This window comes from Oncorhynchus keta, chromosome 34, assembly GCF_023373465.1.
Source record: "Oncorhynchus keta strain PuntledgeMale-10-30-2019 chromosome 34, Oket_V2, whole genome shotgun sequence".
Classification (NCBI taxonomy): Eukaryota; Metazoa; Chordata; class Actinopteri; order Salmoniformes; family Salmonidae; genus Oncorhynchus; species Oncorhynchus keta.
This window is the reverse complement of record NC_068454.1, coordinates 63,208,844-63,325,829: the sequence shown is the minus strand read 5'-3', so window position 1 is coordinate 63,325,829 and position 116,986 is coordinate 63,208,844. Positions and strand designations below refer to the sequence as shown.

General features: G+C 44.9%; 3 protein-coding genes across 11 annotated transcripts; 2 read left to right on the top strand and 1 right to left on the bottom strand.

Annotated features, from left to right (window-relative positions):
* Window positions 1-4,115: 4,115 nt before the first annotated feature.
* On the bottom strand, window positions 4,116-23,956 carry LOC118367516 (fucolectin-1-like). Its single transcript, XM_035751079.2, has 6 exons — window positions 23,869-23,956; window positions 22,774-22,850; window positions 11,495-11,789; window positions 11,015-11,169; window positions 10,545-10,827; window positions 4,116-4,844 (listed from the first exon to the last, which is right to left on the bottom strand). The coding sequence occupies exons 2-6, from the start codon at window positions 22,847-22,849 to the stop codon at window positions 4,673-4,675; spliced, it is 981 nt and encodes a 326-aa protein (XP_035606972.2). The 5' UTR covers window position 22,850; window positions 23,869-23,956; the 3' UTR covers window positions 4,116-4,672.
* A 20,713-nt stretch (window positions 23,957-44,669) lies between these two features.
* On the top strand, window positions 44,670-61,657 carry LOC118367515 (SWI/SNF complex subunit SMARCC1-like). Of its 2 annotated transcripts, none has more exons than XM_052494393.1 (26): window positions 44,670-44,900; window positions 46,568-46,687; window positions 46,915-47,000; window positions 47,177-47,351; window positions 47,456-47,525; window positions 47,888-47,957; window positions 48,070-48,145; window positions 48,289-48,414; window positions 48,686-48,780; window positions 48,928-49,058; window positions 49,662-49,721; window positions 49,856-49,893; window positions 50,894-51,015; window positions 51,124-51,195; window positions 51,379-51,492; window positions 51,661-51,814; window positions 52,104-52,274; window positions 52,356-52,614; window positions 53,005-53,166; window positions 54,523-54,578; window positions 57,056-57,197; window positions 57,301-57,467; window positions 57,866-58,000; window positions 59,351-59,618; window positions 59,818-59,933; window positions 60,032-61,657. In XM_052494393.1, the coding sequence occupies exons 1-25, from the start codon at window positions 44,715-44,717 to the stop codon at window positions 59,895-59,897; spliced, it is 3,135 nt and encodes a 1,044-aa protein (XP_052350353.1). In that variant the 5' UTR covers window positions 44,670-44,714; the 3' UTR covers window positions 59,898-59,933; window positions 60,032-61,657. The 2 variants fall into 2 exon arrangements, with proteins under 2 accessions (XP_052350353.1, XP_052350352.1); XM_052494392.1 differs by having other exon boundaries at window positions 44,671-44,900; window positions 48,662-48,780.
* Window positions 61,658-69,882: 8,225 nt separating this feature from the next.
* On the top strand, window positions 69,883-110,657 carry LOC118367514 (chondroitin sulfate proteoglycan 5-like). Of its 8 annotated transcripts, none has more exons than XM_052494386.1 (6): window positions 69,883-70,517; window positions 81,875-82,856; window positions 101,122-101,310; window positions 104,787-104,862; window positions 106,722-106,778; window positions 109,804-110,657. In XM_052494386.1, the coding sequence occupies exons 1-6, from the start codon at window positions 70,421-70,423 to the stop codon at window positions 109,972-109,974; spliced, it is 1,572 nt and encodes a 523-aa protein (XP_052350346.1). In that variant the 5' UTR covers window positions 69,883-70,420; the 3' UTR covers window positions 109,975-110,657. The 8 variants fall into 8 exon arrangements, with proteins under 8 accessions (XP_052350346.1, XP_052350345.1, XP_052350351.1 ...); XM_052494385.1 differs by having other exon boundaries at window positions 104,784-104,862; XM_052494391.1 differs by lacking the exon at window positions 106,722-106,778 and adding an exon at window positions 108,395-108,496 and having other exon boundaries at window positions 109,804-109,941.
* The last annotated feature ends 6,329 nt before the right edge of the window (window positions 110,658-116,986 follow it).

The following is a 116,986-nucleotide window of genomic DNA, read 5'->3' as shown; positions in this document are numbered from 1 at the left end:
GACTCAAGTGACTAAAAGCCTGTTTTAGCATATGGAGTGCCATTGAGGACTTTCACCATTTTGAAGTACTCAACTGGGTGGGACTTTCTATGAGTTAAGGAAGGATCACATAATTCCAGGAGGGATCAGCTAATGAATTATACACGTGAGCAAATATTCTGTAACTACAGGTGGCAGTAAATATTCAACCTTGGCTTTATACCCTTTCAGTTTGTTTACCAACTCATAGAAGTAGTAGAAAATAAAATGTACTACTTCAAAATAGAGACGGCCTCAATGGCACTGCTCATGCTATCAGAGACCCCATAATGGGAGAGATAGGATGTTGTGTCCTCTAACTATCTCTACAGCCTGTACACAGTTATGCTAACCAACTTTTTGTCAAATACACTTTATGAGTCCACAGAAGGTCCAACTGCCATCAAGGGTTAACTTTAACTTTGGTGTTGGTAGGAGGAGGAACCATCTTCCCAAATATTGTTGTGATTCCCATCAATGGCATTGTAAGCAAAACCAAACCCACACAATGATGACTGGGTGGGTTTTTCCCTGTAAAGCTGCATTATTTCCTGGACAAGACAATTGTTAGCACTTGCATTAGTATGCTGATATCCATGTAATCCCCCTTGTAATTGAAGGAGTATATATTTTTAGTTATTTATTCATTTATTTCAACTTTATTTAACCAGGTAGGCCAGTTGAGAACGGGTTCTCATTTACAACTGCGACCTAGCCAAGATAAAGCAAGCAGTGCGACACAAACAACAACACAGAGTTACACATAAACAAACGTACAGTCACTAACACAATAGAAAAGTCTATATACAGTGTGTGCAAATGAGGTAAGATTAGGGAGGTAAGGCAATAAATAGGCCGTAGTGGCGAACTAATTACAATTTAGCAATTAAACACTGGAGTGATAGATGTGCAGAAGATGAATGTGCAAGTAGAGATACTGGGAAGGAGCAAAACAAAAAATAACAGTATGGGGATGAGGTAGTTATAGGGGCTATTTACAGATGGGGTATGTACAGGTGCAATGATATGTAAGCTGCTCTGACAGCTGATGCTTAAAGTTAGTGAGGGAGACATGAGTCGCCAGCTTCAGTGATTTTTGCAATTCGTTCCAGTCATTGGCAGCAGAGAACTGGAAGGAAAGGCGGCCAAAGGAGGAATTGGCTTTTTCGGGGATGACCAGTGAAATATACATGCTGGAGCAGAAAAAAGCTAGTCATTATGCCATTAACTGGTAAAAAAAAACATGAATAGTTGTCAAAGCATATTATTTTCATGGTATGTTGATGGAAGAGGAACAATGGTGGACTTGGGCCCTGGCTTGTTCTTTTGAGTAAAAACTAGCCTCTGGGTAGGTGCTGCTATGGTGACCAGTGAGCTGAGATAAGGTGGGGCTTTACCTAGCAAAGACTTTGTTTGGCAACGAATTTGAAGCGAGGACCAGCCAATGAGAGCATACAGGTTAGGGTGGTGGGTAATATATGGGGCTTTGGTGACAAAATGGATAGCACTGTGATAGACTGCATCCAATTTGCTGAGTAGAGTATTGGAGGCTATCTACAGCTTCACATTTTACGGATTCGGCAGCCGGCTTTAAACCAATGTGTAACTACTGTTGAGGCAACGATACATGGTTTATAATGTATCGTATCATACAGTATGTATATCCAAGACATCACTTGAATATTTGTCTGCATAAAATGAGTCAGTAGAAGACATGATTGCTCTGAGTTACTTACTTCACTTTTTTACTAGGCAAGTCGGTTAAGAACAAATTCTTATTTTCAATGACAGCCTAGGAACAGTGGGTTAACTGCCTGTTCAGGGGCAGAATGACAGATATGTACCTGTCAGCTCGGGTGTTTGAACTTGCAACCTTCCGGGTTACTAGTCCACCGCTCTAACCACTAGGCTACCCTGCCGCCACTTCAATAATATTCACATGGAATTAAATGTGATGGGGCTTATCCTTACCAGTTGGGGAGAGGTACCCATAAACCTCCACCTCACAGAACTGTGAAGAAGACTGTTCTGACCTGGAAGGACCACAGTCACATAACTTCCTCAGAGTGAGAGATCATATGACGAAGTGAAAACACATTTTTAGAAATATTTGCAAATGTATTGAAAATTAAATACATAAATATCGAATTTACATAAGTATTCACATCCCTGAGTCAATACTTCGTAGAAGCACCTTTTGCAGCGATTACAGTCTTTCTGGGTAAATCTCTAAGAGCTTTCCACACCTGGATTGAGCAACATTTGCCCATTATTCTTTCAATGTTGTTCAAGGTCTGTCAACTTGGTTGTTGATCATTACTAGACAACCAGGTATTGCCTTTGATTTTTAAGTAGGTTTAATGCAAAACTGTAACTCGGACACTCAGGAACATTCACTGTCTTCTTGGTAAACAACTCCAGTGTAGATTTTGCCTTATGTTTTACGCTATTCTCCTGATGAAAGGTGAATTAATCTCATAGTATCTGGTGGAAAACAGACTGAATCAGGTTTTCCTCTAGGATTTTGCCTGTGCTTAGCTGCCTTCCGTTTCCTATTTATCCTGAAAACCTCCCCAGACCTTAACAATTACACGAATACCCATAACATTATGCAGCAACCACAGTGTTTGAAAATATGGAGAGTGGTTCTCAGTGATGTGTTGTATTGATTTGCCCTAAACATAACACTTTGTATTCAGGACAAACAGTTTACTTTACTTTAGCACCTTGTGGCTAACTGCATGCATGTTTTGAACTCGTTTTATTCTGTACAGGCTTCATTATTTTCACTCTGTCAATTAGGTTACTATTGTGGCGTAATTACAATGTTGTTGATCCATCCTCAGTTTTCTCCTGTCACAGCCATTAAACTCTGTAATTGGAGGCCTGTAATCATTGTAAAGAGTGGGTGTATTGATACACCATCCAAAGTGTAATTAATAACTTCACCATGCTTGAAGGGATATTCAATGCATGCTTTTTTATTTTTTACCCATCTACCAATAAGTGCCTTTCTTTGTAAGGCAATGGAAAAACTCCCTGGTCTTTGCAGTTGAATCTCTGTTTGAAATTCACTGCTCGACTGGGGGACCTTACAGATAGTTGTATGAGTGATGTACAGAGCTGAGGTAGCCATTAAATTGTTTTGTTAAACACTATTATTGTACACAGTGAGTCCATGCAACTTATGTGACATTTTTACTACTGGACTTATTTGGGCTTGCCAAGCTTAATTTTGTATTTATTTTACTTATCCTTTATTAAACTAGGCAAGTCAGTTAAGAACAAATTATTATTTACAATGATGTCCTACCCCGGCCAAACCCTAAACCTGACGACGCTGGGCAAATTGTGCCCGCCCTATGGGACTCCCAATTAATAACACATTATTGACTCAAGCCACTGACATTTTGGGGTTTATACAAGCCAGTGACAAAAACATATACATTTCTATACATTTTCAATTCAGGCTGTAACACAACAAAATGTGGAAAACGTACTTTCAAAGGCGCTGTATTCCTTCTCATGGCCACTGTTAATAACCCCATGGTGTTGCCTATGGTAGTATTACTTTCAAGGTAGTTTGGTAGTATTCACTTCAAGCCTACTTTCAAGTGCTGATTTTTCATCTTTGACATCTTGTTTTATTAAGTACAATTAAAATTACCATTACGTAAACAAATTAGCATCACTAGTATTATGTCCAAATAAGGTCAAAGGCATTCAATGGACTAGTGGTGGATTGTGTCATATTCTCTAACCTAATGTCCAGTGGAGTTTAAACGTATGTTGATGTATGCTTGATTTGGTCTGGTCCTCGTCTGGTCATCCGAGTAGCATTCAGCCGTATATTAATGCAGCTGGTAAATATTTGCTTATGTTTATGGTCCTTCAAACTTTGTTCACCGTGTCTTATGATATGAGGGCAGCAAGCAATAAACTAATCTGCAGTAATTCCGACCACAATTTAATCATTTAGAGTAGAAGATAGGGATACAACTTTAGAGGGAATGGCAAAGAGTGGATTATTGTACAGAGGCCAAAATGGACCTATTTACAGACTACAAGCACAAACAACCAAATACATAATGGAAACATTCCAGATCCAAGATTTCACCTTTAATTCATTTTAGCATAATAGCAATAGTATTACATCATTATATGTATTTCTAAGTATGAATGAGAACCATCTAACCAATAATTAGGCAACAAAAAAATTTATGAATATTTTTGTGTTACACAAAATGTTGGCTAATTTATACCTAAACTTCCAAAAAACTGTGTGCAAGAAGAACTTCCAGAACAGGGGACCAAATTTGTTTTTGTTTACTGAAATTAAATATACATTTTTGATAATTAACATATTTTTTATTTTACCTTTATTTAACTAGGTAAGTCAGTTAAGAACAAATTCTTATTTTCAATGACGGCCTAAGAACAGTGGGTTAACTGCCTGTTCAGAGGCAGAACGACAGATTTGTACCTTGTCAGCTCAGAGATTTGAACTTGCAACCTTTCAGTTACTAGTCCAACAGCTCTAACCACTAGGATACCCTGCCACCCCTGGAAATATAGTAAAAAACATTCATTGTTTTTCGTAAGACAATACATTCCCCAAACATTGCAGGGTGCTGTTAAGAGTTAACGATCTGATTTAGTTACATGTAGGCCCAGTCCCATCCAGGGGTGATCCGTACACCTCCACCTCACACAAGGTCAGGTACTCCTTCCTCCCTGGAATGACCAAGATGACATATCGACCCTCCATGCCTGGACACTGGAAGGTGCTAGAAGTGCCAGCTGGGATAGAGGAGATCACAGCACACCTGCAGGATAAAACAGAAACAGACCTACTGATAGTACCTACTGATAGCCACTTCTGTTCAATTCCAAATGGATATTAAGCCCCTATCTCACGGTACTTAAAGTAGTTAAATAGAGGTTAAATAAGGTTAAACAATCGTTTTGGTCAAAAACTGAGGATGCAAGGACTGACCATTCATAATATCAAAATTAGAGTTTTAACAATGTTTTGAGGCTATAAAGTGTTTGTTTAAATCTAAATTGTTTACAAATATTGGAGAAAAACAATTTTATATTTTGGGATCTTATGGGGTATGACAGTTGAACTAAGCTTAAGAGGTATTTATGAGTTATATACTTTAAAAAATCAGCATTACTTTGGGTATGAATCGTTAATTTAAAAGTATAAAAATGTATGTCCCAATCACAGATTGCCCCTTTAACATAACCATTCTACACCTGCATTGCTTGCTGTTTGGGGTTTTAGGCTGGGTTTCTGTACAGCACTTTGAGATATCAGCTGATGTACGAAGGGCTATATAAATAAATTTGATTTGAAGTAAATTAGGCAGGATATAGTGCCTTTGGAAAGTATTCAGACCCCTTGACTTTTCCATATGTTGGTAGGTTACAGCCTTATTTTAAAATGGATTCAATAGTTTTTTCCCTCATCAATCTACACACTCAATACCCCATAATGACAAAGCAATGTATACAAATTAAACTGAAATATCACATTTACATAAGTATTCCAACCCTTTACTTTGTTGAAGCACCTTTGGCAATGATTACAGCCTTGAATCTTCTTGGGTATGATGCTACAAGCTTGGCACACTTGTATTTTGTGATTTTCTCCCACAACTCTCTGCAGATCCTCTCAATCAGGTTGGATGAGCAGTGTTGCTGCACAGCTATTTTCAGGTCTCTCCAGAGATGTTCGGTCGGCTTCACGTCCGGGCTCTGGCTGGGCCACACAAGGACATTCAGAGACTTGTCCCGAAGGCACTCCTGTGTTGTCTTGGTTGTGTGTTTAGGGTTGTTGTCCTGTTGGAAGGTGAACATTCACCCCAGTCTGAGGCCCCGAGCACTCTGGAGCAGGTTTTAATCAAGGATCTCTGTACTTTGCTCCGTTCATCTTTACCTCGATCCTGACTACTCTTCCAGTTCCTTCCACTGAAAAACATCCCCACAGCACAGCTGCTGCCACCACCATGCTCCACCCTAGAGACGGTGCCAGGTTTCCTCCAGAAGTGATGCTTGACATTCAGGCCAAAGAGAGACCAGAGAGTCTTGTTTCCCATGGTCTGAGAGTCTTTAGTTGCCTTTTGGCAAGCTCCAAGTGGGCTGTCATGTGCCTTTTACTGAGGAGTGGCTTCCGTCTAGCCACTCTACCATAAATGCCTGATTGATGGAGTGCTGCAGAGATGGTTGTCCTTCTGGAAGGTTCTCATATCTCCACTCTGTTAGAGTGACCATCAGGTTCTTGGTCACCTCCCTGACCAATGCCCTTCTCCCCTGATTGCCAGGTTTGGCCAGGTGGCCAGCTCTAGGAAGAGTCTTGGTGGTTCCAAACTTCTTCCATTTAAGAATGATGGAGGCCATTTTTTGGTACCCTACCCCAGATCTGTGCCTCGTAAAATCCTGTCTCGGAGCTCTACAGACAACTCTTTCGACTTCATGTAAATAAGGTATTTCTGTTTTTATTTGTATTAAATTAGCAAACATTTCTAAAAAACAGTTTTTGAGGATGTTGTTTTATTTAATACATTTTAGAATAAGGCGGGGAAAAATGTGGAAAAAGTCAAGGTGTCTGAATACATTCCAATGGCACTGTATTTATTTATATGGTTATAGCTCCACCTTGCTTGCTGATAGGCTTGGTTGGTTTTCCAAGCCTCATTGCTTCAACTAATCTTTAAAACGTATATGACGCCAGATTCAAAACGTATAATTTTTCTATTAAAATTATTATACAAGTTATTGCAACCAAAATAATGTTAAATACAGTATATGGGGGATACAACTGTCATGACATGGCCCTCTTTGGGTATAGCGAGTGCCTTCCCCTCTCTCCTCTCCTACACCCAGGTTCTGTTATCTCAGGTCATAAATTCCTGGACGAGACTCTCTCCTCCTGGCCATGCAGAAAGAGACACATAACGAGAACAAAGTAACTTCTTCTACATCACAGAATTTGAGAACTGAACAATATCCATGTTTTGGAGAATGTGTAAACGGTCAGTGGAGAAGCCAGCTACGACCCGATCCATTTTGTTTCATGTTTGTGACCTCATTACCACAACTATATTTATACAGGTGCCTTCGTTATGAGGTGTGCGTCTAATTATTGTATAAAATTAATGAGTAAAGATGAAACTATTTGTGAAATGATGTAAGGTATTGTTGAACCGTTGATGTGAGAGAATTGTATTCCCTTTAAAGTTGAACTAAGTCATTGGCCTGCCCCCACGAGCACAGACATGATCTGGCTCATGGGACAGCCCTTTTCTACTGTTATGAATAAAAACCCCACCTGAAGAAATCCTCTTCAGACCACGCGTACCTCGGTCAGCTGAGGGGGCGAAGGTTGAGTAGAGACCACAAAAACCTCAGTATAAGCTAAGGTTGTAATGGTTGTTGAATTCCTAACCATACCACGTGGAGCATTGGCTACAAGGGTGGAAATGGTTAAACTCTGAAACGATCGATCCCGAAAGAATAAGAGCAACTCTTCGATACTAATTACTAGTCTGTAGCTTGAAATTATGTCAACCTGACATGCGAAGACCGACAACCGCCAAAACATCTATTCTATAAGAACATTTCTGATTGGTACTCTGAAGTATCCATTCTAACCACGAAAGACTTCAGGGAAGCAGAGAGAGAGACGCTCGGATGAACTTTCCAACAGAAAGACAGACGATTCCAACAGAGATCACAACGACACACTGAGCGTAAATATATATTGATTACAATTATTCCCGACTGAGTGAGAAAAGGATTAGAATTTCAATTAATATAATTATCAACTTTGTTGCGACAGCCTTTTCGATTTTCCCGCCCTTCTCAGTCCACACCCACTTCCCTTTGTCCACCAAGCCGTCATATCGGCGTAGCTCACTAGGGAACCTCCCTTATTTCCTTGTAACCATAACTGCTGTTTGTTTATACATTTCTGTGATTATTTAGAAAGTTAGTAAATAAATGAATAACACAATTGATGTATGGAAGATTCATAGTAAAGGCTGGGTTCGTGCAGATAACCAACAATTTACGACGTTTTGAATAAGACTAACGTGAGGTAAAGAATAATTAATTAATTAGAAGACTAATTGATGAGATATTAAAATATCTGGAGTTATATTACGAAAAGTATAACTTTGTAATCTGAAGATTTTCCTTGGTGCCCCGACTTCCTAGTTATTTACATTTACATGATTAGTTTAACCACGTAATAATAATTACAGAGAATTGATTTGATAAAATAACAGTCTTCACTTTAATGATGCCAAAGACACGACACAACCATAGCAGCAATGCATATTTTGCTGCGAAGAGACAGAATCGTTAGAGTTTTGGGACACTGTAAAGTCCATGGAGAATAAGAGCACCTCCTCCCAGCAGCCCTACGATAATCAATCATTTCAATAAACATTTTGCTACGGCTGGCCATGCTTTCCACCTGGCTAGCCCTACACCGGCCAACAGCTCAGCACCCCGACCAACAGCTCAGCAACCCTACCCCAGTATCTCTACTTGCACATCATCATCTACACATCTATAACTCCAGTGTTAATGCTAAATTGTAATTATTTTGCCTCAATGGCCTATTTATTGCCTTACCTCTGTACTCATCTACTTTTGCGCACACTGTACATAGATTTTTCTATTGTGTTATTGACTGTACGTTTGTTTGTGTGTAACTCTGTGTTGTTTTTGTCACACTGCTTTACTTTATCTTGACCAGGTTGCAATTGAAAATGAGAACATGTTCTCAACTGGTCTACCTGGTTAAATAAAGGTGAAATTACAATTTTAAAAAGACAGCTTTTTTTTTAGCTTTTTTTTGGTAGCAGGTCTAGAAATGGCTGAAGAATTGCTACATTTACCTGGAACTAACTCTGCAGATAGCACTACAGGGTGATTTGAAAAGTCATAGTCAATCGATCAATAATATAAAAACCTTTGGCACTGTATATATATATATATATATATATATATATATATATATATATATGAACTCAGCAAAATAAGAAACGTTCCGTTTTCAGGACCCTGTCTTTCAAAGATAATTCATAAAAATCCAAATAAGTTCACAGATCTTCATTGTAAAGCTTTAAACACTGTTTCCCATGATTGTTCATAGATCCATAAACAATTAATGAACATGCACCTGTGGAACGGTCGTTAAGACACTAACAGCTTACAGACGGTAGGCAATTAAGGTCACAGTTATGAAAACTTAGGACACTAAAGAGGCCTTTCTACTGACTCTGAAAAACATCAAAAGAAAGATGCCCAGGGTTCCTGCTCATCTGCGTGAACGTGCCTTAGACATGTTGCAAGGAGGCATGAGGACTGCAGATGTGGCCAGGGCAATAAATTGCAATGTCCATACTGTGAGATGCCTAAGACAGCGCTACAGGGACACAGGATGGACAGCTGATCGTCCTCGCAGTGGCAGACTACGTGTAACGACACCTGCACAGGATTGGTACATCCGAACATCACACCTGCGTGACAGGAACAGGAGGGCAACAACAAATGCCCGAGTTACACCAGGAACACACAATCCTTCCATCAGTGCTCAGACTGTCCACAAAAGGCTGAGAAAGACTGGACTGGGGGCTTGTAGGCCTGTTGTAAAGCAGGTCCTCACCAGACATCACCGGCAACAACATCGCCTTTTGTCCCAAACCCACCATCGCTGGACCAGACAGGACTGGCAAAAAGTGCTCTGACAAGTCACGGTTTTGTTTCACCAGCGGTGATGGTCAGATTCGCGTTTATCGTTGAAGGAATGAGCATTACACCGAGGCCTGTACTCTGGAGCAGGATCGATTTGGAGGTGGAGGGTCCGTCATGGTCTGGGGCGGTGTGTCACAGCATCATCGGACTGAGCTTGTTGTTATTGCAGGCCATCTCCATGCTGTGCGTTACAGGGAAGACATCCTCCTCCCTCATGTGGTACCCTTCCTGCAGGTTCATCCTGACATGACCCTCCAGCATGACAATGCCACCAGTCAAACTGCTCATTCTGTGTGTGATTTCCTTGCAGACAAGAATGTCAGTGTTCTGCCATGGCCAGCGAAGAGACCGGATCTCAATCTCATTGAGCACAGAGGGTGAGGGCTAGGGCCATTCCCCCCAGAAATGTCCGGGAACTTGCAGATGCCTTGGTGGAAGAGTGGGGTAGCATCTCACAGCAAGAACTGGCAAATCTGATGCAGTCCATGAGGAGGAGATGCAGTGCAGTACTTAATGCAGTTGGTGGCCACACCAGATACTGAATGTTACTTTTGATTTTGACCCCCCTTTGTTCAGGGACACATTATTCCATTTCTGTTTGTCACGTCTGTGGAACTTGTTCAGTTTATGTCTCAGTTGTTGAATCTTGTTATGTTCATACAAATACCCTTGAATGAGTAGGTGCGTCAAGACTTTTGACATTAATCTTTAAAACGTAAAGTTAAATGGACCTCAACTCTCCTACAGTAATTCACCTAGGATTGTCGATGCCGTTGTTTTCCAGGGAGTCTCCAATGCGTATCTCAGCTCCATTGAGTCTGCTGGGAACACTGTCGACTGTGTTGGTGATGATGATGGAGAACACTTTGTAGGTCTTCAGAAGGTCCACCCTCCACCAGGCGTTGATGTCCTGTAGAGTGTGGGTGCAGGACCCTCCTATCCAAATAGCGTTGCGATTCCCGTCAATAGCATTGCCTGGAATGCCAAACCCATACAAAGATGACTGGGTGGCCTTTCCATATAGAGCCACATTCTCTCCTGGACGAAATAGAGCATAACGCACAATAACTATCATCTTATCAAACAATTGTTGGAACTTGTGTAAGCATATTCATGCACTGTAATCGTAGATATTAATGTTGAGACTACCATTACAGAGAATATAACAAAAGTTGTACTTATAACACACTGTTCATTATATATATATATGAATATAAGTTCTGACCAGTTGGGGCAAGGTAGCCATAAACCTCCACTTCACAGAGTGTCAGAAGTCTTTTCTGCCCTGGTAGAACCACAGTCACATAGCGTCCTTTGAAGCCTGGGTCAAAGGCAAGGGTGAGAGAACTGCTGACTGGAACGGAGGGAATTGTTTTAACCCTGGAGAGAGAAATGGGTTTTACTGACCTCGTTACTGGAAAATACTGCCTCATGAACTATATAACTTGATTTAAACTAAATTAACAAGGCACAGGAGATGATATGCTGATATCTATAACTGTGCCTGTGGTCTGGTGGTAACCTGTGAGTAGGGTTGAAACTTTTCACCAGCATTGCTTGTTTCTATCTGTCCTGCCTGCATGGGTTTTTATGTTCAGTATGTCCACTATGTATATTCTGGTCACTCTAATTGAGTTATTCATGGACATAAACAGTAACAACACATTGTAAATACAATTTCAAAAACCACAGTATCTTGACTCACAGAGGGTTATGAATGCCATTGTCCACTAAAGAATTTCCTATTCGTATCTCAGCCCCGTTAAGCCTCTCAGGAACAGCATCCCCTCTGTTGGTGACGGTGATGGAGGTGACTATGTAGGTATCAAGCAGGTCCACTCTCCACCAGGGGTTAGTGGATTCGTCAGTGGCAGTGCAGGACCCATGATGGAAATGTGAATCGCGGTTCCCATCAATGGCATTGGAGGCATGACTGTAACCGTGCCATGGGTTCTCGATGAGGTCTGACTGTGTAGCTTTTCCACGCAAGGCAAGATTTCCTGCAGGTGAACACATCAGTGAGTATAGAGGAACAATTTAATGATGCTGTCAAAACAGAATAACAGTTTTATAATGTGTTGAAAGTCCGGTGCCTTAGCGGAAAAAAACATGTTACATGGTAGATAAAATCATGACATTTAGTACAAACATGAATTCAGATGATATGAAAACATCCGAGAAGGGATGCTTGTTGCAAACTTAACGTGGATGCGCAAGACTAAATGGCTGCCGATGTAGATGATAATTAATCCATAGTCATGTATAAAATAAGTTATTAAGCAACATTTTTATAAAATAACATGACATTAAGTAATAATACATTAAATGTATTCCTTAAGTTCTGATACGTGGAGAAAATGAAATACTCTAGGTTCTGGTTCACATGTGACGGCACAATGGCATAATGGCACAATGCAGTGCATGATAATCCAGCACCCAGCCATCAACACTTCTGAGAACAGAGGGGCTCACTTTTGCAGCCACTATTGATACATGAAAAATGGTTTGGTAATAGAAATTTGGTACTTTTGGTACTTCTATTAAATTTGTCTCACGTTTGGAAATCAACTAAATGTATTTAACTTATTATAAAACGATTACATTTGATCTGTGTGTGCGGTGCGGTATGCTTTCCTAAAAACTTTTTAAATGAAAAGTAACCTAAAAAGTAATCTATCCCTACCTGGCAGAATCATTATTATTTGCATTTGCCATGTGTTTTGCAAACTCCATCACATGCACATGTGTGCTACAGAAATGCTGCTAACCAAACAAAAGTGTTAAGTGTATACACACTTGAATTAAAGAGTAACAACACTCAAAATACAATTTTTTCCGTTGTATGGTTTTGGCATCGAATATCATGATACCTGGTATCAGTATCGCCAAATTCAAACAACAGAAATCTCATAATTAAAAGTCGAAGATAGGAGTCACAAAAAGCACAAAGATAGGAGTCACAAAAAGCACAAATACAGATAAAATGAATCACTAACCTTTGATGATCTTCATCAGATGACACTCATAGGACTTCATGTTACACAAAACATGTATGTTTTGTTCGATAAAGTGCATATTTATATCCAAAAATCTCAGTTTACATTGGCGTGTTATGTTCAGTACAAAAACGTGGTGATTTTGCAGAGAGCCACATCAATTCACAGAAATACTCATAATAAACATTGATAAAAGACACAACTATTATACATGGAACTTTAGATAAACTTCTCCTTAACTTCTTGGTGACAGGGGGCAGTATTTTCACTTCCGGATTAAATGCATGCCCAAATTCAACTGCCTGCTACTCATCCCCAGAAGATAAGATATGTATATTATTAGTAGATGTGGATATAAAACACTCTGAAGTTTCTAAAACAGTTTGAATCATGTCTGTGAGTATAACAGAACTTATTTAGCAGGCGAAATCCTGAGGACAAACTATTCTGATTTTTTTTTAGGTCCCTCTCTTTTCAATAGTTTTCATTGGGAATCCAAATTTCTAAGGGACCTTCTTACCGCTTCCACTGGATGTCACCAGTCTTTAGAAATTGGTTGAGGTTATTCCTTTGTGTAATGAAGAAGTACGGCCATCTTGAACGAGGGTCACTTGAAGTGTACTGTTAGAGGCGCGTGACCAGAAAGCTAGCTACAATTTGTTTTCTTCCTGTATTGAACACAGATCATGCCGTCTTCAATTTTATCGATTCTTTACGTTTGAAAATTCTATTAAATTTGAAAGTTCTATTACAAAAGTAGTTTGACATTTTTTGGCAAAGTTTACAGGTAACTTTTGAGATATTTTGGAGTTACGTTGAGCAAGTTGGAACCAGTGTTTTTCTGGATCAAACGCGACAAATAAATGGACATTTTGGATATATATCGATGGAATTAATCGAAGAAAAGGACAATTTGTGATGTTTATGGGACATATTGGAGTGCCAACAAAAGAAGCTCGTCAAAGGTAAGGCATGAATTATATTTTTATTTCTGCGTTGTGTCGTGCCTGCAGGGTTGAAATATGGTTTCTCTCTTTGTTTACAGAGGTGCTATCCTCAGATAATAGCATTGATTGCTTTCACCGAAAAGCCTTTTTGAAATCTGACATGTTGGCTGGATTCACAACAATAAATATTCACTTACCATTGATGATCTTCATCAGAATGCGCTCCCAAAAATCCCAGTTCCACAATAAATGTTTGTTTTGTTCGATAATGTCCATCATTTATGTCCAAATTCCTCCTTGTTGTTAGCGTGTTCAGCCCAGTAATCCAAATTCATGACGGGTCGAGCAGACGAGCAGACGAAAAGTCGAAAAGTTCCGTTACAGTCCGTAGAAACATGTCAAACGATGTATAGAATCAATCTTTAGGATGGTTTTAACATAAATCATCAATAATTTTCCAACTGGAGAATTCCATTGTCTGTAGAAAAGCAATGGAAAGCAAGCTAACTTTCACGTGACCGCGCATGGTCAGCTCGTGGGACTCAGGCAGACCTCTGACTCATTCCCTTCTCATTCAGCCCCACTTCACACTAGAAGCATCAAACAAGGTTCTAAAGACGGTTGACAACTAGTGGAAGCCTTAGGAAGTGCAAGATGACCAATATCCCACTGTATCTTCAATAGCGGCTGAGTTGAAAAACTACAAGCCTCAGATTTCTCACTTCCTGTTTGGATTTTTTCTCATTTTTTCTGCCATATGAGTTCTGTTATACTCACAGACATCATTCAAACAGTTTAAGAAACTTCAGAGTGTTTTCTATCCAAAAATACTAATACTATGCATATATTAGCAACTGGGACTGAGGAGCAGGCAGTTTACTCTGGGCACCTTATTCATCCAAGTTACTCAATACTGCCCCAAGCCATAAGAAGCTAGCAGGCAGTTTGGCAGCCTCTGGTAAAAGCGTCCACAAAGTTGTAATGGCGCCGTTTTATGGTCTGCTAACCAATTGTGCTAATGTGTGTGTTTTTTTTAGTTATTTGTAACTTATTTTGTACGTAATGTTTCTGCCACCGTCTCTTATGACCGAAAATAGCTTTTAGATATCAGAGCTTCTAGATATCAGCGATTACTCACCCTGTACTGGAAGAAGATTTTTTCATTAACGAGTCGGACACAAAGGATTTACTCCAGACACCCGACAAGGCCCTCATCCCAATCATTTGCTGGAGAAAGAGAGGGACATTTCTGGGACGTAGGTCTGGGTGCCTTGTAAGTATTCGACGGCGAGTGGCTAATCTGCCTTTACCATTGGTACCATTAGCCAACGTACAATCATTGGATAATAGAATAGACAAACTATGAGTATGTATATCCTACCCACTGGACATTAAAAACTGTAATATCTTATGTTTCACAGAGTCGTGGCTGAACGACGACATGAATAACATACAGCTGGTGGGTTTTACACTTTTTAACCAGGATATTACATCTTTTAAGACAAAGGGTGGTAGTCTATGTATATTTGTAGACAACAGCTGGTGCATGAAATCTAAGGAAGTCTCGAGGTTTTGCTTGTCTGTGGTAGAGTATTTCATGACACTAAGACCGCAATCAATGAGCTGTATATGGCCATAAGCAAACAAGAGGCAGCGCTCCTAGTGGCCAGGGACTTTAATGCAGGGAAACTTAAATCTGTTTTACCTAAAAAAGTTCTCTAGACCACCTTTACTCCACACACAGAGACGTGTACAAAGCTCTCCCCCGCCCTCCATTTGAAGCAGATGAAGGAGATGCTAAGCTACAGGACTGTTTTGCTAACACAGACTGGAATAAGTTCCAAGATTCTTTCGATGGCTTTGAGGAGTACACCACATCAGTCACTGGCTTCATCAATTAGTGCATAGATGATGTCATCCCAACAGTGACTGTATGTAAATACCCCAGCCGGAAGTCATGGATTATAGGAACTTATTCCACCACTGAGCTAAAGGGTAGAGCTGCCGCTTTCAAGGAGCGGGACTCCAACCCGGGAGTTTTTAAGAAATCCCACTATGCTCTCTGACTAACCATCAAACAGGCAAAGCATCAATACAGGACTAAGATTGAATCATACTACACCGGCTGCGATGCTTGTCAGATGTGGCAGGGCTTGCAAACTTTTACAGACTACAAAGGGAAGCACAGCCGCAAGCAGCCCAGTGACACGAGCCTACCAGACAAGCTAAATCACATGCTTGAGAGCATCAGCTGTTCCGGACGACTGTGTGATCACGCTCTCCGTAGCCGATGTGCGTAAGACCTTTAAACACAGGTCAACATTCACAAGGCCGCAGGGCCAGACGGTTTACCAGGATGTGCACTCCGAGCATTCACTGACCACCTTGCAAGTGTCTTCACTGACATTTTCAACCTGTCCCTGACTGAGTCTGTAATAACAACATGTTTCTAGGAGACCCCCAAAGTCCCTGTGCTTAAGAACACTAAATGTCTGTAGCCATGAAGTGCTTTGAAAGGCTGGCCATGGCTCACATCAACACCATTATACCAGAACCCCTAGACCCACTCCAATTTGCATACCGCCCCAACAGATCCGCAGATGATGCAATCTCTATTGCACTCCACACTACCCTTTCCCACGTGGACAAAAGGAACACCTACGTGAGAATGCTATTCATTGACTAGAGCTCAGCGTTCAACACCATAGTGCCCTCAAAGCTCATCACTAAGCTAAGGGCCCTGTGACTAAACACCTCCCTCTGCAACTGGATCCTGGACTTCCTGACGGGCCGCCCCCAGGTGGTAAGAGTAGGTGACAACACATCCGCCACCTCAACACAGGGGCCCCTCAGGGGTGTGTGCCTCCTGTACTCCCTGTTCACTCATGACTGCATGGCCAGGCATGACTCCAACACCATCATTAAGTTTCCCGATGACGCAACAGTGGTAGGCCTGATCACCGACAATGATGAGACAATAGGGAAGAGGTCAGAGACCTGGCTGTGTGGTGCCAGTGTAGGAGAGTTAAAATGGTTAATACATCAAACTAGTGCACAATGCAGAACAGAACCTCCAGGTTAAGGGTCAATGGCCCAAGCCCGCAAAAAGGAATATTCCAAGTTCAGATAGAAGGGGGGAGTCAGATCGCTATGATCGGCAGGAACTTAACATTTTGTTTCTAGTTTCAATTGTTGCGCTACTAGTACTGCCTGTTAATGTTAAGTAGGCAGCTACAGTAGCTGGATGATATTAACATCTTCGGTTTTTATTAAATTAAATTAATTTTTATTTAATCTGGGTGCTTACGTCACCTACTAACACCCTGGAACTAACCGTAGCTCCCGTTCTCCTCAGTCCAAGAAAACACTGCGAGAAAAAGGTATGTGTCGCAGATTACTCCGGTGTAGAAGTCCGTAATGTTAAATAAATAAAGCATCCCAAGGTTAATGCTATAGGTATTGTTATAAGGGAGTGTGAGACTATTAAAACAAGTACGTTTCAGAGTTTTATCATTGCTATTGATATAGTTTTATAGAGTGCTAAAAAGTATTGCTGTTGCTAGCTTTCTGTGATGCAGATGGTTAGCTGAGCTGCCGATTTTGCTGGCTTTGCATTATGGGAGTTTTGAATGGGATAAATGTGATTTCACATTGTAGCTTGTTTGTATTACAGTGTTTTTTTTACATGAGTTGTTGTATTTTAATACTGTCAACACTGAAAGCACCTAGCAATCCATTAGAGATGTGAGACAGGGTTTCATCTTTCTTCATGCTCCTCTATAGAAAAACTTGGAGATTGATGTATTCCTGTCCTGTCTTTTCATGATATAATTACAGGTATGGTTCTACTGTCTAAGAATTACTATTATACATTCTTTGTACTTATTTTATTCTATACATTGTGACTTTATGTATGAATGTGATTGTGGGAGTCTGAGAAAGCACAGAGAGAAAGAACAATTTGTCAGATGGTGCATTGGAGACTGATGTATTCCTGTCCTGTCTTTTCATAATATTATCTACATAAAAGCCCCTAAAGACAGCCATGGTGTCACTCTTCATTTCTTGGTTCTTCTGTGGTACATATAAAGACCGCTACAGACTGGTGCAATGACCCGGATCAACAGATCAACTGCAACGGATCGCCAGGGGACCCCTACACAGAACTGGGTCGACTTAACACGTCTAGAACATTTGAGGGCAAGGTTAACTTTGTACAATATGTTGTGTACACCACAGTTGTTGAGATTACAGAACAGAAGAGAAGATGTATCAGTTGTTGGTGATAACAATGTACATGTTACTCCGGTTAGTGTTACTGTGAGAGGTCCACAAGTTATTACCACTGGGGTGGGGCGGGGGGCTCAGTTGGCCAGTATGGTGGAACATAGTGCTAGAGCCAGTCCTGTTAGATACTCAGCAGTCGATACTAGAAGGCCAAGCTACCAAGCAGTAGCCAACCATAGCATGATAACAGTAGCCAACCAGGCAATGATAACAGTGAAAAGTCCCAGATGCCCATAGGGGGTGAAAATGAAAACCGAACCCAATTGCAAGCCCTGGCAGAGTTAGTCAAACAACTGTGCTGTGAATTAGGAAATCAAGTTGCCGCTAGTCTAGCAGGGGCTGATCCAAGCACTCCCCAAACCATAGTACAAATACCTGATTGGTCAAAGGTCAACCTAATTCTGAAGTCAGACATCAGAGAACAGACCGATGCACAGAGACTGAATGACAAGAAATGAAGCAAGCTGACTTGAAACAGAAGGGATGCAGTATATCAGCACAGGGGCAAGAGATACAGGACAGACTGATGGGGCAGGCTGAAGACATAGTCAGAATTGACCTCTGTGGAAACCCCCTCATTAGCATAAGCAGAGACCCTGAATCCATATTCAATATCCTGAGGCAGCACTTTGGAGAGGCAATCTCATCCACAATTCCATTAGGATACTTCTTGGATTGTTGGGTCAGACTGAACAAAGCAATTGCCAATGAGTGCTTTCAAAGACAGGGAAAAAGAGTGGAAGATCCAGGTCATGAGGTGACCATGATGTTTGTTAAGCACTGCCCTGACCCAGCACTATATGCCGCTCTTAGATGCAAGCCTTTTGAAAAGGAGAAAAAGGAAAACCTCATGGTAGTGCCCTAAAACGTCTGTAACCTCAAGACTGGACTTCTGAATGTGAGGAAGCACTGGAGAAGCTAAAAGTTGCAGTCTACCAAACAGCCATGATGGATCACCCAGATTTTAGCAGACCATTTCTTCTATTAATAGATGCATCAATGGATGGCTTAAGTGTAGGACTTAGCCAGACACTTGAGGGTGAGAGTAGGCCCAGACCAGTAGCCTTTGCAAACAAAACTCTGTTGAGGTCCCAGTCCCGTTACCCAGCACACAGATAAGAAGTTCTTCGCTCTTAAGTGGGATGTGATAAGTTTACCCATTGGCTGAAGGGAAATAGATCCACAGTCCTAACAGGTAACAACCCTGACATATATAATGCCGAAACCAAAGCTAGATGCCCGTGAGCAACGGTGGGTCTCTAAACTGATCTGTTTCACCTGTTCGCACGCTTTAAGGACAATACAGTGTCACCAACACAGCCCATTACCACAGTCTGTGGGCTCTCCTTCTCCGTGGCCGACGTGAGTAAAACATTTAAACGTGTTAACCCAAGCAAGGCTTCCGGCCCAGACAGCATCCCTAGCAGCGTCCTCAGAGCATGCGCAGACCATCTGGCTGGTGTGTTTATGGAAATATTTAATCAATCCCTATCCCAGTCTGCTGTCCCCACATGCTTCAAGATGGCCACAATTGTTCCTCTTCCCAAGAAAGCTAAGGTAACTGAAATAAATTACTATCGCCCCGTAGGTATTCCTCTTGTCCAGATGGGATAGGGCAGTGTGCAGTGCAATGGCGATTGCATCATCTGTGGATATTTTGGGGCGGTAAGCAAATTTAAGTGGGTGTCAGGTAAGGAAGAGTTGATATGATCCTTAACTAGCCCCTCAGAGCACTTCAGGGTGACAGAAGTGAGCGCTACGGGGTGATCGTCATTTAGTTCAGGTACCTTTGCTTTCTTGGGTTACAGGAACAATGGTGGACATCTTGAAGCAAGTAGGGACAGCAGACTGGGATAGTGAGAGATTGAATATGTCTGTAAACACTCCACCCAGCTGGTCTACGCATGCTCTGAGGACGCGGCTAGGGATGCCGGCAGCCTTGCGAGTGTTTACACGCTTAAATGTATTGGCTGGTTATCCCTTTGTAGTTCATGATTGTCTGTAGACACCGCCACATACGTCTTGTGTCTGAGCTGTTGAATCGCGACTCCACTTTGACGCTGTACAGAGGAAATAACTTCACTGTTTGTATTCAACCATATTCGAAATGCGGTGACTTGCGATTTCAGTTTAGCGTGAATGCTGCCATCTATCCACGGTTTCTGGTTTGGGTAGGTTTTAACAGTCACAGTGGGAACAGCATCCCCTATACACTTCCCGAGGAATTCAGTGAAGCATGGATTCTGATTGGTTAGACCAGCATTGAATAGACCTTAGCACAGGTATTTCCTGCTTGAGTTTCTGCCTATAGGAAGGGAGGAGCAAAATGGGGTCGTTATCTGATCTGCAGAGGCGGGGGAGGGCCTTGTAGGCATCCCGGAAGAGAGAATAGCAGTGGTCGTGTTTTTTCCGAGCGCAGGTACTACAGTCAATTTGTTGATAGAACTTCGGTCAGGATATGTGGTTTCCAGTTTGCATCAAGTCCAGTGTAATTCCTTGAGGGCCGTCATGGTATCGGCTTGAGGGGGAATATACACGGCTGTGACTATAACCAAAGATAATTCTCTTGGGAGGTAATACTGTCGGCATTTGATTGTGAGGTGTTCTAGGACGGGTGAACAAAAGGTCTTGAGTTTCTGAACGTTATCGCAATCACACCATGAGTGGTTAATCATGAAACATACACCACCGCCCTTCTTCCCGGAGAGTTCTTTATTCCTGTCTGCGCAATGTACTGAGAACCCAACTGTCTGTATGAACGGGGAGTGTATATCTGGAGAGAGCCATGATTCCATGAAACAGAGTATGATACAGTCCTTTATGTCTCTCTGGAAGGAGATCCTCGCCCTGAGCTCGTCTACTTTTTTGTCTAGAGTCTGAACTTTAGCAAGTAATATACTCTGAAGCGGTGGATGGTTTGCCCGCCTCCTGAGTTGGACTAGAAGTCCACTCAGAATACCTCTTCTCTGCCGGCGTCATCTTGGAGCAGCCTCTGGGAGAAGTTAAATTGCCCTGGGTGGTGCGAACAACGCAACCAATTCAGGAAAGTCGTAATCCTGGTCGTAATGCTGGTGAGTTACCGCCACTCTGATATCCAAAAGTTATTTCCGGCTGTATGTAATAACGCAAAAACGTTATGGGCTTATAATGTTAGAAATACCACACACAAAAACTAAATACTGCAAAGCTGCTTAGGAGCTGGAAGCAGAGCTGCCAGGTCTGCCGGCGCCATCTTTCAGCCATCACTTTTTGGCCAAGGCCCCAGATATGATCCTAGTACATAAATCTGCAAGTTGTGTCGTAAATACATTGAGATATAATATTTCCTCACATTTCATAGTAAGAGACCTTGCCCTGTTAATTTAAAGGGCATTATATCTCAACCTGGTCTCAGAGCATTTCGTATTATTCTGTATGTAAATGCTGAACACACCATTTAGCATGATATATTATGTTTCGTATGTTATGTACTAATTTGTAGATGTTCATCACCCAATTCATATGATATGTTAAGAATTACAATTCGGTATTATATATTACAATTTGCTAAATGTTTTATATGTTACGTATTTGCAAACTTATGATATCTTACGAAATCGCTACATGTATGATATGATACGAATTTGAAAAAGTATGATAAGTTACAAATGCAAGCTAGGTGACTAACATTAGCAAGCTCGCTAAAGTCAGCTAGGCCAGGTGTTAGGGTTAATGTTAGGGTTACTTTAAGGAGTTAGGTTCAAGGGTTTGGGGAAGGGTTGGTCGAGAAAGGTTGAGGTTAGGTTAGCTAATTTGCTAAGTAGTTTTGTTGGGGCTTGTTTCCTTGTTCCTTGTCAATCATTGGCTCATTGGTGAAATTAGCATTGTGACAATATCTTTAATTAAACCATTCAAAAAGCTTTATTAATGCAGCTGCAGACAGAAGTTGACCCCAGGAACATAGCACACATTTTTCAGAGTAAGTCTGCAAAATATTAAAGGTCCCAAGTTATTTTATTAAACCCGAAGTCCAACCCTAGTGATGTCACTGCCTACATCATTATCTTCTACTCCTGATACCAAAACCATGCCTACTCAACACTAAAACTCTTGTTTATATAGCTATCTAAAAGCTTAGCAGTAAATGTCCAAGTTGATTTAGAGTGGAATGTCTAACTAATCTCTTATCTCTTACACTCCCCTGCAGAGTTCTGTCTTCACAGTCACACATTTCTCAGACAGTTTCTTCATAAGAGCCTAGAAAAGTACTGTGGAACAATATTAAACCTCACAATGTCTATATATATTGTTAATTTGTAGTCTAGGACCCTATAAATGTAAGGAGGGAGGGGTCTTATAGCCCCTCCCCTTCTATTAATACAACATAAGCATAATTATTAGAATACATCAAACATTTGGTACAGCCCCTATCATGAGCCCTAGGTGAACCCCTTTCATTTTCAATGTAGCTCAAATGTAGTAAGTAGTCAAAAAGTTGCCATTTAGCTAAAGTTGTCCATGATAGGATTCGAACTCCCGATTTTAGGGTTGCTAGAGGTTTGCGTTATACGTCCGCCCATCTATCTATCCAACTAACCACCCTACTATAGTTTTCGCCTTAAGTAACCATCTGTCTTATGTAACCACATCAAACGTAACATATCATTTCAAATGGAGAGTCTTGGTTTACGTACAGAATGATACGAAATGCTCTGAGACCAGGTTGAATATCTATCAGTTAATAACAGGAGGAAAGGAATTAAAGATGTGATTACTTGGGACGGTCGCGCCAATAGAGCCTGCCAGTCCCAGGAGATTCAACAAGAGGAACATCATGGCTGATCGCACCATCCTGGAGGAAAAGCCCAGAGCAAGTCAACAATGGGTCTAATAGGAACCAGTCCACAGAAACATTCAATTCAATCACAATTTATCATTTTTATAAACTCAGCTCACTTGAACAAAGACATTTTAAATATTGTTTTTACTCACCTCTTAAGAAGAATAAACACCAAGAGAATTTTGGGTAGTGTAATTTTTAAGTGTTTTGTACTATTCATTTGAACTCATTTTAACATTCTGTCATAAAGAGCACATGTTGAAGTTCATTTAAAACACGTTTTTAACATTTCTAGTCATCTATGTGTAACATGGTTGAAGTGTTATTCTTGACCCGCTCAGGAAAATATTATTAAAAACTAATCACCATATGAAAATGAGACTTCAGTTCCCATAGCATGGTTGTTCTTGAAAATTAGGGAAAAATGTAAATGTATCACTAATCTGGTGAAATTAGTAATAATCTTCGGAAATGACATTGTCAAAGCAACAAAATAACAAGGGCTTTACTATTATGGTGAAGACTTCGGGACATTTTTGGGTTAAAATCTTCCTCAGAAAAGGGACATGTCCAAAGGCAGATTTTTGGCTATTTAGAAATACTTTATTCATAAAGAAAATCTGATGTATTTGATTTTTTTTAAAGGGCACTTATTTTTATATAACAGGCATGCATTTCTGTATAAGTTCTACTTAATAAAGAACGCAATTCAAGAGTATGATATTAGCAGAAAGGACCATGAGAGGTGCTGCATTACTCTTAGCACTATTCTCTCCTTTCGTGAACTTGCTACTTTTTAAAATAAAATACAAGTCTTTCTCCTTGTAAACACATCAGCATGCATTTTAGTAAAGGATTGAATTATGGGAACATCACGCCCATCTGAATTCAACCCACTGCAGAATTAAGACATTATTATTATGCCATAACTGTTATGAAAATCAACATTTAACGTGTGGTTGTGTAAGAGAGAAAATATAACATAATAGAAGACAATTCCAAACAGTATTAGATGTTAATATCCTCTTACCTTCACACTCAACAAAATAAGGTCACTGTTGATGTTGATGTAGGTAAAAGCTCTGTAGACAGCTGAATCTGACTGATTCATTTATACACCAGTCACAAAGTCAAACACGCCCCCACCCCTCGTCTCCAAGGACATCCTCCTAACAATTTACCATACCATGATAACTAGTCACCTGCACTACTGTGCCATAGTTTGACTTCCAGCCCCACGTCGGTGCGATAAGACCATCTCCAGTTAATCATCAACAGGGCTGCTTGTATCATGACCGGGCATTCGTGGAGGGAACAGAAGAGATACTTCTGTAAAATGCTGGAATCTAACCACTGACGGACAGGATCCTTTTCAACATCCTAGTGACGTTTCTTTGGGACCATTACAGACATCCTGATACACTGAATGTCCTGAGAACGTCCTAAAAACATCTTTATCTGGTCCTCAATGACATCCCAGGACCATCCTGGGAACTAGACAAAACACTCCTAGAGAATGTTCTCGTGACCATGACACATTCGTCCCGGTGACAGGAACAATAATGTGTTGACTTTTGTCTTGTAGACGGCTACAAGAACGGCTCTGGCTGCACAAGGACACCATGTGGGAGAGCTGCTAGCAGGTATTGGAGGACTTTATGCTCAAGGGGACTTTGGTTTTTGCTATGAGTAAATATGGGTGTTTATTTATTTTTGTGTGAAACATTTGCCTTGGTGGATCCTTTTTGTAACCTGCCTGCTGGCCTGCGCTGCTTAATGGGTTCCTTTGTTTCTTTGGTTTGGATTGTATGTTTGTCTGATGGTTTGAAGTAACATGGTTTTTAAATTAAAAATAAAGAGAACATTTTATTCGGAGATGAGGCATTCTCACTGAATTGTGAAAACGAATTGAGAATGTATTGAAACTTGATTACTGAAACGATGACAACTGAAAACCACGCCGTATGACAATAAAAATAGACCTTTTGTTGTTTGCCTCTGCTTCACTCTGCCTGCTCAACTCAGGCCTTAGAACATGTCACTTTTCCACCCTGTGACATAATCATTGAGACAAATAACTAAAACATGATTCCAATTCATCGCAAGATAGAGACAGTATAATTGAATGAGAAGGGAATAACAGGAAACATGTTCAATGTGTTACAGAGTAGTTAACATTGCTACTTATAGAATCTCAAAAGCATACAGGAACCAGGCAACATAATTGCATGTATTCTTATTCCACTTCAGATATTCTATTGCAGATGATGACTAAATTAAATGAAATAAAAATAGACTAAAAGTGTATAATTATAAAATTACTTCAATGTTTTCTTACTCTCTAGTGCAATTGCAATCCACACTCTTATACCTGACCAAGTGAGTGTGAATACAGTATGTGTGAGCTTGCATATGTGAGTGTGTGTGTACATGCTTGTCACCATGAAATGCTTCGGAAACGTTGGTGTTGTGTTACACTTTATCTTCTCCGAATACATTAACATACAATACAGTACAATGATAGGAGACATTACAGTAAGTACGGTTTCAATAAAACAGATGTAAATGAATAAATGTACTCAATATACACTGCTCCAAAAAATAAAGGGAACACTTAAACAACACAATGTAACTCCAAGTCAATCACACTTCTGTGAAATCAAACTGTCCACTTAGGAAGCAGCACTGAAAGACAATACATTTCACATGCTGTTGTGCAAATGGAATAGACAACAGGTGGAAATTATAGGCAATTAGCAAGACACCCCCAATAAAAGAGTGATTCTGCAGGTGGTGACCACAGACCACTTCTCAGTTCCTATGCTTCCTGGCTGATGTTTTGGTCACTTTTGAATGCTGGCGATGCTTTCACTCTAGTGGTAGCATGAGACGGAGTCTACAACCCACACAAGTGGCTCAGGTAGTGCAGCTCATCCAGGATGGCACATCAATGCGAGCTGTGGCAAGAAGGTTTGCTGTGTCTGTCAGCGTAGTGTCCAGAGCATGGAGGCACTACCAGGAGACAGGCCAGTACATCAGGAGATGTGGAGGAGGCCGTAGGAGGGCAACAACCCAGCAGCAGGACCACTACCTCCACCTTTGTGCAAGGAGGAGCAGGAGGAGCACTGCCAGAGCCCTGCAAAATGACCTCCAGCAGGCCACAAATGTGCATGTGTCTGCTTAAACGGTCAGAAACAGACTCCATGAGGGTGGTATGAGGGCCCGACGTCCACAGGTGGGGGTTGTGCTTACAGCCCAACACCGTGCAGGACGTTTGGCATTTGCCAGAGAACACCAAGATTGTCAAATTCGCCACTGGCGCCCTGTGCTCTTCACAGATGAAAGCAGGTTTACACTGAGCACATGTGACAGACGTGACAGAGTCTGGAGACGCCGTGGAGAACGTTCTGCTGCCTGCAACATCCTCCAGCATGACTGATTTGGCGGTGGGTCAGTCATAGTGTGGGGTGGCATTTCTTTGGGGGGCCGCACAGCCCTCCATGTGCTCGCCAGAGGTAGTCTGACTGCCATTAGGTACCGAGATGAGATCCTCAGACCCCTTGTGAGACCATATGCTGGTGCGGTTGACCCTGGGTTCCTCCTAATGCAAGACAATGCTAGACCTCATGTGGCTGGAGTGTGTCACCAGTTCCTGCAAGAGGAAGGCATTGATGCTATGGACTGGCCCGCCCGTTCCCCAGACCTGAATCCAATTGAGCACATCTGGGACATCATGTCTCGCTCCATCCACCAACACCACGTTGCACCACAGACTGTCCAGGAGTTGGCGGATGCTTTAGTCCAGGTCTGGGAGGAGATCCCTCAGGAGACCATCCGCCACCTCATCAGGAGCATGCCCAGGCATTGTAGGGAGGTCATACAGGCATGTGCCACACACACTACTGAGCCTCATTTTGACTTGTTTTAAGGACATTACATCAAAGTTGGATCAGCCTGTAGTGTGGTTTTCCACTTTAATTTTGTGTGACTCCAAATCCAGACCTCCATGTGTTGATAAATTTGATTTCCATTGATCATTTTTGTGTGATTTTGTTGTCAGCACATTCAACTATGTAAAGAAAAAAGTATTTAATAAGAATATTTCATTCGTTCAGATCTAGGATGTGTTATTTTAGCGTTCCATTAATTTTTTTGAGCAGTGTATGTCACACCCTGACCATAGAGAGCCTTTTTATTCTCTATTTTGGTTAGGTCGGGGTGTGACTAGGGTTGGTAATCTAGGTTATCCAGCCATTTCCCCACTGTGTTTGTGTGATCTTGTTTTTGTGTTTGTAACGGCTTTCAGACACATTACAGATGCAGTGGTACAGACACATTACAGATTCAGTGGTACAGACACATTACAGATACAGTGGTACAGACACATTACAGATTCCAAGATGGCATAGCAGTTCAGACGTCTTTTGTCATCGTCTTGTCGTGTCCCGTATATATATATATATTTACAACTTTTTTCACATACCTTTTTATATATATTTTTTTTCATTTTCCATAAACTCATTTTCAAAACACTCTCCTGCAACTCGCCTCACCAATTTATATTTATAAAAAAAGTATTATTTACCTTTGCGTACTTCCGGGTTGGAGCGAGCGGTCGCATCGCACTTCGCTCCGCAGCTATTTGTCGTCCTTAACGTAGGAGACTCTGCTAGCTAGCCAACAGCTAACAGCTAACAGCTAGCCAACATCTACTGAATCGAATTCAACAACCCGGTCGCAGTCACAGGTAGTATCACATTTTCATTTAATTTCATTACAGTACAACGGTTTGATTTGTTTGATCGTAGCTAGCTACATAGCTAGCTACATAGCCGTCTTTGTTTCAAAGATAATTGTGTAGTCTAGAGCGATTTTCTAGGTTAGCTAGCCAGCTATTGTCGTTCTTTTAACGCAACGTAACGTAAACAACACTGCTAGCTAGCCAGCTAGCCCCCGAATAGTAGCACTGTAGAAACTATTACACTCAACGGAACGACTTGATTAGTGTAGTGTCAACAACGCAGCTACTGCCAGCTAGCCTACTTCAGCAGTACTGTATCATTTTAATCATTTTAGTCAATAAGATTCTTGCTACGTAAGCTTAACTTTCTGAACATTCGAGACGTATAGTCCACTTGTCATTCCAATCTCCTTGCATTAGCGTAGCCTCTTCTGTAGCCTGTCAACTATATGTCTGTCTATCCCTGTTCTCTCCTCTCTGCACAGACCATACAAACGCTCCACACCGCGTGGCCGCGGCCACCCTAATCTGGTGGTCCCAGCGCGTACGACCCACGTGGAGTTCCAGGTCTCCGGTAGCCTCTGGAACTGCCGATCTGCGGCCAACAAGGCAGAGTTCATCTCAGCCTATGCCTCCCTCCAGTCCCTCGACTTCTTGGCACTGACGGAAACATGGATCACCACAGATAACACTGCTACTCCTACTGCTCTCTCCTCGTCCGCCCACGTGTTCTCGCACACCCCGAGAGCTTCTGGTCAGCGGGGTGGTGGCACCGGGATCCTCATCTCTCCCAAGTGGTCTTTCTCTCTTTCTCCCCTTACCCATCTGTCTATCGCCTCCTTTGAATTCCATTCTGTCACAGTTACCAGCCCTTTCAAGCTTAACATCCTTATCATTTATCGCCCTCCAGGTTCCTCGGAGAGTTCATCAATGAGCTTGATGCCTTGATAAGCTCCTTTCCTGAGGACGGCTCACCTCTCACAGTTCTGGGCGACTTTAACCTCCCCACGTCTACCTTTGACTCATTCCTCTCTGCCTCCTTCTTTCCACTCCTCTCCTCTTTGACCTCACCCTCTCACCTTCCCCCTACTCACAAGGCAGGCAATACGCTTGACCTCATCTTTACTAGATGCTGTTCTTCCACTAACCTCATTGCAACTCCTCCAAGTCTCCGACCACTACCTTGTATCCTTTTCCCTCTCGCTCTCATCCAACACTTCCCACACTGCCCCTACTGGATGGTATCGCGCCGTCCCAGCCTTCGCTCTCTCTCCCCCCCGCTACTCTCTCCTCTTCCATCCTATCATCTCTTCCCTCTGCTCAAACCTTCTCCAACCTATCTCCTGATTCTGCCTCCTCAACCCTCCTCTCCTCCCTTTCTGCATCCTTTGACTCTCTATGTCCCCTATCCTCCAGGCCGGCTCGGTCCTCCCCTCCCGCTCCGTGGCTCGACGACTCATTGCGAGCTCACAGAACAGGGCTCCGGGCAGCCGAGCGGAAATGGAGGAAAACTCGCCTCCCTGCGGACCTGGCATCCTTTCACTCCCTCCTCTCTACATTTTCCTCCTCTGTCTCTGCTGCTAAAGCCACTTTCTACCATTCTAAATTCCAAGCATCTGCCTCTAACCCTAGGAAGCTCTTTGCCACCTTCTCCTCCCTCCTGAATCCTCCCCCCTCCTCCCTCTCTGCAGATGACTTCGTCAACCATTTTGAAAAGAAGGTCGACGACATCCGATCCTCGTTTGCTAAGTCAAACGACACCGCTGGTTCTGCTCACACTGCCCTACCCTATGCTCTGACCTCTTTCTCCCCTCTCTCTCCAGATGAAATCTCGCGTCTTGTGACGGCCGGCCGCCCAACAACCTGCCCGCTTGACCCTATCCCCTCCTCTCTTCTCCAGACCATTTCCGGAGACCTTCTCCCTTACCTCACCTCGCTCATCAACTCATCCCTGACCGCTGGCTACGTCCCTTCCGTCTTCAAGAGAGCGAGAGTTGCACCCCTTCTGAAAAAACCTACACTCGATCCCTCCGATGTCAACAACTACAGACCAGTATCCCTTCTCTCTTTTCTCTCCAAAACTCTTGAGCGTGCCGTCCTTGGCCAGCTCTACCGCTATCTCTCTCAGAATGACCTTCTTGATCCTAATCAGTCAGGTTTCAAGACTAGTCATTCAACTGAGACTGCTCTTCTCTGTATCACGGAGGCGCTCCGCACTGCTAAAGCTAACTCTCTCCTCTGCTCTCATCCTTCTAGACCTATCGGCTGCCTTCGATACTGTGAACCATCAGATCCTCCTCTCCACCCTCTCCGAGTTGGGCATCTCCGGCGCGGCCCACGCTTGGATTGCGTCCTACCTGACAGGTCGCTCCTACCAGGTGGCGTGGCGAGAATCTGTCTCCTCACCACGCGCTCTCACCACTGGTGTCCTCCAGGGCTCTGTTCTAGGCCCTCTCTTATTCTCGCTATACACCAAGTCACTTGGCTCTGTCATAACCTCACATGGTCTCTCCTATCATTGCTATGCAGACGACACACAATTAATCTTCTCCTTTCCCCTTTCTGATGACCAGGTGGCGAATCGCATCTCTGCATGTCTGGCAGACATATCAGTGTGGATGACGGATCACCACCTCAAGCTGAACCTCAGCAAGACGGAGCTCCTCTTCCTCCCGGGGAAGGACTGCCCGTTCCATGATCTCGCCATCACGGTTGACAACTCCATTGTGTCCTCCTCCCAGAGCGCTAAGAACCTTGGCGTGATCCTGGACAACACCCTGTCGTTCTCAACTAACATCAAGGCGGTGTCCCGTTCCTGTAGGTTCATGCTCTACAACATCCGCAGAGTACGACCCTGCCTCACACAGGAAGCGGCGCAGGTCCTAATCCAGGCACTTGTCATCTCCCGTCTTGATTACTGCAACTCGCTGTTGGCTGGGCTCCCTGCCTGTGCCATTAAACCCCTACAACTCATCCAGAACGCCGCAGCCCGTCTGGTGTTCAACCTTCCCAAGTTCTCTCACGTCACCCCGCTCCTCCGCTCTCTCCACTGGCTTCCAGTTGAAGCTCGCATCCGCTACAAGACCATGGTGCTTGCCTACGGAGCTGTGAGGGGAACGGCACCTCAGTACCTCCAGGCTCTGATCAGGCCCTACACCCAAACAAGGGCACTGCGTTCATCCACCTCTGGCCTGCTCGCCTCCCTACCACTGAGGAAGTACAGTTCCCGCTCAGCCCAGTCAAAACTGTTCGCTGCTCTGGCCCCCCAATGGTGGAACAAACTCCCTCATGACGCCAGGACAGCGGAGTCAATCACCACCTTCCGGAGACACCTGAAACCCCACCTCTTCAAGGAATACCTAGGATAGGGTAAGTAATCCTTCTCACCCCCCCCCCTAAAAAGATTTAGATGCACTATTGTAAAGTGGCTGTTCCACTGGATGTCATAAGGTGTATGCACCAATTTGTAAGTCACTCTGGATAAGAGCGTCTGCTAAATGACTTAAATGTAAATGTAAATGTTACCTCAAATCTGTAATCCTCCAAGAAGCTGGCCAGAAACTAGCCAGAAGCTAGCCAGGAGCTAGCCAGAAGCTAGCCAGAAGCTAATCCAGAAGCTAATCAGAAGCTAATCAGAAGCTAGTAAGCGTCTTTACTGGCTAATCGTTAGTATTCAGCTAACCACGGTTTGTGGTCATCAGCTATCCTTTAGCTCGGAAATCTATTGCCAGTTTTGTACGGCGCAGCGCGGCTCGGAACGGAACATACTGGACCAATTTTTCTCTCCATTTCCCTGGATTTCAACCGCTAACTATGGACATTCATACCTGGATCTCACAGCTAGCTAGCTGCTATCCGTGTGACTATCGGCTTTCGTCGATTCCGGAGCAAACATCAATTATTCCGGAGCTAGCCAGCTGAAGAGGTCCATCAATCACTCCTGGGCTACAATCACCTATCCAGACCCGTTTAATGCCTACGCGGAGCCCCACAGGGCCTTCACAACTGGACTGTCGACGTTATCTACCCGAAGGAGTTATCCGGCTGGCTCCTCCGTCGCGACGTTACCTGAACGCCCATCTGCGGCCCGCTAACCGTTAGCTGTCTTATCGGCTGCTATCTGAATAGACAATCGGACAATTTATTTATTTATTTTTATTATTATTATTATTTTTCTTATTCTTGGGCCTCTATAACTATATCTATTGTTTTTTTGTTGTTGTGTGATTTGGATTAATCCCCTCTACCACACGGAACCCCACTAATCTACTGACGGATCGCAAGAGGTGGCTAATAACAGACCTCCATCCTATGCTAGCTTGCTACCGATGGCCTGGCTAGCTGTCTAAATCGCCGTGACCCCCAACCAACCTCTCTACTCACTGGACCCTTTCGATCACTCGACTAAGGATGCCTCTCCTTAATGTCAATATGCCTTGTCCATTGCTGTTCTGGTTAGTGTTTATTGGCTTATTTCACTGTAGAGCCTCTAGTCCTGCTCACTATACCTTATCCAACCTATTAGTTCCACCACCCACACATGCAATGACATCTCCTGGTTTCAATTATGTTTCTAGAGATAATATCTCTCTCTTCATAACTCAATACCTAGGTTTACCTCCACTGTATTCACATTGTCTGTACATTATACCTTGATGCTATTTTATCGCCCCCAGAAACCTCCTTTTACTCTCTGTTCCAGACGTTCTAGATGACCAATTCTTATTGCTTTTATAGCCGTACCCTTATTCTACTCCTCCTCTGTTCCTCTGGCGATGTAGAGGTGAATCCAGGCCCTGCAGTGCCTAGCTCCACGCCTATGGGGAACTTATTAATTACACTTTGGATGGTGTATCAATACACCCAGTCATAAAGATACAGGCGTCCTTTCTAACTCAGTTGCCGGAAAGGAAAGGAAAGAAACATAATTGACAGAGTGAAAAGTAGGAAAAAATCCAAACCATGCATTCTGTTTGCAACAGCGCATACAGTAATACTTGCAAATAAATATGGCAATTAACAATTAACAATTAGCATTCATCCAGGGTATCTACGATGCAGATCTCAGTTCCATTGAGTCTGCTGTAATAATTCATGTTCTTTGTACACTTTGTAGTTATTAAACAGGTCCACTCGCCACCAGGGGTTAAAGTCATGGTCAGTGAACATGCAGAATCTATGTGCCAAATCTGTCACGCCCTGGTCTTAGTGTTTTGTGTTTTCTTTATTATTTTCGTCAGGCCAGGGTGTGACATGGGTTTATTATGTGGTGTGTTTAGTCTTGTTTTTTTGTAGGTATTGGGATTGTGGTATAGTGGGGTTTTCTAGAAAAGTCTATGGTTGCCTGAAGTGGTTCTAAATCAGAGGCAGGTGTTTATCATTGTCTCTGATTGGGAACCATATTTAGGCAGCCATATTCTTTGAGTGTTTCATGGGTGATTGTTCCTGTATCTGTGTAGTTTCACCAGATAGGCTCGGTCACTTTGGTTTTTCTTTTTTACTTGTTTTGGAAGAGAAGAGAACGAGCGCCATTCTCCTTGCGGAGATGGTGCTAAATACATCAACACGGTCGGTCCCTGGGATTGGGCTGGCCAACACGATTCGGTTTGCTTGGAAGGAAAAGGAGTTGGAGCCTTTAGGACGGGAATCTTTTGGAAGGATAATATTGATGGGGATTCTAAAGCTGACGGTGAAGGACGTGTTTTGTTTCCAAGGCAACTCGTTGGAGGGAGCATACGACGTGGCACTATATACAGAGGAAAACACGATGATATCCTGAGAAGGGCAAGAGCAGTGGGAGGTGAGAGGCCGATGTGCCACTACGAAATAACAAGCCTGGCGAAGAATAACTTTAGGGTTGTAACTGTCAACATTTACAACCCTTACGTTAAGGATGAAGAGGTGAGGGCTTTTCTGGGGAGATACATGGATAACGTCTCCTCAGCAAGGCACCTCAAAGACTCCCTTGGGTTTTGGAATGGGAGGAGAGGCTTCCAGGCCCTCCACAGGGAGGACCCAAAGGGACATGGTGGCTACCTCCATCCTCCTGCTATGTTCGCCTAGGGGCTGACAGGGGGACGTTGTTTTATGCACGTCAGCCCCCATTTTGCAGGCGCTGTATGGCCTACGGTCACATATTCACCTCGTGCAGTACAAGAAAATGCAGATTTTGTGCATCTGAGGATCACGAGGCGAGGGATTGTGACAAGGCTAAGACGTGCCATGGGTGTGGCTCGTCAGCACACCTGTGGCGGGGGTGCCCGGCCCGTCAGAGGTCATATGCGTCTGCGGCTGGGGGGGGAGCAGGAGCGGGGGATGGGGGAAGAAGAGGAGGGGAAGGAAGCACGCCTCATGACCAGAGTACAGGTCCAGAAGGGAAGGCCACAAGGAAGGAGGAGGAGCAAGAAGCGGCGGATGGAAGAGAGAAGGAAACGGAAGGCACGGGAGTAGGAGAACCAGGAAAAGCTGCGGAAGAAGGCAACCGAGTGGAGGAGCATGAGAGAGAAGAAAGCGAGGGAGGGGTGGTGGAGAAGGAGACGGTGGAAGAGCAAGTGGACTGGGGGAAAAGTGCCCTGGTGGAAGAGATGAGGGGTATGGTGGAGGAGCTGGCGAGGGGGAGGGTGGTGTCTCTCCACTGCCGCCATCACCAAAGAAGAGAATGAAGAGGAGGGTGCGATTGGCCGACAGTGAGGGGGAGGGGATGCCCAAGAGAGTGATGGGGGTGGGAGAAACCTCTGGGTTGCTGCTGGTTTCCCCAGGCCCTCAACTTTTGTTGGGTGGTGACACACCTAACAAGACTCAGGACTGGGTACAGGAGGAGGTGGGGAGTTTTTTGTTTGGGGACTCAGCCTCCCCAATTTTTTTCCAAACCAGCTGCAACACTGGGGAGGGGGAGGATTGTGGGGGTAGACTCAGGGTGCAGGGCATCCCGGAGCCAAACACTATTCCTGCATCCTGGGATGGTGTGATGGAGGAAGAGGGGGGGATGTCGGGATTACGGATGGTGTTCTCACCGGTAGATATGGAGCAGGGGAGCATCGGGTGAGTCTCCTGTTTTTTTTTTTCTGTCTGGGTTTAGAATTTGAGTGTATTACATGTTTTTTATATATGTTTTTTATATTTTTTATATTTTTATATATTACATTTTTTAATGGGGTCTAATTTTATTTTTGTTAGTTTAAATGTAAGGGGTTTTAGGGATTTTGTTAAGAGGAGGGCGGTTTTTAGTTATTTGGAGGGTGTGGGGTTTGATTTTTGTTTTTTTACAGGAGGTTCACCTGAGGGATGGAGGGGATGTTAGTAGGTTTAAGAGGGAGTGGGACAAGGGGGAGTCGGTTTGGGGTATTGGGGGGGGTGCACTCATCGGGGGTAGGGATTTTGTGTGGGCACAGGGAGGTAAAAGTGGAGGATTCTTTTGTGGTAATGCAGGGGAGGGTTATAAGGGTGGATGTCACGATAAGGGATTGTAAATTTAGATTAGTGGTGGTGTATGGGCCACAGGTGGTGGCAGACAGGAGGGCGATGGTGGACTGTCTGACGCCCCTGTGTGTCACAAATAGGAAATTAGTGATAGGGGGGGATTTTAATACAGATTTAGGAAGAGGGGGGGATAGCAGTGCAGGCACCATTGCCAGGCTAATGGCTTGCCATGGTCTGGTAGATGGTGGTCTGCACACTACTCCGAAAATGGCCGGTCCTACATGGCGCAACTCCAGGGGGGTTGAGTGGAGGCTCGACTATATTTTTGTACCCAGGTCTTTGGGTAAGTTGTCTGGGCGGCTGTTGCCTGTTTTCTTTTCGGATCACGACGGGGTGCTCCTGCAGGTGAGGTCGCCAGACTGCCTCTTTGTTAGGGGGTACTGGAAGTTAGATGGGGATGTGCTAGAGGAGCAGGCTTTTGTTGACGGGTTTTATGGTTTCTTTTGGAGGCTTGAAGGCCTCCGGTCCATGTGCGAGGGGGTGTTAGAGTGGTGGGAATTAGTTAAGGTGATGATTAGGGCTTTTATAATAGGGTATTGCAAGAGGAAAAAAAGGGAGGAGAGGAGGGAGGTGGATCGTATCCAAAGGTTAATTGAACTTGAGTACGAGGCAGGCAACCTCGGCGGGTCGTTTGACTGGGAGAGATCCGCAACCCTAAAGGCGCAGCTCAGGGAGTTGCAGGAGCGGAAGACTCAAGCTTTCCTGGAGCGTGCGCATAGTGGCTTTCTAGAACATAATGAGACTTGTTCTGCTATGTTCTTTTAGTCGGTTAGGGCCAGACAGAGTAGGAAGGTAATGCATGGCGTTAGGGAAGAAAATGGTAGTATCGTTAGAGAACCAGAGGATATGGTCAGGGTGACAACTGATCATTTCCAAGGTTTATTTAAGGAAAGGGAAATAGATGTAGAGCAGGGAAATGTGTTTTTAGAACACTTGTCCAGGCGGTTGCCGGAGGACATTAGAGAAGTGATGGAAGCCCAGATTTCACTAGAAGAGGTTGAGAGCGCTCTTCGGAGGATGGGAAAAGGGAAGGTGCCTGGGATGGATGGGCTGCCGGCTGAGTTTTATCTCGAGTTTTGGGGTATACTTGGACCAGTGGTCCTCGAAGTCTTGAAGGCCATCCTTGAGACGGGGGTCCCGGGGGGATCAATGGCTGTTGGTGTGCTGTCACTTTTATATAAGAAGGGGGAAGTAACAGACCTTGGCAACTGGAGCCTTTTGACCATGATGTGTGTAGATTACAAGCTACTTGCAAAGGTTTTAGCAGACAGGTTGCGCACAGCCCTCCCCTACGTCGTCCATGAGGATCAGACATGCGGGGTAGAGGGCCGCTCTATTAGATGGAACCTACAGTTAATCAGGGACTCCATCGCTTGGGTTGAAGATAGAGGACTGCCTTTAATGGTAGCAGCGCTAGATCAGGCGAAAGCCTTTGATCGCGTGAATAGATCCTTTTTATTCAGAGTGTTAGGTCGATTAGGATTTGGGGAGAAGTTCATAGGATGGATTCGTACATTATATGTCGGAGCGGGGTGCCGAGTTAGTGTAAATAGTAACTTGGGTGACGTTTTTGACCTCTCGTCTGGGGTCAGGCAGGGGTGTCCACTCTCGGCTCTCCTCTTCGTTCTGTACATGGAGCCTCTGGGGGCTGCCATTAGGGCAGACACAGGGGTGGAAGGCTTGTTGATCCCTGGAAGTGGTGGATTACGTGTTAAGATGACGCAGTACGCCGACGACACTTCCTTGCTGCTGTGCAAGGACTCGTGCCTGACAAGGTCCCTTGCCATCTTTGGGGATTTCACCCGAGCGTCGGGAGCAGTTCTGAACCATGCAAAGTTCTCCGTCAAGTTTTTCGGAAGATGGCGCGGTAGAACGGATGTGCCTGGGGGGGTTCTCTCTCTGTGAGGGGGCCCTGAGGATTCTCGGGGTCCATTTTGAGACCTCCGGCTCAGCGACGCTAAACTGGAACATGCGTATCGCAGTGGTACAGTGGAAGCTAGCAATGTGGAAGGCTAGGTATTTGTCTTTTATGGGCAAAGTCCTGGACCTAAAGGTGGATGTGTTGCCTTCTCTTTTGTATTTGGCGTACATCTACCCATTGCCGGCTTGTCTGAGGTGGCCTCTAGTGAGGCTTGTGTTTCAGTTCATGTGGAGTGGCAGGTGCGAGTGGGTCGCCAGGGCACGCATGATCTGTCCCATTGGGGAGGGAGGTAGGGGGGTACCACATTTCCCCCTCAAGCTGGACACAATTTTTGTTTCTTTCTTGTTTACGGAGCTTGCTCATCCAGTGATACACCCGTCCGCTTACCTCCTGCGGGTGTTCTTCTCGTATCAGGCGAGAAGCATAATGGTGTGGTCTAACACGGGTCCTCGGGCGGAACAGCTGCCGTGGCACTTTGGTCATGTGGCTGCGTGCGCACCCTGAGGTTGAAGTTGCCCGAGTAGGTTTAGATCACAGGCACCTGTACGAGGAGGTCAGAAAGGCAGGGAGTCCGGCGCCTGTAGTGGGCATCTCGGAAGTGGTCTGGGAGGGAGTGCAGGCGCGGGGTCTGGACAACAGGCTCAAGGACCTGAAATGGTTGAGCCTCCATAAGTGCTTGCCGGTACGTTCCATCATGTACCGGTATAGTATGGTGCAATCCCCCACCTGTCCAAGATCCTCTTGTGGCAGGGAGGAGACTGTGCGCCATGTCTTTTGGGACTGTGCCTTTGCCGGAGTAGTATGGGCTAGGGCACGGGTGTTGTTAGGTTTGGTAAGGGGGGATTTTGTATTGACGTGGGCCAGGTTAGAGAGAGGTGTAGGGAGAGCGAGAGGGACGGATAGGAACAGGTTTCTGCTCTGGCTTCTCATGAGTCTCTTTAAACGGGGGCTGTGGGAAGCCAGGCAGAACATGATGAAGACAGGGAGAGATTGGGGGGTGGAAGGGATAGTGAGGAGGGTGGAAGGAGATTTGAGGGGGAGGATGAAGAGGGAGGAGAGGAAGTGGGGGCAGCATGCTGCTCGGGAGAGGTGGAAGTGGGGTTTAGGGCTGGGTGTCATTTAGATTTGTAATAGGGAAAGGTATTTTGTAGGGTGACGGGGAGGGAAGATGCTCCCCTGAGGTTTTGTTTGGGGTTTATGTTTAGTTAAATTAGTTTAATTAAAATACCATTATTTGAGTATGTATGAAAATTATGAGTTGTAAAGAATGAATGGTATTGAAGATAGGCTGTTTAGGTTTTCACGTTACGTTTGTATTGTTCGTGTTTATTCGCTTTATTAAACATGTATAAAAATTACCACGCTGCATTTTGGTCCGATCCTTGCTACACCTCCTCGTCAGAGGAATCACTGTCAAGGTTCCCATTAATGGTGTTTTGAGCGTAATAAAATTCCCACATTGATGACTAAGTGGCTTTCCCCGTAAAGCCACATTCTTTGGCAGAAGATAGTAAAAAAAGATTTGAGAAACAACCTAATTGTGGTTACACTTTTTAATGAGTCGGTCGAAGAGATGATTGCTCTGAATAAGTTAATAATAACCTTTATGATTCCTTACTCCAATAATACTAAAATGGAATTAAAAGGGATGGCGCTTATCCTTACCAGTTGGGGCAAGATACCCATAAACCTCCATTTCACAGAGTTTTAGGAGTCTGTTCTGTGAATCTGTTAAATGATTCTCAACCAAATTTCCTGAGCTTGAGCAATTTTGACAAATACAGTGAATATACAGTATGTTGCCTTAAGAGTTGTGCTAGGCTGGTGGAATCTTATTCCAAATGATGCACAGCTGTAATGGCTGCCAAAGGTGCTTCCACCAAGTGTTAACTCTGGGGTGTGAAGACATACACAATCAACACATCTTAATTTTGGATTAATGTTCTAGAATGTTTCTTTCACTTAGGTTGTGTAGATCGTTAGGGGAGAAAATGTAATTGAATCCCTTTTTAGATGTAATTTTAATAAAGCAAAATGTGAAGGCTGCAAGGGGTGTATACACTTTCACTATACACCAGTCAGATACCAATTCAAAGATAATGAGATTTATATTGCTTTGTTTTTTCATGCATGGTATTTTTCAGAACAGATAAGGTGCAACATTCAAGTAAATAACTGAAACATGATTCCAGTTTATGGAGTTATACAGTATGTGATCAAATGTGTGGGATTGTGTGTGATACAATAACAGGAAGCATTTGCAGAAAAAGAAGGGAGGACTGTGTAACGGCGTTCTTCGTTTGTCGAAAGAGAGTCGGACCGAAATGCAGCGTGGTTGTTACTCATGATCTTTAATGAAGGATCGCGATACATGAACATAACTTATACAAATACAAAAACAACAAACGGAACGTGAAACCTAATTACAGCCTATCTGGTGAAACTACACAGAGACAGGAACAATCACCCACGAAATACACAGTGAAACCCCGGCTACCTAAATACGGTTCCCAATCAGAGACAACGAGAATCACCTGACTCTGATTGAGAACCGCCTCAGGCAGCCAAGCCTATACAACACCCCTACTCAGCCGCAATCCCAAATACTACAAACCCCAATACGAAAATACAATATATAAACCCATGTCACACCCTGGCCTGACCAAATATAAAACGAAAACACAAAATACAATGACCAAGGCGTGACAGACTGAGGGAAAAGGACAGGCACAGCAACAAGGAAACTGTTATCAAATCAAATCAAAATTATATATAAAGCCCTTCTTACATCAGCTGATATCTCAAAGTGCTTTACAGAAACCCAGCCTAAAACTCCAAACAGCAAGAAACGCAGGTGAAGAAGCACGGTGGCTAGCAAAAACTCCCTAGAAAGGCCAGAACCTAGGAAGAAACCTAGAGAGGAACCAAGCTATGAGGGGTGGCCAGTCCTCTTTTGGCTGTGCCGGGTGGAGGTTACAACAGAACTTGGCCAAGATGAATTAGGGAGAGCATACTTAAATTCACACAGGACACCAGATAAGACAGGAGAAGTACTCCAGATATAACAGACTGACCCTAGCCCCCGACACATAAACTACTGCAGCATAAATACTGGAGGCTGAGACAGGAGGGGTCAGGAGACAACTGTGGCCCCATCCGACGATACCCCCAGACAGGGCCAAACAGGCAGGATATAACCCCACCCACTTTGCCAAAGCAAAGCTCCCACGCCACTAGAGGGATATCTTCGACCACCAACTTACCATCCTGAGACAAGGCTGAGTATAGCCCACAAAGATCTCCGCTTCTTGGGACCTAGAACAAGCATCTCTGTTTTGTCCGAGTTTAAAAGTAGAACATTTGCAGCCATCCACTTCCTTATGTCTGAAACACAGGCTTCCAGCGAGGGCAATTTTGGGGCTTCACCATGGTTCATCAAAATGTACAGCTGTGTGTCATCCGCATAGCAGTGAAAGTTAACATTATGTTTCCGAATGACATCACCAAGAGGTAAAATATATAGTGAAAACAATAGTGGTCCTAAAACGGAACCTTGAGGAACACCAACATGTACAGTTGTCTTGTCAAAGGACAAACCATCCATAGAGACAAACTGATATCTTTCCGACAGATAAGATCTAAACCAGGCCAGAACTTGTCCGTGTAGACCAATTTGGGTTTCCAATCTCTCCAAAAGAATGTGGTGATCGATGGTATCAAAAGCAGCACTAAGGTCTAGGAGCATTAGGACATATACAAAGCCTTGGTCTGATGCCATTAAAAGGTAATTTACCACCTTCACAAGTGCAGTCTCAGTGCTATTATGGGGTCTAAAACCAGACTGACGCGTTTAGTATACATTGTTTGTCTTCAGGAAGGCAGTGAGTTGCTGCGCAACAGCTTTCTCTAAAATGTTTGATAGGAATGAGAGATTCGATATAGGCCGATAGTTTAAAAAATATTTTCTGGGTCACGGTTTGGCTTTTTCAAGAGAGGCTTTATTACTGCTACTTTTAGTGAGTTTGGTACACATCCGGTGGATAGAGAGACGTTTATTATGTTCAACATAGGAGGGCCAAGCACAGGAAGCAGCTCTTTCAGTAGTTTAGTTGGAATAGGGTCCAGTATGCAGCTTGAAGGTTTAGAGGCCATGATTATTTTCATCATTGTGTCAAGGGAGAGAGTACTAAAACACTTGTGTCTCCCTTGATCCTAGGTCCTGGCAGAGTTGTGCAGACTCAGGACAACTGAGCTTTGGAGGAATACACAGATTTAAAGAGGAGTGTAACGGCAGATTTCCTCCTCTTCGTCTGAAGAGGTGTAGCAAGGATCGGACCAATACGCAGCATGGTAAGTGTCCATGTTTTAATAGAAAAGACTGAACACTATGAAATACAAAAACAATAAAGTGAATATAAATTAACTGAAACAGTCCCGTGTGGCACAAACACTGACACAGGAAACAAACACTCACAAACCAACAGTGAAACCCAGGCTACCTAAGTATGATTCTCAATCAGAGACAACTAACGACTCCTGCCTCTGATTGAGAACCATACTAGGCCGAAACAGAAACCAAACATAGAAACACAAACATAGACTGCCCACCGCAACTCACGCCCTGACCATACTAAATAAAGACAAAACAAAGGAAATAAAGGTCAGAACGTGACAAGGAGTCCGTAATTTGATTTCTAATGATCATGATATTTTCTTCAAAGAAGTGAATGAATTTATCCTCAAAGAAGTTAATGAATTTATCACTGCTAAAGTAAAAACCATCCTCTGTTGGGGAATTCTGCTTTTTAGTGAGCTTTGCGACAGTATCAAAAATAAATGTTGGATTGTTCTTATTTTCCTCAATTAAGTTGGAAAAATAGGATGATCGAGCAGCAGTGAGGGCTCTTCGGTACTGCACGGCACTGTCTTTCCAAGCTAGCCAGAAGACTTCCAGTTTGGTGTGGCGCCATTTCCGTTCCAATTTTCTGGAAGCTTGATTCAGTGCTCGGGCATTTTCTGTATACCAGGGAGCTAGTTTCTTATGACAAATGTTTTTTTATGCTCAGTGTATTTCACATTACATGCTCACTTATATCACTTCACATATTTAAATTGAACCTTTACAGATTCATTAGCTTCCTTTTACACTTTGAAATGATATGAAGTAGTGTTGTTTTAAACTTGTTTTAATTGTTAACTTAACTATTATTCAAGGTGCACTAGTGTTGATGTTGATTAATCACAGATCACAATCCTGCAATAGATAGGAGAAGGGAATCTTCCTCTATAATTTGTCTGTTTCTGTGTTGTATTCTCAAATGAACATGACCTTTTTGTTCAGTCATAAGCTCTCCAATGAGCTTTATTTGATTGTCACTCATTTTTCAGGATATCAGCCATGTGAACCCATTTTGAAGCTGGTAATGGCATGCAACGCCAACGCAGCCATAGGCCTGCCCTACAGTATGATGGCATTAGCTTTATGGACATTTGCAATGTGCATCTGAAGCAGAGAATAGCTTAACTCACACATTGTTGATATATTGTTCAGCTAGCTATATGTCCTCAATTTAAAAATGATACCAGTATAAAATGTAGATGAGGCTAATTATTTTTGTAGATTTTGTAAATGCCTTGTGCTGACATTAAATGTTTTAGTGCTAATCCAACCCTTGCAATATAGGTGGTGACATATCTGGAAGCAGTAGATCCTTAGCTTAAAACAAACACACAACTACTACCAAGTTCAATGCCAGATACTTTTCTCCGAGAAGGTCTGAGTGACACTTGGCGATGCCACTGTGATCATGAAGATGGTTTGTCTAAGACTACCACAACGATGACATTGTCTATGCTAAATATGTTTCAATTGTAAAGAAACAAAATAGTTGGGATAAAATAAATACTTTTTATTCAATGGGGCTCAGCAAAATACTTTTCATTTCACCCAAACAACAATATAGCCTACTATTAAAGTACAGTATGTCTACAATGTCATAAACAATAGTCTTTTACACGTTCCAAATGATATATGATCATCCTGTCCGGTTTTGCGCTCCCTCAGGCTCGGGCGGTGGGGAAGATCTTTGTGGGCGGTGGGGAAGATCTATACTCAGCCTTTTCTGTTGGTAGTAAATTGGTGGTCTGTTGATATCCCTCTAGTAGTGTGGGCGCTGTGCTTTGGAAAAGTGGGTGGGGTTATATCCTGCCTGTTTGGCCCTGTCCTTGGACAGGGCCACAGTTTCCCCCGATCCCCAGTCTCAGTATCTATGCTGCAGTAGTCTATGTTCTGGAGAAAAGGGTCAGTCTGTCTTATCTGGTGTAATTCTCCTGTCTTATTAGGTGCTCCCTCTAATTCTACCATCTCTCTCTCTCCCTCTCCCCTCCTGCAGGACCTGAGCCCTAGGGACTATAACTGCAGTTACACTGCATTACAATACAGTTATTATGCAATTCCTGCGTCCAAAATACCACAGTCGACTGCAGTTACTGCACGTTTCAAAACTGTCATCTTTTTTTGTAAGGGTGTCCCTGTCCCCAGTCCACCTGGTCTTGCTGCTTATCCAGTTTCTGCTGTATTGCCTGTGGCTATGGAACCCTGACCTTTAATTGATTTATTTATGATTATTTTTCATGTATTTTTTATTGCAGAAAAAACAGTATACATACAAGAAGTATACAAACAGACAATGATAACATATGCTAGGGCGTACAACAAATTACCGATTATACAAAGACCTTAAAAGATGCACACATTGATTGATTTAACAGCTTTCTTATTAGAAGAATGTTGAATGGTCTTAATGTACTGCTGGAATTCCTTATAGAAAACACGGAAGAGTGTTTTTTTATTTGTGAATTTACATTTATGAATATTAAATTTTGCCATTAGCACAATTAGATTTATGAGGTAAAATTGTTTAAAAAAAATCATTTTTATAGTTAAGGAAACCGAGCAGCACATTCTCACATAAAAACGAAAGTCATGAAGAATATTAACAATTATAAAACTATGAATACCTTTCCATAATTTCTTTACAAGTAGACAATGCAAAAATAAATGCAAAACTGTTTCTGGATGCTCAACACAAAAAGCACAGTTAATGTTAATGTATTTTTTTGAGTTTCTTCAGGTAATGATTCGCATTCTGAAAGAGACCTCTTTGACCTTGTAACCAGACCTCACCCTCTTCACCTTCCCTCGCTTAATCCAGTTGTAAGCAGGTAATTGTGTGGTAATAATGAGTCTTTTTTCCAACTGAAATTATTGACAAATGTATTCCAGTAAATTGTGACATAAGGAATGGATACAATATCCATTTAAAATAAAGCACGTATAGATCTGTTGTTCTGAGGGAGCAAGGAGAAAAAAATGTTTTCCTACTGGAGAGTCAACTGTATTAAGCGAGGGTAGGTCAAGAGGGTGAGGTCTGGTTACACCTCTAAACAACATGAGAGTTCCAGATGGAATTAGCATCAAAGACTATGGCGACCTCTCTAGATGTAACATGGATATTGTTACGAGATAAAAATGCATCATAATTTAGTAACATACTTTCTGCATTAAATTAACGGCCACGCCAAGAATACTTGTCTATGAAAAGCAGATCACCCATATGGACCCTCTTTATCGCGAGATTAAATAACTTTACGTTATTTACTAATATGCGCATGCGCCCCCCTTGGTGAGTGACGCGGTTGAGAAGCGAAACAGCAGCGGACAGGACAAGAAACAATGGCGACAGCGGTAACTGCAGCGGGTGGAACGGGTTCAGGGGGACCTGCAGCCGGCCCTGTGGGCGTTGGTACTACGGTGGGCCGTAAGAAAGATGGAGGTCCTTCGTCGAAATACTGGGAGAGCGCAGAAACGGTCTCTCAGATCGATTCGGTGCGCCAATGGATCGGGAAACACTACAAAAAGGTTAGCGAGCGGTGGTTTTAACCTCCATTGATTTCCAACGTTAAGGCACGCGTCTCTAACACAATGGAAGTGCTATCTAGATATCTCTTTCAATATATCGCTCGTATTAAGTACTTGTGGCAAACTAGATATTACTAGATAGCTAGCTTCATGCATCTAAAGATATCCATCACAACATTACCCAACAACATGAACATTACACGTCAAGCGATTGTTAGGCTAGCTAACATTAGCTGCTAACTGAATAGCTATCGTACCGGCCGTTTGATTTGTTGCACCGCCGACACTAGCTGAAGAGTTGTATGTTTGTGTAACCTACCAATCTAGGATAGCAAGGTAGCTAACATAATTACTCCTGTTTTCATCTGACTATCTGAGCATAGCTGGCTATCTAACGCAACGAAAACTATTTTAAGTAGGTAAGATAACTAGTTAGTTAACATGTCTTGAAACGGTATCGTTGATGTAAACATTGTTGCGGTGAACAGGTGTTGTGCCGAAAATTTCCTTAATTTTGTGGCTAGAGTTAAATACTTTCTGTGGCACACATCAGAGTCAAATAATTTCTATATAACACACTTCGTAAGGATAGGCAACCGAAATGCCTAATGTGTGGTATGTATGTATGTAGTATGTATGTTATATTAAACAAAGAGGGAGTAAAATGTTGGCAAGCAATACACATTTCAGAGCAACGACGGCTGAATTATTATCCTTACACTTTCAAAAATACTAGTATATGTAAGACATGTGAGGGGTGACGAATTTTGGCAACGAGATTTATTTATAGACTAATACAAATCAGTAGCGGATGTAGGTACGGGCGGCATGGGGCGTCCCCGGGGGCGGTCGGCCGCTGAAGGGGGGGTTCGCTCAGGGCGCCATACAAGTTAGACCCACTTAATACACTTGAAGCAAAACCGAAAACTGCAGACAAAAATGCTTCATGCTACTAAGATGAGTGAAGTGCAGAAATCTCAACTAGCAACCAAGTCGCCCGCAATGAAAGCGAAGGGGGGAGAATTCTGTCTGGGGAGATTTTCGGCACAACGCTGGCAAGGCACGGGACTTGATGTAATTAACAACATTAGTTAGCTACAGTAACGTTTGGTAACATTGTGATTGACCAGAGAATAGCAGACAGGTCGATTGGTCCATTGATGACTTATATTTATGTCTAAGTAATTAGCTGAATCGTCTTGATGGGAAACCTCGACTACCTCGTACTGAACTACTTTGCGCTGGAGACAAAGTGTTCCACACACAACCAAGCAATGGCTGCCTTTGCTGACTGCAGCAAAACATCTCAGCATGGATGTGGATTTCCCAAAACAACTGTTGAAAAGAAATAGCTAGCTACTGTAAACTATTTTCTACTGTATTTATGTTCTTGTTACTTTGCTTCATATACTTTGCCACTCTTTTCAGTGACCAGGGAAGGGGCCTCACTGAAAGAAAAAGTGATGTCATATCACCCCACATTTACCTAAAGGCTGCTGTTATAGTATGAGCTATCTACTCATGAGATCTTATGTGTGCCTGCATTGGCCATGTGTTTGTCTGACCAATGTAGCCTAACACTTCTGTGGTCTCAGATTATTCAATCCTTCCTTTGTCACACATGAGTGTGCCGCCCTGACTAACACAGTGGCTTTGTGGTGTCTCAGTATGTCCAGGCAGACTCTCCTTCCAATAAGTCCCTGGCAGGGCTGGTGGTGCAGCTGCTTCAGTTCCAGGAAGATGCTTTTGGACGGAGGGTGAACAACCCTGCCCTCACCAAGTTACCTGTGAGTATCTCCTCCACACACATCTTTACACCTGACCAGGTCGGACAGGGACGGGACCTACACACTCAGTGATATTTTTGGGGCAAGGGAAGAGTGGGCTGTAGAGTGTTTTAGGGCTTCCCAATCACTTCTGCACATTTTGTGTCACAGTAGTTTTCCATGTCTTTATCTATCTGAGCTAGCTTGCGTGAATGTCCCTTGCCTTTTCTTCTGTATTGCCTCATCAGACCAAGACCTTCCTGGACTTCAAGGCAGGGGGTGCTCTGTGTCATATCCTGGGCTCCACCTACAAGTTCAAGAGCGAGCAGGGCTGGTGAGTAGGGTCTTGATTTGAATACTTTTTTAAAAAATGCATCATTCCCACCTTGGACTAATCACGGAATCACCGTAGAAGGTAGTGGTTGCTCCAATAGAGGGAGGGGGAAAAAAGATGCCCTGTGGAGTTGAGACTGTAACTAACAACATGTTCTATCCCTCCTATCTGTGCAGGCGTAGGTTTGACCTGCAGAACCCCTCCAGGATGGACAGGAATGTGGAGATGTTCTTGAATGTAGAGAAGACCCTGGTTCAGAATAACTGCCTGACTCGACCAACCGTGTTCCTGGTGCCTGACATGGAGCAGAAGCAGGCCAATAAGCTGAAGGACATCATCAAAAGACACCAGGTAAGACACGCCCACCCAAATCCTACCAACCAATGGTAGGATTGTTTCACCACTCACCAGGAATTCAAATGGCATCATAAAGCTCTCTCCTTCCTTTCCTTTAGGGCTCTATCACCGAGGACAAGTCTAAGGCCACCCATCATATCTACCCCTCTCTAACCCAGCAGGAGGATGGTAAGTGATGTGCTCTACTGAGAAAGGAAATAAAGCTCCCCCTTGCAATGTATATATCATGTTACTTGGTCCCATGTGGCTCAGTTGGTAGAGCGTCTTCTAAATTGATGAAATGTTCAAAAATGATATATTTTTATATACATATGCCTTAAGTTCTGGTGTAGTCTGGATTGTGCTGTATTCTTTGAATCTAATTCCTTATGGTCACCTTACAGAGGCTTACTCTACTCTCATATCACATTTCAAAGAAAGTGAAATGTGTGTATACAGTAATATACTATTATTAATACAGTAGTCTGTATGCATTACTCGAGTATGTGTGTGTGTATACGCTGATAAAAAAAAGTGTGTTTGTCTTGCAGAGGAGTGGCTGCGTCCGGTCATGCGTAAGGACAAGCAGATGCTGGTGCACTGGGGCATGTACCCAGACAGGTGAGAGCCTGGCACTGTTAGACTACAGCTTTGCTGGTCCACTCTGCCCTCTTACATGTCCACCCACTGTGACCTGTTACTGACCTTTAACCCCTCTTCTCTGTGTGGTCAGTTATGACACCTGGGTGTCCACCAGTGACGTGGAGGGGGATGTGGAGGACCCACCCACCTCTGAGAAGCCCTGGAAGGTGAGAATGGAGCATCCAGTCATGTTAATGTTTTATATAGGTCAAATCAACCTCCGCCACCAGCCTGACAAGTACTAGCAGACAACACCACCCTTGAGTAGTGGATTAGTTTCGACTGCTCTCTCCCTCTCCTCCTCTCCCAGGTGCATGCCAAGTGGGTCCTGGACACCGATGCCTTCAACGAGTGGATGAATGAGGAAGACTATGAGGTGGACGAGAACAAGAAGACTGTGAGCTTCCGCCAGAGGATCTTCCCAAAGGAGGAGGAGGTAGGCCAAACTCTGGGGTGTGTGTTATGGATTCTTAGGAAGTGTGTGTTTAAGTGAGTCGCTGCACTCTGTGGATTGTTGTCTTGTTTGTCTGTGTCGTGTCACCCGTCCTTTCAAACTCTTCCTTCCTCTCCTCACCACCACATCCTCCCTCTTCTCCTCCTCCCCCGCTCCCCTCTGTGTGAGACTGTTCCATCCTCTCATTCTGTCTCTCTCTCATCTGGCCATCCCTCGTGGTTCTGATCAGTCTTCCCGTACACCCGATCGCAAGGAGCGCAAGGCCAACGCCGCCGGGAAGAAGAGGCGGCGCTCGCCATCTCCCCCGACCACCCCAGCCGAGTCCCGCAAGAAGGGTGGCAAGAAGGGGTGAGTCCCCCTATAGCCACAGATCTATGACTAGCTTAACCTTCCCAAATCCTAACCTTAGTCATTAGGGAGAAAATGACTAAACTCACCATGGATCAGTGTCTTGGGAAAACTCCACCGACCCTTGACCTATTCTCCTGTCCCCAGGAACCCTGGGTCTCACTGGAAGCGTCGTGGCCACCGTGGCGAGGACGAGGAGGAGGAAGAGGACCTGACCAAGGACATGGAGGACCCCTCGCCTGTTCCCAGCATGGAGGAGGTCACTTTGCCCAAGAACGGTCAGTTGATTGTCCAACTTGTCCCTCTCATTGTCTCCCTCTCCCACATCTGCTCTCCTCCCTCTTGATCCTTCACTCTGTCTTCTTTCTCACCCCTGCCTCTCCTCCTCCTCGTGGTCCCCTCCTCTCTTCTCCTTCATTGGCTCAGTCACTCAGTCTCCCATTCTCTCTCTCATGGTCCTGTTTCTTTCTCTCATTGCATCAATCTTATGCTTGTCACCATGGTGACTTGCAGTTTATTCATCTCTAGTAACTGCAGTTTTTTCCTCTGAATGAGTTATTTTCTAACTGTGCGCTCTGTCCTTGCCAAGATGGCATGGAATTGCCTGGGGGGACTTTCTTCAGTGGTGCATTGAATGGAGTGCTATTCCAGCTGAATGTGCTCTAAGCCAAACGCACTTAACTAAAAATGGCCTTTTTGACCCAGTCCCATCTGCAATGTCCCACTTCTGCAACCCCCTCCCCCCTCTGTATCTATTTCCGTGGTTGCTTTTGAAGAGAGAGCTTACAAGAGAAAAGAGAGCCAATAGCCTCTGTCAGTGCATTTCACCCCTACTATACTCTGGCTATTCTTCAGCCTTTTTTCCCCTTCCCTGTCCTCAGTGAACTCTAAGAAAGACAGCGAGAACACCCCAGTGAAGGGAGGGGCAGTGGCAGATTTGGGTGAGTGTGTATGTGTAGAACTATTTCAGTGTTTTTAAGTATCTGCCTGTCCCAGTACTAAACAGTCAATCACCGAGATGTATTGTGTCAAGCAATGGATAGAGTGACGTCCTAATGCCCTCTCGGTCTTCTAGATGATCTGGAGGATGACTCTGTGGTCTCTGGAGGCAAGGTAACACCAGCTTTTCCTGAAAAACCTTTAATGATTGCCTCTCAATGCTGTCTCTTCTCCATCTTCATCGTAAACCTTTCCCTATTCACCCAAAACTATAGTCGTCATTGATAGATCCACGGTCAGATTATCCCCCACTTCTTAGCAAATCCAGAAGGGAGATGGAAAAATATCTCACCTGGTTTCTGTTTTAGAGGCAATGTCTACCCATTTGTAGATTTGGGCCCGGTTTCCCGATAGCGATGGAACTTAGGCCTACGGCTGTTTTTTAACAATGCATATTTCCTACAACTGCCGAAGACGTTACATGCATTTCCAAAAACACCACGCTGAGAGAACGGTCATGAAGTGCATCGTTGGAACATGTGTCCATACTGATAAGATCGAAAGAGAGTGCTGGTCTCAATCAGCTTTCTCCATACAAATCTTTTCTTAAAATTATAATTATTTCACAATACTGATGACTGATCAGCTCCTATTACCACCTATGGCCTATTACCACCTACAATAGGCTACACATCATGAAATATATTGAGACAAATTAGACAGTAGCCTACAATTAGCAAAATAGAACTCCGTTGTATCCATCGCAAAGATATTGCCAACTTTTTTGTATTTGTAGTCAACTTTGTTCTGATGTTATCAGCGGTCACAGACTGATAAACCATGTGGTTCTATGTTTAGTGGAGGTCTACTGTGTATCAAGTGACGCGGGAGGGCAAAAAAGCAGCTAACAATGCACTTAGCTGTTCTACGAGTGGTTTGAGGCATGCGTTAGATTACGAGCATTTTCCAGTGCAGCGTTAACTCATTCAGATCCAGTTTTTCTTCATTTGGGATGGGATTATTCCTGATTTAATCTGGAACTCCTGCTTTTCTAATATTGTATCCTCCGTTCATATATAATAGAAACTGACCAAGCAAGCACGAGCCAAAATTCTGCTCTCCTTTCTTGCCTATGTTGGTCTGATCCAATCCGTGTGACTGTCTCCCCCTGCAGGAGGAGGAGGAGCAGGGCAAGGCCGAGGTCAACCGCCTCATCGACTCCAGCGAGGACAATGTGACCGAGCAGACCCACCACATCATCATCCCCAGCTACGCCGCCTGGTTCGACTACAACTGGTGAGAATGGCCCCACTGTTCTTAGTGTGTGGGGAGTGTAGCATGGGGGTGTTGGGCTGTATTTTATGTTTGTGTTTTGAGTTTACCCCCCCCCGCCCCCTCTTTCAGTATCCACGAGATTGAGAGGCGTGCACTGCCAGAGTTTTTCAACGGCAAGAACAAGTCCAAGTCCCCAGAAATGTGAGTCACTGGAGAACACTGCCCAACACATCAACTCACTCAACCCATTAAAGAACTGCAGACGCACGCTTTCACTAAGAATCTTTCATCGTACAAATACACATCATTGCTGTCTAACACATGACGTCCGTATTTGTTCAGACCCTTCTGTGTTTTTTTGTAAAATGTGTTTGTCCCCGTCAGATACCTGGCCTACCGTAACTTCATGATCGACACTTACCGGCTCAACCCCCAGGAGTACCTGACCTCCACCTCCTGCCGCAGGAACCTGACGGGAGACGTGTGTGCCGTCATGAGGTGAAGGGTCAAGGGGTTAACGTGAAATGGATTCCCTAGGGCAAAAGTTAGGACATTGTTCGTCAGGGTGCACCGTATGCAAGACACTTTGTAATATGTGTTGTTTTTTTATAGGACACGTTTAGGTTGTCCCTTACTGTTCCAGTTTTTTTTTTTTCTCTCTACTAGGGTCCATGCGTTCCTGGAGCAGTGGGGGCTGGTGAACTACCAGGTGGATGCTGAGAGCCGCCCCCTCCCCATGGGCCCCCCGCCCACCCCCCACTTCAACGTGCTGGCTGACACCCCCTCTGGCCTGACGCCGATGCACCACCGCCCCCCACAGGTTAGATAAACAACTACATGGAGCTATGGTCATATTTCTTTCATCTATCCAGTTCTTTCAGGTAGTTGGATACTGAGGGAGTAGGGGCTAGGGGAAGGGTCTTTAAACTCAAGCAAGTTAGTGCCGATAGCGAGTTATATCCAAATACACATACAGGCGTTGTGTGTCTGTAACCGTTGAGTTTGATTATTTAATGGGTCATAAATGTTGTGAAAGTATTCACTGCATCCTCTGACTACAGTGTGATTCCTTTCAACCTCCTCCCCTGTCTCTCCATCCATGCTTCTAGATCCCCTCTGGCCAGCAGATGCTCAACTTCCCAGAGAAGGGCAAAGACAAGCCCTCTGACATGCAGAACTTTGGCCTGCGTAATGACCTCTACTCCAAGAAGAACCCCAAGATTAAAGGAACCAGTGGCGGCCGGGAGTGGACCGAGCAGGAGACTCTGCTCCTACTGGAGGTACGTCAGTCACAACAGACATAATCTAAAACCTACCAGCCTATCAGAACCCTTCTCATTCCTCTATCGCCTCCCTACCAGGCTCTGGAGATGTACAAGGACGACTGGAACAAGGTGTCGGAGCACGTGGGCTCGCGCACCCAGGACGAGTGTATCCTGCACTTCCTGCGTCTGCCCATCGAGGACCCCTACCTGGAGAATTCTGAGTCGTCCCTGGGCCCCCTGGCCTACCAGCCCGTACCCTTCAGCCAGTCAGGAAACCCTGTCATGAGCACCGTGGCCTTCCTGGCCTCCGTGGTGGACCCCCGTGTGGCCTCCGCTGCCGCCAAGGCAGCCCTGGGTACGTGTTGTGGGGACTGGGTACGTGTTGTGGGGACTGGGTACGTGTTGTGGGGACTGAGTACGTGTTGTGGGGACTGGGTACGTGTTGTGGGGACTGGGTACGTGTTGTGGGGACTGGGTACGTGTTGTGGGGACTGGGTACGTGTTGTGGGGACTGGGTACGTGTTGTGGGGACTGGGTACGTGTTGTGGGGACTGGGTACGTGGGTCATTTGCAAGGGTGTTTTATCACAATGTGTTTATTCACAAAATAAAATGTTTTTAATTTGTATGTAATATCACTTTGCATGTAGTGTGTCGTAATGACACGGTTGTGTGTGTAATATTGCTGTGTGTTTGAACATATCTGTGTGTGTGTAGCTAACTACAGTGTCTCCCTCTCTCTCCAGAGGAGTTTAGCCGTGTGCGTGAGGAGGTGCCAGCAGAGCTGGTGGAGGCCCATGTGAAGAAGGTGCAGGAGGCGGCCCGCAGCACGGGCAAGGTAGACCCCGCCTATGGCCTGGAGAGCAGTGGCATCGCAGGAACCGCCCCCGAGGAGCCCGAGAAGACCGGTAACACACACACTCGGAGCAAAACGCATGCATTCAGATACACAGTCGCACATTTGCAAAGATGGATAAAAAATACTCTTGTGCGTACACAAACATAAAAACGATCACACGGTATACAACATTGATCGGGAGGGGGGGAAACAATAGTTACATATTGGGATATCATTTTTCGTACCGTTTTGTCAATATCAGTATATTATTTTTGCGCTAGTTGGTTGTACCTGCACCAAAACTCCAGTATTTTTCCTTCAGCTCGTTCTCCATCTTTTTAAATAAGGAGCCAATTTGATATCAGCAATTTTATTTCAATGACTGATCAAGACTCTTTTTCATGGCTCTCTTGTCTCTGCAGAAGACCTCTGGTGAGCAATTTGTTTGGAACAGCGAATCTCAGTCACAGTATCGAATAGCAATGCCTATAGAATCGTGTAAACACACAGGCCTTCATATAAACACACAAAAGCATTCTCTCATCACATACATCCAACATACTCATGCATGCAATACTCACACAAAATACCCACCCATATACATCCCCCCACATTTAGACGGAGTACTGAGTGTTACCAGTGGAGGGCAGCAAATGGCCAAGACACAGACAGACCACAGCTAACAGGTTAGGACGAGGCTGCTCGTAGCCAGCTGTTCGCAGGTCACCTAGACCTTATACCTACCTCCTGTGCGTGCGTGTGTGTGCTCGCGTGGGTAAAGCCAGATGTTTATTCTCACCAATACATTTTGAGGTGCCTGCCAGTTGAAATCAGGATGGCCAGTGGGGGGCGACGTAGATGTTTCAGGTTTCTTCAGAGTGTGTAATGTCTATGTGTCCGGCTGTCGTGGTAACCAGTGGATTAGAACAGCAGATGGGGCGTGGGGGAAGGGGTTGAAACTGGGTCAACACACTATGCCACGGCCTCAATGCCTGGTACACACACACACAGCAATCGCTCAATCAGCAATTACACATGAATAAATGCATGTTACACATACACGCATCAAGAACCAATAAATGGCCTAATTGTATTCAATACCCTCCCCACAGCAGTCTACCATCTCTCATACGGGTCAATACTCGCATAGTAAAAAACGCGTCCAAATGCACATGCGGACATGTTTTTTTCCCCAAAGACACACATTCATGCACTCTCACTCGGCATCGACTCGCTCACTTTCTCCCACATTTGCACATGCGCACGCACACACACATACTGTCATTCCTAACCACAGTAATGTCTGAATCATGGTGATGTTCAACTTAGGATGCGTCATCTGTTTGATCATTTTCTCTGAGAGATGTCTTGTTCTTTGTCTAGCCCTCTTCTCAAAGCCCCTCTCTCTCCCTGTCTGTCACTGTAGAGCCAGCAGAAACAGAGAAGATGGACACAGACTCCGACTCCCAGCAGCCTGACAAGGTGAGACGGCCCAGGGGTGAGGTCTTTAGTTTAGTTTATTAATTCAACCATTTAAAAAAAAAACAGCACACATAAAACTTGAAAAAGCCATACATGCACATGAGTTACATCGTGGAGGATAACACACAAAGTCTGGGAGTTATTTCCATTGTTAAATCGTGGAGGATAACACACAAAGTCTGGGAGTTATTTCCATTGTTAAATCGTGGAGGATAACACACAAAGTCTGGGACTTATTTCCATTGTTAAATCGTGGAGGATAACACACAAAGTCTGGGAGTTAGTTCCATTGTTAAATCGTGGAGGATACCACACAAAGTCTGGGACTTATTTCCATTGTTAAATCGTGGAGGATAACACACAAAGTCTGGGACTTATTTCCATTGTTAAATCGTGGAGGATAACACACAAAGTCTGGGACTTATTTCCATTGTTAAATCGTGGAGGATAACACACAAAGTCTGGGACTTATTTCCATTGTGATCCTCTTGAAACAAGATGGCATGGCAAGATCGAACACGGTTGAACACAGTATGACAGCGAGATAATGTAACAAAGAAGAACAACATCTCATTGCAGTTATGTCGTAGGGGACATTCGTATGTGCACAGAAGACATCAAACCGTTTTTAACTTTATTTTTAAAGCTGGCAGTCGTACAGTCTGCCCCTCTATTTACTACTCTCAGTCTTTCGCTTACTCTATTCTCTCCATCCGTCCTATTTCCCTGTGTTTAGGATGGCCACGGGGCAAATGTAACGCCACAGATAACGTTAGCCATGCGTGGTTGACCACTGTAGAGGTTGACATCTTCATTAACCTTCACTAGCCATCACCGATCCACGCCGGTTCTTGTCCCGATGGCTTTACTGCAGGCTTTTTGAAATGCAGGGCATTAGCTTTGACCCTTGTTGGGTTTTGTATATTTTCTCCTTCGCTCTCAAGGACCTGTCTAGCTATAATCTTCAGTTAGGTGTTTCTCAGTTCTGACCTGCATATACAGTGTATTCAGAACGCTTGACCTTTTCCCCATTTTTTTGTTACGTTACAGCCTTATAATTGATTAAATTGTCCCCCTCTCTTATCCACACACACCCATAATGACAAAGCAAAAACAAGTTTTTAGAATTTTTCCAAATATATGATAAATTGGCACATTTACGTAAGTATTCAGACCCTTTACTCAATACTTTAAAGCACCTTTGACAGTGATTAAAGCCTTCAGTCTTCTTGGGTATGTCGCTACAAGCTTGGTACACCTGTATTTGGGGAGTTCCTGCAGATCCTCTCAAGCGCTGTCAGGTTGGATGGGGAGCTTCGCTGCACAGCTATTTTCAGGTCTCTCCAGAGATGTTTGATCGGGTTCAAGTCTGGGCTCTGGCTGGGCCACTCAAGTATGTTCAGAGACTTGTGCCGAAGCCACTCCTGTATTGTCTTGGCGGTGTGCTTAGGGTCATTGTCCTGTTGGAAGGTGATTCTTCACCCCAGTCTGAGCTCCTGAGCACTCTAGAGCAGGATTTCACCAAGGATCTCTCTGTACCCTGCACCGTTCATCTTTGCCTCGATCCTGACTAGTCTCCCTCACCCTGCCGCTGAAAACCATCCCCACAGCATGACGCTACCACCACCATGCTTCACCGTAGGGATGATTCCAGGTTTCCCCCAGACGTGATGCTTGGCATTCAGGCCGAAGAGTTCAATCTTGGTTTCATCAGACCAGAGAATCTTGTTTCTCATGGTCTGAGAGTCTTTAGTTGCTCCAAGCGGGCTGATTTGTTGGAGTGCTGCCGAAATGATTGTCCTTCTGGAATGCTAGAGCTCTGTCAGTGACCATCTGGTTCTTGGTCACCTCCCTGACCAAGGCCCTTCTCCCCCGATTGCTCAGTTGGCCAGGCGTCCAGCTCTAGGAAGAGACTTGGTGGTTCCAAACTTCTTCCATTTAAGAATGATGGAGGCCACTGTGTCCTTGGGGACCTTCAATGCTGCAGCAATTTCTTTGGTACCCTTCCCCAGATCTGTGCCTTCACAAATCCTGTCTCGGAGCTCTACGGACAATTCCTTCGACCTCATGGCTTGGTTTTTGCTCTGACAAGCACTGTCAACTGTGGGACCTTTTATATAGACAGGTGTGTGCCATCTTGTTAAATCAATTTAATTTACTGCAGGTGGACTCCCAAGTTGTAGGAACATCTGAAGGATGGTCAATGGAAACAGGATGCACCGGAGCTCAATTTCGAGTCTCATAGCAAACGGTCTGAATACTTGTGTAAATAAGCTATTTTTGTGTTATATTTTTTTATAAATTTGCTAACATTTCTATAAACCTCTTTTCGCTTCGTCATAATGGGGTGTAGATTGCTGAGGATTTTTGTAACATATCACAATGTGCAGAAAGTGAAGGGGTCTCAATACTTTCCGAAGGCTCTGTAAATATAATCAGCTGTAACGCCACAGTCTTACCTGTCTTTGTTGTCTCAGGCTGAGTCTAAGGACGAGGCAGAGAAGCCCAGTGAGTCTGCTGAGAAGCTGGCTGAGGGAGAGAAGGTGAAGAGCGAGATGGCCGAGCCGTCGGAGCGGGAGGAGGGGGAGAGCGAGGGAGGAGAGGGCAAGGCTACAGCAGGTAGAGTAGATGGCTATTCCGCTTCGATTGAATCATCCATTTTTGGGGGGAGGGTCGTAGAAGTCCAGCATTGACTTGAATGATGTTTATGCAATGTTTTCAGACAAAGACAAGGAGGAGGCCATGGAGACCTCGGAGGAGGACAAGGAGGAGCAGGGAACGATGGAAGAGGAGGAAGAGGAAAGGAAGAAGTTAGAGCCAGACGGAGGGGAGGGTAACATTGCCACTGCTGCCGCTGCTGCCCTCGCCTCAGCTGCCACCAAGGCCAAGGTGAGCTTCTTCCAGAGGTCCACGGGTATAGCACTTTGTATATCAAACTCAAACTACACCGCTAGCTTTCGGTATGTGCTGTTTTTGGTGTTTGAAACCAGAAGAAGCAAACGGAGACAGAAATCAAAGGTGAGAGCCGACTTGTCAGTTAGGAAAAGTCAACGAAATGCTTGAAATAGACCTGAGCCTTAACAGATGCTTCAGCAGCTCCAGCTCCGTTCACTCATGCTATGCTTGCGCTGCCGGTGTAGCATCTCATTGATTGGTGTGTCAGTTTTGCCCACGGTTCAAAAGTGCTTGCGCTACTCTTACGCTACCTGGCCAGTCTAGTTTGGCGAAGCTTTATATTTCGATTTCTGTTACATCTCTTTCCTCTGTGTTTCTCCCTTTCCCTGTAGCACCTGGCGGCGGTGGAGGAGAGGAAGATCAAATCTCTGGTGGCTCTGCTGGTGGAGACTCAGATGAAGAAGCTGGAGATCAAGCTCAGACACTTTGAGGAGCTGGAAACCATCATGGACCGAGAGAAAGAGGCTGTAAGTAGTGGCGCCGAGATGGATTGTGGGAATTGTAGTTCAGTGGGAGACTGCATGCGGGTTGAAGTCGCTTGTAGTTTCAGACCCCTTTGGGATGTGAAAGGATTGGATATGCATCTTGATTGTAGTGTTGTCTAGGCTATATCCATGTCAGTTGTCATCCATCCAGGCATTTCAGAGATGTGTGTGAGGGAGAGCCAACGGCAGATGGGTAACTTGGAAGGACAACGAGCTGGTTTTGGGAGTGGGCCTATATCTACAACATGAGCAGAGGAAGTGAAAAGTGTCAATATTAAACATTTGCATTAATAATAGGTGGTAATTATGAGGGGTAGTTGCAGAGTGCACAGAGGATAGTTGAGTAAAAAGCATGCAAGCCCGTGAAGGGAAAGCACTTTGGGGGGTCAGGCATCGTTGCTTTGTCCATTTGGGTACACGTGGTTTAAGAGCAGTAAAATAAGATGGTCAACTAACTGCTGGGTAGACAGTGGAAAGTGTTTGTGTAAAACTGTAAAGCGTGGAGCTGCTGTGGACCGCAGCCCAGTTGAACAGCCTGATAAATAGTGCATGAAAAAGCCAGCCAGCCATTACATAACCCTCTGGAACAGCACCCAGGCTGCCTCTCTCCTACGATTACCACAGGCTGTGAACACTGGGTTACACACACACTCTCTCATATACACACTGTCTCTGTCTTAAACACACACACACACACTAAATAAGGGCACTCCTCACTGTCTTACTACTCCACACTTTTCCACCACTACAAATGTACTTACCAGGGCACACACACGGAATAGACTTCCTCACCTCCTTCCGTCACTTTCTCCACCTCTCTCCATCGCTGTGTTTCTGGTAATGGAATTCACCCGTTGATTCCGTGTCAGACAGAGTGTTAGTGGTTTATTGCATGCAATCAATCCCTTTATCGACATTTCCAGCCATTGCTCCCTCTCTCCTTCCTGCTTCCAGAGTGGTCCTGTTTCACTGCCCCCTCTCTTCCTCCCCACAGTCTCATTCCATCGCTTTTCCTCTCTCCCGCTGTACCGCTCTTCCCCTTTGTCATAATGTCAGCTATTCGGATCAGCTTGTCTTTATAGCTTATACTTCGTTCTTTGATTTATCAATCCATAAAATGAAGCTGTTTCTGTATCATCACCCTGGTCATATAACACTGTTGACTTGATGTATTGCTCTCTCGCTCTGTGTTCAATTAAATTAGTTTTATTGACATGATTATCTTTTCAAAGTGATACTATGAGTAATGGTCAACCTTATGTCCTTGTGGACAATGGGCTTTTGAGAATGATAATCATGATTAATAGTATAAAATTATGACACCCCCTCCAGTTGGAGTTGCAGAGGCAGCAGCTGCTGACGGAGCGCCAGGCCTTCCACATGGAGCAGTTGAAGTATGCTGAGATGAAGGCCCGCCAGCAGATGGAGCAGCAGCAGGCCAGTGCAGCGGCCCAGGGCCCCGCACCCCACCATGGCCCCCCAGGGCCAGGCATGCACCACGGACCCCCCCACCACGGACCCCCTCCCGCCATGCACTCTGGACACGGCCCCCCCGGCCCCGGGTTCCACCCCATGGGTCCCCACCACCCGCAACCGACAGGTAAGGACACACACACTGGAGCACAAAGACTCTCAGCAAAGAAGCACAGAAAGACCCCAACAGTCCTGGAACTATATCCAAGACAAGGGAATAACACCAAATATCAGCTAGGAAACATTGGCCTGTTTTCAAAAACATGTTCCAGCACACTGTTTCTGTGATAGGCAAAGAGTCTCACCAAGCCTGTCGTTCTGTTTAGGACCAATGGGAGGGCCCGGTCAGCCCATGCCAGGGCGCATGATGCCCGGTGGCCCCCCACTGGCAGCATGCCTCCCATGATGGGTCCCCGCCACCCTGGAGCCCCCAACGGCATGTGTGAGTACGCTATCTGTATCCGCCTTCCAGATCCTACTCAGCCAGAAAGTGTGTGTTGGTGTGTCCCATTCTCAAACCAGTGTGTTCTCTGTCCTCAGACCCTGGCCCCTCGCCTGTACAGCCTGATGGTATGCCCCCAGCGTCTGTGGGACCTCAAGCGGCAGCCCCAGCACGAGTTGCTGACAACTAAGATCCCTGCCCCCAAACAAACACACACACACACACACCTCTTGTAAAACCTCAGCTCATTGATGGCCTTGCTACTGGCTGGGTGTTTTCTCAACTCCAAAAACTCTTCCTGGCTTACACACACACACACACACACACACCTCCCTCTCAGGGCACAGCGTCAAGGGGTCTGTGACTCTGGCCCTCCTAGTAAGAACACTGTTTTCTCCTCAGTCAGTCTGGTGTGGGGCAGATCAGATGGGCTCCTCCCAGTCATTTAAAATAATATATTGTGTTTGTTCTCTATTTAAAAGAATATGAAGCTAATATTTGGGGAGAAAATCGGAAAACTCCCACTTTTCCCTCTTTCCTCTCACCTTTTCGAATGACACTAGTCTCTTCCTTTCCTTCAGCGCAACACCAACTCCCCCTCTCTTCCTCCCCCTTGTCTTTCTCCCTTGCGTCTTCCTCCCTCTCCCTCGCATCTTCCTCCCTCTCCCTCGCGTCCTTCCCCCCTCCCTTGCGTCTTCCCCCTCAACACAACACCAGGGGAGCTAGTTGATCATTTAGGGATGTGTGTTGTGTACTGTAATGAATGGGATCATGAGGGTTTCCTTCGACACACACGGAGGGTACCAGTAACCCTCCCCTCACACACACTCTTCTTACTGAGAATCTACCTCTCCACTTTGCTCTTCTGAAGCTTAAACACTGTAGTCCGAAGCGTGTGTTCAGTTGTTTGTTGTTGGCGTGTCAGAAGAGCAGAATGTGCGTACGGCAGAGATGGGTGTTTGATGACTGTCTGCTGAGCTGCTCTGCCCCCCTCACCCATAGCCCCCACCAGCCAGGCGTAGAACTGTACTACTCACACACTTTGCTGAACCCTGCTCTAGTACCCTGGGGGCTGTTCACACACAGGCCGAATATCCCACTGACCTTCATCCATCCTTTTAGTGAGCTAGGTATGGTGATAAAGTTGTAGTTAAAAACCATGTGCTCTTCCTCGGTGGTGGAGTGGGCTTCTAGCTGTTCTGGTGCTGATAATGTAGCTGCTACCGCTACCTAGCGCTACCTCTCTTCATCCATCTCCCTTCATTTCAACACCCCTCTACACCTTTCTGCTACCTCTGCCTCCTCCCCTTCTTTGTCTGTCTGCTACCTCTGTAGAACTGCTCTTGCTCTCTGCTAGCTACCTCTCTGCTCTACGCACCCCTCTGCTACCTCTAGTACCCCTCTCTCATTCGCTGCCCACGTGACTGCTGCGTTACTGTTACCCCCCCCTCAGGTAGAATATCACACACGCATACACACAGCATCTCTCTCACGCTCTCACACACTTCCTCATTCAAGGTCTTTCCAGTCTGTTATATCACAAATGATGAGAACCCCCTTACAGCTTGTATCTTTTTTCAGTTTTATGGTCATGTATTTTTAAGAATTAACTTTGTAGATTGAGTTATCTTTGTTCTTGGAAGTTTGTAGCATTTTTTGTTTGTTTATTCAGGTCTGTTGGTACTTGGACCTGGACAATGTCTAATAAATTGTTTTTGTATGAAGTGATGTCTGATATTTTCAGTAGTTAATTTATTCTGAACTAAATGTTGGATTTCGTGCTTACACGTTCGGTTTTTATAGATATTGTATTTCAGGGAGTGTAAAATATCTAGAGCACGACGAAATGCTCACATTATCCTGGGAAATGGTTAAGAATATTCTCTTTCCTATCTTTTTCTATAGATATTTCGGGGTAATAATTTTATGGTTGCAAAAAATAACTAAAGCCATATTTAATTTTGTCTGGTGAGGATTCTAGGACAAAGGCAAGGTGCTACAGGGGAGAGATGGTCTTTGTGTAGTTGTTTTGCTGCTTAGGATCTTATGCAGCAGCTGCAAATGCATATGAGGAAAAATTATAACGGCGTCTATTCATCCTGGTGTCATTTAAGCCCTAATCCCAGGCAGCCAGCACTGTAATCTGGCGAGGGGGGGGGCTTTCTCTGCCCATGGAGATTGGCCAGGAGGATGTTATTGAGAGGGATGAGGGACGATTATGTCTTGGATTGAGTGGGGGTTGGGAGGGGTGTTTTTATTTTTATCTGAGCAGCCGTAGAGGAGGGAAACAGTGATCACGCAGTACAGATACAGTAATGACAAAGCATCACCCTTTAGAACAGAGTTAGGCAACCCTTGTTCTGGAGGGTCACAAGCACCTCATGTTTTTGATTTAACTGACCTGGAAGACCAGGTGTGTTGAATTTAGGCAGTCACTGAACTGATCAATCAGCTCAGATGGTCAGGTGTGGTGCCTGAAACAGAACAGGGTTGCATACCCCTACTCTGTACGATCTACTTCTCTTCACATAAACAGGCTCAATGTTTTGAACAGCTCCTCTCCAGACCTGAAAGGGCGTCTACACGGAACAAAAATATAAACGCAACATGTAAAAATCTCAGAAATTTTACATTTCTCAAATGTTCTGCACAAAATTTGTTTATTTACCTGTTAGCGAGCAATTCTACTTTGCCAAGATAATCTATCCACTTGACAGGTGTGGCATATCAAGAAGCTGATTAAACAGCATGATCATTACACAGGTGCACCTTGTGCTGGGGACACACCACATTGCCACAGATGTCTCAAGTTTTGAGGGAGTGTGCAGTTAGTATAAGAGCTGGTGCCAGACAATTGAATGTTAATTTCTCTACCATAAGCCGCCTCCAACATGGTTTTAGATAATTTGGCAGTACATCCAACCGGCATCACAACTGCAGACCACGTGTATGGCGTCGTGTGCGCGAGCAGTTTTCTGATGTCAACGTTGTGAACAGAGTGCCCCATGGTGGTGGTGGGGTTATGGCATGGGCAGCTACAGTCAACAAACACAATTGGATTTTATCGATCGAAATTTGAATGTACAGAGATACCGTGTTGAGATCCTGAGGCCCGTTGTCATTCCGTTTATCAGCCACCATCACCTCATGTTTTAGCATGATATTGCACATCCCCATGTCGCAATGATCTGTACACAATTCCTGGAATCTGAAAATTACCCAGTTCTTCCATGGCCTGCATACACACCAGGCATGTCACACATTGAGCATGTTGGGGATGCTCTGGATCGACGTGTACGATGGCGTGTTCCGCTAATATCCAGCAACTTTGAACAGCCATTGAAGAGGAGTGGGACAACATTTCACAGGCCACAATCAACAGCCTGATCAACTCTATGTGAAGGAGATGCCACGCTGCATGATGTGGTCACACTGAGTGTGTTTCTGATCCACGCCCCTACCATTGTTTTCTAAAGTATCTGTTACCAACAGATTCATATCTGTATTCCCAGTCATGTGAAATCCATAGATTAGGGCCTAATGAATTCATCTCAATTGACTGATTTCCATATCTGAACTGTAACTCAGTAAAATCTTTTAAATCGGTATATGTTGAGTTTACATTTTGGTCTCGTATAAAAGCATGGCAATATGGTGGACTGGACACCTATCCAGTCCTTCTGTTTACCAGTGGTCACAGAGGAAAGAAGACAAGGGGATCAACCTCCCGGTCCTCCATACACTCCTTCCTCTTCCCCAGCTGAGTGAGTGGTAGAGATAGACGAGAGAGTGTGCGAGAGAGTGTGCTGCTGATGGGCACGGGGATAGAGACTAGCTGCTCCCTGAATGAGTTGAGATGAGATGTTTCATAATTGACACAGTGTCTCCCTCTGCCCTCCCACAGCTGTGCCGATTCTGCCACTGCCAATGAGCTTTACTCTTCACAACTCAAGCATAGCTCTCCTTCACGCTCCCCTTCTCTCCTCTGATTTCCCCCTTGATGTTCATTCTCCTCATTTTACCTTCACCTTGATTTTCAACATTTTATTTTTTTTCTCTGCTCCCTCTGCAGTCCCATCTTCCTGTTCCTCGCTTTGGTTGCTTAGGCTACAGATCGAGTACCCTTAGTAATTGAAGTAGCCTAACATGCTGCTATTGTGTCAAACTGTTTTTAGCATCAGCCCAGCTGTCTTGCTTACCGGTAATGGCAATAGTGTGTCAATTTCATCCTTCCCTTCGGGCCAATAGTCCAGCCCTATGTGCTTGATTTAGTGGCTGTAAACATAAACAGATGCATAAGTATCATCCATAAACAGATTCATGAATATGAAGTGATTTGTGTTGACAGGCCTTAAACAGGTCTATGAATAGGGCATTTGAAAGAAGAGGATAGAAGTGTCCTCCTTAACCATATTGCATACAAACCTAGGCAAAATGTTCCCAGTTTCTGTGTGTGGCTGCAATAGATGCTCTGTGCCATTGAAACATATTTCCAGTGCAATGCAAATGTAGGGAGGATGAAGCAAATAATGCCAGCCTGTGTGAGTAACACCATCTGTTTTTTTTAGCAGCGTGCGTACGCCTGTGCCTGTGTAACAGGTAGGTTCAATCTCTATCTGACGCACAGAGGGTCCTTGCCCTTTCACAGAGGATGTTGCCATGGTGACATTCTTTCACTGTATATCACTAGAGCAAGTAGCGCCATGGGCAATCCATCACACAGGTTAGTGTCAAAGAACAGTGGCTTAGTGCTATAATGATAATAATCACGGACTGCATTGAAATAGTGCTTTCACCATGCGTCAAGCACTTCACATTGTGTATGGTTAACTCCATCCACAACCGATACATAGCATCCACTTAGGTGGGGTGGTGCACGGCAGCCATTTTGTGCCAGAGACTTCACCACACATCAGCTTTTGCAGTAAGACAAGTGTGTGTGTTGTGCTCCTGTCTGACAGGTTGATGTCTGATACTGTAAGCGCTGAGGGGGATGCGAGCGAGGGGTTTATTAAAGATGGAGGATGTTAAAGTCGGGTGGCGGTTCACACTGCCAGAGAGGGTGATGGGGAAAGGAGTGACATATTCAAACCTCTCCTTATCTCTCCATCTCCTTCACCCACCATCCCTCTCTCCTCACAGGCATTCTCATCTCATTGTTTTAATCACTCCAACGCAGGTATCAGACCATATTCATTTACGGTAGTATTGCCCAACATTTCTCAGTTATTACTCAATATTTACTGTATTTTTGGAGGGAAATGGTCAAGCAAGCTTTTTTTTTTTATGTCAGTCTTTGTACTGCAGTCGCCCATCTATCCCTTCTCCACTATGAAGTGACCTTTGACATGTAAATGGACCTGACAAAAGCCAGTGTGAACTACCCTGAAATGACATTTAGATACCATTCGATTGTACTGTTGCAATGTAAACACTGGCGATGGATGACTCATGCATAAAGTAGCATCACACACAATCAGCCTCACTTACCATGCTTTTAGTTGTACACAGGGCTACCAAATGTTCCTTTGAATTGCTCCGATTCTGTTCTTCCGCTCGACTGATTGAGTGAAAGCCATTGCTGAGCAGTACTTAGCTAATTATCCCAGTCATAGACTGTAAAAGTGCTGTCGACAAGAGGTTTCAGTGCTTCCTAATGGGCAAAGCAACTCTGGCAGCCCCCGCTTGGATTCCTGCAGTTCTGTCATCTTTCTGCTGGGTATTTGATGAGAACGCATTAGCTGTGAACACATGAGGGGACAATGACAATAGAGCTCTCGCTCTTTCTCTCTCTATCTCCTCACACACACACACACACACACACACACACACACACACTTGAGCTATTATGACCTGTGTTTCCACGCCTCATTGCGTCCTGGCCGACGGATACATAAACATTCCGTTTCGCCCCATCTCCCTCATTACCTGCATCCATTTTGTCTGTCACTGTCTCAAACTTCAAATTCATGCAAGAAGAAATCGTCAGTGGCTCGACTGTAGGCTCCAGTGGCTAGGATTGATCTCTATATCCACGGCCCACGTTGACGACGTGATATGATGAAAGTACAAAAATGCAGCGTGATAATATCAAAGTGTATGTGTGTAGTGTGTTGTGTGCAACTTACTTAACTCTCATTGTTCTCTCTACTCAGAACCCCCCCCCACACACACACACCAACCCTTCAACAGGCCCCACTCTGTTGTTGATGACACTGTCATGTCTTGTTTATTCATGAACCTTGTATTTACTGACTTACGATGTCAACATGGAGTCTGTAGAATTAGGAATGGTGGAGTCATGAGTCGCCAGTCCCTCTCAACTCTCACTCTCATATTGGTCATTGGCCTCGGCTAACTGGTTCCTGCAGAGATGAGTCTTGTGCCATTTCCATGAGCCAAACATCCACCAGTCTCATTGGAGCCAATGTTGCTAAATTGATCTCAATGGTTTACTGGAATTGACGTATGAGAGGCGATCAAATATTGACACGTGCCAGGCTGTGCTTTATTTTGACACTGGTAAATTTGCAGAGAGGAAAACTGGTCCAGGAAATGTCTGGTTTACAAAGAAAAAAAGAGAAGTATGTTTGTTAATGTGTGTGTGTGTCTGTGTGTGTGTGTGTGTGGTGCGTGTGTGTGTGGTGCGTGTGTGTGTGTGGTGCGTGTGTGTGTGGATGTGGGTTTCCATCTGTGCATTAGACCATTCCTTTATACTCCCATCTTAGTTTCTGGAGCCTGTGAGTGGGTGGTTTCCTTGGCTATGTACATAGTAACAAATGCTCGTGCAAATTACTGAAGCTTTTCTGCCAAAGGAGGGAGGAAGAGAGATTGAGAGAGAAGGATGAGGAAGGTGTTGCTGCTGGGTGCAGAGAGGAGGGGGGTGACTGGAACGGGTGAGGCTGAAGCTTACGTACAGTATGCATGGAGGGGGGGACGATGGTTTGGATAATTGGTGGCCTGTTCAACGTGCTATGTTTGGGGTTTAAACAAAGAGGGAGGGGTTTTGAGGATGGGAGTTTGTTTTAAAAGGGGGGCACAAACAGTTTAGTTCTGCTCTGGTTAGCAGCATGTCAGCTTGTGTTCCCCAAAGCCCAACCCAGCACTAGGAATAGAAGCACTGCTCAGATGGCGATGGAAAGAAGAAGGAGGAGGTGGGAGGAGGAGGACAAAGAGGGATGGAGAAAAAGGGAAGGCTGTGGCAGTATAGGTTTTAACTGGACTGGAAGTGGATCGTAAAATACATCTGGAACATGGATCTGTACAATAGAATCTGTGTGTGTCTATCCATCTGAGTATACATGTCTCATCCATGTATCTCTTCCAGGAAAAATAACCACTGAGACTCTTCTCCATTCATTGATAAAGACCTCGTGCCACACCACACACACAACTACGAGTATGTACACACACACACACACACACACACACACACACACATACACACACACACACACAGACACCTCCCACACGAACACTGTCTCTCCCTCTGTCTCAAACTCCCACATGAGCGTGTTCACTGGGCATGTATACAGTAGCTGGAATTCAGAAGAGAAGCAGCCTAAAAGGTCATTGTCTGGCCTCATTAGCACTATCTTCCACACAGCTGTAATAATGAAACCATAATGAGATATTATTAGTAAGTATATAAAGTAATGTGGGTCATTGAATGACCTGGGATCATCTGTTAAACTCTTCTCCAATCTCACTTTATCATGTTCATACCTGGATAACACAGGATATGTTACCCACACAGCAAACATCTTGCAGTGTTTCTTAGATAAAGGTTAGGGATAACGGTCTAATGTCTGTCAACGGTATAATCTATAATAGCTTTAGAAACATTCTGAGAACATTTCAACAACAGAGCTAAAGGGAGGTGTTCCTAGAACATTGAAGAAAAAGGGAATCCATTATGTCCCAGTCTTTTTTTTGATTGTTAGATGGGTAGGTATGACCTTTGAACCTCCCACCTTTCCAGTCTGACCTACGATGACCTCAGTCTTCCCCAGGGTGTCTGAGAAACTGCCTAATTGTTACATTGTTTGTTTTGTTGTTGTGTGCATGCATGCCTGCCTGCACCCAGTACCCCTGTGTCACCAGAACCGGATAATAATTGTTCCCCTGAGGTGGGGGGTCAGACATATTTTTGGGGAGAGGAGAGTGAGGATTATTGTCTAATCCCAACGTTGTTGACGGCCCCGTGTTCAAAATTAAACCGATTGGTGAGGCTTTCATAACAACAGTCCTGGTTTGAGCAGACATGATAGCTGTAATAGGTATTAACCCAAAATGAGTATATGACACCCAGAGACAGATCTGGGGTGAGGTGGTTTGGGGGGTCTATTTGGGCATTGGGTAAATCCCCTCATCTAACCCATCAACCTGACTCACACATAGCCAAATGGCTGATTCAGCTCCGAATGGGTGCATTTCTTAAGGGAAAATAAAGGGGGTTGTCGGGTGAGTAGAGAGGGTAGTGAAAGTCAAGTCGCTCTGACTCAATCAATCCCATCTCAAATGTTACTATATACATAGTCACTCAGGACATAGAGGATACTAACAATGTCTCTGTATAATGTTTTTTTTTAAAGCATGGGGACTGCAGACTTTGAGAACAGTTGGTGAAGGAGAGCTCTGATAGATGATTTCTAGATCTTAGCAAAGTTCATTGAGGGGAGAATGAGTGTCTGAAGGTACTGTACTGTATGTCTGTTTGTCTGCTCCCCCAAAGAGGAGTATTGGTAGGCAGGGGGGCTGCAGACTGCTTGAGGCAGTCTGCAGGGCGCGACCACACACTTATACACACACACACAAAGCCCTCACAAGAAAGCAAAGTGATCATCTTCAGGCCAGGTGTGTTGGAGAGGTAGGATGTGTGAGTACCATCCTTCATTTAGCTGAACCCTGCCTACGTGAAAACGTTGAAAAGTCTCATTTGAAATAGGACAGTCAATTATTCATTTGTTTCACACTGCATTTCTACTTGACTTACTTTCCACAATTAACACACACATGTGCGCATGCAGCCAAGCATTCACACGCTCACAAAAACACGCACACACACAACATAAAAGCCTGTTGCCGGGGCTTCTTCCCCTCTTCCTCCATGGTCTTCCTGCATGGTCTTGTGGCCAGCCAGGTCACTCATGATACAAGTCAGTATTCTAAGTCCACCCATGTCTGAGAACGTTGGGAGATGAAGTGTAAAACGCCCACTAGGGGCAACAGTGAGCATTGTTAAATAGCTTCAAGCATCTGCCTGTGATTCCAAAGATTGCATGTTGGAATCCAGCAATAGAACGTTTTTGATGCTATTGTTTTAAGCCTATTCATTCGGAGTTAATGCCTAATCTTAAGAATTTGGATGTAAATGCCTAGACTAAACTAAACCTTAAACACCTTGAAATGTCACGTTTGGAAGAACTTCGAAATTTCACATTTGAGAAACATGGATGAACATGTAGCCTAATTCTGACCTGAGGCTATGAGAGCTGGTAGCTTGTGAAAGAATGTAGGACCCCTACCGTCAGTACCCTGGGCCCTCATGCATTCATCACTGCATCCCAATGTCTCTCACACCCCACCCAGTCTCTGCTGTTTGTTTCTTTATCTTAACACACAATTAACCAAAACATGTTGTTTCTAAAGCATTAAAACACTACTTTACTTTAAATCTCCCTCCCATCCAACTGTTATGTGGCATGTGGCCCATGCACCGAATAGTTTGACCACAGTGCTTAAAACCCATGATTTATTTTTAACTTGATTTATTCAAACATTTGGCCAAAGCATCAATCTCTTCAGGGAAATGCTTGAAACATCTGACAGTGGAAAATAAGCACACGCCTGCACGCTCACGCAGAAGTATTATCATTTTTATTTTAAGTCTCCGTTTATAAATTGTGTTTAAAAGGCTGCTGAAGCGCCGAGCTGAGTGTGTGCACTGGCAAGATCCAAGTCTCAGTTGAATAGCAAATTGGTCCAAATTATTGAAAGGAAAAAAGCCTTGGGAAGAGGAGGGGTAGGAGACCGGAGGAGGGGGGCAGCAACAATCCTTTTCCCTTCCCAGATGGTGAGAGCAGTGCGGATCGCATCACATTCCGCGGAGTGTTCCCAGTCGTCCTATGGTGAAGTGCCATCGCTCTAATCAAAAACAAACGGAGCCGCAGCTTTCGCTTGCGCTCAACTCAGCTCCAGTACGGAACGTCCATCCTTGGCTGTGCGAGGTCTCCGTCTGGCCGATATTCGGTGGCGACGGGGCCTTGAACGATTGAACTGTGGTTAATTGAAGAAGCGGGAGAAGTAAATACTAGCGCACCACTCAAGACGAAGTTACTATGGAGAAGCGCAGGGAGGCGGGAGTCTAACGTGGATAGGGGGCACAAATCAAATCAGAAGATTTACTCTTCGGATTAATACAATTTTGAACACTTCATTTTGAGAGGGATTTTAATCAGATTTTCTGGCCATTATCACACGCAAGCATGAACGGAAAGGAAGAGAGGTTTTGCACGGGATGCTGGAGGCTACTGCTGCTGTCAAGCATTCTGGTTCTACACTTGATTCCCCTCTTTGTACATGGTAAGAAATCATATCATTTTTGACTCACAAGAAAGCATGGGTTGTCTCTTTGTTTTCCCTCGCATGCGTGTGATAGGCTGACCACCGTGAAACCAGTGACAAAACACACTTGCACAGAGAGTCAGTCCAACAAAGGGGACCAGTGAGCCTTCTATTGTAGACTAGAGCCGACTGGTCATGCGCTCACTCTCAGAATAGTGTCATTAATTAAGCACTGCACCATAGGTTATCTTTACCCAGGACGCAAACCAATATTTTATTTGGGTTATGATATGACATTTTGGGTGGGATATTGTCGGGCAATGTGTCAATTCCAAAGAGTGGCAATTGCATGGAGGTTGTATTGGTTTTTGGAGAGCCGGATGGCACAATTGCCTTTCAGCAATGACCCACTCTCTGTATCGGTGTTACGGGGTAATAGTGGCGAGCCGATGCGCTAGGACTGCTTCCCCTAGGCTGCTGCTGTCACTCTGGCAGTGATGGAGCTAGGCGACACAAAGGCAGGATTACGGTCGGAGTCTCTGTTGCATTATTCATCAACCAATTTGGACGGACATTCTGATACAGCGCGCCTTGGCTTTTATAGAAAACATGAAAAGACACTGAAAACTCTTTATCCTCATTGTCTCATGCTGAATCACAGCACTTCTTACATGTTAATAATGTTGTTGGATATGAATAGACCAGGGATAGAATCAATATGACATCATGGGGATATAGGCTACCTAATCTAGTCGATTCATTTTATTTCAATTTCCTTACGCGGTCGCCATTACCATTAGATTTTTATGTTTGGCCACTTCTGCTTGGATGGGAGGATGATGCCCAGTGATTGTAGGAATGGGAGCGGGAATTGGTACTCTACAGGCAATGTAGTCTGCGGAAGGATGGGATGATAGGCTATATTTATTTATCCATATGTCAGTCTGTGTAGCCTCTGGAGACTGGAATCTCCCTGGCGCGTCGCTGGTCCGGGTTGGTGCACTATTGTCCAACCGGCAAAAAGAGGATCCGTTTATGCCCATCACCGCCCAGCAACAGGGCACCGAAGACGGTACCAACGCGCCAAGACATGCTTAAACAATGTCCGGATTAAATGGATGAATATATAATATAATGTCAGCCTTGCCAAATATATACAATCATAGCTGCAGGAAAGTGTCCCTAACAATGACAGTTGTTAGGGCACCTCTTCTCGGTGCCACCTCTTCTCGGTGCCATTTTCAGTCTTCCGAAGTGAAGAGATGGTTGGGGGTGAGGGACGTAGAGGCATCTCCCCTCCCCCACTCAGAATGATGGCTGTGTGAGCGGGTTTGGACGGGTGATGGAGGGGGTAATGGTAGTCAAGGCTCAGCCACATTTCCAGGATTTATGTCCCTGGGGCCAGCATGGTGATGGCCTCTGGGAATGATGGACTCTGGGAAGGTCAGCCTCCCAGCCCGCCTGCCTGCCTGCCTCCCTCCTGCCTGCCTGCCTGCCTGCCTCCCTCCTGCCTGCCTCTCCCTCCTGCCTGCCTCTCCCTCCTTTCCTCTGCTCTCCTCTGGCCTGCTGACACACATCTGCCGCGGACAGATTATCTTTGAAACGCAGTGTGTTAATCTTCAAGCCAAATCCCCCCAGACTTTTATATAGCAGTTTAGGAAAAAACACACATTTTGATCATAACAGTCATTTTAAAATCAATATAAAGTAAATTGGAGAAATAGTGCACATCCCTCACTCTCTCTCTCTCTCTCTCTCTCTCTCTCTCTCTCTCTCTCTCTCTCTCTCTCTCTCTCTCTCTCTCTCTCTCTCTCTCTCTCTCTCCCTCTCTCTCTCTCTCTCTACCTCTCTCTCTCTCTCTCTCTCTCTCTCTCTCTCTCTCTCTCTCTCTCTCTCTCTCTCTCTCTCTCTCTCTCTCTCTCTCTCTCTCTCTCTACCTCTCTCTCTATCTCTCTCTCTCGCTCTACATCTTTCTCTCTCTCTCTCTCTCTCTCTCGCTCTACATCTCTCCCTCTCTCTCTCTTGCTCGCCTTACATCTCTCTTACATCTCTCTCTCTCTCTCTCTCTCTCTCTCTCTCTCTCTCTCTCTCTCTCTCTCTACCTCTCTCTCTACCTCTCTCTCTCTACCTCTCTCTCTCTACCTCTCTCTCTACCTCTCTCTCTCTCTCTCTCTCTCTCTCTCTCTCTCTCTCTCTCTCTCTCTCTCTCTCTCTCTCTCTCTCTCTCTCTCTCTCTCTCTCTCTCTCTCTCTCTCTCTCTACATCTTTCTCTCTCTCTCTCTCTCGCTCTACATCTTTCTCTCTCTCTCTCTCGCTCTACATCTCTCTCTCTCTCTCTCTCTCTCTCTCGCTCGCCTTACATCTCTCTCTCTCTCTCTCTCTCTCTCTCTCTCTCTCTCTCTCTCTCTCTCTCTCTCTACCTCTCTCTCTCTCTCTCTCTACCTCTCTCTCTCTACCTCTCTCTCTCTCTCTCTCTCTCTCTCTACTCTCTCTCTACCTCTCTCTCTCTACCTCTCTCTCTCTACCTCTCTCTCTCTCTCTCTCTCTCTCTCTCTCTCTCTCTCTCTCTCTCTCTCTCTCTCTCTCGCTCTACCTCTCTCTCTCGCTCTCTCTCGCTCTACCTCTCTCTCGCTCTACCTCTCTCTCTCTCCCGCTCTACCTCTCTCTCTTTCTCTCTATCTCTCTTTCTCTCTCTCTTTCTCTCTCTCTTTCTCTTTCTCTTTCTCTTTCTCTTTCTCTTTCTCTTTCTCTCTCTACTCTATCTCTCTCTCTACCTCTCTCGCTCTACCTCTCTCTCTCTCTACCTCTCTCTCTCTCTCCCTATCTTGCTCTACCTCTCTCTCTCGCTCTACCCCTCTCTTTCTCTCTCTCTCGCTCTACCTCTCTCTCTACCTCTCTTTCTCTCTCGCTCTACCTCTCTCTCTCTACCTCTCCCTCTCTCTCTCTCTCTCTCTCTCTCTCTCTCTCTCTCTCTCTCTCTCTCTACCTCTCTCTCTCTCTACCTCTCTCTCTCTCTCCTACCTCTCTCTAGCTCTCTCTCTCCCTCCCTATCTCTCTCTACCTCTCTCTCTCTACCTCTCTCTCTCTACCTCTCTCTCTCTACCTCTCTCTCTCTACCTCTCTCTCTCTCTCTACAATCATTAGGAGTACCTCAATCCCGTGTACCTCAACCCCGTGCACCTCACATGCTGCTTGGTAGAACATCTGCAATCCACCTCCCTCCATCTAAAACAATGGCGTGCTCTGCGCAAACCCGCTTTAGGCAGCTCCTCTCGGTGTTGCTTCAGGGGGATTGTGGAGTACCTTGCATCTCATCAGAGGCGGAGAAGCACGGGGAGAAGCAGAGAAGAAGACACAATAGTGTTATCCCGTTCTCTCTGTCCTACCACCTGCACCTCCCTGCACCCCCTGCTCCAAGGTTCTGCCTCCAGTTGCCAGCAGGGGACCATTAACATAGGTGTGGGTTGGCTTGACCTGGCCAGCCGTTTAAACGTGTGTGTGTGTGTGAGCATTCCCATAGGTTGTGATAGTGTTAAGAATAAGTGTGTATCTTTGTGTTCTTGCACCTTCTAGTAGTCTGTGTGCGTGTCAGTGAGTTCATGTCAGTGCACGCGCCTCCGAATGTGTCAGCGCACATCTAGTCTCCTCCACAAAGCGAACCGTGCTCTGCAATGCGAGAGGAGCGTTTTACATCACCGAGACGGGCGTCCATAGTTGAGCCCTGTCCTATTAGTATTCATTCCCCCACCTCCCCCTGTCAAAGAGGTGGTCCTCTGTTGCGCCGTTGGTAGAGCACAGTGCTTGCAACACGAGGACAGTGGGTTCCATTCCCTGGACCACCCGTATGTAAAATGTATGCATGCGTGACTGTAAGACACTTTGTATAAAAGCATCTGCTAAATGGCATATGTTATTATATATTAATAAAGATCCACCACACAAGCACATTCAGCTGAACCAGCCCAAGAAAGAACAAAAGGAAAAACAAGCATAAAATGGATAATAAGATTACTGATAGCTGGATTAAAATGTGGACTGTGTGATCCCTGGATGCCTTTGAAAGACGGGAGTTTATCGAATCCTTGATTTTTAATTAGGCTAATCACTTAAATCAGTGGCTCCCAACCTCGTTTAGTTACTGTATAGCACCAACTGAATTTAGCTCTGCCTGGAGGTTCCCTGTGGTACCCCCTCGTGTGCATTTTATGGTATCATGAGTCTCAAGTGCCCCCTATGGATAGGCCAAGTACCCCAGGGTTCCTATTACCTCTGGTTGGGAACCGCTGACTTAAACCAATCAGGAGGAAGCAGGAAGGTAAAGGAGGAGAGTATGGACACCGGAGGGGCATGCTGAGAGAGGACAGGCTCCCTGTTCTGCATTTTGATAACACACATGCATACACACAACCAGGCATACACAAACTTGTGTTATGTAAGCTACACACCTGCACACACACCCATTGCTCTTACGCAATGAATATTTATGTCTGGAAATGTGAGTATTAGCGTTTTGTCCTTGTGGTGTGTGAGTGCGTGTGCATGCGTGTGTTTGTGTGCAGATCTGTTAGGTTAGCGACGCTGCATCAACTCTCCCTCTGCACAGTGAGGGCAAGACCGTTGCCATGGCAACCCATCCCTCCTCCAGCCTGCCACCTGTTGAGCACAAAAATGAAAGGTTTAATGTGATGGAGGGAGGAAGGTATAGAGAGAGAGAAGGAGAGAGAGAGATTGAGGGAGTGGCAGAGTGGTAGGTGGAAATCAGTGCAGGGGTGTTAGTCTGCTGAATGCAGACTCATGCATATCCACTTTCATCGATATTAATGAATGGTATTGAGTAAAGAGAAAAAGGTTAATGCATTATTCATAATGGTTATATAGTGTGTGTGTGTGTGTGTTATACGTGCACACGTGTGTACGTGTGTGTCTATACACAGTATGAAGGTCCTCTCTTGAGGATTGTTTAGTGGGAGCTCACTATAAAATCAATGGAAACGAGTGATCAGTCACACTCACTCTCTCACACACAACCTCACAATCCTTTTCACTTGACTATCATCCTTTGCTGTTCATCTCTCTCTCTCATGCTCACCTAACTGCCATTTCGTCTGCTTATCTTTTTCACGACACCATCCTCCTATCACACACTCTCATTCTTGGCATCTCCATACTCTCTCTCGCTTATTCTGTGCCTCCATCCGCTCTATCTCTCCATTTCTCTCTCAACTGCTTTCTCTCTTTCCCTCCCTCTTTCCCTCCCTCCCGCTTTCCCTCCCTTTTCCTCCCTCCCATTTTCCCTCCCTCTCTTTCCCTCCCATTTTCCCTCCCTCTCGTTCCCTCCCATTTCCCTCTCTCTTTCCCTCCCTCTCTCCCTCCCTCTTTCCCTCTCTCTTTCCCTCCCTCCCGCTTTCCCTCCCTTTTCCCCCTCTCTTTCCCTCCCACTCTTTCCCTCGCTTTTTCCCTCCCTCTCTTTCCCTTCCATTTTCCCTCCCTCTCGTTCCCTCCCATTTCCCCCTCTCTCTTTCCCTCCCTCTTTCCCTCCCTCCCTTTCCCTCCCTCTTTCCCTCCCCTCTTTCCCACTTTATCTCACTGCTCTGGCCACCCTGACCATTGACCCTTCACCCCTATATCCTTCTGTCGGTGTCAGCAGACACTGTCTGGGAGCTAAAAATCTGTCACAAACAATCACCGTCCTCTTTACTGTCTGTCATAGCCAATCACAATCCCCCGTTTCATTTGGAGGTAGGCAACGCATCCCAACTAACCAGGAAACAAAAGACTTGGCAGATAGCCAACATCAACCCTGTTGCCCCTGGCAATGCCAAATATCTCTCATTACCGCCACCCACGCCCTCCGCTACAGGGGTTGGAACCTACCCCAACCCCCCCATACCCCCCAAACACCTCAGAATACCCTTTAAGGGGTGAGGAGGTTCCTTATGTAACATTGTCTGACTGTCCTGTCTGAAAGTGGAGCACAAAGACCACTTTATCCCCCCCCCCCCATCCTCCCAGGCCGCCACACACCGCTCTCTGACAGCCCTAAGTCCGGGGGTCTGCTGTGGCCCCTGTGAGCCTGATTCCATCTGGGCCAGGGGGACAATCAGTGGTGGAGGCCGGGGACGGTGAGAAGACCAGGTCTAAACAGGGACCTGACCCTACCCTGGCAATGTCCTGGCAATCCCCATTCAGGCCATTGTGGCATCATGCCAGGCTGCCACCCTGCTGGACCTGTGGATCTAATGTCCCTTTTATTGGGCATCCTGTATACCACAGCCTTGTTAACAGACTCTGTGTCATAGTGGGCACAGTGTATCTTGTTGGCTGGGATTGGGTTGATGTTCAGGATGTATGGTTACTCATGCTGAATAGGTAAGTCACCTACCTCTATCTCACACAAGCCTCCCTTTGATATCAGTCCATGAGTTACACAATAGTTTTGCCTCTGTAGGCCCACGTCAAGTTAGGCGTTAAATTACATCGCATTTTTGATCACTCACTTTTTTTTAGATAATTACATGCAGGTTTTGTATTCTCTGATCTCCTAAAACTTTTCTTGATCACAAACAGTCTCAAACGCAATATGAAGTATTTTTGGACTGGTATTAATAGTCTCGCCTTGCAACTGGATAAATCAAATCAGTGTCTTCACATTGTTTAAAGAGAATGAGACTGGTATTTGTCTCTGGTGTATACAAGTCTTTCAATGGAAACCTCAACTCAAGTAACTCCAAGAATGGCGTAAGCAACTTAATGTGTTCTAGTTTTGACTTCAGAAACAGCCACACATATATATGGGCCGGCCCACTCTCCTTGCATGTGAGCAGAAGTGTCTAGGACTAAACTTCAGTTCTCCTTATAGAATCAAAAGCCTTTATTTGTGGCCTGGTCAGGTGATGAGATAGATAGCTGTGTACTAGTGGGAGATATGAGTCTGCTGTTCACAGTGGTTCTCTATCTATGGGTCCTGGCTAAGGCTGCAAAATCCCGTGAACTTTCAATAAATGCCCTGGTTTTCCCGATATCCCGGTTGCAGGATTCCCGGAATCTGGAAATCTCCAACCAGAATTTCTGGAAAACCAGGGAATTTATGAAGAGTTCACAGAATTTTACAACCATAGTCCTGGCTGGTGGTGCCCAGCGAAATCAGCGACCTGTCAAAAGTCTCCTTGTTAATCCAATTAGGTTAACAAGACTCTATGTGAGGATGCATTTTTAATTGAGACTCACTTTAGAGAATCAGCAAAGCTCCCTGGCAGACAGACACACTGCTGCCTCCAATACAGTGGCTCTTCAAGAGCACCACCAGTGTCCTCCTTAGAGAGAGACAGACAGAGAGAAACGGAAGGGGTTGAGAGAGTGTGTGTGTGTGTCTACGTTGTTAAGTGATTAATAACCTTTCCTGCAGTCAAATGACCAAATCGCCCCCTAGTGGCCTCATGGGTGGAATGGTATTCATATTTTTCATAATTTCATAATTAATTAACGTTATTTATAAAAACCTGCTGAAAATCCGGTGTTTCTATGTCAAACGGTTTTGTTATATTTCAGTCTTCTGTGATGTATAGTATATACAGTGTTATTATATTGGTATGCAAACTCAAATGTAATATATTTCAACTCTATATCTGACATTTTTCAGGTGTTTTCTTTTCTTTAAGCACATAACCATGTGTGTGAGGTGTATACTTTTTTCAAAGTAGATTTGGTTAAGACTACCAAGAAACACTCTGTGTGACCCTGATTTAGCCCACTGTAGTAAAAGTTTTTAAGAATCCTTTGAAGATTATTTATTTTTTTACCTTGAAGTAATCACTTGAAGATTTACATTTTGGACAGCCTATGATTCTCCATGATATGACATTGCTTATATCGTGATTATATGACATTTTAGAAGAGAGAACCACATGTATGGAATGTTTTAATTGATGAAAGTGTTGATGCAGTACAACTCCAGTACTCCTAACTTAATAACCCTGACAAACCCGACATCCCATGAAATCTAGACATTTATACTGCACATAAATGACAGCCACGTATCACAAAAATATTTCTAAGGCTGTTAGGCCACAGCACTGACCATACTTTGAATGATACTGTTATAAGCACAGCAAAAAAAGAAACGTCCTCTCACTGTCAACTGCGTTTATGTTCAGCAAACTTAACAGGTGCAAATATTTGTATGAACATAACAAGATTCAACAACTGAGACATAAACAACTGAACAAGTTCCACAGACATGTGACTAACAGAAATGGAACAATGTGTCCCTGAACAAAGGGGGGGTCAAAATCAAAAGTAACAGTCAGTATCTGGCGTGGTCACCAGCTGCATTAAGTACTGCAGTGCATCTCCTCCTTATGGACGGCACCAGATTTGCCAGTTCTTGCTGTGAGATGTTACCCCACTCTTCCACCAAGGCACCTGCAAGTTCCTGGACATTTCTGGGGGGAATGGCCCTAGCCCTCACCCTCCGACCCATCAAGTCCCAGACGTGCTCAATGGGATTGAGATCCGGGCTTTTCACTGGCATGGCTGACATTCCTGTTTTGCAGGAAATAACGCACAGAACGAGCAGTATGGCTGGTGGCATTGTCATGCTGGAGGGTCATGTCAGGATGAGCCTGCAGGAAGGGTGCCACATGAGGGAGGATGATGTCTTCCCTGTAACGCACAGCGTTGAGATTGCCTGCAATGACAACAAGCTCAGTCCGATGATGCTGTCACACACCGCCCCAGACCATGACCGGCCCTCCACCTCCAAAACGATCCAGCTTCAGAGTACAGGCCTCGGTGTAACGCTCATTCCTTCGAAGATCAACGCAAATCTAACCATTGCCCCTGGTGAGACAAGACCGCCACCTGTCAGTGAAGAACACTTTTTGCCAGTCCTGTCTGGTCCAGCGACTGTGGTTTGTGCCCATAGGGGACGTTGTTGCCGGTGATGTCTGGTGAGGACCTGCCTTACAACAGGTCTACAAGCCCTCAGTCCAGCCTCAGCCTATTACAGACAGTCTGAGCACTGATGGAGGGATTGTGTGTAACTGATGTAACTCGGGCAGTTGTTGTTGCCATCTTGTACCTGCCCTGCAGGTGTGATGTTCGGATGTACCGATCCTGTGCAGGTGTTGTTACACGTGGTCTGCCACTGCGAGGACGATCAGCTGTCCGTCTTGTCTCCCTGTAGCGCTGTCTTAGGCGTCTCACAGTACAGACATTGCAATTTATTGCCCTGGCCACATCTGCATTCTTCATGCCTCCTTGCAGCATGCCTAAGGCACGTTCACGCAGATGAGCAGGGACCCTGGGCATCTTTCTTTTGGTGTTTTTCTGTCAGCAGAAAGGCCTCTTTAGTGTCCGAAGTTTTAATAACTGTGACCTTAATTGCCTACCGTCTGGAAGCTGTTAGTGTCCTAATGACCGTTCCACAGGTGCATGTTCATTAATTATTTATGGTTCATTGAACAAGCAAGGGAAACAGTGTTTAAACCCTTTACAATGAAGATCTGTGAAGCCATTTGGATTTTTAGTCTTTGAAAGACAGGGTCCTGAAAAGGGGACGTTTAGTTGTTGATTGTGAAAACAACAGGAAACATAGACTCATGCTACTGTTTGGCCATTTTTGCCAGAAACAATGAGACAGACCTTGTCTTCGGAACGTTACTTTCTGTCTCTGTTTGTTTTCCAGACGTACAACTATAAAATACACAAACTGACTGAGTAATTGTTAGAGCTGAACAAATACAGAAGTGTGACTAAAGTGTCTCTTTACCGTCAGAGGGAGCTGTCTGTTGAGTAGCCTGCTCCCCTGGGGACTACTCACACAGAGTTAGCCTGTTCTGTTCTCTGTAGAGTTGATCACTTCATGAGGGAATGACTGTGTGTGTGTGTGTGTGTGTGTGTGCATTATATTCCTTTAAGTATATTCCCTGGATATGTGTGTAAGCGTGGCATGCCATAGTGGTTTTGGCCAAAGCGGCGCTGCTCAGAATGTCAGATGATGTCTTTAACAGCAGCGCGAGTCTATCTGGTGGATGGATTAACTCAAAATTCATCCTCTTTTTGAAAGCCTCTGTTTCTCTGACTACAGCAGTAAAAAGCCCAGGATTCCACCTGGCTGCTACCATAATACTAACGTGACGGCACCCATTAACAACCTTTATCTGCTTAGTAATGTATTACTCTATAGGCCCACTGTATATTTCCTAGAAATAATTCTAGTACAACAGCAACTGGTTTTGTTGAAGCTTTGTGAGTTCTTTGGTTGTCACGCAACACGTTTAATGAAGAAATAGTTCTATTGTTTCATATGAGATAATGGTTCGTGTGAAGGTTCTTCTTCTTTGTTTTCACGCTGAAACCGAGACATCACGTCACAAATGGCTTATTAAATATGATGATGGCATTTCTGTGAAAGAAAACAAAAAGTCCAACACTTTTTCCGTGAACTACATGTTTGTCTGGTTAAAGTAATGTGTCTCACTGTGTTTCTCTCAGCGCTGCTCTCTGTGAGACTGCAGGCTGAAGATGCCATATGACCGTCTCCCCTCCAGATCACTCCACCTCCCACAGGGAGCCCCGGAGACCCTAAACCCCGAACCATAATCCCTAATCCCAGCTCCTTGCCATTCAAGTACATTAGTCAATTATTACACATAATCCATGGGGTTTGCCAAAGCTGCTTTAGGAGAGGAATAAGGAGCTACACTTGGCTGAAGTCATTTACCAGTGGTTAAGTATATGGCCAGTCCATCTTGGTTTAATTTGTTTTGCATTTTAGCTTCAGGGTAATGCTGGACTGTTGAGCCAGTTTGGGAGACAGACACCGCCCAATGACTAGGGACTTGAGTCACGATATGTTCAGTCATTCAATGGCTGACACAACTCGTGTGTGGATTTTTGGCTGAAGCCTCAATGCAAGAAAGTCACTGTTCATCTCATAGTTTGTTCGGTTGGTGTTTGTTTACTACAGATGTAGGATGTTCATTTGATCACTCTTTTGTTGCTGAGAATTTTCCTGCACAGCAGGAAATGCAAACATGTAGTGTATCTGAGATTTAAAAAGGATTCTAAGGTTTGTAATTTACACTTAAAAAATGTCAGACTTGACTTGCCCTAATGAAAAATGTATCAACTCCTACAAAAAAAGTTGATTCATTCTAATGCACATAATAATTCACATTTCTTGTTGCTGCCGGATTATTTTCATGCCGTAGGAAACTGGCTCCAATTGAGATCCTACATCTGTGTCTCTGCCGCTTATATTAGGTCTAGTTCTTGTGTCCGTGTTTTTTATTATGAATGACATTAAGTGGACAGATTGATTAAAGGATATTCACTCATGGCCCTGACAGCATTGTTTTCTTGTATGTTTGCAGGGAACACTCTGGGGGCCAATGTCACTGAGTTGGACACCACAGCCAATGTGACATCCCTGCCCAGTAAGGTCGAAGAAGCGGCCAAAGTGAATGATGTCGTTACCAAGGTGACCTGGATCAGCAGCTCAGTCAGCCCCATCTTCACAGTGACCCAGAGGCCCGGCCACATGCCCCGCTCCGAGGAGGAGCAAGGCAGCGGCATGCTGGGAGAAGGGGTGTTGCCAGCCGAGGAGGAGGTGGTGGCCCCGCCCAGGATCAGCCCTGACTCAGCAGAGACAGAGCTCCTGCTGCCTAGCAACCCCCGTGGCACGGAGGAGGAAGAGGATGAAGAGGAGCACACCGACCCACCGTGGCTGAACGCCAGAGACAACGTCTTCGACCTGGACAACCACTTCCAAGAAGGAGTAGCCAATCTGGCCACCACCACTGCCCCTCCACCCGCTGCTGCTAACCCCTCCCGCCCAGACGTCCTCACGGTGGACTTCTTCGACCCCGCCTCTCGCGGCCGCGGCCTGGACCTAGCCCCGCCCTCTCCCTCCTCTTTGGCCCACGAGCTCCAGGGTGGCGACCCCACTTCCTGGGCCATGCCAGACAACTACGACTACCTCACGCCGTACGAAGACGGTGCGTCGCCCACCCCTGATGAGTACTCCTACAGCACCACTACTGATACCTTGGATGGGGATGACGACTTGAGGCTAACTGCCGGGCCTCCATCGCGCTCCAGGCCCAGGGCTCCCCCAGGTTCCGGCTCCTTCACCCCAGACAAGAGGCTGCCCAGTGGAGGTGCTGCTGCTGCTCCAGAGGGCCCTGCGGCAGCCCCTCCAGCGTTACCCGTGGATGGCTCAGACGGAGCCGGTGGCTGCCGCCAGGGCTACGTGAAGCAGAATGGAACCTGCCGCTCCCCCTGCGACACACTGCCCAGCTACTGCTTCAACGGAGGCCAGTGCTACCTACTGGATGGCATGGGGGTCTTCTGCAGGTGAGAGATGGAATGAACGTACACACACACACACACACACACAAACACACACACACTCTGGCACACACAGCCATCACGCCCTAACATCATAGGCAAGGCATCCAGATGGAAGAAATCAAATTCACTAACATATCAGAGATAAACATTGAACCCAATAAAACCCATCTATATTACAATAACAGATATCTACACCCTTGACAATGTGTTTAGAAAGTATGAGCTAGCCTGATGAGATGGAGGATGGAAAACAGTTCCCCATCACAAACACAGAGAGAGAGAGAGAGAGAGAGAGAGAGAGAGAGAGAGAGAGAGAGAGAGAGAGAGAGAGAGAGAGAGAGATTTAGACTAGAGAATAGAAAGCAACACGTGTTCCTGGATGCTTTACAGAGATGTTTATGAGGATACGGCCATTGTTTTGCCAGATCGATTTCAACCATCCGGTTGTAGTGTGGTAGTCACGCGACCCACACGTGCACAATCAATCACGCAATCAAACACACACACACACACACAAATTTTATTTCCATATTCTATTTTATCGTCTTGACCTAATTATATTTCCAAATGTTAGGCATCATGTGAGTATGGTCAACACTGGCCAAAGCTCCACAGCCTATCAGTCTCAACCTCAGACAATGTATAATACTGTTTTTGTCAGTCGCTTTGGTGCGCGGCGTATAAACTCTTAGGAATGATAATGATGATATCTTCTCAATGTAGTTATTTTAACAACCAGTTTATCCAATAGCAAAAAAATGCAAGAGACTGTACATGTTTAAAAATGTTCCTTTGAATGCAATATGCTACAGTACTGTACATTACAGAATATTACACAGTTTTCACATTAGGCAATATCAACCAAAAATGGAACATCGAATTCCCATCATTTCTATCCTATGTGTGATCAAAGGTGTGCGAGAATTGAAGACATCTTTCACAATCATTGATGCAAAAAATATATTGTTCAGATGTCATTACAATATAGGTGTGCTGTAATCAAATGAAAGAAATCCAATGAATGAAAGAAACATAACGCTTAGCAGGCACTAGTTTGCATCAAGCCAGTAGAGCATTTGTCTGTAGGTTCTCATCGACATCACAGTAAATGTCCTCATTGTTCATGCACCTGTGGATTTTTTGGGGGGGGCATGGTGAATCCAAGCTTGACCTACAGTACCAGTCGAAGGTTTGGACATACCTACTCATTCAAGGGATTTTCTTTATATTTACTATTTTCTACATTGTAGAATAATAGTGAAGACATCAACACTATGAAATAACACATATGGAATCATGTAGTAACCAAAAAAGTGTTAAACAACTCAAAATACATGTTATATTTGAGATTCTTCAAAGCAGCCACCCTTTGCCTTGATAACAGCGTTGCACTCTGATGTGATTGCATGCTTCGTCCATGGCCTGGCGGAGGGTAGCATGCTCATGGGGATGACAGTCATCCTTCCACTTGTACTGTAATCATGTATTGTATTTTACAGTATTGTATTGTACGTATGTATTGCAGTGGTCCTGTGTGGCTCAGTTACAGTATTAAGAGCATGGCACTAGCAACACCAGGGTGGTTGGTTTGATTCCCACTGGGGTCACATGCAAAAATGTGTGGACAAAAATACCTGCTTCGTAAATGACATATATTACAGTACTGTATTGGCCAATGCAATTTTAGTAGAGAAAAATACCCCCAGGAACATCATTTTGGACATATGTTCACAGTATAGGGGATGCATTACATACAGTACATCTCTGATCTTGTCATTGTCTGATTCTTTACATTTACTGTGAAGTAATATCAGAATAGTGGTAATCGTGCAGCACAGTATATATCATACTTCACATGTTTCTACTTAATTAACAAACATACATTTTCATTGTACTTGTTAAATCTGCAGTCGACCAACCAATATAAAATCTATAGGTTTACCAAACGGTTAAGGGATTATCAATTAACAGCGGTCGGATGAAGTAATAAATGTATTTCAACACATTAGCAGGGAATCATATCAGAAGTAATGTGAGCATTTCATTGTAAAAGGCAATTACTTTATATGAACATGTATTGCAATGTGAAACATGTATTTCTAGATGAAACACTGATTAAGTTTGGTGAAAGGGTGGTTGAGTGATTTTGTGTTTTTTACAAGGTTCCCAATCCTGGTGCATTGATACCAGGTCAACAGGTCTTTATAGAGGTCACCATGAGGAGAACGTGTAAGCCAGGTTACATGAGTAGGAAAAACCATGACATGTCATCATGTTGGGTTGAGGATTAATACGGTTACTGGGGTGGATGGGGGAGGAGGGGCTGGTTGGTTGGAATAAGATGTTAGACAGACAAATCTTGTGGTATTCTGCCTCAACCATCAAACGAGCGGCATTGATTCATCCATCACATCAGGTAACATGGTGTTAGGTTCTAATTATCAGAGTAAGAAGAACTCGACGGCCACTATGAAAGTTTATTCATCCCAAAGGGTCAAACAGCTGTACAGACAAAAGACATTCACACAAGCACTGATATTTAACCCTTTGTTATAAATGACCCCCAGGCAAGTCCGAGTCAAGTCTCAAGTCAAGACAGGCAAGTGCGAGTCAAGTCCCAAGTCAAGACAGGCAAGTCCGAGTCAAGTCTCAAGTCAAGACCGTCAAGTATCAAGTCAAGTCATCTATATATTTATTACTTTCCTATTAAACTTTATATTTCCATGGAAATATATGGGTAGCCGTGAAAAGACCCCCAGTAGTGATCGACTATCGAGGATCGCTATGGGGCGCGATCGTGCACGATGTAGGCTTGTACACAATCGCCCAACCTTAACTCACACAAACACTCTCCCTCTCTCTCTCTCTTGACATCTCTCTCTCTCTCTCTCTCTCTCTCTCTCTCTCTCTCTCTCTCTCTCTCTCTCTCTCTCTCTCTCTCTCTCTCTCTCTCTCTCTCTCTCTCTCTCTCTCTCTCTCTCTCTCTCACTCTGTGGTTACAGTAGGCTAACGTATGTCAATGGTTTTAGGAACAGCAGTAACATCAGGCAGGATTTAGGCTACCAACTGCCTAACCAGTTGTAGCTCCATCTTGGGTGCAATGATCACGTTCCCACACTGACTGACTGTGTAGAGGCTCATTGATATAACATTACATTAGCCTACATGATACTAGTAAAGTAATAAAATATATAGCTGTCGGCTATATTAGCCACGACATACCATTCTTTGTGCAACTTCAAATGTCGAACAAAGTTGGAAATTGTTGCGCCTCCATCTGTAATTTTCTTCCTGCATATTTTGCTAATTAAAATCAATTTTTTGTTGATACAGCGTCGTCTTTATATCCCCAAAAATAATTTTGGGTATTATCTTTCCAAAGGCTCCATCTGAATTCACCCTCCGACGTTCCTCTGCACTGCCACGCACAACCTTTTCTCAGCTGGCACAATTTGATTGGCTGTTGTCCGATTCTAACTGTAATCCGTTAAATGAAGAGTTGATGCGCTGACAATCTTTTTTAATAGTATAATTTTTAATATTTGGGCTTTGGGAGGGTATCAGGTCGAGTCATACGGCTCAAGTCCAAGTCAAGTCACGAGTCATTGGTGTTAAAGTCAAAGTCGAGTTGCAAGTCATCATATTTGTGACTCGAGTCTGACTCGAGTCCCACTCATGTGACTCGAGTCCACACCTCTGACAATTACCCCAACATCTATCCTTTTATATGATGCATTAACCAATAAAGCAACTAACCCAACCTAACTATGGTGGTTAAAGTAGCTCCCAGACCCAACCCATCTGTATGTCTACAGTAAAATCTAGTCTTTCTCTCTCTCATTAGCTTCGCTTCCTCTATCAAGGCGTCTTCACGCTCACCCATTATGCAGCTGGATCTCATTTAACGTGAGAAGTGTGAACTCACCGAGAAGAGACATGACGATCTTTACTGCTGCAGGTGCTGAAAGGAGTACTGTGTGTGGACCAGACCAACGCTGTCCCGCCTGGTGTATCTTGATGTACACTCAATCTCCAGAACTCAGTCCGTACCCTTGGTTATCTCCTGCTCCTCATGTGCCGCTTTCACCTGGGAATATACACACTGCAACGCACGGGTCATTTCCTGACAACTCTCCCCTTATGGCAAGATCACTAATTTGTGACGTGAATAACCCCCCGATAACCTCATCGGTCTCCCAGGTACCAGCTACCAAGCCATGTGGCATGAGTCCTCATAAAATTATATCCCAACAATTCTACTAAAGTAACCCCTGCTATTACTGACACTGCACTATGCATACCTCAAATTCACTAATTTGCACTGTAGTCCAATTCCATGCTGTTACTTTAGCCCCCTTTAATTACTGCCCCTACAGTGACTGCCGTGAGAATAACTACTGCATGGAATTTGTCAAGTGTTCTCTGGCTGTTATAAAATGGGATAGAGATGAATGACGTTGGAAGAATATTCAACCTAACAAAACTCTGAGACACAGGTTTTTTGAAAGTTGACAATAGTGTCTGAAATGCCAACACTATCTCTGCAACTCTCACCATGATCTGGGTATGCTTAACTTTCAACTGAATTTCATAATATATTGTGTACAGTTAGCTGTCCTCCCTATCCTACGAGCTATCTCCTGTCACAAAAGACATCTCTGAGAATGATACCACTCTGTCACCACAACCTTTATTTATGAGACCCCACAGGTCTCCACCCCAGTCACATTCCATCCCACTTAACAGCCTTATGTAAACATTATGTCTCAAACACAGGCCTCATGTGTACCAGGTTTCTGCTACAGATACATTTGCACATAAGTCATTCAATCAAACCCATAACACAATGGTCACTACTCCTAATGCACTTCTAAAGTTATAACCATACTAAAACAATGTCAAATCAATTAGTCAATATACCTCAGTCCCTCCTCTGGAACAATGATCACTCTTATGTTCCACGAAACCTAAAAACATATTGACTTAAGCAGGGAAGAGAGAAAATACAATAATTTCACACCACCCTTGATGCGTCTAAGACTGGGGAAAGAACCGTCTATCCATTACGTTCTATGCCCATGTGATGCTGGTCTCCATGCCCGTCAGCTTCATTTTCATCCTTGGGTGTTAACACAAGACACAGACTATGGGCCTTGTATGCCATTAATTGTCCCGTAACATCCAGCAATCTATATGTATTGATGAGATTTAACATAAAAAGTCTGATGACATGGTAAAACAAAATAAACAAAAAACCTTAATTGTTGAACGAAGCCATCATCCAGTGAGTTCTCTAACAACCTCCCTGTCGAAGGTATCTGAATCATAACTAAAACATTTTATAAATTATCCAACCCAAATTTAGAATAATAGTCCTTAGTGCTTTAGTCTATCGCTCAAATTCGAGTTTCTCAACCTAGCACACATCATCACGGTTAGAATGTACATTTATAAACGGGACCTTTTATTGCCGGTAATAACTCTTCTCATTACAGCCCCCCTTTGTCCCTGTGTTCCTGTCGCGAGTGGCATGGTACTGAAAGATTGGTATCTCAATGCTTTCTTATCTAAATTGTTCGTAGAGTGTAGACCTTCCGCAATAAACCTGATACCCCAATTAAACAATTACGGGCACGGTTGACCCCCCCCCCCTGTTCTCCAGGCACTTAACATTCTAGCGTCTCTTCTTCAGATAGCATTACAGTTCATCTTCCCAACATGTAACTCTTGCCTGTCACGTTTGATGGCACTTGATAATGCCCCGATTTCAATGTCCAAATAGATGCATCAGTTTTTCCCACGTACACGAGTCTCTCACCTGAGCCGCTACCACCATTCAGTCTGGTTCCTTTCTCCCACCAGTACACCAGGAGCATGAGAGACGTTTGTATGTTGTCACTCTCATCGCTCACTCCACATGCGCCATCTCAGGACTCATTTTTATTACATTTTTATTTCACCTTTATTTAACCAGGTAGGCTAGTTGAGAACAAGTTCTCATTTACAACTGTGACCTGGCCAAGATAAAGCAAAGCAGTGCAACACAAACAACAACACAGAGTTACACATGGAATTAACAAAACAAACAGTCAATAACACAATATACATTAACATATATTTTTCCTTCTATATGCAGACTGAACAAAATACATTTGTATATTTACCCAAAAAGCAGGGCCCCAGGGAACTAGTAATTTCAAATCAAATCAAATGTTATTTGTCACATACACATGGTTAGCAGATGTTAGTGCAAGTGTAGCGAAATGCTTGTGCTTCTAGTTCCGACAATGCCGTAATAACCAACAAGTAATCTAACTAACAATTCCAAAACTACTACCTTATAGACACAAGTGTAAGGGGATAAAGAATATGTACATAAAGATATATGAATGAGTGATGGTACAGAGCGGCATAGGCAAGATACAGTAGATGGTATAGAGTGCAGTATATACATATGAGATGAGTATGTAAACAAAGTGGCATAGTTAAAGTGGCTAGTGATACATGTATTACATAAGGATGCAGTAGATGATAGAGAGTACAGTATATACATATACATATGAGATGAATAATGTAGGGTATGTAAACATTATATTAGGTAGCATTGTTTAAAGTGGCTAGTGATATATTTTACATAATTTCCCATCAATTCCCATTATTAAAGTGGCTGGAGTTGAGTCAGTGTGTTGGCAGCAGCCACTCAATGTTAGTGGTCTGATGGCCTTGAGATAGAAGCTGTTTTTCAGTCTCTCGGTCCCAGCTTTGATGCACCTGTACTGACCTCGACTTCTGGATGATAGCGGGGTGAACAGGCAGTGGCTCGGGTGGTTGTTGTCCTTGATGATCTTTATGGCCTTCCTGTGACATCGGGTGGTGTAGGTGTCCTGGAGGGCAGGTAGTTTGCCCCCAGTGATGCGTTGTGCAGACCTCACTACCCTCTGGAGAGACTTACGGTTGTGGGCGGAGCAGTAGCCGTACCAGGCGGTGATACAGCCCGACAGGATGCTCTCGATTGTGCATCTGTAGAAGTTTGTGAGTGCTTTTGGTGACAAGCCGAATTTCTTCAGCCTCCTGAGGTTGAAGAGGCGCTGCTGCGCCTTCTTCACGATGCTGTCTGTGTGGGTGGACCAATTCAGTTTGTCTGTGATGTGTACGCCGAGGAACTTAAAACTTACTACCCTCTCCACTACTGTTCCATCGATGTGGATAGGGGGATGTTCTATTTCCTGAAGTCCACAATCATCTCCTAGTTTTGTTGACGTTGAGTGTGAGGTTATTTTCCTGAAACCACACTCAGAAGGCCCTCACCTCCTCCCTGTAGGCCGTCTCGTCGTTGTTGGTAATCAAGCCTACCACTGTTGTGTCGTCCGCAAACTTGATGATTGAGTTGGAGGCGTGCGTGGCCACGCAGTCGTGGGTGAACAGGGAGTACAGGAGAGGGCTCAGAACGCACCCTTGTGGGGCCCCAGTGTTGAGGATCAGCGGGGTGGAGATGTTGTTGCCTACCCTCACCACCTGGGGGCGGCCCGTCAGGAAGTCCAGTACCCAGTTGCACAGGGCGGGGTTGAAACCCAGGGTCTCGAGCTTGATGACGAGCATTGAGGGCACTATGGTGTTAAATTCCGGGCTGTAGTCGATGAACAGCATTCTCACATAGGTATTCATCTTGTCCAGATGGGTTAGGGCAGTGTGCAGTGTGGTTGAGATTGCATCGTCTGTGGACCTATTTGGGCGGTAAGCAAATTGGAGTGGGTCTAGGGTGTCAGGTAGGGTGGAGGGGATTGCCTTGCGGAGGGAATAGTTACACTGTTTGTATTCGGTCATGTTTCCAGTCACCTTGCCCTGATTAAAAGCAGTAGTCCGCGCTTTCAGTTTCACGCGAATGCTGCCATCAATCTACGGTTTCTGGTTTGGGAATATTTTAATCGTTGCTATGGGAACGACATCTTCAACACACGTTCTAATGAACTCGCACACCGAATCAGCGTATTCGTCAATGTTGTTGTCTGACGCAGTACGGAACATATCCCAGTCCACGTGATGGAAGCAGTCTTGGAGTGTGGAATCAGATTGGTCGGACCAGCGTTGAACAGACCTCAGCGCAGGAGCTTCTTGTTTTAGTTTCTGTCTGTAGGCAGGGATCAACAAAATGTCGTGGTCAGCTTTTCCGAAAGGAGGGCGGGGCAGGGCCTTATATGCGTCGCGGAAGTTGGAATAGCAATGATCCAAGGTTTTTCCAGCCCTGGTTGCGCAATCGATATGCTGATAAAATTTAGGGAGTCTTGTTTTCAGATTAGCCTTGTTAAAATCCCCAGCTACAATGAATGCAGCCTCCGGATATATGGATTCCAGTTTGCAAAGAGTCAAATAAAGTTCGTTCAGAGCCATTGATGTGTCTGCTTGGGGGGGAATATATACGGCTGTGATTATAATCGAAGAGAATTCCCTTGGTAGATAATGCGGTCTACATTTGATTGTGAGGAATTCTAAATCAGGTGAACAGAAGGACTTGAGTTCCTGTATGTTGTTGTGGCCACACCACGTCACGTTAACCATAAAGCATACGCCCCCGCCCCTCTTCTTACCAGAAAGATGTTTGTTTCTGTCGGCGCGATGCGTGGAGAAACCAGCTGGCTGCACCGTCTTCGATAGCGTCTCTCCAGTGAGCCATGTTTCCGTGAAGCAAAGAACGTTACAGTCTCTGATGTCCCTCTGGAATGCTACCCTTGCTTGGATTTCATCAACCTTGTTGTCAAGAGACTGGACATTGGCGAGGAGAATGCTAGGGAGTGGTGCACGATGTGCCCGTCTCCGGAGTCTGACCAGAAGACCGCTTCGTTTTCCCCTTTTTCGAAGTAGTTTTTTGGGGTCACCGGCTCGGATCCATTCCTTTGTCCTGGGTGAAAGGCAGAACACAGGATCCGCTTCGCGAAAGTCATATTCTTGGTCGTACTGATGGTGAGTTGACGCTGCTCTTATGTTCAGTAGTTCTTCTCGACTGTATGTAATGAAACCTAAGATGACCTTGGGTACCAATGTAAGAAATAACACGTAAAAAAACAAAAAACTGCATAGTTTCCTAGGAATGCGAAGCGAGGCGGCCATCTCTGTCGGCGCCGGAAGTACAAAAAAGTTAATTTCCCCTTTGAACACATGATTCACATCGTGATTCAAGAACAACATGTTAAATAAAAAATAAACTATTTCGAATAACCAATCAACGTAGAATTACAACTCTTGATAACTCCATAAGGAAATAATGTTATCCCATAAAGTAACGGTAAAACATAATAGAGACTAGTGTTTCTCATTCATTTTATAATTCAATTCCACCTGTTTCGATCATTTCTAGTGAGATTGATCAGGCCTCACCAGAAAGTCAGGATAGATACAGGGCATTCAACACCATTAAATATTCCCTTTCCCATAGCTTGACATTATGTAAATAATATAAATTACCCTCTCTCCCTCAGTGAAAGGAATAAATATATTTCAAGTCAAGTCAAGAAGTCAAGAAATCAGAACCCAACAATGGCATTTGAAATGAAACCTTCCCAATATGTAGATTGGGATTCAGAAAGGGTTTCAAATCCCATGTCTGATTCAATTTTGTGTATTAGCTTGAGTTTAAATGGAATGGAGCACTACATCTCTAGATGTTTAAACTGTTGAGGGGCACAGCAGTACCTCTGTCTAAGGCCCTTCCTTCAACAAAACCCCCTCCTCCCCAAACTCATCCAACCCATTGTTATAAAACCATTCTGCCGGTCATTATGCAGATCTATGCCAAGATATTTATTTCCCTTAATCCTGTAACTCACCGAACTAACCAATCAGCAGTGAGAGATCAGAAATTAGCAAACATCTGTGTGGATTAGCCTGCAAATGTATGTGTGGTAGTTAGTCCCTGGATGACCATCGCCTCCTGACTAGTGTTGATGGAGATGATGATGGCAATGAGAGCTGGCACAGATGTATCGAACAGACAGGGTCGCCATGCCAACGGGATTATGTTCACACGACAGGAGAGCTCACACACTCAAGTTGAGACACACACACACATGCAGGTACGCACACACACACACACACACACACACACACACACACACACACACACACACACACACACACACACACACACACACACACACACACACACACACACACACACACACACACACACACACACACACACACACACACACACACACACACACACACACACACACACACACACACACATATGTTTTGCTTTTACCATGAACCCAATAGAACCTCTCCCAACTCAAGGCCCTAATCATGACATTATGACCCTCTGTTCTCCTCCCCCCGCAGACACACAGTTTCTCACCAGTGTGCAGCTACACAGTTCAACTGTTGAGTGATCTTGACCCTGACCTCTTGACTCTGACAGTTTCCTGTGGCAGGTCAGCAGTGGGTAATCTCCCAGCAGGCCTAATGGCCAGAGATGAGGTGTGTGATTGAGATGGCAGATGCCCAATCTTTGCAGAGATTGGTCTCATCCTTTATACTGGTTTATAATCATTGGAAAGCCAAGAGCAATATCGCAAATCACTCCCATAAAACTTAACTAGGATATTACAGCAATGTGGCGGCGGGTAGTGGTTAAGAGCGTTGGGCCAATAAACGAAAGATCGCTAGTTCCAAATCCCTGAGCCGATTAGTTGAAAAGTCTGTTAATGTGCCCTTGAGCAAGGCACTTAACCCTAATTGCTTCTGTAAGTCACTCTGCATAAGAGCATCTGATAAATGACTCAAATGCAAATGGTTATCACTGCACTTATAGAAGACAAGGTCTTTGGTGGGCTTAAAGAGATCATAGTAAACCATAAACAAACAGTAAACAATGCACTAACGTACATTGATTTTGATGTCTGTGAGAAGTCCATGTTAGATGACACTGTCCCACGAGACTGTTGGACTGAGTCAGTGAAGATCTGTGTTACACTGAGGGACAGTCCAACTTCTGTCTGAGGTTGGAGTAAGAAGCAATATGGGTCAGTGGAGCTCTGGCACAATTTTAGTTTGTGTGCGTCTGTGTGTGTAATGGTGAACTGGGGCTGATTCATACACCAGCCCAATTGAATTACAGTGAGATGAATGCAAAGGGCTCTGCCCTCTGTTATAACATACTCCAACAAGTAGTTGGTTGTGTCTGCCCTCCACATCTCTCTCTGGGGTTTACCGACAAAGCCATGTCCTGCTATGTATGTGTTCACTGTAAGCATTTGCATTCTACACGTGTGTGGATATGAAGTGGTTCTAATTTGAATGTTTGATCTACCTAACGTTGTCAATAGTTTACCTCTCTCTACTGTCCTAACTGACATGACCTGAGAGTGCTAACATTTTTTATAATTACCCCCAAAGCTGGAGGACTGAGGACAACACTGTAAAATGGAGTGTAGGAGGGAAAGAGAGAGAGAGAGATGGATGGAGATAGACATTGCAGAGAAAGAGAGAAAAAAGTAGGAGGGACCGAAGGAGAGAAAATGAGTCAGAGCTCGTCCTGCCTGCCAGTATGGAAACAGATCAGGACGAGCCAGGTTAAATTAACTCTCTCTCTGTGTGTGTGTGTGTGTGTGTGTGTGTGTGTGTGTGTGTGTGTGTGTGTGTGTGTGTGTGTGTGTATACAGTTATAGCTGTGTTTTAGTGTGTGTGTGTGTCCTGCAGCTTGATATAATTAAGAAGAGGTATTACCACCAGGAGTCCCATGTAATCATGGCGATTTAAAATTTTGGGTCGCATTATGACAAGTATACACACAAATAAATATGCATGTGCACGCACACACATACGCACGCACGCACACACTCCCTCTCCTCTAGGATTATGGCTATATTAAGACCCCCTCCACCAATAAGCAGAAGTAAGAGAGCACAGAGTCATTCAAGAGGTCAAGAGGTCAGACACAGGACATGAAGATCTAGTGAGAGGGCTCAGATCAGGGAAAACACACAGACCCAAACACACAGACCCACACAAACACGGACACAGTAAGGTAGTCCAATGTATACGATGAGCCATTCCGTGGCAGTAGACACACACACACACACACACACACACACACACACACACACACACACACACACACACACACACACACACACACACACACACACACACACACACACACACACACACACAGCTGTTAAATGGAACATGGGGCAGATGTACTACAGGTATTTCAAATTAGGGTTCATGGCATTGTTATCACACTATGGGGAGGACGGTATTTGGTAACACTTTACTTGACATCTAGCGTCATAACCTGTTATGACACGGTCATAACCTGTAATAATATGGTCATAACACTGTCATGATCCATATATTTACACCTGTGACATTCACTTTATATACAAATGTATGTGGACACCCCTTCAAATTAGTGGATTTCAGCCAAACCAGTTGCTGACAGGTGTATAAAATCGAACACACGGCCATGCAATCTCCATAGACAAACATTTGCAGTAGAATGGCCTTAATGAAGAGCTCAGTGACTTTCAACGTGGCACCGTCATAGGATGCCACCTTTCCAACAAGACAGTTCGTCAAATTTCTGCCCTGCTAGAGCTGCCCCAGTCAGTTGTAAGTACTGTCATTGTGAAGTGAAAACGTCTAGGAGTAAGAACGGCTCAGACGCAAAGTGGTAGGCCACACAAGCTCACAGAATGTGACCGTCGAGTGCTGAAGCGCTTCGCACGTAAAAATTGTCAGACCTCAGTTGCAACACTCACTACCAAGCTCCAAACTGCTTCTAGAAGCAACGTCAGCGCAAGAACTGTCTGTTGGGAGCTTCATGAAATGGGTTTCCATGGCCGAGCAGCCGCACACAAGCCTAAGATCACCATGCGCAATGCCAATCGTCGGCTGGAGTGGTGTAAAGCTCGCCGCTATTGGACTCTGGAGCAGTGGAAACGCGTTCTCTGGAGTGATGAATCACGCTTCACCATCTGGCAGTCCGACGGATGAATCTGGGTTTGGTGGATGCCAGGAGAACGCTACCTGCCCCAACGCATAGTGCCAACTGTAGAGTTTAGTGGAGGAAGAATAATTGTCTGGGGCTGTTTTTCATGGTTCGGCATAGACCCCTTAGTTCCCGTGAAAGGAAATCTTAACGCTACTGCATACAGTGACATTCTAGACTTATCTGTGCTTCCAAATTTGTGGCAACAGTTTGGGGAAGGCCCTTTCCTGTTTCAACATGACAATGCCCCAGTTCACAAAGCAAGGTCCATACAGAAATGGTTAGTCGAGGCCTCCCGAGTGGCACAGCGAAGAAGTTTCCTTTTTGAAAATTGGTTCCTTAAATCTGTTGTTGTTGCTGAAGTAATGATTTCTTTACAGTCATGTTTCTTTTGTCGTATCTTAAAGAACTTGTAGAAAATACACTTTATGACACCGCCAAGATAAATTATGACCATCCTGCGTCACTTTACTTGGACTAAAGAAATACACTTTTTGACACTGTCGTGAAGCATTATGACCATCCTGCGTCACTTTACCTGGACTAAAGAAATACACTTTTTGACACTGTCGTGTAGCATTATGACCATCCTGCGTCACTTTACCTGGACTAAAGAAATACACTTTTTGACACTGTCGTGTAGCATTATGACCATCCTGCGTCACTTTACTTGGACTAAAGAAATACACTTTTTGACACTGTCGTGAAGCATTATGACCATCCTGCGTCACTTTACATGGACTAAAGAAATACACTTTTTGACACTGTCGTGAAGCATTATGACCATCCTGCGTCACTTTACCTGGACTAAAGAAATACACTTTTTGACACTGTCGTGTAGCATTATGACCATCCTGCGTCACTTTACCTGGACTAAAGAAATACACTTTTTGACACTGTCGTGTAGCATTATGACCATCCTGCGTCACTTTACTTGGACTAAAGAAATACACTTTTTGACACTGTCGTGTAGCATTATGACCATCCTGCGTCACTTTACCTGGACTAAAGAAATACACTTTTTGACACTGTCGTGTAGCATTATGACCATCCTGCGTCACTTTACTTGGACTAAAGAAATACACTTTTTGACACTGTCGTGTAGCATTATGACCATCCCGCGTCACTTTACCTGGACTAAAGAAATACACTTTTTGACACTGTCGTGAAGCATTATGACCATCCTGCGTCACTTTACCTGGACTAAGGATTATAACCATAGGCCTATCACGTACATGCCCTTGTGTCAGTCATCAGTTAAAAAGAGGGTGTCTTGTCCTGCTCTGAAAATCTACTCCTGCATTCATCCCAGTCATCAGCAACAGAGCATTGGGGTAGGTGCATGTCTGACATCAATGTGTGCGCAATTACAATGATAATTTAATATGGCCAATTTCTGAAAATATTATATAACATAAAAATACTGTTGCCAAGTCAGCTATGGTGTAATGGAGTGAGTTTTGACACTCTTATGTAGGTGTCATAACCAGTCATAAAATAACGCAATATATATCACAACAGGTCTAAATGTATTTGTCATGACAGTGTTATGACCATATTATGGCAGGCTATAACAAGTTATGGTCAGCTGTTATGACATGGTTATGGCCGTGTCATAATGTGTTATGACGCTAGGGGCCAGGTAAAGCATTACCCAGCAGGGTGATGGGTTTTGTATTGCCAGAGGAGACATATGGGTGATAGTTTGACTGTTTTGTTTCCTCTATCGATAACACTTTCCTGATCATGGTGCAACCCACCTAATGACTTTCCACACATTCATTTGTCAATTAAATGAGTTTCAATTTACTATTTTAGTATCGATTCGGGGGTCGACTAAGCTGGGGCTCTAGTTGTTAAACTAGGGGAAACACTGCTCAATGTTGTGACAGTCATGCTGGGCTCTGATTAACGTTGCTGATCCTCCCCTCCATTTACACTCCATTACCCTTTCATTATCCCTCGTTCTCCTTCCCTTTGTACAGTACCCCCCACTAACCTTCCCCCAACCCCCTTTCCTTCCTATCCCCCATCTACCCTCATCCCCCGTCAACGTCATCCCACAACATTGTGGGGGGCCTCCCAGTAGGGGGGCGTCCCATCTGTGCCCCCCTCCTCTTGGCCAGGTTAGGGTATCTATCCCGGGGGAGTTGGCAGTCGAGCAGCCTTTACAAGCCTAATCAAGTTAATATTGAGGGGATTTGTGATGTGGCTCAGGTTCGGGTAATTCCATTGTGTCACTGGGTTAGAGGGCTGTATTTGGTTGCGATTGGGGGTTGTGGTAAATCTTAATTGAGTTAATGATGGGGTAGGGAGGGAAGGCTCTGTGGTTACACTGGGTAACTGGTTAGGGTAAAGCTGTGGGAGTCGTGAGTGTTTAAACGAGGAGCTCAGAGAGAGAGAACCAAGCATAGCAAGATCCAGCCTTTTAAGGTAAAACAAACAAAGAGCCATGGTGAATGTTTCTACTGGGTTTATTTCAGTTGGATTGTTTCAGTTTGATTTTAACACTTGAGAAAACGTGCAACCAAAATCTTTAAGTCAAATTGTAGGGTTTTTAGGACTGCTGTTTTAGGACACCATTTAAAAGATGTCAAAACCAAAGTCTGCTGGAGGCAGCTGGCAAAGAGCAGGAGAGCGGAAGGGGAGAGAGAGACATAAGGACAGTGGGAGGAGGAGAAGAAGAGGTGGTAAATCAGTGATAAATTAGAGCGATGGAGAAACTCAAGGGGCAGAGTGATAAAGGAGGGAGTAAGAGGACATTGAGAATGAGAAATAAAGAGATTACTAAGCGAGAGAGAGTCTCATGAGAGCTTTGTGTGCGTGTGTGTGTGTGTGTGTGTGCGTGTGTGTGTGTGTGTGTGTGTGTGTGTGTGTGTGTGTGTGTGTGTGTGTGTGTGTGTGTGTGTGTGTGTGTGTGTGTGTGTGTGTGTGTGTGTGTGTGTGTGTGTGTGTGTGTGTGTGTGTGTGTGTGTGTGTGTGTGTGTGTGTGTGTGTGTGTGTGTGTGTGTGCGGTGGAATTACATATCAGTGCTGCATCTGCTTCTTGTGTGACTCAGCTGGATCACCATGGCAACCAACCATCCTCCTTACCCTCTCCTTAAATGTACTCTCTCTCTCTCTCTCTCTCTCTCTCTCTCTCTCTCTCTCTATCTCTCTCTTTCCTATATAAACTACCTCTTTGTACCAACATACAGTACTCTAGCACGGAGCCAATGCTCCTCGGTTGGCACGTTCGGCTCAGACAGAAAGGGGGCAGGATGCAGGAAGTGGTGCTGTAAGGACCCGAGCCCCCATCACCCGCTTACTGGGCTGAATTGAAACTGTGAATCACAAAGGCCATACTCACACCTCCATTCATACTGCGCATTTACATTCATCTGTGTGAGTCTGTAGGTCTCTTGGCCTGTGTTTGGGGAACAGGGGAAGGGAGAGGTGCATTTATGTTGCTCTTCACATTCAAATTCTTCCAAGAGAATGTGAGTCCATCCGTAAGTGGTGATTTCCCCCTAAAATCCACGTGCAGATATTCAACCTGGAACCTAAGGGTTCTACCTGGAACCAAAAATGGTTCTTCAAAGGGTTCTCCTGTGGGAACAACCAAAGAACCCTTTTAGGTTCTAGATACAGTAGCAGCAGGAATATACATAGTATCTGGTTACTGTGGTTTCATTCAAGTTATAAGCAGTGAGAGACATGACCATTTCCCCTTGTAACCAGTGTGATCCACCCAGTTTATAGAGTCTATGTCTTCTTATGCAACATGCCATACAACTCATTCTCGTAGTGGTTACAAGCATGTGAAGCAGCACATTTGGTTAGTAAGGTTCCAGTCTTGTTAAGAACTGAGATATTTAGATGCCAGATAGTCAGCACAAAAAGCCATCTGCCTCTGTCATTTTTGTCCCCAGGCGGAAACCGTACACTGGCAAACTGGAGAAAAAAGATTCTAGGGCTCAGATGGCGGTGTGTGTGTGTGTGTGTGTGTGTGTGTGTGTGTGTGTGTGTGTGTGTGTGTGTGTGTGTGTGTGTGTGTGTGTGTGTGTGTGTGTGTGTGTGTGTGTGTGTGTGTGTGTGTGTGTGTGTGTGTGTGTGTGTGTGTGTGTGTGTGGAAAACAGCCTCTGGCTCTTTGTTTTGTTCTATTTTCTTCTCTCTGATCACATTATCCCTTCAAATAGAGCCATGTTAACGGCCTGCTGGTGACACTTAATTAAGGCATCTGAGAGTCTGTTTTAGACGAAGAGTTGAAATTTCACTTCCATAAATGATATACACGGCTGCATATGTGGGATGTTGAAGAGCATTTTTTAGACCCCACATCCAGGGCTGGATTTCATCAGTATCGTGGAAGGTCCGCGATACAGCTACATTTAAATTGAAAGACAATGTTCCCGCATAGATTTTTCTATTGTGTTGTATGATCGAACGTTTGCCAATGTGTAACTCTGTCTTGTTGTTTTTGTCGCACTGCTTTGCTTTATCTTGGCCAGGTCGCAGTTGTAAATGAGAACTTGTTCTCAACTGGCCTACCGGGTTAAACAAAGGTACAATTTTAAAAAGTACAAATCTGAGATTGTCCACGATACTTCCGCGATACGGATTGAATTCAGCCCTGAAAGCTTTCAGACTCACATAATGAAGCACTTGGGATAATTATAAACAGAAATTCTTGATGTTCTTAAACAGAGCAAACTGGATGTAAATGTGTGCCAACCATTCACGCTTGAACTATGAATGACACAGTGGTACTGCCCTCACCCTAATCTAAATCATTTAGAGCCTGCACACACACACAGACAGAGACACACACACAGACAGAGACACACACACAGACAGAGACACACACACAGACAGAGACACACACACAGACAGAGACACACACACAGACAGAGACACACACACAGACAGAGACACACACACAGACAGAGACACACACAATTTTGTTGACGTGTTCTATTTGGTAAATAAACCCTCTTCCATTTCTCACCCGCCCTTCTTTTCTCTCCATCCTTGATTTATTTCCTTTATGCTTCTCTCATGGCCTTTCTCCACTCTTCCCTTATCTGGCCATTTCATCTGTCACCATATCTTTCACTGGCTGCTCTTCTCTTTCCTCTCCGTATTCCATTACACACGCCTTATTGTTTCCACTACTACTACTTCCCCTCTTCGTCTTCATCTTCATCTTCCTGTTCTTCCTCTTTCTTCTTCTTCTTCTTCTTTTTCTCTCCTCTCCTTTTTGCTCCCCTCTCTCTCTCCATCCCTCCTGCTCCATGCAGGTGTAATGTCCAGGACTACATCTGGCACAAGGGTTCCCGCTGTGAGTCGGTGGTGACAGAGTTCCAGGTGCTGTGTCTGACCATCGGGGCGTCGGCCCTCATGGTGCTGCTGCTTTTCATGATCATCGTCTGCTTCGCCAAGAAGCTCCACGTGCTCAAGACCGAGAACAGCAAGCTGCGCAAACGCAGGTAAACTTACAGCGAGGGCCTGGGGAAACCTGCACAAATATAGGGGAGTCTATGGACCAGATAAAACCAGTTAGCACAAAGGTGTAAGAAAACCAGGAAAAACCAGGCAGAGCAACCAGAGATCATAGAACCCATGGAAAACTGTCTGTGCAAATGCAGGTGAGCTTATGGACTAGAAAAACCAGCTCTTGTATTCTCACAGCATATGTATGTGACACTCACTATCAACAAAGCTTAGCATTTTCTGCACTTTTTAAAATGATCATATTTAGTATTCGAGAGAAGGGAGGGAGGGAGGGAGGGAGGGAGGAAGGGAGGGAGGGAGGGAGGGAGGGAGGGAGGGAGGGAGGGAGGAAGGGAGGGAGGGAGGGAGGGAGGGAGGGAGGGAGGGAGGGAGGGAGGGAGGGAGGGAGGGAGGGAGGGAGGGAGGGAGGGAGGGAGGGAGGGAGGGAGGGAGGGAGGCTGGACTGGAAAGAGGAGGATGGGGGATGGGTCACAAACAAGAAGAGGCGATAGATAGAACAGACAGAGGGGGAGAATTGGATGGATCAGATAAAGGGGGGAGGATATTAAATGACCGAAGGAGACAATGAAGGAATGCGGAGGAAGAGGAGGGGGCGGAAAACACGATGACAAGATAGATGAGAGAAGAAACGCAGAAAGAGAGAAAAGATAAAGCAGAGAGAGAGAGAGAGAGAGAGAGAGAGAGAGAGAGAGAGAGAGAGAAAGGGAGGGATTGAGTTTGCATTGAAAGAGAACAGGATGAGGATAGATAGAACGAGTGCAGTATGAGATGCGGCTGTGCCTTCGCTAGTCGTTTTGCCTAGCAACAGTGAAGTCATGTAGGAGGGTGGATGCTTCCATCAGCAATGCACATTTCTTAGCTGAGGATGATGATGTTAGCATTATGATGATGATGAAGGAAAGTGGAGCAGTCAGTGCGGTGGAAAGCGTGCTGATGGCTAGCGCGCGGTGCTAGCTGAAAATAGTGATGTCATTGCTGCTCTGGCTCCAGCTGAAAGTAGGGCAGTCTGATCAGGAGTGTATGAGAGGGGAGGGGAGACAAGGCAGGGGAGATGAAGTTGACCTACATGCAGCTGTGCGACCTGGGGGTGTGTGCACGCGTGTGCACGCGTGTATAGGACACTGCTGATGAGGCTCATGTATACACGAGACGCCCACCTCTCTCTCCCTCCATGTGCTGCAGATAATTGCAGTGGCCTGCACAATGTATGTGCCGCAGTCAAGATGAGGTATGCTTCCCTGTCAGAGAGAGAGGCAGAGAGAAAGATGGAGCGAGAGAGAGATGGAGGGAGAGAGGTGCTGGGGAAGGTGGGGAAAGAGAGAGGTCATGAATGGGAGGAAGGGGGAGAAAGGGAAGGAGAAATAGTAGGGATTGAGGGAGGGAAAGAGAGAGAGAAAGCGAGAGGGGTGACAAGGGTGGCAGAAAGTGAATGGCAGAGAGAGAGACAGAGAGAGAGATGCAGGTAACGTTATCTTTGCAGAGAGGAGAGTGTGTACTGGCTGAAGAGCCAGATTAAAACTGACACACCCTGGCTTTAGTCCCTTGTCTCCTGGGCCACGGCTTAGCAATCCCTCTCTGATGAGGAGAGGGAGAGAAGGAGATCGAGAAGAGACTGAGAAACTCTTTCCAGCCTGCAGACGTTTCGAGAATAACATAAAATGACAAATGACTGTTTGGGAAGTCTGTTTTGGATATCAAGTTTCTCCAAGTTTTTAATTGGGTACACAAAGTGAATCACAGTGCTTCAATGGTAGGTCAATGGTGAGTCATTGTTGCCTGTTTGGAAAGTACCTCTCATTTTTGTTTTCAGTTGCAAAACATTTTGCTATACAGTGTGCCCTATTGAATGCAACCCAGGATTGACTTTCAGTGGAAATAGCTATAGTCTACTTTTGATTCACAGCTGATTTGTTGCATCACAGAGGGTATATGTCTGTCTGTCATCTGCAAACTGAAGTCTTACACTTGCACTATACTGTAACTAACACTGCTCTCTCTTGCTTGTTCTCTCCCTCCTTCCTCCTCTCCCCACCTTCTTTGCCCCCTGTTTTTACATACTTTCCCCTCGTCCTTGAATCCTCCCTATTCTCCGTTCATCTCTCTTTTTTCTCTTCTCTCCACCTCTCGCTGCATCCTCTTTTTCAATCTCCCCCTCCCAATCGACACTCTCCTTTTCCTCCACAATGTGACCACTCCTACTTTCCTCCTCGTTTAATCCTCTTTTACCTGTTCTCCCTGGTCCCCTCACTGTCCTCCCTGTCCTCCCTTCCTCTGGTCCCCTCACTGTCGTCCCTTCCTCTCGTCTCTGGTCCCCTCCCTGTCCTCCCTTCCTCCCGTCTCTGGTCCCCTCCCTGTCCTCCCTTCCTCTGGTCCCCTCACTGTCGTCCCTTCCTCTCGTCTCTGGTCCCCTCCCCTCCCTGTCCTCCTCGTCTCTGGTCCCCTCCCTCCTCCCTTCCTCTCGTCTCTGGTCCCCTCCCTGTCCTCCCTTCCTCTCGTCTCTGGTCCCCTCCTGTCCTCCCTTCCTCTCGTCCTGGTCCCCTCCCTGTCCTCCCTTCCTCTCGTCTCTGGTCCCCTCCCTGTCCTCCCTTCCTCTCGTCTCTGGTCCCCTCCCTTCCTCCCTTCCTCTCGTCTCTGGTCCCCTCCCTGTCCTCCCTTCCTCTCGTCTCTGGTCCCCTCCTCCCTTCCTCTCGTCCTCCCTGTCCCCTTCCTCTCGTCTCTGGTCCCCTCCCTGTCCTCCCTTCCTCTCGTCTCTGGTCCCCTCCCTGTCCTCCCTTCCTCTTGTCTCTGGTCCCCTCCCCCTGTCCTCCCTTCCTCTTGTCTCTGGTCCCCTCCCTGTCCTCCCTTCCTCTCGTCTCTGGTCCCCTCCCTGTCCTCCCTTCCTCTCGTCTCTGGTCCCCTCCCTTCCTCTCGTCTCTGGTCCCCTCCTGTCCTCACTGTCCTCCCTGTCCTCCCTTCCTCTTGTCTCTGGTCCCCTACCTGTCCTCCCTTCCTCTGGGTCCCCTCCCTGTCGTCCCTTCCTCTTCCTCTGGTCCCCTCCCTGTCCTCCCTTCCTCTCGTCTCTGGTCCCCTCCCTGTCCTCCCTTCCTCTGGTCCCTCCCTGTCCTCCCTTCCTCTGGTCCCCTCCCTGTCCTCCCTTCCTCTCTCTCTGGTCCCCTCCCTGTCCTCCCTTCCTCTCTCTGGTCCCCTCTGGTCCCCCTTCCCACTGTCCTCCCTTCCTCTCGTCTCTGGTCCCCTCCCTGTCCTCCCTTCCTCTCGTCTCTGGTCCCCTCCCTGTCCTCCCTGGTCCCCTCACTGTCGTCCCTTCCCCTCGTCTCTGGTCCCCTCCCTGTCCTCCCTTCCACTCGTCTCTGGTCCCCTCCCTGTCCTCCCTTCCTCTCGTCTCTGGTCCCCTCCCTGTCCTCCCTTCCTCTCGTCTCTGGTCCCCTCCCTGTCCTCCTCCTCTTCCCAGCAGTAAGTACCGGCCTCCATCGGAGCAGCACAATGATAATTTCTCCCTGTCCACCATCGCTGAGGGCTCCCACCCAAATGTAAGGAAACTGTGCGACACCCCTCCTAACGTCCCTCATGCCCGTGCTTTGGCTTACTATGATAACATTATCTGTCAGGTAACGTGGTTCTCGTCTCTCTCTCACCCTTTTCTTCCTTCCCTCCTCCGCATGGGCTTGAGTGTCACCTCTCCGGGGTACAAGGCGGGTGTTACAGTGGGGGCGTTCTCCTTCGCTATGGGACAAGTCTACAGGCGTAGTACTACTCCCGGTTACTGAGGCAACACTGTTACCATAGCAACAACGTGGCTGTAAAGTCTACTGTGCATTGCTTATTGTCAGTTATTGGTTGAGTTTTTTTGTTAGCTATTGATCCCACTTGAAGGTGACACAAAAACACACATGCATGTACACACACTGCAGATGTGAAATAAGTTGATCTTACCTATACATCTGCCTGACCCGGTGGTGTGGTCAGTTCTGCCTATCTGCCTAGGCTAAGACTTGACCAAGAGAGAACTCCTATAGCCCTCACTGTAACCCCCTCCACCCCATCTATCCCTGATCTGCTCTCCCTTCGATCGGTATGTCACTGCATGCCTGCTCTATCGCTCACATGGTGCCCCCCCCCCCCGGTGGCCATGTCAGCCGCTGCAGCAGCCTGTCCGTCGCTCTGCCTCTGTATCTCTGTCCGTCTGTTTCACTCGTTTATCCTGACTTGGGCTGGATAGGTTAGAAAAGTGAAGGTCTCTTGATTGGTCGATAATAGAGCTTTGGGGCATTAAATGCATTTAGTTTATGGGGTTATTATCAGGTTGATAGCGGATGGTGTGCGAGATGTGTGCACGGTGGGCGGGGCTATTAAGTCAGGTTAAGCATTTGAGATGCAATGTCCCCCTGCTGCCTGTAGGTGGCGGGGAGAGTATAGACCTAGCTGCACAACTAACGGAAGCATGGGGTAGCATAGCGCTAACATGGTCGTAGCAGCATGAGTAGAAGTAGTGCTACGACATAAGATCTCACAACTCATCAAATAGTTCTGGTCGTCGTACTTGGTATAACCACAAGCAAATTGCTTCACTTAGCTTTCTTTTGCTCGTTTCTTTGTTTGTTTGTAGATGCAGTGTTATTCTTCCTTCCGGGTAATTGCGATAATGTTTCTGTAAATATAATATAGCGACAACTTGGGGGGCATCATATTGCAGTGGTTCATACCATGATACAGAACACTACTAACCGTAACCACAACCCAATATCATCCACAACCAAATAAAACACCATATAACACCCCCATCTTCCAGACATCTTCTAATCACTGAAACAGGATAGCTCTGCTCTTTGAGTCTCAACCTGGGTTTGCAGCTTAGCTCTACAGCTCTAAGTCAACGTATTAGTACATCTCTCTATCCATAGGAGTTCATATAGAGCACCAGGATAGAGTATCTGGAAAAAAGGTCCATTAAAATACTATGTAGATTCATCTGCAGAGAACAGTCAACACCATAGAGACATACTTCTTACTAAAAAACCTCAGAAAACATAAATTAATATTGTGAATAACCAATACCTCAAATCCCTCCATCTAGTTCATGAACTAAAACCCCTGTGTTTCTATGTCAACACGGTACCCCCAGAAAAGTTTCATCTAACATTTACTATGGTAATGTCAAGGCCACAAAGCACCATCGTTACTGAGACAAATCCTTCAGTGTCCTTATATGGGCAAGACAGTCTCTACCTCTCAATGTGAGCTGGGAATATCAGCTATCATCCTTAGGAAGTTCCCCTTACTAGGTCTCTCCTCTCCTCTCCTCTCCTCTCCTCTCCTCTCCTCTCCTCTCCTCTTCTCTTCTCTCTCTCTCTGAGGATGTTATGTATATAACCCTCTTCCCCCCCTTCAGAAAACCATGAGCAGATACACTTGGGAGTGTAAGACCAAAGAGGAGCCCGACAGTGAGGTAAGATAACCCCCCTCAGATGGCCCGTCCCCCTCTTCCTTAAACGGCTCTCGTTGTACTGTGACCCTGTCACTCACCCTCTCTCAACTCAACGGACCAATCCACGGCCCCAAACTTGGCTAGTCAGAACCAAGTGCTGTTACTTCTAAGTGCTGATCTAAAGTCAGTTTTTAAGTTAAGTTAGCCATTACCTCTTAATGGATCATTTCCGGATTCGAGTAAATGCTGATTTTAGACATGATACATATCTTTACATATTGTGGGCTCTTAAAATAACAACTACGAAATAAACAGAATTTAAAATGTGAAATGTACAGTCTTATCTAGGTTAAATGGCACAGAGATAAGCATTGTAGCAGTCCAGTAACAGTACGATTTTGTCCTTGTAGTGTCCTTCAGAAAGGGGATATCGACCCTTCCCACATGAGTTCTTAGCAGAAGAGAAAACACTGCAGTAGACTGAAACCAGAGGAATCTCGTTAGACAGAGACTCTCTCTTCAGATAAACACACGGTCAGAAACGGTACACACTCCAACATGTATAAAAACACAATCATATATGCAGAAACACAGATAATACAACTAGAGAGTGAAATATTGTTGTTGGGAGAATAGTTTCTCTATTTTCAGCATTACATGGACCGAGTGCAGTGGATTGTATCCGTTTACCCTTAATCTCCTATCAACATTAATACTTGTCATTTTATGGACCATGCTGGTTTACAGCATATATTGTGTCAATTCCATTCTAACTCAGTCAATTGACAAAATGATAAAGATGATAAGTAAACGTCTATATTTAGAGTAATTCATACGTGTATATGTTTATGTGCTATGTATTGATTGAATTAATATTACATTGATAAAGTGATTATGATAGGATTGTACTGATACTTAGCAACATGTTTTCATAATACTGACATGTCCTTGTAATGTTGACATGCCAGTCCTGTGCTGTGGATTAAAGTCCCGGGATGTATAGTACCGGTGTCCCTATTGTCCAGTCCTGCCCCGTAGGCTGTGCTTTGCTGTGCTGTGCTGAGCCATACTGTACTGTGCCGTGCCAGTGAAGACCATTGAGGCTCTCTATCTATCTGTAACAAATCGTTTGACTCAGTCCTGTCCCACCCTCTTCGTGTCCTTCCTCTACTACGCATACACAGATACACACACACACACACACACACACACAAAGACGCAATTCCAGACACACTCACATCAACTCTGAACACACACACACACAAAGTTGTTGTTCCAGACACACTCACATCAACTCTGAACACACACACACACACACACACACACACACACACACACACACACACACACACACACACACACACACACACACACACACACACACACACACACACACACACACACACACACACACACACACACACACACACACACACACACATACAGACACAGAAACACACACACACACACATACAGACATAGGCATAAAGCAGGAAGGATACAAAGATCTGTCCATGTTTCATCTTCATCTCAACACCCCGTATATCTCTGTTTCAAAAACTCCCCACAAAGTCCCTCTCACCCTCGTTCCCCAATACAATGGAAAACAACAGCAAACAAACAAACACATTTTCCAGTTTCACGCTGACGGAAGGAAAGATGGCCCCTATCCTGTAACCATGGAAGTGACGTATCCCCACGTCCTGCCCGAAGTTACTATCTAGGCCATCAGCCAATGGGTAAATGCTCTCGCCATCCCTTTTGTGTGCCATTGAATAACAAGCATTCAGCTCTGTTTCGTAATGGCACAGCCCTCAGGGTCTGCAGTGCGCGTGCCTGTGTGTGTGTGTGTGTGTGTGTGTGTGTGTGTGTGTGTGTGTGTGTGTGTGTGTGTGTGTGTGTGTGTGTGTGTGTGTGTGTGTGTGCGTGCGTGCGTGTGTGTGTGCGTGTGCGTACCTGTGTGTGTGTGTGTGCGCGTACCTGTGTGTGTGCACGTGCCTGTGTGTGTGCGTGCGTGTGTGTGACTGTGTGTATATGCGTGTGTGTTTGTATATGTGTGTGCATGTGTGTGTCTGTCAGTCAGCCTGAGCACAGGCAGACACTTCTACCTCAACACAGCAGGGTCGATGAAACTATGCAATATTAATGAGGTTAACAGGCTAGGAATATCAGGTTCAAATGAATGCCAATCCATTCTTGTTCTTGACCTTAATTAAATGCAGCCAAAAGGATGATTTGAAGTGAAACAGAGTTGTCTCCTAATGCATTGTTTTTCCAGCTCCAGCTGTACTGTAGGTATGTATGAAGGTGGTTCCACGGACAATGTGTTTAACGCCAATGAGGGCACAGCTCATGGTGTTTTAATTGGGACAGTAGCGAGGTGAAGGGGGCTGGATGAGTGATGGAGGGGGGGTTCTTGCATGTGGTTTTGCATGCGCTTCCCGGTTGGACGGATGGGGTGCTTGTTGGTGGGTTATGAAGGGTGGGAGGGAGTCGCTCATACAGTTCTCCAATCACCTCTATGTCACTTCAACCAAAACAAATGTGCAAAGAGAGCATGATGTTGAAACAATTGGATAGCCACGGCCAACGTACATGGGTCTTTTTTACAGTTAGCTGACTCACAGCTCTCTTCCATTGACGGATAGTCAGGTAGTGTGAGGATAATATCGGATTTTGGGATATTTATATCCAAACAATATATTAAATGGGATTACAGAGAGGGATGGAGGGGAGAGGGGTGGTAACAGGTGGAGTTAGAGGCTCTAATATTTGAAGATGTTAAGATGGTATTTCAGATATTGTCATCTCTTTAAGGGAATGAAAATATGCAATAGCAGTGGTCTGTCTATAAGGGTCTATAAATTGATTGGTTGAAGGCCATCTATTGGCCAATGCTGTGACAGTCCCAATTACAGGATGCAACAAAAGACCACATGGTAGACCAGAGGGAGGGTTTGGTTTATAACCGTTTTGTGCGGTCTGACTGAGTGGGCCTAACTGTGTTTTCTCCTCCCTCCGTCCATCTGTCCTCCGTCCCTGGCAGGATGATCCTAATGCCCAGAACAAGCTGGAGGACCCCGTGAAGGCCCCGGTGCCCAAGGAGGACGACTCCCTGAACATCCACAACTCCCTGACCCCCAAACACGAGAACCACAAGGTACTGGGCGAGGAGAACTCCTCGGAGGTAAACTCACTGCAGAACAACATGATGTAGAAGCCTGGGTCCGGATGAGAGCTCCAGTCCTGCTCTCTATCCCAGCCACCACGCCTACAACTGCTACCACCAGCCAACCACCGTCTACAACACGGCAACACTGCCACCGAGCGGCCCACGCCGCTGCAAAAAAAAACCCACACCACCCCAGCTGAAACTCCCCCTGACCTGCCACCGCCTATAGCGACCCCTTACGCCCAATCACGCCCCCCTGCCTCGCTGCCCTGCCCCTTCGTTGCTGTCACTCTGCTCCCCCTTACCCCCTGCCCGCACGCACATACACACACTAGAACACACAAACCGACACACCAGAACACACAAACACACACATATATGTACATACACACACTCACATATACACTCATAATTCCCCTGCCTGCATTGGTGTATTTTGTAAAAAGAAAAAAATCATATGGAGTTTTAAAAAAGAAGTTAAACATTGTAAAAAATATAAAAGTTACTGAGAGGTTTCAATGTTTGTCTGACTAATTAAGTGAGTATGTATAAATATATGAAAAAAATGCTTGGATTGATATAAAAGAAACAACACAATGTGTCTTCGTTTTCATTGATGTGATTTCTAATCCTTTGATGTACTTGTTTTATTTTGTACTTTTTTGGGAATACAGACTTCAAAACAGAGAACAAAATCTGAGTTGTTGAAATAAACCTTTTTAACATGACACCTTTGTCCCTGTGTTTTCCTGAACAAGACTGTCCCTTTCCCTCTCCAACTCTTGCATGGCTTATTACATCTTGGTAGCTCCTTAGGTTGCGCTCACACACACACACACACACACACACACACACACACACACACACACACACACACGCACGCACACACACACACACACACACACACACACACACACACACACACACACACACACACACACACACACACACACACACACACACACACACACACACACACACACACACACACACACACACACACACACACACACACACACACACACACACACACACACACCTGCAGCTTGCATGGATCCTGTAGTTTGCGTTCTCACAGAACTGCAGCTGTAACACACAAAAAGAAAACTCTTCTCTCACCACTCATGCCAAACACACAAATAACTATCTTTCTTCCTTACACACACACGTGCACACACACACACACACCCTATGTTACATTCCCCGTTCACACGTCATTTTTCATACCGGACAGCATTCTCAATGAGTCTCAAAGGAGGCCTCTCCGATGCCATGCCTTTGTCGGAGTGATCATTGAGAGAGTTCTAGACTGATTGGACAGAGTCTGGTATTGTAGGGCCCTTCTCAGGCTGTGGGACCTTTGGTTGCGTGGATGGGGGATGGAGGAACCCTTTCCCATCAATAGGGACAGAGAAATATTCAAACCACTACAGAGGAAAAGTTTGGCTATGGGAATGAACAGCAGACAAGCAGCTACAACAGCACTTAACACATTCTCTCTATCTCTCCCTCAGTCTCTGTAATGTCAGAGAACAACACAGCACACGTGGTTCAAACGAGAAGACCTATTGGCTTTGCACCTTTCTCAGACAAAATGTTTACGCTTTGCACAAACACACACATACACACACTGAAGAAGGTGTAAAGCTGAAACGTTTGTGTGTCCTTGGGATGGACAGGGAATATAAAATCACTCAACCTGCATGAGCTAGAGCTCAGCAACTTGCTCCTCAATTGTGCCTGGGTTCGAGCCTTGGTGTGAGACCAATCAGGAGAAAGTGGTACTTGTTATGGAACAGCTTGACGTCTGTTACATTAGGGATTGTTATTTGGCATTTTAGCAGACCGAACAACTCTCCAATGAATCTGTTATGATTCTACCCTCATCTCTTTCATTTCCACTTTATCTCCAATCAACACCAATGAAACTTGATGACTCCCTTCCCTGGGGGCCACTCTGGGTTTGACTGTTTGTGTGTGTTTCTGTGTGCATGTGTATGGGGGTGTGTGTGTATGCATGCATGCGTGCGTGTGTGTTCAGGCTTGTCTCTGGGAAGAGAGAGCACAGTGTCCATCACACCACAGGACAAGAGGTGATGGTGTGGTTGAGAGAGCTGGGCACTGAGATAGAGGTCTATCTCTATTCCTCTAAAACCCGTTCGCCCTTTCGAAATATATTTTTATACAGCCCCCCACCCCACCCTCTTTCCCTTTTGTTCCCTTTATATCTCTTTTTCTGGCATCAACCTCTCTCCCTCTCTGTCTGGCTTATTCCCCCTCTCTCTCCAGAAAATGTTTCACATCGTTCCCCCAGCCCTCTCTCTCCTCTTCTCTCTCGCCTCTCTCCTATCGCTCCTCTCCTCCCTGTTGCTGGAGGGTCTTTACAAATGCAGCCTCAGACAGAGGGGGCACCGTTGCCATGGAAACCAATTCTGTCGCTTTGGTCCAAGCTTGAGAGGACCAACTCAATGACCTCACCATTCCTTTCTTTCTTTCTCTCTTTCTTTCTTTCTCTCTCTCACACACACACCTACACACACACGACTACACACACGCACACACACACGATTAGAACAGCCAGACTGTGTCGCATTGTGCTGAGACTCAGAAAATGATGTATAATAGATATATTATACATCATTGACGTTAAATACACTGATTCCACATAACCCCCTTACAATACTCCCCCTCTCTCTCTCTCTCTCTCTCTCTAGCTGACATTAACACCACTTTGTGTTCTTATAGCATTTTTACACCGTTCTGACGATGAATGCACTCCTGCTCACCTTTACCAAATCATTTATCTGGAGAGGAGAGAGGAAGGACACACTTCAGGTAGGGAGAGAGGGGTAAGGGGGGAAGAGAGGGCACAAAGAGGGCGTGTCAATATTTTTCTCTGCCTCCCTAAGCCTGCTGGGATGTTGGATTCATCCGCACACTGCCATTGGCTGAGGATGTGGTGGAACGATGGTGTGTGAATTCCACAGGGAGCCTCAGGATTGGCCAACGCAAACACATACACACACAGACAAACATACATGCTCGCACGCACAGTCACGAGCGCACACATACACACCCGAAGCACACAAAATTGCACAGAGTCAAAGTATACACAAACACACAGACTGGCAGAAAAGCTCATAGAGCAGCTGGGAAGTGTTAAAGCTTAAAGGCAGGGTGTGGGTGGGTGGGTTATGTCTGATGGAAGTGTTAAAACTAAAAGGCAGGGTGGGTGAGTTATGTCTGATGGAAGTGTTAAAACTAAAAGGCAGGGTGGGTGAGTTATGTCTGATGGAAGTGTTATAACTAAAAGGCAGGGTGGGTGAGTTATGTCTGATGGAAGTGTTATAACTAAAAGGCAGGCTGGGTGAGTTATGTCTGATGGAAGTGTTAAAACTAAAAGGCAGGGTGGGTGAGTTATGTCTGATGGAAGTGTTAAAACTAAAAGGCAGGGTGGGTGAGTTATGTCTGATGGAAGTGTTATAACTAAAAGGCAGGGTGGGTGAGTTATGTCTGATGGAAGTGTTATAACTAAAAGGCAGGCTGGGTGAGTTATGTCTGATTGAAGTGTTAAAACTAAAAGGCAGGCAGGAAGTGTTATAACTAAAAGGCAGGGTGGGTGAGTTATGTCTGATGGAAGTGTTATAACTAAAAGGCAGGGTGGGTGGGTTATGTCTGATGGAAGTGTTATAACTAAAAGGCAGGGTGGGTGAGTTATGTCTGATGGAAGTGTTATAACTAAAAGGCAGGGTGGGTGAGTTATGTCTGATGGAAGTGTTAAAACTAAAAGGCAGGGTGGGTGAGTTATGTCTGATGGAAGTGTTATAACTAAAAGGCAGGGTGGGTGAGTTATGTCTGATTGAAGTGTTAAAACTAAAAGGCAGGGTGGGTGGGTTATGTCTGATGGAAGTGTTATAACTAAAGGCAAGGTGGGTGAGTTATGTCTGATGGAAGTGTTATAAAAAAGGCAGGGTGGGTGGGTTATGTCTGATGGAAGTGTTATAACTAAAAGGCAGGGTGGGTGGGTTATGTCTGATGGAAGTGTTAAAACTAAAAGGCAGGGTGGGTGGGTTATGTCTGATGGAAGTGTTATAACTAAAAGGCAGGGTGGGTGAGTTATGTCTGATGGAAGTGTTATAACTAAAAGGCAGGGTGGGTGAGTTATGTCTGATGGAAGTGTTATAACTAAAAGGCAGGGTGGGTGAGTTATGTCTGATGGAAGTGTTAAAACTAAAAGGCAGGGTGGGTGAGTTATGTCTGATGGAAGTGTTATAACTAAAAGGCAGGGTGGGTGAGTTATGTCTGATGGAAGTGTTATAACTAAAAGGCAGGGTGGGTGAGTTATGTCTGATGGAAGTGTTATAACTAAAAGGCAGGGTGGGTGGGTTATGTCTGATGGAAGTGTTATAACTAAAAGGCAGGGTTGAGTTATGTCTGATGGAAGTGTTATAACTAAAAGGCAGGGTGGGTGTGTCTGATGGAAGTGTTAAAACTAAAAGGCAGGGTGGGTGAGTTATGTCTGATGGAAGTGTTATAACTAAAAGGCAGGGTGGGTGAGTTATGTCTGATGGAAGTGTTAAAACTAAAAGGCAGGGTGGGTGGGTTATGTCTGATGGAAGTGTTATAACTAAAAGGCAGGGTGGGTGAGTTATGTCTGATGGAAGTGTTAAAACTAAAAGGCAGGGTGGGTGGGTTATGTCTGAAAGGCAAAAGGCAGGGTGGGTGAGTTATGTCTGATGGAAGTGTTATAACTAAAAGGCAGGGTGGGTGAGTTATGTCTGATGGAAGTGTTATAACTAAAAGGCAGGGCGGGTGAGTTATGTCTGATGGAAGTGTTATAACTAAAAGGCAGGGTGGGTGAGTTATGTCTGATGGAAGTGTTAAAACTAAAAGGCAGGGTGGGTGGGTTATGTCTGATGGAAGTGTTATAACTAAAAGGCAGGGTGGGTGAGTTATGTCTGATGGAAGTGTTATAACTAAAAGAGGGTGGGTGGGTTATGTCTGATGGAAGTGTTAAAACTAAAAGGCAGGGTGGGTGAGTTATGTCTGATGGAAGTGTTATAACTAAAAGGCAGGGTGGGTGAGTTATGTCTGATGGAAGTGTTATAACTAAAAGGCAGGGTGGGTGGGTTATGTCTGATGGAAGTGTTAAAACTAAAAGGCAGGGTGGGTGAGTTATGTCTGATGGAAGTGTTATAACTAAAAGGCAGGGTGGGTGAGTTATGTCTGATGGAAGTGTTAAAACTAAAAGGCAGGGTGGGTGGGTTATGTCTGATGGAAGTGTTATAACTAAAAGGCAGGGTGGGTGAGTTATGTCTGATGGAAGTGTTAAAACTAAAAGGCAGGGTGGGTGGGTTATGTCTGATGGAAGTGTTAAAACTAAAAGGCAGGGTGGGTGAGTTATGTCTGATGGAAGTGTTATAACTAAAAGGCAGGGTGGGTGAGTTATGTCTGATGGAAGTGTTATAACTAAAAGGCAGGGCGGGTGAGTTATGTCTGATGGAAGTGTTATAACTAAAAGGCAGGGTGGGTGAGTTATGTCTGATGGAAGTGTTAAAACTAAAAGGCAGGGTGGGTGGGTTATGTCTGATGGAAGTGTTATAACTAAAAGGCAGGGTGTGGGTGGGTTATGTCTGATGGAAGTGTTATAACTAAAAGGCAGGGTGGGTGAGTTATGTCTGATGGAAGTGTTATAACTAAAAGGCAGGGTGGGTGAGTTATGTCTGATGGAAGTGTTATAACTAAAAGGCAGGGTGGGTGAGTTATGTCTGATGGAAGTGTTATAACTAAAAGGCAGGGTGGGTGAGTTATGTCTGATGGAAGTGTTATAACTAAAAGGCAGGGTGGGTGGGTTATGTCTGATGGAAGTGTTATAACTAAAAGGCAGGGTGGGTGAGTTATGTCTGATGGAAGTGTTATAACTAAAAGGCAGGGTTGAGTTATGTCTGATGGAAGTGTTATAACTAAAAGGCAGGGTGGGTGAGTTATGTCTGATGGAAGTGTTATAACTAAAAGGCAGGGTGGGTGGGTTATGTCTGATGGAAGTGTTATAACTAAAAGGCAGGGTGGGTGGGTTATGTCTGATGGAAGTGTTATAACTAAAAGGCAGGGTGGGTGAGTTATGTCTGATGGAAGTGTTATAACTAAAAGGCAGGGTGGGTGGGTTATGTCTGATGGAAGTGTTATAACTAAAAGGCAGGGTGGGTGGGTTATGTCTGATGGAAGTGTTATAACTAAAAGGCAGGGTGGGTGGGTTATGTCTGATGGAAGTGTTATAACTAAAAGGCAGGGTGGGTGAGTTATGTCTGATGGAAGTGTTATAACTAAAAGGCAGGGTGGGTGGGTTATGTCTGATGGAAGTGTTATAACTAAAAGGCAGGGTGGGTGAGTTATGTCTGATGGAAGTGTTATAACTAAAAGGCAGGGTGGGTGAGTTATGTCTGATTGAACCATTACTCTGGTTTATTAATGAGGATGTCTGGAATGCAGACGATCATCAGAGAAGCCTTTCTGATGGAAATGTGCCCATACGTTACCACACTGAGGTCAAATCCTACTCCCACTTTCCCCAAAGAAAGGAGAGAGGGAAAAAATATACATTTATTCACACCACAGAGTTTGGCCTTTCTCTGATGTGTTGCCCTGTGTAGATCAATGTACGGCTGCAATGGAGGTTAGGGGTAGAAGGAAAGGTTATATGTAAAGAGCTGGATGGTACAGGTAACTGGCTAAATAAAATAAATACTTGAGTAAATGAGGGATGCAAAGTAAATTGAAAGCAGGTGCTTCCACACAGGTGTGGTTCCTGAGTTAAATAAGAAATCCACATCCCATCATGCTTAGCGTTATGTACAGTGCCTTGCGAAAGTATTCGGCCCCCTTGAACTTTGCGACCTTTTGCCACATTTCAGGCTTCAAACATAAAGATATAAAACTGTATTTTTTTGTGAAGAATCAACAACAAGTGGCACACAATCATGAAGTGGAACGACATTTATTGCATATTTCAAACTTTTTTAACAAATCAAAAACTGAAAAATTGGGCGTGCAAAATTAT

What these genes read in the sequence shown, in the direction of transcription:
- LOC118367516 (XM_035751079.2), bottom strand. Translation starts at nt 22,849, where the DNA reads ATGGTGCGATCAGCCATGATGTTCCTCTTGTTGAATCTCCTGGGACTG. An exon ending in TATTGGCGCGACCGTCCCAA is followed by an intron (nt 11,790 to 22,773) that starts GTAATCACATCT and finishes GTTCACCTGCAG; the next exon opens with GAAATCTTGCCTTGCGTGGA. An exon ending in TGGCTACCTTGCCCCAACTG is followed by an intron (nt 10,828 to 11,014) that starts GTCAGAACTTAT and finishes TATTTCGTCCAG; the next exon opens with GAGAGAATGTGGCTCTATAT.
- LOC118367515 (XM_052494392.1), top strand. Translation starts at nt 44,715, where the DNA reads ATGGCGACAGCGGTAACTGCAGCGGGTGGAACGGGTTCAGGGGGACCT. An exon ending in TGCCGCCAAGGCAGCCCTGG is followed by an intron (nt 52,615 to 53,004) that starts GTACGTGTTGTG and finishes CTCTCTCTCCAG; the next exon opens with AGGAGTTTAGCCGTGTGCGT. An exon ending in AGAGGGCAAGGCTACAGCAG is followed by an intron (nt 57,198 to 57,300) that starts GTAGAGTAGATG and finishes CAATGTTTTCAG; the next exon opens with ACAAAGACAAGGAGGAGGCC.
- LOC118367514 (XM_035751077.2), top strand. Translation starts at nt 70,421, where the DNA reads ATGAACGGAAAGGAAGAGAGGTTTTGCACGGGATGCTGGAGGCTACTG. An exon ending in GGCATGGGGGTCTTCTGCAG is followed by an intron (nt 82,857 to 101,121) that starts GTGAGAGATGGA and finishes TGCTCCATGCAG; the next exon opens with GTGTAATGTCCAGGACTACA. An exon ending in AGCAAGCTGCGCAAACGCAG is followed by an intron (nt 101,311 to 104,783) that starts GTAAACTTACAG and finishes TCCTCTTCCCAG; the next exon opens with CAGTAAGTACCGGCCTCCAT.